At 36.9% G+C, this 144179-nt stretch overlaps 4 protein-coding genes and 1 long non-coding RNA gene across 7 annotated transcripts; 1 reads left to right on the top strand and 4 right to left on the bottom strand.

Moving 5' to 3' along the window:
- Positions 1 to 23369: 23369 nt before the first annotated feature.
- On the bottom strand, positions 23370 to 40688 carry LOC139138068 (low-density lipoprotein receptor-related protein 2-like). The gene is made up of 15 exons (XM_070706291.1): positions 40656 to 40688; positions 40230 to 40383; positions 35503 to 35619; positions 35099 to 35221; positions 34114 to 34236; positions 33012 to 33137; positions 32497 to 32613; positions 31824 to 31940; positions 31298 to 31417; positions 30530 to 30667; positions 29847 to 29972; positions 28244 to 28366; positions 27542 to 27682; positions 24215 to 24238; positions 23370 to 23548 (listed from the first exon to the last, which is right to left on the bottom strand). The coding sequence occupies exons 1-15, from the start codon at positions 40686 to 40688 to the stop codon at positions 23370 to 23372; spliced, it is 1761 nt and encodes a 586-aa protein (XP_070562392.1).
- Positions 40689 to 52490: 11802 nt separating this feature from the next.
- Positions 52491 to 57857, top strand: LOC139139070 (filaggrin-2-like). 2 transcript variants are annotated; one of them, XM_070707804.1, is made up of 5 exons: positions 52491 to 52614; positions 53833 to 53918; positions 55329 to 55413; positions 56089 to 56187; positions 56401 to 57857. In XM_070707804.1, exon 5 carries the CDS (start codon positions 56437 to 56439, stop codon positions 57586 to 57588), a length of 1152 nt encoding a protein of 383 aa, XP_070563905.1. In that variant the 5' UTR covers positions 52491 to 52614; positions 53833 to 53918; positions 55329 to 55413; positions 56089 to 56187; positions 56401 to 56436; the 3' UTR covers positions 57589 to 57857. The 2 variants fall into 2 exon arrangements, with proteins under 2 accessions (XP_070563905.1, XP_070563906.1); XM_070707805.1 differs by lacking the exon at positions 55329 to 55413.
- A 25754-nt stretch (positions 57858 to 83611) lies between these two features.
- LOC139139094 (cytochrome P450 4F12-like) lies at positions 83612 to 107035 on the bottom strand. 2 transcript variants are annotated; one of them, XM_070707868.1, is made up of 9 exons: positions 106575 to 107035; positions 97965 to 98106; positions 96982 to 97154; positions 96581 to 96702; positions 94080 to 94344; positions 90894 to 91090; positions 89883 to 90016; positions 87442 to 87589; positions 83612 to 85369 (listed from the first exon to the last, which is right to left on the bottom strand). In XM_070707868.1, the coding sequence occupies exons 1-9, from the start codon at positions 106815 to 106817 to the stop codon at positions 85201 to 85203; spliced, it is 1593 nt and encodes a 530-aa protein (XP_070563969.1). In that variant the 5' UTR covers positions 106818 to 107035; the 3' UTR covers positions 83612 to 85200. The 2 variants fall into 2 exon arrangements, with proteins under 2 accessions (XP_070563969.1, XP_070563970.1); XM_070707869.1 differs by having other exon boundaries at positions 106591 to 107003.
- Positions 100729 to 101552, bottom strand: LOC139139071 (uncharacterized). The gene is made up of 2 exons (XR_011553720.1): positions 101423 to 101552; positions 100729 to 100939 (listed from the first exon to the last, which is right to left on the bottom strand). It is a non-coding gene; the product is annotated as an uncharacterized lncRNA (long non-coding RNA).
- A 6098-nt stretch (positions 107036 to 113133) lies between the features above and the next one.
- LOC139139075 (cytochrome P450 4F2-like) lies at positions 113134 to 142494 on the bottom strand. Its single transcript, XM_070707809.1, has 9 exons — positions 141981 to 142494; positions 126461 to 126602; positions 123521 to 123693; positions 123117 to 123238; positions 119301 to 119565; positions 118747 to 118943; positions 116971 to 117104; positions 116369 to 116516; positions 113134 to 115315 (listed from the first exon to the last, which is right to left on the bottom strand). The coding sequence occupies exons 1-9, from the start codon at positions 142218 to 142220 to the stop codon at positions 115147 to 115149; spliced, it is 1590 nt and encodes a 529-aa protein (XP_070563910.1). The 5' UTR covers positions 142221 to 142494; the 3' UTR covers positions 113134 to 115146.
- Between the last annotated feature and the right edge of the window lie 1685 nt (positions 142495 to 144179).

The raw sequence follows: 144179 nt of genomic DNA on the forward strand, positions 1-144179 counted from the left end.
GCTAATTTCTAAACTTAGAACGCTATTTAGAAAGTGATAATTATCGTTTTTATCCGATATATCCTTGGAAAAAAATTTTCAACCTAAGGCCCGACTTTCTAAACTTTCTAAACTTCAGCTATTTTCTAAACTTAGAACGCTATTTAGAAAGTGATAATTATCGTTTTTATCCGATATATCCTTGGAAAAAACTTTTCCACTCTAAGCCCGACTTTCTAAACTACAGCTAATTTCTAAACTTAGAACGCTATTTAGAAAGTGATAATTATCGTTTTTATCCGATATATCCTTGGAAAAAAATTTTCAACCTAAGGCCCGACTTTCTAAACTTCTAAACTTCAGCTATTTTCTAAACTTAGAACGCTATTAGAAAGTGATAATTATCGTTTTTATCCGATATATCCTTGGAAAAAAAATTTCAACCTAAGTCCCGACTTTCTAAACTTTCTAAACTTCAGCTATTTTCTAAACTTAGAACGATATTTAGAAAGTGATAATTATCGTTTTTATCCGATATATCCTTGGGAAAAATTTTTCACTCCAAGCCCGACTTTCTAAACTACAGCTAATTTCTAAACTTAGAACGCTATTTAGAAAGTGATAATTATCGTTTTTATCCGATATATCCTTGGGAAACTTTTCACTCCAAGCCCGACTTTCTAAACTACAGCTAATTTCTAAACTTAGAACGCTATTTAGAAAGTGATAATTATCGTTTTTATCCGATATATCCTTGGAAAAAAATTTTCAACCTAAGCCCGACTTTCTAAACTTACAAACTATATTTCTAAACTTAGAACGCTATTTAGAAAGTGATAATTATCGTTTTTATCCGATATATCCTTGGAAAAAAATTTTCAACCTAAGGCCCGACTTTCTAAACTTGCTAAACTTCAGCTATTTTCTAAACTTAGAACGATATTTAGAAAGTGATAATTATCGTTTTTATCCGATATATCCTTGGGAAACTTTTTTCACTCAAGCCCGACTTTCTAAACTACAGCTAATTTCTAAACTTAGAACGCTATTTAGAAAGTGATAATTATCGTTTTATCCGATATATCCTTGGAAAAAATTTCAACCAAGCCCGACTTTCTAAACTACAGCTATTTCTAAACTTAGAACGCTATTTAGAAAGTGATAATTATCGTTTTTATCCGATATATCCTTGGAAAAAAATTTCAACCTAAGTCCCGACTTTCTAAACTTCTAAACTTCAGCTATTTTCTAAACTTAGAACGCTATTTAGAAAGTGATAATTATCGTTTTTATCCGATATATCCTTGGAAACTTTTTTCACTCCAAGCCCGACTTTCTAAACTACAGCTAATTTCTAAACTTAGAACGCTATTTAGAAAGTGATAATTATCGTTTTTATCCGATATATCCTTGGAAAAAAATTATCAACCTAAGCCCGACTTTCTAAACTTTCTAAACTTCAGCTATTTTCTAAACTTAGAACGCTATTTAGAAAGTGATAATTATCGTTTTTATCCGATATATCCTTGGAAAACTTTTTCAACTCCAAGCCCGACTTTCTAAACTACAGCTAATTTCTAAACTTAGAACGCTATTTAGAAAGTGATAATTATCGTTTTATCCGATATATCCTTGGAAAAACTTTTCAACCTAAGCCCGACTTTCTAAACTACAGCTAATTTCTAAACTTAGAACGCTATTTAGAAAGTGATAATTATCGTTTTTATCCGATATATCCTTGGAAAAAAATTTTCACCTAAGCCCGACTTTCTAAACTACAGCTAATTTCTAAACTTAGAACGCTATTTAGAAAGTGATAATTATCGTTTTTATCCGATATATCCTTGGAAAAAACTTTTTCAACCTAAGCCCGACTTTCTAAACTACAGCTAATTTCTAAACTTAGAACGCTATTTAGAAAGTGATAATTATCGTTTTATCCGATATATCCTTGGAAAAATTTTTCAACCTAAGCCCGACTTTCTAAACTACAGCTAATTTCTAAACTTAGAACGCTATTTAGAAAGTGATAATTATCGTTTTTATCCGATATATCCTTGGAAAAAATTTTCAACCTAAGCCCGACTTTCTAAACTACAGCTAATTTCTAAACTTAGAACGCTATTTAGAAAGTGATAATTATCGTTTTTATCCGATATATCCTTGGAAAAAAATTTCAACCTAAGGCCCGACTTTCTAAACTACAGCTAATTTCTAAACTTAGAACGCTATTTAGAAAGTGATAATTATCGTTTTTATCCGATATATCCTTGGAAAAAAATTTCAACCTAAGTCCCGACTTTCTAAACTTTCTAAACTTCAGCTATTTTCTAAACTTAGAACGCTATTTAGAAAGTGATAATTATCGTTTTTATCCGATATATCCTTGGGAAACTTTTTTCACTCCAAGCCCGACTTTCTAAACTACAGCTAATTTCTAAACTTAGAACGCTATTTAGAAAGTGATAATTATCGTTTTATCCGATATATCCTTGACTAGTCCCGACTTTCTAAACTTTCTAAACTTCAGCTATTTTCTAAACTTAGAACGATATTTAGAAAGTGATAATTATCGTTTTTATCCGATATATCCTTGGAAAACTTTTTCACTCCAAGCCCGACTTTCTAAACTACAGCTAATTTCTAAACTTAGAACGCTATTTAGAAAGTGATAATTATCGTTTTTATCCGATATATCCTTGGAAAAAAATTTCAACCTAAGGCCCGACTTTCTAAACTTTCTAAACTTCAGCTATTTCTAAACTTAGAACGCTATTTAGAAAGTGATAATTATCGTTTTTATCCGATATATCCTTGGAAAAAATTTCACCCAAGCCCGACTTTCTAAACTACAGCTAATTTCTAAACTTAGAACGCTATTTAGAAAGTGATAATTATCGTTTTTATCCGATATATCCTTGGAAAAAAATTTTCAACCTAAGCCCGACTTTAACTTTCTAAACTTCAGCTATTTTCTAAACTTAGAACGCTATTTAGAAAGTGATAATTATCGTTTTATCCGATATATCCTTGGAAAAAAATTTTCAACCTAAGGCCCGACTTTCTAAACTTAGCTAAACTTCAGCTATTTTCTAAACTTAGAAAGCTATTTAGAAAGTGATAATTATCGTTTTTATCCGATATATCCTTGGAAAAAAATTTTCAACCTAAGTCCCGACTTTCTAAACTTCAGCTAAACTTCAGCTATTTCTAAACTTAGAACGATATTTAGAAAGTGATAATTATCGTTTTATCCGATATATCCTTGGGAAACTTTTTTCACTCCAAGCCCGACTTTCTAAACTACAGCTAATTTCTAAACTTAGAACGCTATTTAGAAAGTGATAATTATCGTTTTATCCGATATATCCTTGGAAAAAAATTTCACCTCAAAGCCCGACTTTCTAAACTACAGCTAATTTCTAAACTTAGAACGCTATTTAGAAAGTGATAATTATCGTTTTTATCCGATATATCCTTGGAAAAAATTTTCAACCTAAGGCCCGACTTTCTAAACTTTCTAAACTTCAGCTATTTTCTAAACTTAGAACGCTATTTAGAAAGTGATAATTATCGTTTTTATCCGATATATCCTTGGAAAAAAATTTTTCAACCTAAGCCCGACTTTCTAAACTACAGCTAATTTCTAAACTTAGAACGCTATTTAGAAAGTGATAATTATCGTTTTTATCCGATATATCCTTGGAAAAAAATTTCAACCTAAGTCCCGACTTTCTAAACTTTCTAAACTTCAGCTATTTTCTAAACTTAGAACGATATTTAGAAAGTGATAATTATCGTTTTTATCCGATATATCCTTGGGAAACTTTTTCACTCCAAGCCCGACTTTCTAAACTACAGCTAATTTCTAAACTTAGAACGCTATTTAGAAAGTGATAATTATCGTTTTTATCCGATATATCCTTGGAAAAAATTTTCCAATCCAAGCCCGACTTTCTAAACTACAGCTAATTTCTAAACTTAGAACGCTATTTAGAAAGTGATAATTATCGTTTTTATCCGATATATCCTTGGAAAAAAATTTCAACCTAAGCCCGACTTTCTAAACTTTCTAACTTCAGCTATTTTCTAAACTTAGAACGCTATTTAGAAAGTGATAATTATCGTTTTTATCCGATATATCCTTGGAAAAACTTTTTCACTCCAAGCCCGACTTTCTAAACTACAGCTAATTTCTAAACTTAGAACGCTATTTAGAAAGTGATAATTATCGTTTTTATCCGATATATCCTTGGAAAAAAATTTTCAACCTAAGGCCCGACTTTCTAAACTTTCTAAACTTCAGCTATTTTCTAAACTTAGAACGCTATTTAGAAAGTGATAATTATCGTTTTTATCCGATATATCCTTGGGAAAACTTTTTCCACTCCAAGCCCGACTTTCTAAACTACAGCTATTTTCTAAACTTAGAACGCTATTTAGAAAGTGATAATTATCGTTTTTATCCGATATATCCTTGGAAAAAATTTTCAACCTAAGGCCCGACTTTCTAAACTTTCTAAACTTCAGCTATTTTCTAAACTTAGAACGCTATTTAGAAAGTGATAATTATCGTTTTTATCCGATATATCCTTGGAAAACTTTTTTCACTCCAAGCCCGACTTTCTAAACTACAGCTATTTCTAAACTTAGAACGCTATTTAGAAAGTGATAATTATCGTTTTTATCCGATATATCCTTGGAAAAAAATTTTCAACCTAAGTCCCGACTTTCTAAACTTCTAAACTTCAGCTATTTTCTAAACTTAGAACGCTATTTAGAAAGTGATAATTATCGTTTTTATCCGATATATCCTTGGAAAAAAATTTTCAACCTAAGGCCCGACTTTCTAAACTTCAGCTAATTTCTAAACTTAGAACGCTATTTAGAAAGTGATAATTATCGTTTTTATCCGATATATCCTTGGAAAAAATTTTCAACCTAAGCCCGACTTTCTAAACTACAGCTAATTTCTAAACTTAGAACGCTATTTAGAAAGTGATAATTATCGTTTTTATCCGATATATCCTTGGAAAAAATTTCAACCTAATTCCCGACTTTCTAAACTACAGCTATTTCTAAACTTAGAACGCTATTTAGAAAGTGATAATTATCGTTTTTATCCGATATATCCTTGGAAAAAAATTTTCAACCTAAGGCCCGACTTTCTAAACTTTCTAAACTTCAGCTATTTTCTAAACTTAGAAAGCTATTTAGAAAGTGATAATTATCGTTTTTATCCGATATATCCTTGGAAAAAAATTTCAACCTAAACCCCGACTTTCTAAACTACAGCTAATTTCTAAACTTAGAACGCTATTTAGAAAGTGATAATTATCGTTTTTATCCGATATATCCTTGGAAAACTTTTTCCACTCCAAGCCGACTTTCTAAACTACAGCTAATTTCTAAACTTAGAACGCTATTTAGAAAGTGATAATTATCGTTTTTATCCGATATATCCTTGGAAAAAAATTTCAACCTAAGGCCCGACTTTCTAAACTTCAGCTAATTTCTAAACTTAGAACGCTATTTAGAAAGTGATAATTATCGTTTTTATCCGATATATCCTTGGAAAAAAATTTTCAACCTAAGTCCCGACCTTCTCAACTTTCTAAACTTCAGCTAATTTCTAAACTTAGAACGCTATTTAGAAAGTGATAATTATCGTTTTTATCCGATATATCCTTGGAAAAAATTTTTCCACTCCAAGCCCGACTTTCTAAACTACAGCTATTTTCTAAACTTAGAACGCTATTTAGAAAGTGATAATTATCGTTTTTATCCGATATATCCTTGGAAAAAAATTTCAACCTAAGGCCCGACTTTCTAAACTTTCAGCTAATTTTCTAAACTTAGAACGCTATTTAGAAAGTGATAATTATCGTTTTTATCCGATATATCCTTGGAAAAAATTTTCAACCTAAGTCCCGACTTTCTAAACTTTCTAACTTCAGCTATTTTCTAAACTTAGAACGCTATTAGAAAGTGATAATTATCGTTTTATCCGATATATCCTGGGAAAAATTTTTCACACCAAGCCCGACTTTCTAAACTACAGCTAATTTCTAAACTTAGAACGCTATTTAGAAAGTGATAATTATCGTTTTTATCCGATATATCCTTGGAAAAAAATTTCACCTAGCTTTCAAACTTTCTAAACTTCAGCTATTTTCTAAACTTAGAACGATATTTAGAAAGTGATAATTATCGTTTTTATCCGATATATCCTTGGGAAACTTTTTCACTCCAAGCCCGACTTTCTAAACTACAGCTAATTTCTAAACTTAGAACGCTATTTAGAAAGTGATAATTATCGTTTTTATCCGATATATCCTTGGAAAAAAATTTTCAACCTAAGGCCCGACTTTTAAACTTTCTAAACTTCAGCTATTTTCTAAACTTAGAACGCTATTTAGAAAGTGATAATTATCGTTTTTTATCCGATATATCCTTGGAAAAATTTTCAACCTAAGCCCGACTTTCTAAACTACAGCTATTTCTAAACTTAGAACGCTATTTAGAAAGTGATAATTATCGTTTTTATCCGATATATCCTTGGAAAAAAATTTTCAACCTAAGTCCCGACTTTCTAAACTTTCTAAACTTCAGCTATTTTCTAAACTTAGAACGCTATTTAGAAAGTGATAATTATCGTTTTTATCCGATATATCCTTGGAAAAAAATTTCAACCTAAGTCCCGACTTTCTAAACTTTCTAAACTTCAGCTATTTTCTAAACTTAGAACGCTATTTAGAAAGTGATAATTATCGTTTTTATCCGATATATCCTTGAAAAAAATTTCAACCTAAGGCCCGACTTTCTAAACTTCAGCTAAACTTCAGCTATTTCTAAACTTAGAACGCTATTTAGAAAGTGATAATTATCGTTTTTATCCGATATATCCTTGGAAACAATTTTCAACCTAAGGCCCGACTTTCTAAACTACAGCTAATTTCTAAACTTAGAACGCTATTTAGAAAGTGATAATTATCGTTTTTATCCGATATATCCTTGGAAAAAAATTTTCAACCTAAGCCCGACTTTCTAAACTACAGCTAATTTCTAAACTTAGAACGCTATTTAGAAAGTGATAATTATCGTTTTTATCCGATATATCCTTGGAAAAAATTTTCAACCTAAGGCCCGACTTTCTAAACTTTCTAAACTTCAGCTATTTTCTAAACTTAGAACGCTATTTAGAAAGTGATAATTATCGTTTTTATCCGATATATCCTTGGGAAAAATTTTCACTAAAGCCCGACTTTCTAAACTACAGCTAATTTCTAAACTTAGAACGCTATTTAGAAAGTGATAATTATCGTTTTATCCGATATATCCTTGGAAAAAAATTTCAACCTAAGTCCCGACTTTCTAAACTTCAGCTAAACTTCAGCTATTTTCTAAACTTAGAACGATATTTAGAAAGTGATAATTATCGTTTTTATCCGATATATCCTTGGGAAACTTTTTTCACTCCAAGCCCGACTTTCTAAACTACAGCTAATTTCTAAACTTAGAACGCTATTTAGAAAGTGATAATTATCGTTTTTATCCGATATATCCTTGGGAAAAATTTTTCCACTCCAAGCCCGACTTTCTAAACTACAGCTAATTTCTAAACTTAGAACGCTATTTAGAAAGTGATAATTATCGTTTTTATCCGATATATCCTTGGAAAAAAATTTTCAACCTAAGGCCCGACTTTCTAAACTTTCTAAACTTCAGCTATTTTCTAAACTTAGAACGCTATTTAGAAAGTGATAATTATCGTTTTTATCCGATATATCCTGGGAAACTTTTTTCACTCCAAGCCCGACTTTCTAAACTACAGCTAATTTCTAAACTTAGAACGCTATTTAGAAAGTGATAATTATCGTTTTTATCCGATATATCCTTGGAAAAAAATTTCAACCTAAGGCCCGACTTTCTAAACTTTCTAAACTTCAGCTATTTTCTAAACTTAGAACGCTATTTAGAAAGTGATAATTATCGTTTTTATCCGATATATCCTTGGAAAAAAATTTCAACCTAAGTCCCGACTTTCTAAACTACAGCTAATTTCTAAACTTAGAACGCTATTTAGAAAGTGATAATTATCGTTTTTATCCGATATATCCTTGGAAAAAATTTTCACTCCAAGCCCGACTTTCTAAACTACAGCTAATTTCTAAACTTAGAACGCTATTTAGAAAGTGATAATTATCGTTTTTATCCGATATATCCTTGGAAAAAAATTTTCAACCTAAGCCCGACTTTCTAAACTTTCTAAACTTCAGCTATTTTCTAAACTTAGAACGCTATTTAGAAAGTGATAATTATCGTTTTTATCCGATATATCCTTGGAAAAAAATTTTCAACCTAAGTCCCGACTTTCTAAACTTAGCTAAACTTCAGCTATTTTCTAAACTTAGAACGCTATTTAGAAAGTGATAATTATCGTTTTTATCCGATATATCCTTGGAAAAAAATTTCAACCTAAGGCCCGACTTTCTAAACTTTCTAAACTTCAGCTATTTTCTAAACTTAGAACGCTATTTAGAAAGTGATAATTATCGTTTTTATCCGATATATCCTTGGAAAACTTTTTTCACTCAAGCCCGACTTTCTAAACTACAGCTAATTTCTAAACTTAGAACGCTATTTAGAAAGTGATAATTATCGTTTTTATCCGATATATCCTTGGAAAAAATTTTCAACCTAAGGCCCGACTTTCTAAACTTGCTAAACTTCAGCTATTTTCTAAACTTAGAACGCTATTTAGAAAGTGATAATTATCGTTTTTATCCGATATATCCTTGGAAAAAAATTTCAACCTAAGCCCGACTTTCTAAACTACAGCTATTTTCTAAACTTAGAACGCTATTTAGAAAGTGATAATTATCGTTTTTATCCGATATATCCTTGGAAAAAATTTTCACTCCAAGCCCGACTTTACTTTCTAAACTACAGCTAATTTCTAAACTTAGAACGCTATTTAGAAAGTGATAATTATCGTTTTATCCGATATATCCTTGGAAAAAAATTTCAACTTAAGTCCCGACTTTCTAAACTTTCTAAACTTCAGCTATTTTCTAAACTTAGAACGCTATTTAGAAAGTGATAATTATCGTTTTTATCCGATATATCCTTGGAAAAAAATTTCAACCTAAGTCCCGACTTTCTAAACTTCAGCTAAACTTCAGCTAATTTCTAAACTTAGAACGCTATTTAGAAAGTGATAATTATCGTTTTTATCCGATATATCCTTGGGAAACTTTTTCACTCCAAGCCCGACTTTCTAAACTACAGCTATTTCTAAACTTAGAACGCTATTTAGAAAGTGATAATTATCGTTTTTATCCGATATATCCTTGGAAAAAATTTTCAACCTAAGCCCGACTTTCTAAACTACAGCTATTTCTAAACTTAGAACGCTATTTAGAAAGTGATAATTATCGTTTTTATCCGATATATCCTTGGAAAAAAATTTTCAACCTAAGGCCCGACTTTCTAAACTTTCTAAACTTCAGCTATTTTCTAAACTTAGAACGCTATTTAGAAAGTGATAATTATCGTTTTATCCGATATATCCTTGGAAAAAAATTTCAACCTAAGGCCCGACTTTCTAAACTACAGCTAATTTCTAAACTTAGAACGCTATTTAGAAAGTGATAATTATCGTTTTTATCCGATATATCCTTGGAAAAAAATTTTCAACCTAAGGCCCGACTTTCTAAACTTTCTAAACTTCAGCTATTTTCTAAACTTAGAACGCTATTAGAAAGTGATAATTATCGTTTTTATCCGATATATCCTTGGAAAAAAATTTCAACCTAAGTCCCGACTTTCTAAACTTGCTAAACTTCAGCTATTTTCTAAACTTAGAACGATATTTAGAAAGTGATAATTATCGTTTTTATCCGATATATCCTTGGGAAACTTTTTCCACTCCAAGCCCGACTTTCTAAACTACAGCTAATTTCTAAACTTAGAACGCTATTAGAAAGTGATAATTATCGTTTTTATCCGATATATCCTTGGAGAAACTTTTCAACCTAAGCCCGACTTTCTAAACTACAGCTATTTCTAAACTTAGAACGCTATTTAGAAAGTGATAATTATCGTTTTTATCCGATATATCCTTGGAAAAAAATTTCAACCTAAGGCCCGACTTTCTAAACTTTCTAAACTTCAGCTATTTCTAAACTTAGAACGCTATTTAGAAAGTGATAATTATCGTTTTTATCCGATATATCCTTGGAAAAATTTTTCAACCTAAGCCCGACTTTCTAAACTACAGCTAATTTCTAAACTTAGAACGCTATTTAGAAAGTGATAATTATCGTTTTTATCCGATATATCCTTGGAAAAAAATTTTCAACCTAAGGCCCGACTTTCTAAACTTTCTAAACTTCAGCTATTTTCTAAACTTAGAACGCTATTTAGAAAGTGATAATTATCGTTTTTATCCGATATATCCTTGGAAAAAATTTTCACTCCAAGCCCGACTTTCTAAACTACAGCTATTTCTAAACTTAGAACGCTATTTAGAAAGTGATAATTATCGTTTTTATCCGATATATCCTTGGAAAAAAATTTTCACCTAAGCCCGACTTTCTAAACTACAGCTATTTTCTAAACTTAGAACGCTATTTAGAAAGTGATAATTATCGTTTTTATCCGATATATCCTTGGAAAAAAATTTTCAACCTAAGCCCGACTTTCTAAACTTTCTAAACTTCAGCTATTTTCTAAACTTAGAACGCTATTTAGAAAGTGATAATTATCGTTTTTATCCGATATATCCTTGGGAAAACTTTTTCCACTCCAAGCCCGACTTTCTAAACTACAGCTAATTTCTAAACTTAGAACGCTATTTAGAAAGTGATAATTATCGTTTTTATCCGATATATCCTTGGAAAAAAATTTCAACCTAAGGCCCGACTTTCTAAACTTTCTAAACTTCAGCTATTTCTAAACTTAGAACGATATTTAGAAAGTGATAATTATCGTTTTATCCGATATATCCTTGGAAAAATTTTTCACTCCAAGCCCGACTTTCTAAACTACAGCTAATTTCTAAACTTAGAACGCTATTTAGAAAGTGATAATTATCGTTTTTATCCGATATATCCTTGGGAAAAAATTTCAACCCAAGCCCGACTTTCTAAACTACAGCTATTTCTAAACTTAGAACGCTATTTAGAAAGTGATAATTATCGTTTTTATCCGATATATCCTTGGAAAAAACTTTTCAACTCCAAGCCCGACTTTCTAAACTACAGCTAATTTCTAAACTTAGAACGCTATTTAGAAAGTGATAATTATCGTTTTTATCCGATATATCCTTGGAAAAAATTTCAACCTAAGGCCCGACTTTCTAAACTTTCTAACTTCAGCTAATTTCTAAACTTAGAACGCTATTTAGAAAGTGATAATTATCGTTTTTATCCGATATATCCTTGGAAAAAAATTTTCAACCTAAGTCCCGACTTTCTAAACTTTCTAAACTTCAGCTATTTTCTAAACTTAGAACGATATTTAGAAAGTGATAATTATCGTTTTTATCCGATATATCCTTGGAAAAAATTTCACTCCAAGCCCGACTTTCTAAACTACAGCTAATTTCTAAACTTAGAACGCTATTTAGAAAGTGATAATTATCGTTTTTATCCGATATATCCTTGGAAAAAAATTTCAACCTAAGGCCCGACTTTCTAAACTTTCTAAACTTCAGCTATTTTCTAAACTTAGAACGCTATTTAGAAAGTGATAATTATCGTTTTTATCCGATATATCCTTGGAAAAAATTTTCACCTAAAGCCCGACTTTCTAAACTACAGCTAATTTCTAAACTTAGAACGCTATTTAGAAAGTGATAATTATCGTTTTTATCCGATATATCCTTGAAAAAAATTTTCAACCTAAGGCCCGACTTTCTAAACTTTCTAAACTTCAGCTATTTCTAAACTTAGAACGCTATTTAGAAAGTGATAATTATCGTTTTTATCCGATATATCCTTGGAAAAAAATTTCAACCTAAGGCCCGACTTTCTAAACTTTCTAAACTTCAGCTATTTTCTAAACTTAGAACGCTATTTAGAAAGTGATAATTATCGTTTTTATCCGATATATCCTTGAAAAAAATTTTCAACCTAAGTCCCGACTTTCTAACTTTCTAAACTTCAGCTATTTTCTAAACTTAGAACGATATTTAGAAAGTGATAATTATCGTTTTTATCCGATATATCCTTGGGAAACTATTTTCACACCAAGCCCGACTTTCTAAACTACAGCTAATTTCTAAACTTAGAACGCTATTTAGAAAGTGATAATTATCGTTTTTATCCGATATATCCTTGGAAAAAATTTTCACTCCAAGCCCGACTTTCTAAACTACAGCTAATTTCTAAACTTAGAACGCTATTTAGAAAGTGATAATTATCGTTTTTATCCGATATATCCTTGGAAAAAAATTTCAACCTAAGGCCCGACTTTCTAAACTTTCTAAACTTCAGCTATTTTCTAAACTTAGAACGCTATTTAGAAAGTGATAATTATCGTTTTTATCCGATATATCCTTGGAAAAACTTTTTCACTCCAAGCCCGACTTTCTAAACTACAGCTAATTTCTAAACTTAGAACGCTATTTAGAAAGTGATAATTATCGTTTTTATCCGATATATCCTTGGAAAAAAATTTCAACCTAAGTCCCGACTTTCTAAACTTCTAAACTTCAGCTATTTTCTAAACTTAGAACGATATTTAGAAAGTGATAATTATCGTTTTATCCGATATATCCTTGGAAAAAAAATTTCAACCTAAGCCCGACTTTCTAAACTTCAGCTAAACTTCAGCTATTTCTAAACTTAGAACGCTATTTAGAAAGTGATAATTATCGTTTTTATCCGATATATCCTTGGGAAACTTTTTTCACTCAAGCCCGACTTTCTAAACTACAGCTATTTTCTAAACTTAGAACGCTATTTAGAAAGTGATAATTATCGTTTTTATCCGATATATCCTTGGAAAAAATTTTCAACTAAGGCCCGACTTTCTAAACTACAGCTATTTCTAAACTTAGAACGCTATTTAGAAAGTGATAATTATCGTTTTTATCCGATATATCCTTGGAAAAAAATTTTCAACCCAAGTCCCGACTTTCTAAACTTTCTAAACTTCAGCTAATTTCTAAACTTAGAACGCTATTTAGAAAGTGATAATTATCGTTTTTATCCGATATATCCTTGGGAAAATTTTTCACTCCAAGCCCGACTTTCTAAACTTCAGCTAATTTCTAAACTTAGAACGCTATTTAGAAAGTGATAATTATCGTTTTTATCCGATATATCCTTGGAAAAAAATTTCAACCTAAGTCCCGACTTTCTAAACTTTCTAAACTTCAGCTATTTTCTAAACTTAGAACGCTATTTAGAAAGTGATAATTATCGTTTTTATCCGATATATCCTTGGAAAAAAATTTCAACCTAAGTCCCGACTTTCTAAACTTTCTAAACTTCAGCTATTTTCTAAACTTAGAACGATATTTAGAAAGTGATAATTATCGTTTTATCCGATATATCCTTGGGAAACTTTTTTCACTCCAAGCCCGACTTTCTAAACTACAGCTAATTTCTAAACTTAGAACGCTATTTAGAAAGTGATAATTATCGTTTTTATCCGATATATCCTTGGAAAAATTTTTCAACCTAACGCCCGACTTTCTAAACTACAGCTAATTTCTAAACTTAGAACGCTATTTAGAAAGTGATAATTATCGTTTTTATCCGATATATCCTTGGAAAAAAATTTCACAACCTAAGCCCGACTTTCTAAACTACAGCTAATTTCTAAACTTAGAACGCTATTTAGAAAGTGATAATTATCGTTTTTATCCGATATATCCTTGGAAAAAAATTTCAACCTAAGTCCCGACTTTCTAAACTTTCTAAACTTCAGCTATTTTCTAAACTTAGAACGCTATTTAGAAAGTGATAATTATCGTTTTTATCCGATATATCCTTGGGAAACATTTTCATCCAAGCCCGACTTTCTAAACTACAGCTAATTTCTAAACTTAGAACGCTATTTAGAAAGTGATAATTATCGTTTTTATCCGATATATCCTTGGAAAAAATTTCAACCTAAGTCCCGACTTTCTAAACTACAGCTAATTTCTAAACTTAGAACGCTATTTAGAAAGTGATAATTATCGTTTTTATCCGATATATCCTTGGAAAAAAATTTTCAACCTAAGTCCCGACTTTCTAAACTTTCTAAACTTCAGCTATTTTCTAAACTTAGAACGCTATTTAGAAAGTGATAATTATCGTTTTTATCCGATATATCCTTGGGAAACTTTTTTCACTCCAAGCCCGACTTTCTAAACTACAGCTAATTTCTAAACTTAGAACGCTATTTAGAAAGTGATAATTATCGTTTTTATCCGATATATCCTTGGAAAATTTTTTCACTCCAAGCCCGACTTTCTAAACTACAGCTAATTTCTAAACTTAGAACGCTATTTAGAAAGTGATAATTATCGTTTTTATCCGATATATCCTTGGAAAAATTTTTCCACTCCAAGCCCGACTTTCTAAACTACAGCTAATTTCTAAACTTAGAACGCTATTTAGAAAGTGATAATTATCGTTTTTATCCGATATATCCTTGGAAAAAAATTTCAACCTAAGGCCCGACTTTCTAAACTTGCTAAACTTCAGCTATTTTCTAAACTTAGAACGCTATTTAGAAAGTGATAATTATCGTTTTTATCCGATATATCCTTGGGAAAATTTTTCACCTCCAAGCCCGACTTTCTAAACTACAGCTATTTTCTAAACTTAGAACGCTATTTAGAAAGTGATAATTATCGTTTTTATCCGATATATCCTTGGGAAAACTTTTTCACTCCAAGCCCGACTTTCTAAACTACAGCTAATTTCTAAACTTAGAACGCTATTTAGAAAGTGATAATTATCGTTTTTATCCGATATATCCTGGGAAAACTTTTTCCACTCCAAGCCCGACTTTCTAAACTACAGCTATTTTCTAAACTTAGAACGCTATTTAGAAAGTGATAATTATCGTTTTTATCCGATATATCCTTGGAAAAAAATTCAACCTAAGGCCCGACTTTCTAAACTACAGCTATTTCTAAACTTAGAACGCTATTTAGAAAGTGATAATTATCGTTTTTATCCGATATATCCTTGGAAAAAAATTTCACTCCAAGCCCGACTTTCTAAACTACAGCTAATTTCTAAACTTAGAACGCTATTTAGAAAGTGATAATTATCGTTTTTATCCGATATATCCTTGGAAAAAATTATCAACCTAAGTCCCGACTTTCTAAACTTTCTAAACTTCAGCTATTTTCTAAACTTAGAACGCTATTTAGAAAGTGATAATTATCGTTTTTATCCGATATATCCTTGGAAAACTTTTTCACTCCAAGCCCGACTTTCTAAACTACAGCTAATTTCTAAACTTAGAACGCTATTTAGAAAGTGATAATTATCGTTTTTATCCGATATATCCTTGGAAAAAAATTTCAACCTAAGGCCCGACTTTCTAAACTTTCTAAACTTCAGCTATTTTCTAAACTTAGAACGCTATTTAGAAAGTGATAATTATCGTTTTTATCCGATATATCCTTGGGAAACTTTTCACCCAAGCCCGACTTTCTAAACTACAGCTATTTCTAAACTTAGAACGCTATTTAGAAAGTGATAATTATCGTTTTTATCCGATATATCCTTGGAAAAAAATTTCAACCTAAGTCCCGACTTTCTAAACTTTCTAAACTTCAGCTATTTCTAAACTTAGAACGCTATTTAGAAAGTGATAATTATCGTTTTTATCCGATATATCCTTGGAAAAAAATTTCAACCTAAGGCCCGACTTTCTAAACTTTCTAAACTTCAGCTATTTTCTAAACTTAGAACGCTATTTAGAAAGTGATAATTATCGTTTTTATCCGATATATCCTTGGAAAAAAATTTCAACCTAAGTCCCGACTTTCTAAACTTTCTAAACTTCAGCTATTTCTAAACTTAGAACGCTATTTAGAAAGTGATAATTATCGTTTTTATCCGATATATCCTTGGAAAACTTTTTCAACTCCAACCCCGACTTTCTAAAGTACAGCTATTTCTAAACTTAGAACGCTATTTAGAAAGTGATAATTATCGTTTTTATCCGATATATCCTTGGAAAAAAATTTCAACCTAAGGCCCGACTTTCTAAACTTTCTAAACTTCAGCTATTTTCTAAACTTAGAACGCTATTTAGAAAGTGATAATTATCGTTTTTATCCGATATATCCTTGGAAAAAATTTTTCAACCTAAGCCCGACTTTCTAAACTACAGCTAATTTCTAAACTTAGAACGCTATTTAGAAAGTGATAATTATCGTTTTTATCCGATATATCCTTGGAAAAAAATTTTCAACCTAAGGCCCGACTTTCTAAACTTTCTAAACTTCAGCTATTTTCTAAACTTAGAACGCTATTTAGAAAGTGATAATTATCGTTTTTATCCGATATATCCTTGGAAAAAAATTTTCAACCTAAGTCCCGACTTTCTAACTTTCTAACTTCAGCTAATTTCTAAACTTAGAACGCTATTTAGAAAGTGATAATTATCGTTTTTATCCGATATATCCTTGGAAAAAAATTTTCAACCTAAGTCCCGACTTTCTAAACTTTCTAAACTTTAGCTAATTTCTAAACTTAGAACGCTATTTAGAAAGTGATAATTATCGTTTTTATCCGATATATCCTTGGGAAACTTTTTTGACTCCAAGCCCGACTTTCTAAACTACAGCTAATTTCTAAACTTAGAACGCTATTTAGAAAGTGATAATTATCGTTTTTATCCGATATATCCTTGGAAAAAATTTCCACCCAAGTCCCGACTTTCTAAACTTAGCTAAACTTCAGCTATTTTCTAACTTAGAACGCTATTTAGAAAGTGATAATTATCGTTTTTATCCGATATATCCTTGGAAAAATTTTTCAACTCCAAGCCCGACTTTCTAAACTACAGCTAATTTCTAAACTTAGAACGCTATTTAGAAAGTGATAATTATCGTTTTTATCCGATATATCCTTGGAAAAAACTTTTTCCACTCCAAGCCCGACTTTCTAAACTACAGCTAATTTCTAAACTTAGAACGCTATTTTGAAAGTGATAATTATCGTTTTTTTGCCGTGTTTATCGTTTTTAGCTAGTTTAGCCCCCATAGGGAATACACGTAGTTTAGAAATGGCTTTCAGGAAAAGACACAATTCCGCACCTAACTCCTAAAACGCTTAGGTTCGCGTCTAGATCTCCGGTGCTCGACCTTTCGGTCGAAGGTCGGGCGGTCTGGAGAGCTCAATCGAGCCCCATAATCGTCATACCGATAGGGCGATTGATCACGCTCCCTGTAAGTTCTGCAAGGGGAGCGATGACGTCTACCCTCAAAACGCTGAGGCGGAAAATCATTACGACGTAAGCCTCGGCTGGAGCGAGAGATATAATTCGGACTAGAACGTCGCTTCGGAGATCTTGCGCGGCGTAAGTCCTGCCTAACTTCATCGTTAGGTTTGCCTACACTAGGTACCGTGACCTCTGGGGTTTCCTTGGTACTACTGTCGGACATATCGATCGTTCTCCCTGAACCTGAACCACTTACCTTATCCGCCTGACCAATCGTCGAGTCTTCCCAATTCCGGGAAGCCGACTGCCGGTCGGAGGGATCAATATTTTCGTTGGTCAGAGTCATAGGAACTTCACCGTCATCTGAACCAACGATTCTGCGTTCCGAACTTGCTAGCGTAGATGGAGAATTCACCGATCGTTGGCTAGCGAACGCAGTGGGAGAAGAAATATTGTTCCAATCGAATTCAGACCAATTATGACAAATGTCACAAGTATTGGACCGATTACAAGCGCGGCAAAGATGACACTTATCGTGCCGATCGAGGTTCGACATTTCATGTCCGCAAACACCCTCACGTCGGACTTGCAAGCTCATGACGTAAATAATAACGAGAAAGCTGGCCGACGAAACGAAAAGAAAAAAACAAGAATGGCGATTGGGAAAAACGATACGCCTGATAACCCAAAAGGCGGGAAAGGCACCAATCGCCGGAAAGACAAACAAGAACAAAGTCTTCAAAGAAGAACAAAGGCGATGTAAAGAACACAAAAAACGGCACAACAATAGTGAAGATACACTTAGCTGTCTAGTGAGTTCCCGAAAAAAACACCGAAAAGCGATCTAGAGTGGATAAAATCCAAGCGGAAGCGAGAGCTTCTTCAATACACGTCCAAGTGTAATGAGCGCAGAGAAAAAACTGGTGTATCGTGGGTAATTATTCATAGACCAAGGGGGTGTAAGGCGAGATTTAAAGATCTTATCTGCGGTTAGAGAAGAAGTCCTATAAGTACAAACAGGTAGGTAATTGGTGACAGAAATACAGTATCTGGCTAAAGTTCATGCCATTATCCAATCTAGCGATTGTGCAGTCACATGGTGATTGGTGATTGGAATGCCAGCAATGGTTCATCTCTATGTGGTACATCTTTACAAAGTTTTTATAATGATTATACAGTTATCATATTTCTGACAAACTCTTTTTGAAAGATGATTCCTTTACTTATGTTGGTGACATTCATGAACAGGTACCATGCCATGGCTTGACCATTGTATTTCTACTCAAAGTAATGCTCACCAATGTATCGATTCAATGTCTGTGTTGTATGATGTGATCTCTTCAGATCATCTTCCAGTCAGCACAGTTTTTAATACCGGTACTTTACCTGCATGTAAAAACATGGAAACTACAAAAATGCAGTATTCAGAAAAAAGTTTCACATGGTTAAAGGTAAACTTAGTAAGCAGCGTAGTGCATATCTTGATATTTCTGATATGCTTCTCTGTGGTATTAGATTCCAACTGATAGTCTTTGCTGTAAAGATATGCATTGCCATAACGGTGGCCATGTCCAAAGTATTTCTAGTTTTTATTATATCATTGATAGTTTGCATTCTCACAATAATTCCGAGTGTACTGTGCCAGGCTGGTACGATGAATTAAAACGTATCCATTCCATTGCTCGAGACACTTTCAAACTGTGGCAAGAGTGTGGTAAACCTATAGGTATTGGCCTTTATTTGACTTTAAGCCCAGACACATGGGGGCCGTTTTAAATATGCTCTGAGAAGTTGTCACAATGAGGAACAAATCAAAGCTGATGCAGCTGCTGAAAGCTTGTACATTGGTAACAACAATAAATTTTGGCAGTCAGTTCATAGAATGAATGGAAAGCAGCCACTGCAGTGGTGATGAAAATATCGCAGAACTGTGGGGAAATTATTTCAGTGATCTATTCAATATACTTCCACACAACAATAGACAGGGATTATAAGATTGATAGCTGTAATTTAGATTGTACTGTTTTTGTTTCACCTTGCAAAGTTAATAAGCGCCATTGACAAACTGCAACAAGGGAAATCAGCAGGACCCAACTCTGTCTTCTCCAAATTGAGCATTCCCTATATGCAAGTGACATGTTTGTACTGTTGAGTATGTGCTTTACATCGATGATAATTCACAATGTGTATCCTCAAAGATTATCTGACATTTTGTTGGTTCGACCCAGTTATAAGAACAATATTAGTGATAAAAATAACTATTGTCCAATTGCGTCATCTTCTACAGGAACTTCCCCTATTATAAAAATACCGCCAACTTATCGTAAATCCTTGCAAATGTAAAAAAGCCACGCTACTGATCAGACGTGCCTTGTTTTGGTCCCAGAATCCCATGATTTTGTCATGTGTCAGGCGTTCATTGTGATTGAATCTTGCATATGATGTCTGTGAATATATAGCGACTAAACTTGACAGGTGCAGCAAACGGAGCTATTAATCGGAAAAGCTTTTCCGGAAGCATTTTTTGAGGGCAGGGGAAATTTTAATTTTACTAGGGCAGGGGACATATTTGTAGGTGGCAGGGGAGCAAATTTGTTTTTTTTTGTCAGGCAGGGCAGATATTGGTTGATTGTCCTGGGGACAGGGCTTTGCGAAAAACGAGGAGAGGGGAAGCTACTTTTAAAACGGGGACAGGGAAATTTCAGCCATGGTGTTTCCGGGATGGGGACACAGGGCAAGTACTTATACCTTTTAAAGGTTACCCAGACTACTTAGCCTATCTATTGACCCCACATCTCACTCAATATGTACTGCGAGATGGAAACCAAATAGAAGGCCACTGCAGTATGTTTCTGCATGGGAATGTTAATTTTCAGGGGAATTTTTTTCTCAGGGCAGGGGAAAATCGACAGGTTTTTTCACCACAGGAGCTTCAAACATTCACAGTGGGGAGGGGAAACAGGCAAAAATATGTGGGGAGCGGGTAAAAATGAACTTTGAGTGTGGCAGGGTAAGTCGAAAAATTTTCAGTGGCAGGGCAAATTATGAACAGCTAATTAATTACCCTCTTGACTTAAAATTAGTCAGTTCACATTACTTGTCATGTACAATATATCTTTAATCATAGTAAGGACCCATTTAAAAGTGCATTGTTCGTTGGCTGCACCTGACTTGAGTCGAAAACAAACTGAAAAAAATGTTCCGTCTCTTGTCGCAGACCGCATGTGTTTCAAAATAAGTTCCCTGTAGGACCATTTGACCCCTCTTTGCATATGTCACGTAAGTGCCGATCAGGATTATTTAAATTTATCACACGGTCAGAGCGATGCTTTGAGAATTCAAAAACTCCCGCCCAGTGTATGTAAATGGCTGTCATCAGTAATCCCCCTATTGTGCGCCCACGGTCCTGGAAGTTCCTGTTTAAAGGTTTTGCAATGCGTCATTTTGAACAAGAATGAGTCTTTTCTTAAATCTTCACCTTATCAATTTGGCTTCAAAGCCCGCCATTCAACTGACATGTGTATATTTGTCTTCAAAGAAGTAATAAGCAAATATAAAAATTATGGTAGCAATGTAATTATGACATTCATGGATGCTTCTAAAGCTTTCAACTTTGTTAACCATTGGACATTCTTCAAAAAGTTGATAGCTCATTTGCTTTGTCCAATATCTTCTATCATGGTACAGATCCCAGAGTATCCATATTCAATGGGGTTGTTATTTATCCGAAAGTTTTATTGTTATTAATGGTGTTAAGCAGGGTGGAGTATTGTCCCCCAAGCTTTTCAGTGTATATGTTGATGATTTGAGTTCTAGACTGATTAATTCTGGCGTTGTTGTAACATTGGTGGTATTTTTGTAAACCATCTTATGTATGCAGATGATATTTATTTGATAAGTCCATCTGTGAGGGGCACTCGAAAGCTAGTTATCATCTATAGCAAATACGGTGATATTCATGATATTATTTTCAAATTTCAATGCAGAAAAAAAGCAGTATATGTGTGTAATTTCTAAAAAATGTAAGTTGGAGTGCATTAATATTCCTTCAGTTTATCTCAATGGAGTCAAACTTGCGTTTGTTGAAATGAAAAACATCTTGGTTATATAATTTTGACAGATATCTTTAGTGACAATGCTGATATTTAACGCCAAAAGAGATCTTTTTAAATCTCTGCCAATTTGCTTTTGTGATGATTTTCCTTGTCCTCAATGAATTTAAAGTGCAAGCAATTGAAAGCTTTAATATTGTTATCAATTGTACGTTGGTAATCAGTGGTGTGCAGCTATAATAGCAGTATCCTGAAAAAGCTAGAAGTTGGTTACAACAATGCAGCCCGCATACAGTTGGGTTATGACAGGCGTAGTAGCACCAGTTCAATGTTTGCCAATAATAGGATTGATGGTTTTGATGCTCTGCTCTGAGCAAATTTATTGTTTAATGAAACGAATATCAAGCATTCACAACATAATTATACGAAGGGTTCATGATACTATGTACTTCACATCGGTTTTGAGAAAACAGTGGATACAGACCATTTTCTTACTGTGAGGTAATATTTATGAAATGTAATTCAAAGAGCAATTTATTGTTTTGTTTTTTCTCGAACATGATCAGTGTATTTATGCAATTTTTTTATATTCTGTAATATACCGGTATATGGACATGCTTAGGTCCGAAATAAAGAAATAATAATTATAATGTACTGAAATCATAAACGTAATTGACTTAACTTGCTACAAGAAGTTTTGTAACACCCTGTGGAATGAATTAGCTACATTGCAGCTATTATAGGGTTTGTGTTGAAAACATTCTTGCTTCAATCATTTAAGAAATTAGCATGCGTCAATAATGTGGGGTGTTCAAGGGACCACACACTTTATCCATATGGCAGAACTCAAAACCCATTTCACATATACTTGTCAAACCAACAGGTAAGTGAAGGACTTTTGGGCCATATGATGACTTTTCTCCCGGCACCTTCAAATTTTGATACGTCACAAGACCTGGTACTCAAATTTGACTTCCTGAAAATTTACAGATGACCTTAAAAAACCACAGGGCAAATCCACCCCAATTTCTCATGCAGAGTACATACACTCAGACCACTGAAATTGGCTAATAGAATTGTGAGTAGCCTTCTGACGTTGGTCACCATATTGACCTTTTGAAAATTAAAATTTGATTTTTCTCAAATTGTAATGTTAGCACTTACAAGCTTGCGGAGAGTGTGTTCATTAGACAGGTAGTTTAGCAGGCATGTTGCTATATGAGAAAAAAGGACTATAAACATGACAAGGGACTTTTAAAAATCATCTTCCCCAGAACCAATGATGAATTAAGTTGAAATTTCCTTGCATCATCATAAGTGAGGGTACCAGCAAGTTTACAAAGAGAGTTTGAATCAGTGGTATGGTGTTGCAGCCATATTTGTCATTTGCAGAGAAAGCTACAAACATCATGAAATTATGTCTAAAAATGATGATATTCTTATGACTATGCAAGCTCATATTATGCCGCTGTTCCTTTTTATATGAGCACAAGGCTTCCCTCCCTCCAAAATGTCAGGAGATTGTTCCCTTAACACCTACAGGCAGTGCATTGCAATTGAAGGTTCCAAGCCCTAGAACAGCACAGCACAGCACTGTAAAATGCCGCATTTTTGGCAAGAATGAACACAGTAACTGTTATGCTTTGTCTAGGTGACGAACAAGCAAAATAGATTTCCTAGCAACAATGACCAAACACATAGCAACAAACAAGTAAAGGTAAAACAAACAACTGTGCAGTCTGCATATGTCAATGACAGAAATAAAAGATTGTTAAATCAACCCTAGTAACCAGAACCACACACATTGAAAAGGGAAAACTAATGTCTTCCCTGGCAACAGTAACCAAAGGCAATAGCGATAAGGAAATGGCATATACTTTCCCAAAAGTATCTCCTGTGCACTGAGCCTAGTCATCAAGACTCTATCATAATTTAACGTAATGTTCTTGCAACTATGGCAAGTGCTTGGATCCTGCCAACACTACATGCAGCTTTTATACACGCGTTGTCTCTGCATTCATGTTTAGGGATACTCATTGGATCCATGAATGGGGGATGCTGGAATCTTGGATAACCAATGGGATTAGTGAGATGGTGAAATCCCGGATAGCCTATTGGATCCGTGAGAAGGTGGAATCTAGTAGCAAATAGTTGTCGCTGATTTGGGCAACATTTGAAAAAATACCGTCAAGGACAGTGTGCTCACATTCGGTTTGAATGGTCCATTCGAGAAATATTTAAACCAGGAAAAACAAGAGCTTGACAAAGCAAATAAGGTCTCCAACTTAGGTACTGGAGGTCATCTTTAGGAACATGCATATCAACTTCTATAGCAATGGGACAAGCAGATCCTAAATACATAAGCAAATGTCAACAACAAAAAATAGAGAAGGTTTGATAAAAAGAAAAGGTGGGAGTGGGTAAAAAATGTACAAGGGATCTGGTAAAAAGCAATGCTACTTCATCAATCTTCTAGACCTTACCCCCTCCTAAATATCAAATGTTCCATCCCTTGGTATTACATAACGCCAGGAAATGTATTTACAACCTTGGGAAGTTTTTAATTAATGCGATGAGTGTTATCATTCTAATGTAAACAGCACTTAAGTTAGTTACAGATGGTGAAATGCCTTCCACTGTGGGCGGTGATTACAACATCTGGAATTATCCTGGATCCAAATTGAATTATCCCGGATCCAAATTTCTCATCAGTTCTTGTATATGTCTTACATAGAAAAGTTGCAAAAATTGGTCCGCGATGAAAAAATTCACCTTACCTTTGTTTTCTGGATCAAATTTTCCTACAATTTGATACCCAATATGACAAAATTATGTTAACAGTCTTCAAAACTCTCTCACAACATATCCTGGGTTGGTGTAGGTCATTTAAGGTCACAAACTGAGCAAATTACCTAAAATATACAAATTTGGGGGTTTCCCAACACGTTGAGCAGAATATTTATCTAGTAACATCCCTCGGGACTTTATACCACATTACAAAGCTATCAAACAAGTAAATTTGAGAACTAGTTTTTTGGACCAAAAATGACAATATTGTCTTAAAAATACAAATTTGTATATTTCAGGACAATTTCCACATATCTAACTATTGTCATCTCTGTACGTCTGTGTACCAAATATAAAAGCTGTCTGTCCAGAGGTTTTAAAAAGAAAATACTGTTTAAGATTTTTTGACCAAAAATTGCAAAATTCCTCCAAAATAGTAATTTTCCCAATTTTGTCATAATTTCAACAAATTAGAAGAGTAACACCCTTGCAAAGATCCAACCCAAATTTGAGACCGATTGGCTGGCGGTTTCAGAGAAGAATAATTTTTACTGAAAATGAGAAAAATCACCAAAAAATTCAGCAAAAATACAAAATTAAGGAGAACTTCACAATATTCATAAAACTGTATGAGGTTCACCTAAGGTACTTGCACACAAATTTTCAAAGCAATCAAAACAGTGGTTCTCGAGATATTAATTCTTGACCATTTTCACCTTTTGTAAGCTCATTTGCATAATTTTGGCAATGCAGACTTCATTTGAACAAAATCCCATCTATACCCCAGGATGCATCCACACACCAAATACCAAGCTGAAATGTGCAGCGGTTTGCGTGTTTTTGATGTTGACGGACATACTGTACGTACATACATACATACATACATACATACATACATACATACATACACACATACATACAGACGCCATCGACTTCAGCTTATACGATAAACTCACATTGGTATAACCAAATGTGAGCTAATGAGTCATCCAGAGCTATTAAGGCAGTATATGTGCCTCCAAAGTAAAAAAAAACTTTCGCTCAAATTTTCCCCAATGAAACTTTCGTCCATTCTCATACCAAGTTGAGAATAAAAATTACGGGTCATCGTGCAAAACTTGGTACTAAAGAGACAACATACCTTAGATTTCCTGATATTTGCAATTCAAAATGGCCGCCACACCTGTGGTAACTCTATGGGAGGAATAAAAGTTTTGACTTTCGAAAAACACCAAGAGCTTTAAAAGGAACCCCCACAAGCAGTAGACCAGAAAAGGTCATTCAGTTTGAAAGCCCGAATACCTGTTCCCAAGGCGCATTCTACCTTAACTGACTTTGATATAAGATAATCCAGTTACCCAACATCTTCTATTCAGGGACAAATTAAGTCATACTTAGGCGTAACTAGTTATTCGTTTATACATTCCTTTATTCTGATCCATTATTGGAAAATAAAAATATACAAAGCAAAAAATGTTTATTCTATTGTACTTAAAATTCAATGCCAAAATTTTTCAGTTTCTCCTTTCTGAAAAGCTACAATTTAGAATTTTAAACTTTTCTTTTCTGAAGAGATCACATGATGGCAGTACAAAGAAACACACTTGTAAAGACATATATTGAAAAAACACACTTCTAAGTACAATTTTGCTTGTACCATGCTCTATTCAATTTCCAGGTCTAAACCCCTTGGCAGAAACCATAGTGGCGCAAGAGACGATACATATAGTGTCAGCCATTTCTGAATATCATAAGAGATGAATGAAAAGGTAAGGCCATCCTTGTGTCTTTGTATTACACTTTGATACCAATTGAATGAAATTCAGACACTGTGACCAGATTTGTTAATGTTACACTTCATATCAAAATGCATGGTTTGATTCGAAAGAAACCATGAAGTTTGCCATTATGTTTTTTTTTGAAATTCAACATCTCAATGATAACAATGCCGACATGAGTGGAGATGGAGTTGAACCATCGAACTTTATAAGCTCCCCCAGAGCCCACTCTTAATTTAGCTGACAGCATGAAATCACTGTTAAATGTTGATTATAATGCCAAACAAATTAAATTTGGAAACCAAATAAAACTTGACTAGATATAGTTAGCCAAACGAAAACACTATTGTCACACAGACTGCATATCAAAGACTCAATTAAAACGCTGATGTCATTATGTGCCTATGTGGAGGTGAAAATTACAGTGCCTAAAGTGTTGTGCCCTAAAGGTGTAATGGCGCCATATTAAGCATGCATTAAAGTCATGCATAACTCATCAACATTTTAATCGAGTACAACTTCTATGAAGTCTAAAAGTGACAATAGGAATTTTGGAGTAAACTTTTATCATGTGATTTTGGGGCCAGAATATATCAAAATGTAGCTAAATTATGTAAAAGTGCAAACAATACGAAATCATATTAGCTGTCCAGAAAACTCAGAAAAACCTCTCCTTTCTGAGAGGACAAAAGCTGAGCCTCTGTCCCTGAAGACACATATGCTAATATGTTCAGAGGGTGTCAGGTATCACCAGATCACAGAGAACGTAGATTTAGTTTCTGCGGTCTAATTTTGCAGTTTTATAAGTCGCTAACAATTTCATGTAAAATTTACCTAAAAAAAGGCCAAGTGTTCTAAAGGGAGAGAAAGAAATATCCGTATAGTACGGTTTATTTTCATTAATGGTCAAAATATTACAAGTCATATTTATCCATAAAATTGATGCAACAAGTCATTGTCAATGCCATAGTCCCCACTTGGTTATTGGATTTGGACACCATTGACTGAAATGATGGTCATATTTGATTGTATCACAAAACAAAGCAACATGCACATGTATGACATAGGGGTAATCCTTGTACCAAGTTTGGAAGAAATTGCTCAAGGCGCGGTATCTCTGAGAAATTTGTGTGAACTGAAGCACGGACACATGGACATAACCAAATCTATAAGTCTGAGTTTGTTTTTAGAACTGGTATCAGTTCAACTGCAGTGTTTGGTACCAGGTGGCAATAAAACTTGGTCTTGAGAGTAGTATTTAGAAGTTTTAGAAATAAACTCTATTTTCGAACAGAGTCTTGTTTTTCATCCGCTCTATAAGTCTCCTCTGACTATGTTCATGGGGACTGAAAAGTTAGAAATAGTAATTGTTGTTAAAGTAGTAATATCATTGTTCAATACTATTTGAAAGAGTGTCTTCCGCGTATCTTGATTTTTTGCTAAATTTGAATGACTTGATCTGAAAAGGGTTAAAAACGCAGTTGCTATCACCCTAGGACAAGCAAGCTATTGCCCTGAATGAAATGTATTCAGGTATACCTTCACAGACTCTCTTGTCTGATGGAGATGGTCTGTAACCGATTCCACAGCTGCATAGGTAGCCATCAGCAATATCATGACATTCTCTTTCACATCCACCGTTGTTTGTAGCACACTCATTGATGGTTTCATCAGACTTATCTGAAAATAGCAAACAAATAACAAACAATTACATGTATCTGATCATGCTATGATTTACAAAATGGCCTTTACAGTTAGCAATGTGTGGATTTGTCATGTAGTTTGTCTCCTCATGGTCAGTTTATAGACTTATGCAATAACCATGGCAACAACTGCTTGGCAAGAGCTACATGGAGCTAATTGTACTCAAATTGAGTGCACATGTTCCTGTGAAAGGAGTGATTGGTATAATATATATCCACATTCACGTTTCCAGTGTTAAAAGTTTTTCTCCTCAGTTTTAGCACCAAAAAATAAAAAACAGGAATGGAAATTTGACCATCGTCCAACTGAAATGCAGCACCAGAGAACAGCATTACTGGTGAGACAGATATTTATCATAATGGTAGGTACTCAGCTATGATAGAGGAAGTGATACAGATGACAAAAAGTGACAATGCCAATTTAATGATGCACAGGCAAAACAACTACTGTAAAGAAGCTGACAAAGTTACAAACATAGGAAGAAATGCTTTAACTGGTTGTGAAATATTGTTGATGCAAATTTAAAATGTAACTTACGACATCCTAGTTCATCTGTTGCATCACCGCAGTCATCAAATGTGTCACAGACGTCAGATATTGACACACATTGTTTATTTGCACACTTGAACTCATCAACTGTACACTCTCTGATCTCCTGACCTGCAGATTAAACATCAAGTGCATTTAAAGGGGTATAGTTTCATATCAGCTTTATCTCTAAATGATGAAAAAGCTGGACACACATACACAACTTCAAAAGGAGAACAAATGATTTAGACCTTGTACATAGTGAATGTATACAATAACAACGGAATGAGAAGTGCTGCTCAGAAATTGTTGTTACAGTAACAATGTACCAGCAAAGGACACAAATGCAACACTGTGTACCAGAACTTTTCATTTACCGTTTTCCTTTTAACTGTTTAATTTTTTCAAGAATTTGGCAAAAATTCAGGAAGATTGTGACTGTGACTAGTCAAACAGATACAAAGAAAACATTGCTATTATACGGTGTCGCTCAAATTTGATCAGAATTGGTATATACCAGTATGGGTTACCAATGATCAACAATAAATGTTGTTTCTATCTGTTCAGTGGAGGAAAATCCTACGTTGATGTTATGACAATGATTTCTGCACAGTACAACCAGAAAAACGACAAGAAATATTTAAACCAGAAAAACAAGAATGACAAAAGTAATTAAGGTCTAACTTTAGGTACTGGAGGTCAACTTTAGCAACATGCATATCAGAAACAAGCCCCTCTTAGTTTAGTATAAACGGTCTTCCCCATCTACTGTCTATGGTTGCAGCTGGTCAGTTAATATGTAACAGTTCATAAACAATGACAGGAAATGAGTCAAGATCAGTGGAGTTTGCCTGTTTCTCAATGGCATGCCTCCTGTACATTTGCAGGATTTCACTTTTTCTTACCTCATTTGCACATTTTTGACACTGATGTGTTCCTTTGAACAAATTCACATCTCAACCCCTGCATCTACCTGTACACCAAATACTGAGATGGTAGCTTTGGCGGTATGGGAGCCTTTGTGTGTGACGGACATACATCCGCACATACCCACAAATATACAGACATGCAAATCAGATGCAAATGAACTGATTCAGCTCATAACCTCACATTGGTAAACCAAATGTGAGCTAAAAATTCAAAAGTATGTCAACTTGTGCAATTCAATAAAATTTGTGACAATCAAGAAACAGTACTTATAGCACTGCTTGTCATTCAATGGAAGAGTGAAGAGCAATGTCAGTCTGACGTTGTCATGGATACATACAAATAAAATGTTGGAAAATAAGATTTTTGGTTTGCAAAGATGGAGACTTCACACCATGTCATGGAGCAACAGCTTGCAGATATTTATTTCATGTTTTAAAGGAGCAGGATTTTTATTGGCTTCATCTGTGAACAAACTGATTACCTGTGGACTAATCTAATTAAAATCTCATAATAAACAATGTCAATAAGCACTGATGCAAGAATATGGAATTGATGACTGCAGCTTTAACAGCGTCTGATTTCCCCACCTAACTGGTCCTGAATACACATACAGATCAGGTGTATTATTTGTATACAGAGAGAAGTGAAAATGACTGTTTGCAACAGCTGATTCTGTACTTACATATGTCATGCATATTCTCGTCACTAGCATCACCACAGTTGTCAACGCCATCACAGAGTCGGTATCTCGGAACACATTTGTTGTTGTTACAACGGAATCTTGAATCTTCTGGACAATCAATACTCTCTGAGAAGATAATAAACAGTTGGCAACTTTACAGAATAATATTGGCAGATGTTTTGGGAATTTTAGTTTTCTAGTGTTGCCTGATATATTATGTCCAATTTGAAAAAGTGAAGAAATCAACCCTCAAGGAAACGCCTGGAAAGTCCTGGAAATATTAACTCACTTATTCTACTTCACAAAAACACTGTTACTTATCTTGTTGTGACAAGTATGAAAGTGTCATTTCAGTGAGTCATGTGTAACTGTGTAACCTATATGCAACTACCACTAACATCAATTCAATGTCATATCTGTCTCCTTTGACAGTACTTCTCATGTTGAATGATCAGATATGGTCACTTCACTCCATTGGAATGACCATGGATCAGAAAATGTAAACAGCTGTCCAGTTTGCATACGTATACAGCACAATCCAAGGTATATGAATATTCTCAAATATGACTCATTATCTCCGGATATGCATACAACTCAAACACCACTCAACCATGTAATTTGCATCAAATGAAAACGAATCAGTTTGGATTCAAGAAATAGATGGTCCAATTGCATGATCTTACCACAGACACTGGCAGTTTCATCAGATCCATCTACACAATCATCATCACCATCACATCTCCATGACATCAGGATGCAGACTGTGTTGTCACATTGAAATTTGTTAGCAGGGCAATATCTGCCGTCTGGATATCGTGTAGCTGTGGAAGTAAGATCAACTGATTGTGAAAATAACATTCTAGATCTAGTAAATTGTGGGCAAACGCTACTCCAGAAACATAACATTCAACTTCCAAACGTTTTCTGACAGAGTGAAATTATGATCTTCAATCATACAGTAATTATCCTCCTTTGCATCATCAATTGTAAATTTCAGATCACTCAATTTCATTTTACAAAGACTCTACAAACCCACTAAGTGACAGGACCTTTCACAATATATATGGAGGATGACTCTCATAGATCTGGCCTCTGAACTCTGCATCTATGTGTTACTTGCACTACAGATACAAGCATCCTTATACTATAGATGCACAGCTTGGAGACTGTTTACATATAATTTCAGTAAAATAGTGCAGGTATCCTATAGACGAAGAGTTCAAAGGCCTTTTACATGTAAAAGCCTTCTGAATTCTGCATGTATAGGATATTTACGCTATTACAATGATTGAATTGAATTGAAATGAATTAAATTACCCTACCATTTCACATACATATCATTAGGTCCCTGTTTACAATTTGACTTGTTCCACTGACACCAATCAAACTGACACATACAAGATGTTTTATAAGGTCATTCCATTTAATTGAGGGGATAGCAGCATACTTACGGCAGTCAATTTCATCAGATGCATCCTCTCTGCAATCTTTGTCTCCATTACAACGATAGGACTCTGGTATGCAATGACCGCTGGTACACTGGAACTTGTCAGCTGGACATGTCAGTGTATCTGATGAAATAAAACACAGAAATCCATGAATCAGTGCTTTCTTTACCAATGCCCCACCAGTTACTGTTGCTATGGCAATTTTTTTATCAGTAAAATTTATCAAAGTCACATATACCAGTGGGGACCATTTTACAAACTTCAAAGGTCATCAACTTTTATGCTTATCACATTATATTATCCCTTTGTCATTAATCTGTGACGATGTTTCGCCCCTTAAAGTGTTATCAATTCTATTGACTGAAAGACATTGGCTTTGAACTATTAGATGAACATTGAATTTGTAAGCACAAGGAAAGGACAACATGATATAACTTTTAACATTAACTTTTTCCTTGAAGATGGAAGTTTGCGTCAAAGCCTCTGCCAATCAGATCCTTCATGTTAAATGATATGTTGTTAAAATTACTTACGACATTCAAGTTCATCTGAACCATCTCCACAATCATTGTCATGGTCACAAAGCCATCTGCTTGGAATACATCATTGTGACATGTAAATTCACTTTCACTGCATGGTCGGTTTGCTGAAAAAATATACACACATAAAAAAAATTATTCAATTTTGCAAGTGTGTCAGAGTTTACTATGCACCAATGACTACATATACTGTACTTTGCTTTAGATTAACTCACTTTGGATCAAGGTACAGACCCCATTGGCATTATATTTCCATATGATAGTATAGAAGTGCTACCTCCATACTATCATGGAAGCAGCACTTAATGGGTCCAATTTTTATCTCTGATGACCTAGGAGTGGGTTGCAGTGTAGGGGTTAAGAAGTAGCAGTGGGTCAGATTTTAACTGTTTTTGGCAAAGTGGATGATTAACATGTGTATATTCCTTGGAGTGGAAATCAAGAAAAAATGTCTTTAAGATTAATAACTAGAAGTGTTTTCAATTTTGAAGATACCATCCCTACCCTAAGTCAGTCAAAGTAACTACAACATTCATCACATCACAGCATTTTGTACATTGCAATCTGTTAGACATTCAAGCCACCATTCGTGAAGAATTTGGCCAGAGATCTTCCTCAGTATATCTGTTATTCAAGTCAATTAGTCAACGAGGTTTGACTCACTGCAGTCTACTTCATCTGAGCCATCACCACAGTCATCATCTCCATCACACTGCCATCTGTTTGGAATACAATGATGATTGACACAACGGAATTCACCATCATTGCATTCACGAGATCCTGGAAACAGATCAGAATAGAAGAGGATAATGGAACTTAATTGTAATTAGAATAAATGATACTTTCAACTTTCATCCTTGACAAATGAAATTGGTGTATATGTTTTTTTTGGTTTCTTTTGTTTATAAGAGTTCAGTGTCAGTCAAAATATCCTTATTTATTTTGCAACTACATCTATATCCAATGATGATCAATTACACTTGGTGGGTCTTAACATCAGATCACGATAAAGCCAGCAATCCTACTGTCCATGTAGCTATTTGTAAAGTCCATTGGTTAATTCACTTGTTCTTGGACAAGACAAATAGCAGTGGTCAAAGCAAAGCAACTGTGGTCCCTATCCCTGTACAGGATTTGCTTTCTACTACTGGCGTGTCAGTGAGGGAAAGTGCACTCACTACAGACTGATGGATCTTCATCACTGTTGTCACGGCAATCATTGTTTCCATCACAAACAGCCCATTCTGGTACACATCGGTAGTTTGTCTTAAAACTGAACCATGTCTCCTGGCAGGGTCGTAATTCTGAAAAGGGACAAATACATGATGAGAAGCCATCTTAGAATGTGCATTCTGAAGCTAAATTTCAATGATGGTGCTCAAAGACCAGAGTATTGGTTATACAGGCAACATCATTCTGCATATCTATGGTGTTATGATTAGTGCGTCCTCTATGTTAAATTATTGTCACTGACTCAAGAAAGGTTTCCTAGACACAATGAAAGTTTGCAACTACTGTATATGTACTGGTATAGAGCCATGTCAAAGAAATTTCCAGAAAATCCTTAGTGTAACTCTGAGAGTTAACAAACATGTACAGTCAGAGAACACACTAATCTTGATCTGTCTCTAACAATCAATACGATGTCTCACTGTTGATGATCATTGCAGGTCATGTGTAACTTCTGGTCAAGCAAAATTTCTAAATCCATAACGCATCTGTCTTTATTATGGCACTCAACCATGGCATTGAACATTTGATATTCACATACAAGACACATTCACCAAAACTGTCATAAACAACTCAGAATGAGTTTTGTAGACTTTCCTAAACACAGGGTGAATGTAGCATGCCTTAAAACAGTCAGTTAGAAACTTTGCACTAACTTTCCTTGATCAAGCTTTAAACAGTTTTGTTTCACAATAATTTGTAAAATTACGATGAAAACACTTTGATGGAATAAAGAAGTTCTGTAAATTTTACCATGTATGGTATTCAAAATGCCTGCCATTTCAGTGATACTTCTATGATGTAAAATATTTTGATTTCACAAAAACACAATTGAAAACTTCATTTACAACATAGCCTTCACAACAAGTCCTCACAATAAGCACACCAGAATGGTATGCAGATAATTCTAAAGGTGAATTCAAGCCTAAACAAATATCATGGGAATTCAAATTGGTATCTTATTTCAAGTGTTGAAATCATGCTAGACTGTTCTAGTCAGGAAGATCAATTCACAGAAAGGAATTAACAGAAAGTCATGTGGATACTCACTGCACACATCAGCCTGTTCATCAGACTCATCTCCACAGTCGTTATCCCAATCACAGTACCATGCTTCCGGAATACAATATCCATTGTCACAGGTAAACATTCCGGGACTACAAGTACGTGTACCTTTGTAAGAAGAAAGTTTAAAATTTGATTCATGAACATAACATATTCTTTGTCAAAGTTCATATAAATTATCACCATTTTAACAGTTAATTTCACTACAGAATAAATTGGACATTTTTTACATCTTGATGACTAGAGTTTGACTGAACTTTCCAATGTTAAGGAGTGTTTTCCTTAAAATGAAAAGGAATGTGATGTTACATAAACCAAATTCTTTAATTTGTCAAGACAACTTTCTCTCAGTCTTTCCAACTCAAATACTGATGGTAATGTCTTCTTTAAAGCAAGATCAAAACTTTTGAACCAAATGCAATGTGGCACATATGAATGATGTGCTATCACATTGGTTACTCCTAGACATTTTCCACACATCAGTTCGTGCAGGCTTAGGGTTACTACTAGTTTATGTCATACTAGTTTATGTCAGGTGGTTAAGCGTCTGGGTTATATGTCAACGGACCTGGCATGAATCAGTAAATGTTAGATAATTTGCTTCTCTAATACCAAACTGCCTGGTGACCCCTAATTGTTATTCTTGATTTGGTAAGAGAATGGTTTAAAGATTCATTTAAGCAAAGTTTGAGTATAAGTTTGAATCTGTGACTTTTGAGGCGCATACTACCTTAATTGTAAATACCAGTTGTTACAGTTTGAAGGGATACAGACATCGGAACTACGCTCAAAGTTTGTATGGGACCCATACAACCAATGTAAACACTGTATCCAAGGTACGATGGTTGCAGCTATGATGATGAGGTGCATCTAGATATCATGCAAGAAATACATTGTCTGTGAACAAGAAACTTGCACAAGCACAATTATGAGGACGATGGTTTCCCTTTAACTGAGAAGAGCTACTCACTGCAGAAATCTTCATCTTCATCTGAATTATCACCACAATCATTGTCTCCGTCACACAGATAACTCTTAGATACACATCGATCATTGGCACAGCGGAACTGAGTACGGCCACAATGGCGGAGCTCTGCATAAGAAATGGAACACCTCTTAAAGTAAATGGCTGTTTTAATTACATACACATAGTTTTGGTATGCAAATGTACACAACATCATACAAGGGCAATGTAACAGACCTTTGGCAGAAGTTCAAAGTGTATGACTCACACATTATGGATAACATCTGCAGTACTGCACACGTTATTCATATTCTTTTGAAATAGAGTCATGAATTTGTTGCCATATCTATTTTTTTATGCCTGACTGGCTTTGAAATATTGAAAAGGAACAAATTGATAAGTAAACTTACCACAATTGACTTCATCACTATTATCACCACAGTCATTATCATTGTCACAGATCCACTGAGGTCTTGTACAGTTGAAATTATCACACTGGAATAGACCAGGTGCACACACTCTACGACCTGCAAAACAGGGCAAACAAAACTATAGAAACGGCAACCTAGCGGCCGATATAGCTCCGCTGTGTTTATGTAGAGAATAACTATTTTTGACACATGTTGATGAAGAAGGTGGAAATTAAATCTTTGATAGCTCAATGCAGTGGCCAGAAAAAAGTGGCTAAAATAGCTGCAAAAATAAAACAATTGAAGATTTCATCATACTTTGCATATATCACATGGGATCATCCCTAAGAACATGTCAACCAAAGCTATCTGATGAGTAGTTTTTTGAGAATAAAATTTTCTGACCAAAAATGGCAACAATTGCCCCCAAAAATAAAAATTGCAGATTTTATCATAATTTCAAAAGATCAAATTTAGTTCATCTATAGAAACCTGTATACCAAATTTCAAAGCTGCTGGACCAGTATTTTTTGAGAAACACATTTTTTTAACCAAAAATGGAAAAAATTGACCCAAAAATTCAAAATTGCTGATTTCATCATAATTTCAATTAATATCATTAAGGTGATCTGTAGGAACCTGTATACCAAATTGCAAAGCTATCAGATGAGTAGTTTTGGAAATACACATTTTTTGACCAAAAGTGGCAAAAAATGCCCCAAAAATACAAAATTGCAGATTTCAGCATAATTTCAATAAATATTATTTTGTTCATCTATAGGAACCTGTATTCTAAGTTTCAAAGCTATCAGATCAGTACTTTTGGAAATACACATTTTTTGACCAAAAATGGCAAAAATTGCCCCAAAAATACAAAATTACAGATTTCATCAGAGATTCAATATGTATTACTTAGTTCATCTATAGAAACCTGTATACCAAATTTCAAAACTATCAGACCAGTACTTTTAGAGAAATACATTTTTTGACCAAAAATGGCAAAAATTGCCTTAAAAATGCAAATTTGCATATTTCTCCACAATTTGAACAAATCTGAAATAGATCATCCCTAGGGACATATGTACCAAATATCAAAGCTATCTGACTGGTACTTTTGAAGAAAAAGATTTTTAAAGATTTTTTTACCAAAAATGACAAAAATTGCCTTAAAAATACAAATATGCAAATTTCACCACGATTTGAACAAATCTGACTGAAGTCACCCTAAGTAAACTGCATATCAAATTTCAAAGCAATCGGACAAGCGGTTTCAGAGAAGATTTTTTTACCAAAAACACCAAAAAATACCCCAAAAATACAAATATGCAAATTTCACCCCGATTTGAACAAACTTAAGTGAGGTCACCCCAAGTGAGCTGCATATAAAATTTCAAAGCAATTGGACTTGCGGTTTCAGAGGAGAAGGCAATTGTTGACGGACGACGGACGACGACGACGACGGAAAATCAACCTATTTGATAAGCTCCGCGTCGCTGACAGTGGAGCTAAAAAGTTCTTTTCCAATTTTTTCTGTGATTCTATGAAAGAATGCGAGATGTTGGAAAAGTATTTGTAGCTCATGTTACTGACATATATTATCTTTTGGTCAGTTGTTTCACACAATAGACAAAAACACTCCACAGCAATATGCCGAGGTAGCAATTGATAGCCTAGTTGGGTTAAAATGATCAAACATCAAAATCATTTCTGAATCAATATGTCTTGTATGCAATTTGTGCAAGCTTTAACTGTGAAATAGTAGGAACCTGTAAACCAAATTTCAAAGCTATCAGACGAGTAGTTTTGAAAATACACATTTTTTAACCAAAAATGGCAAAAATTGACCCAAAAATACAAAATTACAGATTTCATCAGAGATTCAATATGTATTACTTAGTTCATCTGTAGAAACCTGTATACCGAATTTCAAAACTATCAGACCAGTACTTTTTGAGAAATACATTTTTTGACCAAAAATGGCAAAAATTGCCTAAAAATGCAAAATGCAAATTTGCATATTTCTCCACAATTTGAACAAATCTGAAAAAGATCATCCCTAGGGACATATGTACCAAATATCAAAGCTATCTGACTGGTACTTTTGAAGAAAAAGATTTTTAAAGATTTTTTTACCAAAAATGACAAAAATTGCCTTAAAAATACAAATATGCAAATTTCACCACGATTTGAACAAATCTGACTGAAGTCACCCTAAGTAAACTGCATATCAAATTTCAAAGCAATCGGACAAGCGGTTTCAGAGAAGAAGATTTTTTTACCAAAACACCAAAAAATACCCCAAAAATACAAATATGCAAATATCACCCCCATTTGAACAAACTTAAGTGAGGTCACCCCAAGTGAACTGCATATAAAATTTCAAAGCAATGGGACTTGCGGTTTCAGAGGAGAAGGCAATTGTTGACGGACGACGGACGACGACGACGGAAATCAACCTATTTGATAAGCTCCGCGTCGCTGACAGCGGAGCAAAAAAGTTCTTTTCCAATTTTTTTCTGTGATTCTATGAAAGAATGCGAGATGTTGGAAAAGTATTTGTAGCTCATGTTACTGACATATATTATCTTTTGGTCAGTTGTTTCACACAATAGACAAAAACACTCCACAGCAATATGCCGAGGTAGCAATTGATAGCCTAGTTGGGTTAAAATGATCAAACATCAAAATCATTTCTGAATCAATATGTCTTGTATGCAATTTGTGCAAACTTTAACTGTGAAATAGTGAAATAGTAGGAACCTGTAAACCAAATTTCAAAGCTATCAGATGAGTAGTTTTGAAAATACACATTTTTTGACCAAAAATGGCAAAAATTGCCCCAAAAATACAAAATTACAGATTTCATCAGAGATTCAATATGTATTACTTAGTTCATCTGTAGAAACCTGTATACCGAATTTCAAAACTATCAGACCAGTACTTTTTGAGAAATACATTTTTTGACCAAAAATGGCAAAAATTGCCTTAAAAATGCAAATTTGCATATTTCTCCACAATTTGAACAAATCTGAAAAAGATCATCCCTAGGGACATATGTACCAAATATCAAAGCTATCTGACTGGTAGTTTTGAAGAAGAAGATTTTTAAAGATTTTTTTACCAAAAATGACAAAAATTGCTTTAAAAATACAAATATGCAAATTTCACCACGATTTGAACAAATCTGACTGAAGTCACCCTAAGTAAACTGCATATCAAATTTCAAAGCAATCGGACAAGCGGTTTCAGAGAAGAAGATTTTTTACCCAAAAACACCAAAAAATGCCCCAAAAATACAAATATGCAAATATCACCACGATTTGAACAAACTCAAGTGAAGTCACCCCAAGTGAACTGCACATAAAATTTCAAAGCAATCGGACTTGCGGTTTCAGAGAAGAAGGCAATTGTTGACGGACGACGACAGACGACGGACGGACGACGGACGACGATGGAAAATCAACCTATTTGATAAGCTCTGCGTCGCTGACAGCGGAGCTAAAAATGGCCACATGGCGGCCATATTGGATAGTATCACAAAACAAATGAATGTGCATATGTATGACATAGGTCAATGTCCTTGTACTAAGTTTGAATAAAATTGGTGAATAAAATCGTACATGCCCAAAGGACATGAACAAATTGTAACATATTGGACGTACATATGTATGACATAGGTTAATGTCATTGTACAAACTTTGAATAAAATCGGTTGAGATATGCCTGAGTATTATGGCTCTGTACATGAAAAAATCGTAACAAAATGGCCACACGGCAGCTATATTGGATCATATCACAAAACAAATCGACATGCATATCTATGACATTGGTCAATGTCCTTGTACCAACTTTGAATAAAATCGGTTCAAACATGTCTGAGTTATGGCTCTGTACATGACAAAATCATAATAAAATGGCTGCCTAGCTGCCATATTGGATCGTATCACAAAACAAATCAATGTGCATATGTATGACATAGGTCAATGTCCTTGTACCAACTTTGAATAAAATTGGTTGAGATATGCCTGAGTTATGGCTCTGTACATAAAAAAATTGTAACAAAATGGCCACACGGCAGCCATATTGGATCGTATCACAAAACAAATTGACGTGCATATCTATTACAGTGGTCAATGTCCTTGTACCAACTTTGAATAAAATCGGTTGAAACATGTCGGACTTATGGCTCTGTACATGAAAAAATCTTAATAAAATGGCCGCCTGGCGGCCATATTGGATCATATCACAAAACAAATTGACATGCATATCTATGACATTGGTTAATGTGCTTGTACCAACTTTGAATAAAATCAAATGAAACATGTCTGAGTTATGGCTTTGTACATGAAAAAATCATAATAAAATGGCCGCCTGGTGGCCATATTGGATCGTATAACAAAACAAATCGACGTGCATCTGTATGACATATGAAGTAATCCTTGTACCAAGTTTGAATGAAATCACTCCTTGCATCTCTGAGATATCTGCGTGAACGGACGGACGGATGCACGCACACACACACGCACGCACGCACGCACGGACATGACCAAACCTATAAGTCCCCCCCGGACGGTGTCCATGGGGACTAAAAATACACAAACAAAAACAATGTCACGGCATCTTCTGTCTGCAGTCTTCTATTCCATCCTCTGTGAGTCTTCCATCCTTAAAGATATAAAAAAAATTAATCATAGGTATTCTCAAGTCAAACATGTCAATTGCATTACCTGTATTGTCCGTCTTGCCGTCTTCTGCAATGCCTTCTATCTTGATGCGTTGTTTCCGTCTGGTGTCTTGTATTGTGTGTTTTATTCTGCCATCTGTGTTGTGCTGTGTTGTCCTGTCTTGTTGTGTAATTTGTCTTCCATTTTGTCTGTAATCCTGAAAGTTAATAAAGAAAAAGAAAATTAAGCAGAGAATACGCACAACAATAAATTGTTTTAGTAATTATATCATCTTCTCCTTTAGGTTTTTGCATCGTGGTATCTGCAAATAAACAAATCATATAAGTTAATTGTCCATCAGTATACCAGTGTACCAGTCTTCTGCAATCAGGTCTTGGGAGTTGATACCTGTAAAAAATATTCAAGTGGTTAGTTTTATTTACACAACAAAGTGATGTTTAATTACACAACAAAGTGATGTTGACTCACTGGGTGGCCAGCCAACACCAAGAAAATCAACATCACTCTGATCAGCAATATATATAATCAACAAGATTCCATCTTTCAGTCAGCATTTCCATGGTAACATCTGTAAGTAAACAAAGAACATATGTTATTATTATATTTTGTGCATCAAAATTGTAATGGGACAGCAGACAGCATCAATGAATATGTTTAAAGTCTTCTTCAATAATCATCCTGCTCACATCTGTAAAAAACAGAAACCTGTAAAGATTAGTACACAACAGAGAATAACATCCAATTACTCGTGGCCAGCCAACACGAAGTAACTGAATGTCACTCTCATCAAATGGCAAATATTACACTTTATGTTTTGTCTTCTTCAATAGTCCTCGTGCTCACATCTGTAAAAAATAGAAACCCGTAAAAATTAGTACACAACAGAGAATAACATCCAATTACTCGTGGCCAGCCAACACGAAGTAACTGAATGTCACTCTCATCAAATGGCAAATATTACACTTTATGTTTTGTCTTCTTCAATAGTCCTCGTGCTCACATCTGTAAAAAACAGAAACCTGTAAAGATTAGTACACAACAGAGAATAACATCCAATTACTCGTGGCCAGCCAACACGAAGTAACTGAATGTCACTCTCATCAAATGGCAAATATTACACTTTATGTTTTGTCTTCTTCAATAGTCCTCGTGCTCACATCTGTAAAAAATAGAAACCTGTAAAGATTAGTACACAACAGAGAATAACATCCAATTACTCGTGGCCAGCCAACACGAAGTAACTGAATGTTACTCTCATTAAATAGCAAATATTACACTATGTTTTCACCGGTAAAACCTAAAAATAAAAAAAATCAAGTTAACAGTACTCCTGCAGCATGAAATCTTCATTGGCACCACCTGTAAATAAATATGAAGCATGGGTTAATAACACTATTTGAGTTGTAATGATTGTCAACAAACAAACATCACAACTCAATATCATTACATTTTTCTTCAGTAAGGTCTTCACTGCCAGCATCTGAAAACAAAACAGAAGGGTCAATACACATTCACTGATTTCAAGATGATACCAGTTAAATAATCATTATTGCCGGACAAATTTTTAACTTCAGTTTCTCTTCCAGTTATGTCATCAATGGTGAGACCTGTCCTTAGAGAAAAAACTGAAGTTGTTATTCATTGTTAATAAACCAAAAACATAAAAGGTATACTTAGCTTTATATCTTCTAGCTTCTTCTGTCCTGCTGTCAATAGTCACATCTGTAAAAATTTAAAACAATGAGAAAGGGTCAGCATACCTGTCATCTCATTTGCCCATCAACCTTTCAGATACAGGAATCTGGTTCTTTAGATACAGAAACTGAATTGTTTGGTACCTTACATTGTAAACTCACTGTATGCAATGTCTACTTCTAAGATGACCTCAGTTCATATGCTGGCTTTGTTTGGTAAATTCGTCAGAAAATTACAGTACTTTGACTAAATGACATGCACATGCACACTACAATATAATATCTGTCAAGTTTGAATGAAATCTGTTCAGGGATAGTTGAGTTATGGTTCAAAAACATGAAAAAATCCCAACAAAATGGCTGCCCGGTGGCCATATCGGATCGTATCGCAAAATAAATTGATGTGCATATGTATGGCACTGTACTTCATCCTCGCACACAGTTTGAAGAAAATTGGCTCTTGGATGACAGAGAAACGGCTGCTGACGGACAGATGGATGGACGGAACCCAATCTGGAAGTCCCCGCCGGACTGTATCCACGGGGACTAATTAGAATGTGTAAATGATGAGCATAGGTATATATATAATCATAGTTATACATCATATAGCACCTTGTCTTTGTGCCAAGTTGAAATAAAATTGGTCTGGACATGTCTGAGTATGACTGCAGCCTCTCAAACATAATTTAATGTAAAGTTGCTACCAGTTAGCCATATTGAATCCTATTATGTAACACAATGAATGTGCCTCTAATCACCAGATAGCCATATTACTGGATCATATTGCAAAATAAACTGACATGCATCAGCATGTCTTCTTGGAGGTTAGCTTTGTGGGGGAGATGGTAGAACAAGTGTTCAGACCTAGCGATTAACAAGGCTGCAATCTTGTATTAAAGATAAGTACCTGATACTATTTCAGTCAGTTTCAGTTACTGAAAGCATTAGGATTCAAATTGATACCTAAAGTCACATTTCCTGAGTTATATGCTTTTAAATTGATTAAAATCTGTCTAAACATGTTTGGGCAGCTGCTTACAACTGACAAATATTAAAACAAAATTGCAATCTGGTATACATATTCAATGTATCATGGAACATATTGATGTGCAGTTCTATGTTCCAGTACCATGTACTTGTGCCAACTTTGAATGAAATAACTCCAGTCATGCCTTCGTTATGGTCCAGGAAGGACAAATATAAAAAAAAGGCTGGCAAACAGCCATGTCGAATTTTATTGTGAGACAAATTGATGTGCATCTAAATGTCATGCTACTCTGTCTTTCTGCCAAATTTGATAGAAGTCAGGCATGTCAGAATACTAGCTCCAGATTGACAAAAAATTAAATGGTAAGGCCAGGAAGAAAAAAATAAATTGTTCATCGGAATCGCCGCTTCTACTTTGGCATATTTGGAATTTTTTTTTGATCGCGGCAAATTCTTACTTCCGCATTACAAATATTTTAGTACTGCTGCTGGTGACGCCCTACACTTTGTCAGGTTTTCGCGGGCATGGGATTTTGAATGAGACTTTCGACGTGTTTGGACTTTTAATATAGTTGGCCGCAAACACGTTGTTGTGACGTCTGAATTTGGTGAATCACGACGCAAAGTCGGTCAATTTGGCCAGAAATTTCCTCGTTTTGTAAAGAATAGTACATGTCACATCATGAGTATTAATTTGATTGCCAACATTCAACATGATGGCCAACAGTTACTTCCAAAGAGGCTATTCAGTGTTTGTCCTGATATTAAGTTCGGCGATTTGTTCAACAAGATCGTGACAGCAGATGGACGGTGCATCCGATTGAATGAAAATTGCATCGAAAGTATAAAAAATTACGGCAATGACAAAACACATGGTTGAGTCGATGTTAATGATGACTATATAACTTCACTCCGATCACAGTACAGTGTTGTTAGACCATTGTGTAAAATGTGTAGAGACAGTGGTAAAGAGGCCAAAACACGGGGCAAAAGTAAAATGAAATAAGTCATCGTTGATGACACAGTCCCCACCTGTTAATGGGTACTTTGATTACAGGTCCTCAGAGAGGATAGAGTCGTCTTCATTAGGTCTGTGATAAAAATACTTTGATACAGATGGTACTCAATGGCCAAGAATGAGTTCCATGGTGATGAAAACATAAAACCAATGTAGGCCACTATCCTAAAGGTCATTAACCCTTTTCCTGCCAGACAGTAATAATTGTATCCCTTCCCATCAGCCAAGTCAGTAAAAAGCGGTATTGAGCCAAAACATGACGTATTTTCACCCACTTGGCATGGTATGTTATAGCATCTTTTATCCAAAAAAAATCAACTTTACAGTATCATGTTTTCAACAGCCTTCAAATGTACAGTATTATGTTAAAATACATCATATGGAATACGTTGTGTTTCATTAATTTAACCATCTTGACCTGGTGGTGAAATATGGACTTGGCAGGAAAAGGATTAAATGAGTCAACTGGGAATTTGTTGACAGGATGTTGCAAAACATTTTTTCATACTATCCTAACACGTCATGTCAGCTGAGTTATGGCTCAGTACATGAGAAAATCGTAACAAAATCGCCGCCTTGCAGCAATATTTGATCTTACTGTTTAAAATATCAACAAGTATATGTATGACATAAGTCAATGTCCAGGTAAAAACTTTGAATAAAATCAGTTGAGACTTGCCAGAGTTATGGCTCTCGACATGAAAAAAACCACAACAAAATTGCCACCATGTGGCCATACTGGACCATATCGAGAAACAAATCGACGTACATTATGTATACTATAAGTCAATGTCTTTGTGCCAACTTTGAATAAATTTGCTTGATACATGTCTGAGTTATGGTTTAGGGCATGGAAAATCGTAAAAAAATGGCCACACGGTGGCCATATTGGATCGTATCACAAAACAAATCAATGTGCATATGTATGACATAGGCCAATGTCCTTGTACCAACTTTGAATAAAATCAGTTGAGATATGCCTGAATTATGGCTCTGTACACAAAAAAATCATAATAAAATGGCCGCACAGCAAACATATTGGATCATATCACAAAACAAATTGATGTGAACATGTATAACATTGGTCAATGTTCTTGTACCAACTTTGAATAAAATCGGTTCAAAAATGTCTGAGTTATGGCGCTGTACATGAAAAAATTGTCATAAAATGGCCATCTGGCGGCCATATTGGATCGTATCACAAAACAAATTGACGTGCATATATATGACATTAGTCAATGTCCTTGTACCAACTTTGAATAAAATCGGTTCAAACATGTCTGAGTTATGGCGCTGTACATGAAAAAATTGTCATAAAATGGCCATCTGGCGGCCATATTGGATCGTATCACAAAACAAATACACATGCATATATATGACATAGATCAATGTCCTTGTACCAACTTTGAATAAAATCGGTTGAGATATGTCTGAGTTATGGCCCTGTACATGAAAAAATCGTAACAAAATGGCCGCACAGCAAACATATTGGATCATATCACAAAACAAATTGATGTGAACATGCATGACATAGGTCAATGTCCTTTTACAAAGTTTGAATAAAATCGGTTGAGATATGCCTGAGTTATGGCTCTGTACATGAAAAAATCGTAACAAAATGGCCGCCTGGTGGCCATATTGGATCATATCACAAAGCAAATTGATGTTAACATGTATAACATTGGTCAATGTTCTTGTACCAACTTTGAATAAAATCGGTTCAAACATGTCTGAGTTATGGCGCTGTACATGAAAAAATCGTAACAAAATGGCCACCTGGCGGCCATATTGGATCGTATCACAAAACAAATTGACGTGCATATCTATGACATTAGTCAATGTCCTTGTACCAACTTTGAATAAAATCGTTTGAAACATGTCTGAGTTATGGCTCTGTACATGAAAAAAATCAAAATAAAATGGCCGACTGGCGGCCATATTGAATTATATCATGAAACAAATCAACGTGAATATGCATGACATAGGTCAATGTCCTTATACAAAGTTTGAATAAAATCGGTTGAGATCTGCCTGAGTTATGGCTCTGTACATGAAAAAATCCTAACAAAATGGCCGCCTGGCGACCATATTGAATCGTATCCCAAAACAAATCGACATGCATATCTATGACATTGGTCCAAGTCCTTGTACCAACTTTGAATAAAATCGGTTGAAACATGTTTGAGTTATGGCTCTGTACATGAAAAATCGTAATAAAATGGCCGCCTGGCGGCCATATTGGATCGTATCAGAAAACAAATTGACGTGCATCTGTATGACATATGAAGTAATCCTTGCACCAAGTTTGAATGAAATCGCTCCAGGCATCTCTGAGATATCTGCGTGAACGGACGGACAGACGCACGCACGCACGGACATGACCAAACCTATAAGTCCCCCCCCCCCCCCCCCGACGGAGTTTGACAATATTAAATGACAATACTGAATTGTTTGATTTCAGTGATTTGCTGAACATTTCAGTTTTATTCTGAGAGAATGTTGAAATACTCAGAATATGTTGTGCAAACACTAACTGTGAATGTAATGGCCTAATTGTTGGGAAATATAGTATTGAATTCAGTTACCAGTATCAGTGTTTCTTGTCTGAGATATTTCTGGTAAAAAGGGAAACAATTATCTTGCCTTGTCTGCATCTGTGCAAAAATGCCAGAGAACCGCGTTTACCTTCGGCCTAAAAAAAATTTAAAAAATTTCGCTCGCCGCTCCTTGAACTTGGTCCAAAAAATCCGATGAACAAGATTTTTTTTTCCTCTGGCCTTACAATCCTATCAACTGGACCACGTTCTCAAAACAATTGAACTCCTATATGTAATGGTTGTACTGCCTTTTTGCCAACTTTGAATGAAATCACTCTGGGCGTTTGTAAATTATAGTTCTTTGCACAAAATGGCTACATGGTGGCCATATTACATTGGATGACAAAAATAAATTAAACAAGTCGCTGTCAATGACCACTTCTTATTGGGTACTTTGACTACAAGTCCTTAAACCATTGAACTGAATATGCTCACATGTTTTACAACAGGTTCATTAACAGTCAGTAAACAGACTAGAAAATTTTAGCATTTATACTCAACAGAACAACTTGACCTACTAATGTGACCCCTGAATGGAAGGAATGACTTTGAGTTTGACAAAATTACAAACTTAGTTATCAAGCATTGAAATTGACTGCTGATGACTCGACATGTATTGACATTTATCAGACACTACTAGACGCATGAAATAATACAATATAACATGAATTACTGCATACTTTTTACTCTTATGAAGTTTTGTAAAACAATTGTACCTTTGACCTGTCTTATATCAAAGTGACAAATCAACGAGCAAGGAGATGTTACGCAACATTTGCAGACCTCAGGGATATAATCACTTACCAAAACACAAGAACAAAGACTGACATTGTATATTCTGACAGCAGTTCAATTGAGCACATGAGGCGGAGTGGAAGACAGATTTCTAATAAGACTAGACGTGTATACGGTCTACTGCTAGAGTAACTGTAACTTTTTTAACAATCTCTGACGAGGATTCATTGTGTTATGTTTTTCAATTGAATATTCCTGTCAATAAACCAAATTCATACCAATGTAATCGACACTCGTGTGAGGCATGTAATAAGAACAATCAGATATCTGTTACATCATTATATGTAGCAGGTTTCATCAATTTTCGCACAGTACTCTCAGAGTTAAATCACTAATTCCAAAACTTTAATTAATATGTAAATGAGTTAATTATTAACTTGACACGCCCAATGCTTCTCAGTACAATTAAATATTTATCAGATCAATATCTGTAGCAAGTTTCTTCAAATGTAATTTTGTAATTTCATTACAAAGCTCATTAAAGATGCAAATGAACCCTTAATTAACTTCACACTACTAAATGCTTTACACCAGAGTTAGATATCAGTCGGATCAGTATCTGCAGCAGATTTCATCACATTTGATGCAGTTATATCGGAGTTATATGATTAATTGTAAAACTTCATAAAATATGCAAATGAGCTATTTATTAACTTGACATTGCCCAATGCTTTTTTAGATATTTATCAGATCAATATTTGTTGCAAGTATAATCAAGTTTGGTGCAGGAATTTCAGAGTTATGTCACTAATAACAAAAGTTCATTAAATATGCAAATGAGCAGATAATTGACATGACACTCACAGTTCCATGATAATGTTCCAAGATTGTCATCTGTGAAAAGTTTCATGAAATTTTGTGCAGTATTTCTTGATATATGTCTACACGGTCATCAGCGTCTCCATAGGGAAACCATTGTAGGGAAAAAAACGATATTGCATAACTTCATTAATATGCAAGCCACACAAACCAAAATCAAATCAGTTCTTGCAAGTAGCATATGGTACCTGTGTACCAAATCTGACTTGAATCCGTTCAGGCGTTTTTGAGTTATCGTGTAAACAGACAGATAGATAGACCCACACACACACGGAAAGACAGACAGACATCGCTATGACATTAGCCCACGTGTTCACACACATGAGCTAAAAGGAGTGAGTCCTGTTCATCAATTGTGGTACAGATGGGGTATAACGGCTGAGAATGAGTTTGTTGTACAGTTATGGTTTGATCGTTGAATTGAACAAGTGATCTCGGAAGGCAGTATTGATGGCAAACAGCAATGGTAATGGCAGTGACAAGCATAACACATAGGGCCAATGTCCCTGAAGCTACTATAGACATGGATACAAAATTAAGTATTTCCTAACTGTATGAAATTATCTCACTAAGGTCATCCTAGGGACCTCTTAACCAAATATTAAAGCAGTCTGACCAGCGGTTTTGAAAAAAAAAGCGACCCAACAGTCGACAGAACTCCGCTGTGTAATGTAGAGAATAACTTTTTGTGACACATGTATTGATGAAGAAGGTTGATATCTTTGATAGCTCATTTCAGGATGGCCTGACAGAAAATGGCAAAATTAGTTGCAAAAATACAAAATTGATGATTTCATCATAATTTCAATATATTACATTAAGATAAAGCCTAGGAACCTCTATACCAAATATCAAAGCTATCACATGAGTAACTTTTGAGAAACAAATATTTTGACCCAAAACGGCAAAAGTTGACCCAAAAATACATACAAATATTGAAGATTTCATCAAATTTCACTATATCACACTAAGAGAACCCCTAAGAACCTGTATACCAAATATCAAAGGCATCAGACAAGTAGTTTTGAGAAACACATTTTTCGACCAAAAATGGCACAAATTGCACCAAAAATACAAAATTGCAGATTTCATCAATATTCAATATATCATATTTAGTTCATCTGTAGGAACCTGTATACCAAATATCAAAGCTTTCAGACGAGCTGTTTTGATCAAATAAATTTAAGACCAAAAATGACAAAAAAATTCCTTAAAAATACAGATTTGCATATTTCATCACAATTTGAACAAATCCAGTTTAGGTTATCCCTAGGGACCTGTATACCAAATATCAAAGCTGTCTGACCAACGGTTAAGAAGAAGATTTTTACCCAAAACGCCTTTTTTGGTGGTAATTTGCATATTTTCAACGATATCAAAAAATTAAAAAAACAGTTTCTCAAAATCATATTTTGCATCTACACAACAAATATCAAATCAGTGAATACTGCGGTTCTCAAGATATTTGAGTGGACAGACGCCTTACAAACGGACATACATACATACAAACATACATACATACAGACTGACGCCGGACGGATACCCATCCCAATATCTTCTATAGACTACAGTCTATAATAGCTAAAAACTTAATGCCTCAGTGGAATTGGGTTGTTCAACATGCAACATGCAATTTGTCAGAGAGTTGTTTTAAAATTATGACCACAGTACAAGCAGAGTCTGATAACTTACTGTTAATATAGAAAAAAACATTGCCACCTATAAGCTCAGCGTCACTGACAGCAGAGCTAAACAAAAAGCAGCCATGCATTTGTGGGGCAATAAATTTGCATAAAGTTTGTGCAAGGTACCTAAACGTACCAAATATCAAGGCAATCTGGCTTGAGTGTAGCATTTTGACATAGTTGGCCTTTTTCACCTCAACTGAATATTATACAAACATGAACGAGTTCACATTTCCAGTCTGTGATGCATCTACACATGAAATATTGAGATGGTAGCAAGCTAATGTGGGGTGACTACCTGAAAATTTATGTGCATCTTTGATGGCCATTGGTGGCCATACTAAATTATTTCACGAGAAAAATAGAGTCAATGACACTGTGCTCCCATTTTACAGAGATACTAAGTACCGGTACTACTACTACTACGGTAGTACACAGATGACATTGCATTCTTACAGGTTGATTACTAAGAAAATTCCATTGCAAGTCCAAATTAATCTTATCCCCCAGCAATATGAAATTCTCCATCTCATAATGACTTTACACATCTGACAGAAAACAATCCTAGGATCAAGACTATCATGTTTTAAAGCAATCCAACAAATACTTTGAGAGAAAATCAAAAAATGGGAAAATTGCCCAAAAATACAAATATGAAAATTTTACCACAATTTGAACAAATCTGACAAAGGCCAACCCTAGGATACATACAAGTTTTCAAGGCAAAGAAGATTTTTTATCAAAAACGGGTAAATCGCCCAAAAAATACAACTTTTAAAATTTGACATTTGCATATTTTTGACTTTGAGATGTTCATTTGAACAAACTCACATCACCACCCCTGGGTGCACCTGCACTGTCCACCAAATACTAAGATGGTAGGTGCTGCGGTTTAGGAGTTTTTAATGTGGACGGACATACATCCGCACATACATGCATGCATGATTGCATAGTTAATTACATTCTAATTAAAGTAAACATGCCTTGCTTATCAAGATTACATTATAAAAAAACAGCATATCTATCAGATTATAAAGACTCTTCAGCTGGTTATCTTTATCAGTAATTTCATTCTATTAACCAAGCACATTTTAACTCTCAAATTACCATTGCTATTTTTTCACAAATTAAGTATTGTTGAATGAATTGAGACTAAGTACTAAGAGAAAGCACACTGAAGAGACAAATGTTTGCAACTTAAGAAGTTCAAGGTCATCAAAAGCATTATAAAGAATCATGTAACACTTTCATTGCAGTGTTTACACAGATTGCATTATTGCTATAAATAGAACACAAGGAATCTTATAGCCCAGCTTTACCATAAAAACCCTATCACTTTGACCACCCTTTTAATTGACCACCCTGTTTTTTTTCCTCAAAACGTAATTTTATTTTATCCTTATCAAATTGAAGACAAATGGAAATTGGAATTTTCTCTATCTCTATTTATTTGATCAACCTCTCATGACAAAACTTTTTTGAACAATTTCTTTTTGATAACATGCAGAGAACAATACATGATGGTACAGAATATGTCAAAGTTGGGATTCAGGAAAGTTGCCTTTACATGTTTTAATCATCCAAGATGGTAAGTATTTCACTATGAACTGTGACATCTCGGTCACTCAAATGATTAGCGACAGCATTCCCGGCTTTGACTTATTACAGTGATTCATATGCTGTATCACTTCATACAATATTTAGACAATTTTGGGACAATCCTGACGGGTGTAGCATGCTAGCAGGGTACACTTACACCTGGTACCACCACTAACTATCAGTGGTTCAGGATGGTCCTACTTAAATTTGTAAATCTCAAATGTCCCTGGTAATGTATTACCTGAATGAAAATGATTATAGGACCAGTTTAATGTCATATTTCAGACCACTTAGAGCCTGAATGCAGAGGCTGATGAGCATTAAAATCAGTGGTGAGCTTCAAGATCGAAGGTCAAAGCATGCATAGAAATACATTGTGCCATTTTCCACCAACCAACACGATCGACAGAAAGACCTTTCTGAAGATATGTGTAAAATTGCAAAAAAGCTTCCAAAAGTAGTCCACTGATTAGCTAATAAGTTAACTCATGAATATTTAAGTAGCTTTCCTTTTATGGCATTATCATAGACTGCTTATTTTGACTGATGCACAGGAAGAAGTTGCCGGCCCAACCCTGGCCATAATATTATATAATCACAAATACAGTGCATTTCACCCAGGTACCACAACTCAGCGTATGAGATGGATACATTTCATGTACAAAACAAATGATTAGCTTGGGTACCACAACACATTTCAAAGCTACCAACCCATTGATTAATTACAGTAAACCAGCTTTTGGCAGCTGCAGTATAGACTGAGAGATACATTAATCTACAATCAGTCTGCACGACAACCCGGCTTTTGGAGGTGTGGCCGGTACCAGTGATTTGATTGGCCATTACCAGGTGACTGACATCTACATCATCGTGTCAGAAACCATTTTTTTAATGGGGGAGTTCATGCTTTCACGCACTAATAACAATTGATGTTTGTCTTCATATGGAAATATTCTACGATAATCGAATAAGTTTTGTGATTCATATATTCAAAATACTTATTTTCGTAACGATTTGTGAATGTTGACAACCTCGGTCTGCAAATACTCTATGATACTTAAATTGTCCACCCTACACATGAATGGTTAACACTTCCGCAAGAGTTGACCTCAAAAGATCAAAACATGAAAACAGAAAATTAACACGGTTCAGACTGCAGGTCAAATTCAATGCCGTGTGCCGCAACATTTTCGAGCTGTGACCCAAGAGATCAATTCCGAAGCTTGCAACAAGGTAAGAATCTACTCGTTTTTTCATGTTTTGACTGAACGCGTTGTTAAATTAATAACTCAGCGTTCACAGGCGTATCCAGTACTGATTTATTTATATGTAGCCACAGTGTACTAGTTTTCTGATTTTCTTCGTCTAATTTTTACATTTTGATAACGGAAATCAAGTGGCAAAAAACACAGGACAATTACGATATGCCAAGTGGAGCCATGTCAAGTGCTGTTTGTGTTCACACACAGTACCGTAATCGCAATCATACCAATCCATAATCCAATAACACTAGGTCAGAATTTGTAAGACTGTAGTTGTAAACATAGACACAAAACAGCACAGAACAGACAGTAAATAGACGGTACACAAAAAAAGTCAAATTCATGAAAGAAAGATATATGGACGTCTGGCCAAAAGACCAAGAAGTGGCCTGTTTTATCTTATATTTTCAACACTCAAGCCTTTACTTTAGATTGCTTCCAATGCATCAAAGTCTATTTCCTCCATGCCAACTTGCCCTAGTTCTTCCTCAATGTTCGTACCATAATCAAAATCTGTTTCTAACAATAGTTGTTTTTGTGGTACGACCAAGAAGTCATCACAGTCACTATCACTTTCATTGTTTTCAGTTTCACTTACCTCAGAATCTGTGTATAGTGATTCTGAATCTGGAGATGGGCATGGGTTTGTCTCTAAAGAGTTGCACATTCGATCATTTGACACGGTTCTACATTTATCACAAAATCCACCGTTATTATGTGGGTTTTTACATCCTTTACATGAGCATCCCAAGCATGGTTTGCATGCCCAAAAGCAATTTTTGCAACCCATTTTAGTTGTCCCATCACACCCACTTTTACATGAACATCGTGATGGCTGCAACTTACTGCTGACAGGATCATCTGTTAAATTGTCATCCCATATTATTCTTATGTTTCCATCGACATTTTTCCACCCATAACTTATGAAATTGTTTGTCTTACAGTTTTCTACCTGTGTTGAGTCTAAGGCCAGGTGCAACACATACAAACACCTCTTAAGGTGGTAAATTAGTGCAGAATAACAGGGTAGTAAAAAATGCTCTCTCTCAGCTTTTGTTAAATTTGAATGCACTGTCACATCTCGGACAACAGATGTAAATGATTCAGCATCTGAAATTGTGAAGTTATCATTCTTGCCAATAATAGCAAGCCCATTTTTGATTTTTTCATCTTTAATCTCATATTGCAGGCCATGATAAACTTCAGCTGGTGATGATTTGAAGACACTGTGGTATTTTGTCAAGTAGACTGCACAGATGAGCTTTATTGCTGCAGGTATGTTCAGACTGACAAGTGTTTTACCTTTAGCCCTATAAACCGTTGTTTCATCAGTGGATAGGGATATCAAGTTGCCAATAAAATTAGCATTTTCTTGATACACAGAAAGAAATGCCTTGTAGGAATGGCCATAAAACTGACTGGTATAGTCACATCCATTTATGATGTATAAAGCCAATAGATTACAGGCTGGATTTGAAACACATGTTGGTGGAAATTTATCCTTGATAGTTTGCACTCCAACTTTGATGTCAACATATGCAGAGTCTTTCGAAAGCTCTACCATCACATTCTTATCCGTATACCAGCCTGCTTCATACAGTGCAAGCCCATACATCCATACATCAGTATCTGTTGCAACAACTACTATGTTCTTACATGGTGATTGGGCAGCAAGGTACCACATAGCAGAGTCAGCCTCTCCTTGTTTATTACGGCGATTTATAAAAATGTCTCCACCAACAACTCTGTCCTGTACAACTATTACAGTACCATTCAATACTGCAGGGGAATCAATGATGAGAACCTGAGCTGGATTTGCTAGGAGTTCTCTTTCAGCTTTCCTCATCACAAAATATGACAGAAATTTAATTATTGCAGCTTTCTGTAAGGGGTCACGAAGGTCTTGCATGAATTGGTCTCTATTAAGCTCGTCATTCTCATCAATAATTCCAATATTTAAATAGTCTATTGTATGAGCGTCATTGTGCCCCCTTTCCTCATGAACCAATTGTCTTGGTGGGGGAAGGAATTCGTCCTTATCAATTACGAGTGAAACCCCAATGGCACCCCTTTTAAAACCATGATCAAGTATTACTCTATTGTAGAAGTAATTACCATATGATCTATATGTTTGACAGTCTGTTGGGGGGCCTTCATGTACAAAACGTAGAGCATCGATGATTACTTCTGTTTGGTTTGGCTCATTCCAAAATGGGCAGCCTGTTGTAAAGATATCTGCATAGTTTAGTTGGGTTAAGGCTTCCTTGAACTTTGCCTTTGTTCTTTTTCTCATCATCCCAGTTGTATTTGATAAGGCTAGAGGAAAAGGAACACTTTGACCTAAGCATATTCCTTTTTCCCTCATTGTGGCATATGTGCACCGCATGATTGTCCGGAACTGTTTAAGTGTTGATACCTGTGATTGTTTGTGTTGTCTTTTGGGTGTGAATGTATTCAGTCTGTTCCGTTTCCTTTTTTGTTTTTCCTCAGAATGTAAAATATATTGTCTTACATACTTCAGAAATCTCTCCGTTCCGTGTTGTTTTATTTGCAGGATATCACTAACAGTATTACCTGGTAACTGTGGTGCTCTACGCCTGAAGGGATTGTACAGAGTTCGTACTGTCTCACCCGAAAGAAGATTGACTCTAGCAATTTCATTTTTCATTCTGTTTACTCTTTCAGGATTGCTGGATTTCTTTGTGTATTTGGAAACTTTTCCTGAGTGTTTGAAGATATGGCCCTCAAACAGCCGTAGGACTTTTTCAAGGTAAGCCATAAAATCTGCTAATGTAACAGTTTGAAAATGGGAAGGACGTTTTGTAATCTGCTTCAACCTCCGATTAATTACACATTCATGCCCTTCATCAAGAGCGATATTATGAAATGGTTTAGCGGAGATACTTATTGTCCATTCCCCATTTTCAAACCGTTCTAATACAGCAGGTGGTAAAGTGTGTATGTCAAACAATGCATTGGCAACCAGTTCTTCATACCTGTCCCTCGCATAGGCAGAAAACAGCTGGGCCAAAATCTTCATAGTTGCTGTCCGAAGAAACCAGTTGCCAGTGCGTATTGAGATATACAGACCCATGTATGCATTGAGAAAGTACAAAGAGCTGTACCAAAACCTGGACAATTGGTCAAGGTTTCTCTCTGTACCATTACGTTCGACCCAATCCCAAAAGGGCATTGTATTTGTATGTTTTTGCCACTGAAGCTCAGCCTCTGAAAGTAGGGCTTCATGTAAAGAACTTAACAAATTATGAATATCTTGCCACTGATATACACTGTCTGGGTTTTGATGTCCACATACTTTTGTCAGTTCTTTAAGCCCACCATCCCAGAACAGATTTTTTAATACCTCACTGGCTGTTTTTAGCATATGCCAGTCACCTGGAACTGGTAAGCACCAGCTGTATAATTCAGGATCTCTCTTTTGCAGGTTTTTGATGATGGCATATGTTTGTTGATCCCCACCCAATACAATCTGAGCTGGACCACCAGGATTGCCAACATTTAAGTCTGCCTTGAGTTCAAACAGGTATGATTTTATGTCTTTAATGTTAGCATCTGCCTCCCTTACTGTTGCATACACTATGTTGTCCCCAACTGATGGACACCAGTGAGGCAGACTTGGAAATAGATCATCAGTCAGTGTGTTTGAACTACCATTTAATTTTCGACTTTGTATTGTCTTAAGTAATTCTTTTAAATACTCATTGTATGCACCTGACTCCTTTGTATTTTCTTGCAGTGAAAACAGACATTCTGCAGTTGAGGATATACAAGTATGACTGGTGCCACACACATCACTGGTTTGATGAAAACCACATTCAGCAGGTACCTGTGCTGGTTCAACTTCAGGATTGGAATGTTCAGTATAACTTTCCAGGTTTTGTACCAGTACATCATCATCAGTACATGTACTCACACTAAAGTTACTCGCAACAGAGGAACACATAGTAGATGTACATACCGGTATAGTAGTTGTATTTACAGCAGATGTACACAAAACAAGGGTACAAACAGAAGAGGTGCTACACACAGAGGTACTCATAGCAGGGGTACACACAGTATGAGAGGTACTCATGGCAGAGGTACTCATAGCAGAGGTAAAGACAGGAGATGTATTCATAGATGTACCCACAGAAGAGGTACTCACAGCAGAAGTGCACACATAAGAGGTACTCATAGCAGGAGTCCACACAGAGCAACTTGCAGAGGTACTCACAGCAGAGGTATTCATAGCAGAGGTACTTGCAGCAAAAGTACTCACAGCAGAAGGACTCATAGCAGGAGTACACACAGAGGTACTCATAGAAGGGGTACTCACAGCAGGGAAGCACAGAGCAGAGGTACTCATAGAGGTATTCATAGCACGGGTACTTGCAGCAGAAGTACTCACAGCAGAAGGACTCATAGCAGGGGCACAGCAGGACTCATAGCAGGGAAGACACACAGCAGAGGAACTCATAGAGGTATTCATAGCACGGGTACTTGCAGCAGAAGTACTCAGAGCAGAAGGACTCATAGCAGGGGTACTCACAGCAGGACTCATAGCAGGGAAGCACACAGCAGAGGTACTCATAGAGGTATTCATAGCACGGGTACTTGCAGCAGAAGTACTCACAGCAGAAGGACTCATAGCAGGGGTACACACAGAGGTACTCATAGAAGGGGTACTCACAGCAGAATGACTCATAGCAGGGGTACTCACAGCAGGACTCATAGCAGGGAAGCACACAGCAGAGGTACTCATAGAGGTATTCATAGCACAGGTACTTGCAGCAGAAGTACTCACAGCAGAAGGACTCATAGCAGGGGTACTCACAGCAGGGGTACTCACAGTTGGAGTACTTATAGCAAATCCACATGTACTGTCAGTAGCAGTTCTCATGGCAGAGGTACATACTGCAGTTCTATGACTTACCTGAGAAGTTAACAGATTAAGCATTCTTGCAAGTGGAGCCCCACTACTTTTCAAAGTTTTGGCAAATTTCATTCTAAAATTTAAATTGTCAAAAGTGACTCGCCAAAATTTTGATGGTACTAACGGTAGAGTGGACTTTTCAGATCCTCAGATCCTCAGATTCAGATCCTCAGATCTCAGACCTCAGATCCTATAACTTCAGATGCAGATTCATAATTAAAATATCACAATTTTCAAAGTTTAATGAATATACTGATAAATAAAATATAATTTACATTTGAAAAGGCTTTAGAAATTATTTTATTTCTATTTGAATCTTGAACTTAAAAACTTCGATCTCAGAATCAGAACGTCATCCGTCGAAGACAGGGTGCGCAATGATTCCACTTAGTATGTCATCACGTGAACGTTCCCTCATAGAGATAAACACACCCCGCGCGCGATCGAACGATCAAGACCGCGACGATCATGTAAATGCTGGCTATCGACAGTCCGTATTTTACCATCGTTCAAATATTGATGGCGAGGGAATATCACTAATCCATGTTGGAGGCCAGTGACCCCGGGATAAATCAGAATTCAGGGGTAGGAAGAAGCAAGTTAGCTAATCTGTAATTGTAGACCCGTGTTCGTTGAAACTTGTTGAGCGAAAACGTTTACGTAGACTTTTTTTTTCATAACTGCTTTGTACATGTCATATTCAAATTATTAAATTTAATATTGCAATCATACTATTAATACGGGTATTGTAAAAGGCTTGTAAATTCGAATCTGCATCTGAAGTTATAGGATCTGAAATCTGAGATCTGAGGATCTGAATCTGAGGATCTGAAAAGTCAACTCTACATGGTACTAACTCATGTATGACCTTCCTTGTCTTGGACCAAAATGAACCATGGTTTCTTATGTGATCAACACTGCAAATAAGGCCAAACATGTTGAATACTTGGAATCCCCTATCTTGCAAGCCATTTGCATAGGCAGACAATCCCGAAAGTGTCTGGAGATAAACTGATCTTCTGTCTGAGATGTTACAAAGTAACGCAATAAGCATTTGCACTTTGAGTTTGAGGGAGTGATTATAAACTCTATTACCTTGCTTTGTATTTTGAGAGGATTCTGTATTTGGTTGCTCCTTTGAATTATCAGAACTGTTGATGTTACATAGTTTCTCCAGAAAACTCACTAATTTTGGGTCAACATATGGTTCAAGTAGAAATGCATTATTTGTTTTGTCCGATGCATTTGGCAAATCTGAAAATATTGTACGGAAATCAAAATTTCCAGTGGATGGGAATTTTTTCACTTGTTCTCTGATCAGTTGCTGTATTTCTTGAATATTTACACAGTTCTTCTGATATTCAGCTATCATGGATTGAAGGTCGGCCTTTTCCTCCAACAGCTCATATATATGTTTAGCAACAACATTAGGCATTGTCTTTTGATCAAAGATCATCTTTCCAAACTTTGAACTTTTCATATAGGTGTTCAAGTTGTAGGTGGTTGTCATCTTATCAAAGTACTTATAGAAGACAACTTTATGTTTTTTTTCCAACGCATCTAAACCAGTACTCTGCTTGAGACGTTTTTCATAGAAACTCATGAATTCACTTTGGAATGTGTATTTATTTTCATCGATTGAAAGAAGTGCTTTCTCTGCCGCCTCTGCACAACATTTTGTATAAATGTTAGAACTATGAACATCAGCATTTATGTCATACCCAGTGTTGTGCACCATCTTGCTTGCCTTAACACAATGCTGACAGTCTATGCAAATTATGCTTGTCATACAACACAATCTTTCAGTATCATCAAAAAATGATGTAATATCATGTACTTTGTCTCCTGCATAAGACCAATTTCCTGAGCAAGAGTTATGGCACATCACACATTTTGCTACTTTGTCAAAGTTGAGAAAGTCTTTCCAACAGACATTACAAAGATTTCCTGTTATGTGTTTGTCAAAATAAAGAGAACATGGTACACTATTCTCCTGACACCAACTGTCTGGTGCATATTTGTTATGGTTGTTTCCACACACACAGCAAACTCTGTCAATTTTCTCAACATTTTTCTCTAGTAATTCCTGCTTCCTTTTCCAATAAGGTTTTCCATCTCTAAAACACCCTAGGTAACAATTTCTACACAATTGACAACCAGAAGAAACTAAAAATTCTTGAGCTTCATATTTTAATTTGTCTTTGAAATAAGTCATCCTTGCATTGGGAATTTGTCGAAATGGGCCCTGATGAAATTCTACCTCATTGGTAGGCTTCCCTAAAGTTTCAAAAACAAAACAAGGCCCTGAAAAGAATGACATTCGCAATTTTTTTGGAGGGGACTCGTCCCCACTTCCATCACCCTGTTTTCTGTTAAAATTTCTTTGCTCGCTCATATTCGACTCCTTTGAGCGACCTCCTTGATGTGTCTCTCTGTCTGCGACACTAGGAAAATCTGACAATTTTTTTTGAGTGTTTTTTTCTATCTGGTATGGTTTTGCTGCCAAGCAAACAAAATTGTGAACAAGATTTGACAATATGGTTCCTCAAAGGGCTATCATATGCGTACAATTTTTTTGTATACTAATGAAAATGTTCGTTCTTGTAAATAGAACTATCAAAACTGTATTTCTAGAGTAGGAATACAGATAGTGGCTTTGCAGGAACAAGCCCAGATTGAAAGGTCTAAGCTAAGTGTAGCAATATCATCAGAGGCATGCACTTCTGATACAATAGGCAACACGTTGCTTGCAATCGCAGACTCAAGTGACATCAGTTGTGACAGAAATTTTACTTATCTGGAAATGCTTTCAACAAAGCACGAGTTACCAAAAGATAACCTCTGAATGCAGCCGTAATTCATAACCTGTACATTGACACTGAAAAATGTGCTCAGAACGCTGCGGAGTTGTTCGATGCACGCACTACTGACCAGCAGGTCATGCCATGAATGAGCGAGTGCAACAATACACTGACAGCTCACTATTTATGATTATGCATGACTAATTATGCATGGCCTCTAAACCAATAGACGCAGCTCTAAGGTGTCACGTGACATTATTTACGAGCATTGATCCCTGCCATATGCGATTTTCCCGCCATGTCACAGAAGGTGACATATCGGGAATATATCCGCCTATTTTACCTTATTAAGGCATTGCTGATGAGTCAAACTTTGAAGGGGGTGACAATTGGCTAGGCTTTACTCAATGACGGGGTAGAGGATCGGCTAACTCCTTGCTCGACGCCCTTACGACTGAAATTTGGCATGTGTCAATCAATGGTTTTCGCTGAAAGTTACTCGAAATCGTGTCAATCAGAGCAATAACCGACGAGGGGGCAAGCCCCTGATGAGTATTCTAAAGCTGTACGTTGCCAGGAGTAAACCATTGCCGATTGTAGAGGTTAGCATTCTCGTGGTGGCACTTACGTTTGAACAAAATCGGCATGGAAATTTTAGTGTTTTTCATTGTTTCGCTCAAAAGTTTACGATGCTGAGAACACATTTTAATGAACAACCATCACAATAAATCATTTTTTAACATTTAATGATACTTAAAGGCCTTATTTTTTGTACTAAATTGTCTACATGAGGTTTAGATCAAAAATTACAAAGTTTCAAATAGAGGCCCTGTCAACCCCATGGAAAATGTGCCCTCCGTTTCTTCGTGCGGTGAGGTCACCAGCCGAGCGCCCGGGACTTCAGCACCCGTTAACCTGATCGTCAAAACCTTGCCGAACGTGAAACTTGCAGCCTCTTTCAATCAGCGTCGTTCTGAGGAGCAGGATTATGACATAAAATTGACAAAATTTTCGTATTTTGCCCTATATTCACACATGTGAATTCGCGCCATTTCTACTTACGATCGTGTACCTTGTGACCCAGCTGATTTTATTTTACGTTTATATAGACACTGAGGTACGTTTAATCTCTATAGTTTGGCAATTCTGTCTTTAGACCAAAAATTACAAGTTTTGAAAGTTGAGTTTGTTCCAAATCAAGTAATTTTAGCTACCCGATTGACGAGTGATATAATTATATTTCAAAATATATATATGGTCAACAAATTATTAGACAATATTCTTCAGAAATATAGTCGACACTCACCATCTGAAAAATAGTGAAAATATAACTTAGTTTATGAGAAAACCACGTCTTTATTTTGGCAAGATTGGTGTCCTTTGTTTATTTTTAATGACGCCACTGAAAGACGCCATTTTTGCCTATATTACCCGTCATGCAATGGTACCGGAAAAGCCCGGTCGTCGTGCAGACTGAATGTAACTGGTTTTTTTACAATTTCAGCTAAGGGTTAAAGAGCTGAAGGTTTTCTCAACAAAAGCGTCTGCTCTCAAAATAAAACGTTAATACAAGCCTTTAACTTGAAAGGAATGAAATAAACTTCATTTCTTGCTTTGAAAACAGACATTTGAGGTTCATGTGAGATCTCAAAGTCAACATCTTATTCGGGCCCTGTGTATTTCATTTCTTTCAAGTTTAAAGTTTAGCTCTCAACTCTTAGCTAAAATTGTAAACATAGGGCCAATGTCCTTGAAGCTACTATAGACATGGATACAAAATTAAGTATTAACAAAGATTTTGACCAAAAATGGCAAAAATTGACCCAAAAATACAAAAATTGAAGATTTCCTCAAATTTAAATATATCACAGTAGGACAACCCCTAGGAACCTGTATACCAAATATAGTTAGTAAAAATAGTAGTTTTTGAGAAACATTTTTTTTTACCAAAAATGGCAAAAATTGCGCCAACAATACAAAATTGCAGATTTCATCATAATTTTAATGTATCATATTTACAGTGTTCTCCATGGCGCCTTTTAAGTGGGTGGTGCGCCCACTTTAATTTCACAGCCGCCCAGATAAAATCTACACAGCCAAGTTTAATTTTCAGCCGCCCATGCTTTTGAAACCCACCGTCGGCCTTTGTTCTGGGGTGGCTGGTTTGGTTTACGGCAATGTTTTTATGCCGTGCTTTTGTTTGTTTCTGTATTTAATTTCAATAAAGTGTTAATTTTAATCAATAAGCCACATTTTGCTGTTGTTGAATATGTGAATTTGTCATCCTCGTCAAGATATGTCACGACGATCATAGCGGAAGAAAGTCCGCGAGAGAAGCTCGACCGACTTGTCAACCCATTCACACAATAAACTGTGTGGTCGCATATAAGTGTTGTCTCGATTGATTTTGCCAAATTTCCCCCCAAGAAAGTACTTACATTCTTTTAACACTCTCAAATTACAGGGTTCTCCTCAGCCCAAAACAGCGTTGCGGCCTGCAATGCTATCGTTCAAGCCCTCAACGCTTTTGATCTCACCGCAACGCTATCATTGTTACCCGCGACGCTATGAGGTTCAGCCACAAAATGTTCACAATGGCACTGACTGGTCAACTTCGGTATGATCACACGAAAGGAAGACAGCTATTTTATTTTTTTATTTTTTTTTATTTTTATTTCAGTCCATCATCCAACGGGCGCTAGCCCATTTACAGGATGAGGTGGAGCACAGAGGAGTAAAGTGCCTTGCTCAAGGGCACAACACCGAGCTAGAGTCTCGAATTCCCCGTCCTCCGACAGTGAATCCGCTACTCTGGATCTACCGGGACTTGAACCGGGTCTCGAACTCACCATCCTCCGATAGTGAGCATGTTACCGTAACCACTGATCCACGGTCTTACTCTTAGCTTCTTTGTTTTACAATGTCACTTGTTATTTCTCCTTTCAATTTGTATGAATAGTGTTAACAACAGAACAATTTCACACGTCCCACCCTTGACTCAACCGACCCATCCAAACAAAGTTATAAACTACTGTATTTTTCCGGCTGTGTTTACGATGTCATGTACAGACGACGCTCCAATCCCATTTGTTTTGTATTTTCCTTTATTTATTAGTTAACTAATGTAAAATAAAATTATTCTTGTTTTAGAACTGGATACTGAGTGATGATCTTCCTTTGCATTACAGTACGTGCTGCGTGAAAGTGGGGTAAGCCAAATTCACATGCTGCGTGCCATGCGCAGCGAGCCAGAAGTAGATTATTTTCAGTCCAATTTAATTCATTGATTCATTTTCATGAATAAATCAACATTCGGGCTTCAACGTCGCCTTCTAAATGCATGAACTGGGGACTAGCGAATGACCAGCGAATTCTGTGCATATGCAGAAAGGGACTCGAGAGAAATTATAGGGAGGGAGGGCCAGTATTTTTCAAAATCACACTGCACATAAATTTGTAACATTAAAAATTGATCAATCAAAATTCTGTACATCGATTCTGTAGACCATATGTTAAGGTTGCTATATTGCAAATATCTAGGTCCTATGGTGTCTATCCAACTGTGACTGGTATGGGCGTAAGCCTATTGACAGGTATCAATCAAAACGTTGCAAACAGGTTTTATTTGTAAACAAGTCCAGCATCCTGCCAACTTGTATCAATCAAAATGTTACCAAAACGCTGTCTTTCGCACAAGTGCAAGTAAACCACAGTCCCACCACAACACATAGGCTGCGGGCAGGCCTACCATGAACGCGATAGGCATATACCGGTACTCGTGTCAGGCCAGGTCAACATTGATTTTTGGAACACGATACAGTCTTGGACAGTCTTGGTGTCCTAATCACAGGCAAAAGACGACTCTCACTTTATACCTCCATGCGTAAACATGCAAATGCATTTCCAGTTAACCACAACGCTGTGACGCTAACCAGAGACTTTCCTTTCTTGTTCAACAAATTTCAGGCTGGAACCAGTGGTCCCTCCACAAACCTACATGTGACTGAAGGGCCCTCTATCGCATAAACGGTGATAAAAGCCTGCAGGATCAGGACTCTGCCTCAGCCGATTTTCAGTGCAGTGGCGTTCCAACGCATAGGGCGATACTATTCATTAAGGGGCAGAAATCAGCACGTGTTGCAGTAAAAAGCCGCTAAAATTAGAAATGTCATATGGACATTCCCATAGAACAAAATGAATTTTCCCCACTCCAGACATACCACATATCAGATCTTGGGGGAATACTGTTGTTGCAATTCAAACTGGGTTAGTAAACAAAGATAGAGTGTGTATCGTTAACTTCAGTTATTACGGTAAATACTGGGGAATGTTGATAACAACACCAAGCGGTCTTCCTACATGAATGCTGCTCTTCCCTTTCAGTCCATTGCACGTTATGGAATACGATTTTCAGTATCTCTGGTTTGTGAGGCTGGAAATATTTCTACTCTATTTTTGTCTCGAGTAGACTATTTTGTGTTCTAAATTTTGGCATGGCTGGTAAGATTAGTGCTTGTGACAGAAAATCTATGGCTTCAAAAAAAGTCATGCTGATGGTTTGCAGTATTCCACAGAATATGCAGCGTTTTGTGACGCAACTCGCAACATTGCACCAAAGGCGGGAACATAGAGAAAAACTAAAATTATCAGCCAATAGTATTTCACTTTGTCTTTTCGTCATCGACTTTGAGTGTGAATTGCTTCCGACCTAGCGATCACGTGAACAGATAGCTTATCCCGTATGTCTCCGTCTGTAGCCAACTTTTCTACCTACACGCTGTGTTATTACCGTAACATTTGTTGTTCCGCATTACTTCAATTTACTTTCTGGTAATGAAAACAATTACTGACACCCTTTCCCAAATATCACTGTGATTCACCATCAGTTTGTCACAAAGATCGCGAAGGTTTTGCGACAAAATGCACAATTGTACCAGTCTTTACATGCCAATAAGTTTGAATACAATGAGAAAACAGCCGTAGGCAAACTTCTCCGCTCTGCCACAACTCAGGTCCGAGACAAAGTCGGCCTCTCTGTATGTAGAGGTGTCGAAATTGGTCAAATTCTAAAGACTTTATTCCATCTAATTAATTTCAATCCCCGACATATGTAAGTTTGGCGAAAGATAGGTAGTGTTGAGATGGGTATTGTGGTGTTGCCTGAATATACTCTGGGCATGTATTAACTAACGCAATTCCTAGATTCCGTAAACTCTTTTCAATTCCTAGATTCCGTAAACTCTTTTTAATTAGGCCCTCCCTCACTCCCTACAATTTCTCACGAGTCCCTGGCACGCGGCGCGTACTGGGCCCTCGGCTTACCCATGAAAGTGTGGGAGAATGTGACGATTTGTTTCAATGGTTTCCATTTTGAATATATTATGCTCAAGGCATTGAATATTAGCGGCACTTTGAATGAGCGAACTCTCTTTGGTCGCTAAATTCGCTAAAAAGGCATACTCGCTAAATTAACATGTTTTACAGTATGTCACTGAAACTTGTTCTGTTCCTTTGTAACACTGTACGGTCCCTCAGGGACCGTGTTTGTAAAAACAGTGTCGGTCGGTTAATGTCGACGACCTACTCCAATCGTGCAGCACGCGTTCAGAAAGTTACGGTGAGATGTAAAAACGTTCCGATTCATTTATTTTTACAGTTTGGCCGATTTGTGAACGATTATGTCGCGCTCCGGACATTTGAACAAGTAGGGAATCACTGCAGCTGCGGCCCGGGCCGGGGCTGAATGGCCAACATGGCATTGGCAAACAAAGTTCGCTGGGCTACAATTATTGCAGCTGAGGAATCACGCAAAAAGTCTATCAAAAAGAACACTGAAGCTGCAAAGACTTTGACTAGCATTGTTGCAATTTGAATTCTCCAAAATTTTGGATAAATAGCCCACAGTTATTGGTTGCTGCGAATCCGTAGCCTCTGCCACTCGGGTAGGTTGGTCCACTCCCAGCAGAACGCGTCAAGGAGTGGCAGGCTCGTTTTCGCAGCAAAGTTATTGGTTAACATAAACTTGAAAGCGATCACTTGAAAATTGTACTTACCTTGCTTGTCGGCCGCCATACTGGAATATGAGATCACGCGAAATATCTCGCGACTTCGCCTAGGGGCGAGAAGACTATCTTTTCCCGGTAGCCTGCCCGGTAGCGTTGCCTCACCGTTTAGCAGAAATTTTCCAAAATCTTAAATGATGAATTTTATTCTAAAAAAATTTCCCTCCAGCAAGGAAGGTAGATCGTTTCGATATTTAGTTTTCCACCCTTTTTGGGGGGAAGTAGGCCTACAGTCCAATGATCAACTTAGATGTGGTAGAAACTTCCAATGCCAGTTTAAGCTTATGGAAATCGTTTTTGCAATCGTTCACCTAACAATGAAGCGAAAGTGAATATGAATTTCATTATTTATAATTAAATCGTTGTTTCTGAGGATTGAATAAAACACGGTCCCTTTTGTGGAGGGACCGTGAATAAAAGGACCCGCTCGTGACGGTTTTGATGTTATGGGACTTGATCCCGTCCGTATAGGCCTACATGTAGGCCTACTAGGCCTATAGGAAAAAATTGCGAGACTGGAGCGAGAAAGTGAGGTTTTCTCGCTCTCTTATCATTCTCACAGCTGTAGGTACTGGTGAGAATTCAAAAATTCTCACCGGTGAGCAGTGAGAATTACACTCCTTGGTGAGATAATATATTCTCACCTGTGAGAATGGAAGTTCTCACCAAGCATTGTGAGAATGGTAATTTTTACGCTGAGAATCAACTATACTCACCATTCATTGGTGAGAATCAGCCAGACTTGTTCACTGCAAAATTATTGAGTAGTTGTACATAGTATAGAGCTGATAGAAAAAAAACGCCAAGGCGAACAAAAATAAAAAGTTTGTTTCTCATCCTCGCGCGCGTCAATTCAGACCCCCACGTTAACCTTTTTCCTGCTCATAAGGAAATGAAATTTTAAAAACCCGCAAAAATACGCGATGCATAACACCGTGCTGTACAAAGCAGAACTGTAAATAAAATAACTGACACTAACATCCCGTTGAACTGTACACACATTAAGCTGTCAAAACTGCGCACTGCTGCAAATCACAGAACTGTTGCTATACAAAAATATTACAGCAACACAGCTGTGCATTTATTTCTGCGTGCATTCCTGTGTCGTTTTCATGTTTTTTGCGCGTTCTTATTGGTTCAAAGAATAAAAAAATTGAGGAGAAAAAAAACCCGCGTCACCGCATCATTTTTGCAATATGTGTAGGATGAGAAACGAACTTTTTATTTTTCTTGGCCTTACCAGAGTTCACTCATACATGTATATTGCAGATTCCTACATATTAATCACTAATATGCTTAAGTTTTTCAAATACACCCGATGGAGATTTTCAATAACATGAAAAATCGTCAATTGTACGAATAAATCATTAAATATTCTTTGGTTAATCACTAATACGCAGTTACTTCTCTCGGTGACGTATCCAATATGTGTGCGAAATTTGCGATGTTGGCTGTCGGTGATTACGGTACAATGTAGGCCCTATTGCAATTGATCTGCTAGAGGCAAAAAACAGTCCCGAAGGAAAAAAGGTCTTCCGTTTTGTAGCTGGTCCGATTACTAAAATGTTTTGTGATAATCACATTCATGTGCTAAGCAAAGTATTCCCACGACTTGCCTGTATAACCTTTGTTGCAGCACGAACGACTAACTTGATCTAAATGCTGCAACAGTACTGGAATGGTTTGGAAAGTTATTTCTAATCTTTCTATTACAACCATACTTTCTGTCTGAATTGTGGCAGATATATACACATAATAGTTTTCTTTCTCTGTAGGGTTCTCTGTGTAAACCAGCAGCCGCTCATTCCCCTGCCTTTGTTTCATCAGTACTTATAGTATCTCTTTGAATTTTACCCAACTAGAACTTAACTGTCTAGCCACTATAGCAAGTCTTTTTTTTAGACTAGAAACAACTTCCCAAACCAATTCCAGTAGTTTGACAACATTTAGATCAACTTAATCGTTCGTACTACTATGAAAACAGTCGAAACACGATTGATTTGCTGCAGAAATTTGTGACAATTTACGCTAAAAGGAAAAAATAAATAGAAGAAAAGAAAATTGAGTACGAGACAATGTGATAACAAATCGATCCATCTATCTATTGACCAATTTATCGAATCGATCGATCGATCTATCGATTAATTTATCTTTCTATCGAATTGATAAATCCTTTGTTCTATCGATCGATCTGCTCATCAATTTATCTATCGATCGATTGATCGATCGACCGACCGACCATCTATCAAACATCGATAGATAGATCTATCGATTAAGTGATCGATTTATCTATCGACACATTGCTCGACCTATTTCTCTTTCTATCTATCTACCTAATATTTATCTATCTATAAATAGATCGATCTATCGCGTCCAATGAATCGCTTAATCAGATATTATCAGTTAATTGATATGTTATAGGTTGTTTTGATGCGGTATTGGTCGACTTTACTACGTTATACCACTCATGGTCATGTAACACATTGTTCTCACCGTACGTTTATTATCGCAACACCAATTGTTTTTATTCAAATAAGTAACCTTACGGTTCATTGATATGGAAATTAGTAAACCTTACAGTTTAATGAATAGACTTCATTATCATATGAATACAGACGTAAGGTTTACTACTTTCCATATCAATGTACGCGTAAAGGTTTACTTATCTACATATAAACGAAAATCAAACATCTGGCAGATTGTACACATGGCAACTTTTAATGAACTAGCGAAATTACATTTCAATGACAACTTATCACCGTGCTGATTTTGAATGGAAATATGGCCTGATGAACTTGTGTACGAGGTTATTAAACGTAGTGGTATCTGACAAGCAGCACGGAGAATGGTACTCTTCAACTTTTACATCAACTTTTGTCACAGGTTGTGGGGATTGTAAAGCGTTAGACACGGTTTTCTGCAGGAAATTGCTGATACGCAGTGTACGTGCGAAATTCTTCATCAGGACGATGACCAGTGCATTCTTTAAATAGTTGTTCATCAAAGCTCTTATTCATACAAAGAAGTTGCAGCAGCAACCTGCATTTAATGAAAATAATCAATAATTGAAAAATATTGCCGTCGAAAAGGAATGACATTTGAGCCGAAAGTAATGGAATCCCACACTTGAAACTCCATTCAAAGGACAACACTCAGCGGGCGGGATAGACCCATTGCATCGAACGTTTCAAATATTATCATGTCACAGTAAACTGGCCTTTCAAAAACACGATGGAAGAAACAATAACGATAACAGTCACGCCGGGAAAATGTAAGAAAATAATTGAAACTAACCTGCCCGAATGGCCGGTATGATATCCAGATATTCCACACATCCACAAATGAATATTTCGCTGCTTTTAACTGGAGTTGTTTTAAGTTTCTCGCTTCGGGTACGTCCCCATGCATCCGACACTGACACGCCTGATCCGGTAGACTTGCGTGTATTTTGAAGTACGCGAGATCCTTGTATTTCAGTCAATTGTGCACTGTTCACGGAAGCAGAAAATCTTTCACTTTTATGTTTGCCGTTTGGTAAAATCCTCTCTGTCATCAAGTGGTATAGCGTCATCAAACTGCCAGCAAAACCGTTCCACTTCGCTTGATTACATTGTGTCGGAGATATACAAGTATGCGTCCACACTGGTGGCGTGGCCGATGCACAGTGACATGCACATGCATCATACCACGTGGCAAATTGATGTGCACCTGGATCAGTGCAGTCAGTTTATTAGCCAATGAGAAAGCTGTATTAAACTATCGATTGTGTCAGAATTTCAATCCCTAATGACACCAGGTGTTTTAAGGCGCAATGCAAATTGATCATTCTGATAGAACCGCACAACTAGGTCATGATATTTTTCAAATTTCCTCTTTTTTCGTGGTATAAGTAGGTACAGGTTCTCGTGTGTTTACAATTCTAAACCTCACGGCTTTAGCTGGCAAGTTGTAAACCGCACTCGGCCTTCGGCCTCGTGCGGTTTACAACATGCCAGCTAAAGCCGTGAGGTTTAGAATTGTAAACCCACTCGAACCCGTACAATTACCTATACTTATCAGTTGATATAATCCGTTATTGGTTCATTGATACGTTATCGGTAAATTTGTTGTTACAACCGATAACGTAGTAACTAACCGATAACGTAGTAAACCGGATAACGTAGTAAAAATTTACCGATAACGTAGTAAATCAACCGATAACGTAGTAACGAACCGATAACGTAGTATTTTTTTCTAACCGATAACGTAGTAAAAATTTACCGATAACGTAGTAATTTTTCCTAACCGATAACGTATCAACAAATTTACCGATAACGTATCAAAGAACCAATAACTTGTCAAATCAACTGATAACGTATTGATCAAGTGATTCATTTGGATTGATTCATGGGGATATCTTCGATCGATCGATAGATCAATCAATCAATCAATCCATCGATCGATCGATCGACAGATTGACTGATTGATCGATCGATCGATCGATCGATGCATTGATCTATCTTTCTTGGTTTCTCTCTTTGCCTGCCCGTCTGTCTGTTTGTCTGTCTGTCTGATAGTCCGTTTGCCTGTCTCTATCTCCGTCTAAATGTGTCTCTATTTCCCTTCGTTTGTCTATCAGTCTGTGTTTGTCTGTCTGTCCCTCTGTCTGTCTCTCTGTCTCTCTATATGTATGCCCTTGTCTATCTCTGCCTTTAAAGTAAAATAAAAAAATATTGACGAGAAATAATTATCTATCTCCGTCTAAATGTGTCTCTATTTCCCTTCGTTTGTCTATCAGTCTGTGTTTGTCTGTCTGTCCCTCTGTCTGTCTCTCTGTCTCTCTATATGTATGCCCTTGTCTATCTCTGCCTTTAAAGTAAAATAAAAAAATATTGACGAGAAATAATTAAAATGTACCGTTTTTATTCAATAGCAACACAAACTGGACAGGTTTTAAGACAAACTTGAAAATTAAAAGTCCAAACTAATTATCTAATGTCAAACAGATTTCTACTCCTTGATGTTTCGTAATAACTGCGACTGTAAGTGATCGATCGAAACCAAAGGTGGCTTGATGTGTCAAAAGCATCGATTAAGAACTAAAGATCAGAGAACTTTTAAGAGAACAACGTCGATTTTAACTAATATGGTTATATTATATGATATGGAATATAAAACATACTTGCCATTTATTTGATAATTGGTTCTAAACGATCCGATAGCATGGATTTAAACTCGAAAGCTAGTAAAGTAATTAAAACAAATGCCAGGGCCAGTAAACTCGCTATGACCTAACATTGAAATACCTGTCTACAACAACACGATATAAACAAGGTAAATGTCGTCAGAGCGTTGTTATAAATAAAATAATCATCATAACCAATAACAACTCAAATAGACCAGATATTAAATGTCTATCCAATATATATCGTTGATAATGTATCGGGAATAAGCAGAAGCAGTCAATATCAACCAGGCATTTATCCAACCTGGATGATTTGCGAAAAGTTGTCGAATACGTATTCCAATAGTTTGACAACATTTGGATCAACTTAGATGTTCGTACTTCCATGAAATCAGTCGAAAACATGATTAATTTGCAGTAGAAATTTGAAATTTGTAAAAAACAAAACAAAACAAAAACATATTGATCTATCGATCGATTTATAAATCTATCGATATTTATCAAATCGATCGATCTATCGATCTATCGATCGCTTGATCGTCCTGTTGATTGGTCTATCTTTTATCGAATTGATAGCGCCATCGTTCTATCAACTAATCTACCCATCAGTTTATCTATCGATCGATTGGTCGATCTAGCTATCTATCCATCAATTTACCTATTGATCGATCTATCGAGATATAAACATAGGTCTATCAACCGATCCATAAATCGGTAAATCGATCGATTCATTCAATAATTCAGTCATTCGATCATTCAAGCATTCAATCGATCACTTGGTCATTCAATCGATAGATTGATCGATTGATTCAATAATTCAATCATTCGATTATTCGAGCATTCAATCGATCACTTGGTCATTCATTCAATCAATAGATTGCTGATTGATTGATTGATTGATTGATAAAATGCATCGATCGATTGATGAATCAGTCCATCTATCAATCGAGCAATAGATTGCTCGATAGATCTATGCCCATGAATCTATCCCCATAACTTGATCCAGTACATTGCCGGTTGAGTTGATACGTTATATGTAAATTTGTTGATACGTTATCGGTTAGGAAAAATTACTACGTTATCGGTAAATTTTTACTACGTTATCAGTTAGAAAAAATTACTACGTTATCGGTTCGTTACTACTTTATCGGTTGATTTACTACGTTATCGGTAATTTTTTACTACGTTATCCGGTGTACTACGTTATCGGTCTGTTACTACGTTATCGGTTGTAACACCGCCTCGTGCCCATTATTCTTAAGGTGAAGTACTACGAATTACGTCAAAATTAAGTTGTGGTGTCATTTTCTTGAAACTTTGCACAAATATTCTTGGAAGTTGTGCAAGTGCAAAAATGAAATAAAAAATGGGGGTCACAGCGCTCGTTTCCACGGAAACGGACGTTAAAATGGCGTCGTTAGAAATAAATAAAAATGATATAATTCACTTAAACTAAAGAAAGCAATTATAAAACGCTTAGCAAATGAGTTAATTTTAATAAATACCAAGCCTCAAGATCTATATCTATCGAATTTATATTTTTTCATGATGTTTGTAAAGAAATTTTAACATACGGTGAGTATCGATTACAAAATGACGATATCGAAATTATGTCACTACATTTTTTTCGAACTTTCTTCCTGTCGCTTTGAATGGTGTCATTTTGATCAAACTTGGCGAATAAAATCCTGACATAATACCATTTAGTCTACACTTCTGATAAAAGGGTGTCACCACGCCACTTTTTACAATATCTCCAGGTAAATTGGTAATATGCGCCATGTAAATGGGAGAGATATGTTAATTTTTCGCTCATATTGAATAAAAACCAGCTTCCTAGGGGGTCAAAATATGACAAGGTTATAGGTCACATGTATTTCTAAGAGACTGGGTCAAAAAAATAGGTAAAAGCGCAATTTCAACAATGACAGGTGATGTTAAATTCATGCGCTACAAAATAACCCATTTGCGACAGGCTGGAGTTAAATCTGCGCAGAAACGTTCTAAAGCGTGTGCGCGTCCGAATTCGTCGCCCTTTACCTTTAAGTCCGCACTACCGTACTTTTTGACATGCCTTGACGCATATATATTGCTCAAATTCTTTCGGACGGCTTCTAGATATATTAGAGAGTAAATTGAAAAATTATTTTGTTAAGATTTGTCCAGTTTTCTAGTAAATCGGACAATTTTAAACAAAAGAAAGTCACGTAGTGACGAGTCAACCTCAAAAGCGACATATTGACCAGAAGAAATGTATGTCACCATCAAATACAGAGTAAAGAAACTTTCAAAGTAGAAGCATCAAACTGAATAAATTTCTCAAGTACATCTCAAAATCGTTTACATTGCAGGTAACAGTAAAATAACGGTATCGATTGCAAATATCACGATCATTCGATTTCAAAGTCACTTGTCAAAACTGAATGTGCAATTTTCTGTCCCCTTTGGTAAAAGTTAAATTTACAGGCAAACACGCAGTACCACACTCATTGTGGTCTAGACATATGTGTACTTGCAGTTTCAGTTGCAGGAGCGCCTTTCGCTGACGTGACGTGGCAGTGCAGCTGAAGCTTGGTTGTCCGATTGTGGCGGTTGGCACTGGCGTGACAGGAGGATTTTTTGCATCTTTGGCTTTCGTGGTTGAAGTGCCTCGGATACAGTTTTCACTTGGTCTACATTGGTGCGTTTGTATCTTCTAGTCGACATCAGTGAGTGGCCATATCGAAATACGAAGAGCGACCGTGCGACTGTGCGATTGTGTGTGTGATGCTCAAAGATTTTAACCCATCCAAATGAGCCACGCGTGACTCCAAAGTCAATCTGCAAACACCTCATGAGGCTACCCACAATTCCCCTTGATTTGTTCACGCAGACATTTTTTTGCAAAAGGCTCTTTCAATTTTATCAGTTTCTTACAATTTTTAACTTACAATTTAAGTTCAGGATTATTTGTCAAAACCATGTTCCAAATTATTGATTATGTTTAAAATTCAAGAGTAGATTGAATGAGAAGTCGACGTTTGGAGGTGCTAAAAATTGAACACTTTTCAAGATAAAGTCATCAGAATCTAAGATGGTCTCATCATACCACCTGTCAGACATGCAAATTTCCTTTGTTTCGAACATTAAAAAAATCAATACCCTTTCTTTTGCCAACACAGATGCAACTTATTCCCTTAGTTTCCTTGAAAATAATGTGTATGGCTGTCAAAAATCTGTCGACAAAATTACAAAATTGCTATCTCCTCCGCGGAAAAGGGGTTGATCTTCTCATTATTCACAGTGATAATCAGAAAATTATGATTATCAGAACTATGTTGCCAGAATTTTGAAATATGGACCGAGTTGTTCTGTGTACAGAAGAAATTTGCTTCAGTTCAGTGAGTGATCTCCGTGTGTACAGACCATTGAGAATTGTGGGAAGCCTCACTTACTGTGCACCTGTTCACTTCGTTCGACCATTTAAACATTATTCATAAAATTCAAATCAAACCAGATATTCAACCATGTCATCGCCCTACCGTAGCAGGACATATCAACTTTATTTTATCCAATCATGGATTATTTTTATACTTTCGTTCAACAAGGTGAAAAAACGCTGCAATGTTTTACTGTCGACGCCTCAGCTTACACTGCACTAAAACTACGAATCAGAATTTCGGTTGGCAAACAAGGCTCTAAAACTCGGCAAATTTGTGGTATGACACTGGAAGCGAACTTGTAATCGGTGTTATGGAATTTAACGATACAGTTTGCCAAAAAACTTGTCTGTCCTATGGGCCTCGGAGTTTTATTGGCAAACTGCAAATTGCCTCCTACGCGTCCGCTTAGGGGCCGCGGATAATTTAAACATACGCACTGAGAGCGCAACTATAAGTGCGTTTGGCCTCAACAACCCCCTTCCCCTAAACGAAAGTTTAGGAGTGCGAAAATCACGCATATGCTAACAACCCTCTCCATCCATACCCCTCTAATATCATTCTTTTTCAGCGCCAACTAAAATTCTCAATGATGACGCAAATGAAACGGTGCATCCAAAATGATAAATTGTTACGTTATTTTAGTCGTACTCATAACCACATGTCAGTTCGTTGCCACTCTAATTTTAGAGGATTTTTTCGAACGATTGCGCATGCGCATATATTATAAGCATATTAGGGAACGAGCACAATTAACGGCAGGGGGGCTGGAAGAGAAAATATGTGGTGCATATATTTTTTACAGCCCCCCCCCTTACACCAGCAAAAATTTTAGTGCCCCCCCCCCATCACCGGCAACAAAATTTTTGTGGAAAGATTACATAGGTACAAAGTTGTACACATATATATAATCCTTATAACTTTTAATATATGTTTAGTGAAAACAACATTCTTGCATTCTTGAAATAAATAATAAACAAATAAATATATAAATAATAAACAAACAAAATAATATATGTTCAAGCTTTATTACTTGTAACACCTACAGCTACTTTTCAGTATTGTGTTGTGCTATTTTAATCTCAAAGAATGATGAAATTACCAAATACCTTATAAACAATCTACAAGTTCATTCAGTGCTGTTATAGTTGTTATAGTTGAAGCATTGATTTAGACATGAATTATTTTTAATGATGACAGTGTTCACTGCATAGTTAAATATAGTTTTAAATTAACCCTTTATTCAAAAGTAATCCGAAAAAATGGTCACACAGGGGTCACGTACATATTACCCATGGTATATAGAATGAATGCATTGTCTTTTTAATTTCCAAAGTATGATACAGCAAAGAGTAAGAATTTTAGGACAATTTTGTCACTGAGAAGACTGAACTGAACTGCATAATTATTTTTGAGTCTGTTTGCTGGTATGCATGTTTAGCATTTCATATACCGATGTGTCTATGCTTTACTTCAACTGAGTATCTGTATGAGTATGATGTTTTCTGATGTTGGGGAAAAATGTATAACATGACCATTGTGATTTCAATGCACTTTCCACAACCCAGTGTCTGCCTTTCTATGACAACCCAAGATATTCGATGTTACTCCACTGTAATGACAGTCTGCCATTGGAATAGTCCTTCATGGGCTAACTATAAAAGACCCATTAATGCCATTTTTTTCTCCTTTTTTCAGTATTTTTTTCCTGTGTGTCCACTACGTATTCTAGTTCTTCCTATATCATCATGAAATAACCAGTTTCAACCTAGCCTCTGTATCATTACCAACCATTATTATCGTTGACAAATGAAGTCAATTTTCATTTATTTATTTATTTATTTATTCAGCTTTGACATAAAGTCAGGATGAGTCGCACAGGTGACTAACACCTATACAAAAGCAACCCTCCACAAAAACACACATGAAACAAGTTACACATACAAAATTAAAAACAGAAAAGACAAACGCAGAATAAAACAGTCATAAAAAAATACAAGAAATTTCAAAACAGAACAAAACAAAACAGAGAAATTAACAGAGACGGCAATTTTTACAGTGGCACTTTCCCACCAAGTACAAGTGTTATCGGGATAAAAATTATTGTTTAACAAACCCGTGTAATGTTTTAATAAAATAGACTTGTATGACCTAACACTTGTTGAAGATTTGCCATGAAAGGGCATAACACTACTCGAGTAAAAAGCTCTGTTAAAAAACGAGTAACGAAAACATTCAGTTTTAAAAAAATGGCATCTTCATGGAAGTGTCATCAGGAGATTTAAATGTGACAAACTGGCTTAAATTTAAGTCATACATACCAGTAAAACATTTAGCTAAAAAGACACAGTCATTTAATTCTCTCCTGTAGCTCAATGGGAGCAAATTCAATTTAATCATACGCTCTTTGTAATCCATCTCCTGGGGATATCCAAGAATGTATTTTGTGGCTCTCCTTTGGACACCTTCAAGATGAAGCATTGATTGCTTAGTCGTGAGAGCCCATGACTGGGATGAATAATCAAGAACACTACGGACAAGGGATAAATACAGTTGGAGTTTCATTTTAGTGGAACAGGTGTGGCCACATGTACGTTTAATCAGTCCCAGCATGCGGTTTGCTTTTGTAACAGATATATTGATATGCTTATCCCAAGACATATTTGAAGAAACTTCGACTCCAAGATCACGGATGCTGTCAACTTTTTCTAGGGAAACACCACGCATTGAATAAGTATAGGTAATGGGGTTGCGTTTTCTACTAATGGTAAGGAGCTTGCATTTTTCAGCATTGAAAAGCATGCTCCATTTCTCGCTCCATGATACTAAATTGTTGATATCACTTTGCAGTTTTAGACAATCAGAAATGTCGTTGATTTCATTGATTTGGAGTCGTCTGCAAAAAGTGCAACCATTGTGTTTGAACTAACATGGTCTGGTAAATCGTTAATATATAACAGGAACAACATAGGCCCCAGTATTGATCCCTGGGGTACTCCGGACGTACATTACACCACTGTGAATTTGAGCCCTCTACAACAACTCTTTGTTTTCTGTTTGACAAATATGCAGTGAACCACCGCAGTAAAGTGCCATGAAAGCCGAAAGATTTGATTTTGTGGATAAGAAGGTCATGTGGAACGGAATCGAAGGCCTTTGAAAAGTCGAGATATATTATATCGACTTGCCCTGACCGATCGAGGATTTTCCCTACATGATGAAATATTTGTACAAGTTGTGTAGTCGTGGAACGTCTTTTAGTAAAACCATGTTGCATATGATGGAGAAATGGTTCAATATGTGGATAAATGGAGTTAAAAATACATCTCTCGAAAACTTTGCTACAAATACACAATAAGGAAACAGGCCTGTAGTTAATGACGTTTGATTTGTCAGACTTTTTGTGCACCGGAATAACATTAGCTGACAGCCATTCATCGGGTAGTGCACCTGTTTCTATCGATTTGTTGTATAGTGAACACAATGAAGGTGCTAATTCATGTGAGCACTCTTTGAGAATTCGGGCTGGCAATTCATCAGGCCCACTGGCTTTGTTTGTATCCAGGTGTTTTAAAATATGTTCGACCTCACCGATCGAAATGCTAATACTGCCAAGACCAGCATGTTGGAAAACTGAAGTTACAGGATAAGTCCGGTTCATGGGTTGAGAAGTAAAAATGGACTTGAAGTGATCATTGAAAAGTTCTGCTTTCTCGTTGGTGGCTGGGTGGCAGTCTTGGCATTGAGTTTTACTTGATTCGGTATATTTTTAGATTTCGTTTTACTTTTGAAGAAACCCCAAAATCTCTTGGGGTTTTCTTTAACTGAGTCACTGAGGACTTGTAGGTAATCATTATATTTGTGAGTACACATATTTTTAAGTTTATTTCTTAATTTGCGGAAGTTAGACCAAGCTGATGTTGAGTCAGAGCGGTGTGCCTTTCTCCGTGCTGTTTGAACCTTTTTGCTAAAGTGTTTGATTTCACTGTCGACCCAGGGAGGTCTGTTGACATCCTTAATTACAGTGGTTGGTACAAACTCCTTCACTGCTAAGAATACTAGATCTTTCCAACATTGCCAATTAACATTAATGTCAGAGTCAAGTAGTGCACTATGGAGAGGGACTTTATCTAGTAATGAACGCAGGCCATCAAAATCCGCCTTTTGAAATTAAAGCTATGCGTGGAACTTTGCTTAATCTAGTGATATGTGTTTTAAACACAAATTCAATGACAGCATGATCGCTGTCAAACAGCTCAAAGGTAACCGTTGGTACAGAACAAAGTTCTGGTTCTTTAACAAAAATTAAATCCAATATTTTACCTTTCTTGTGAGTTGGTTGGTTGACAATTTGTGATAAAGAAAAGTTGTCACTTACATCATCTAAAGGATTGTTGATGGGATAGTTAAAGTCACCCAAAGCAATTATGTCTGTATAGTCATGGCTACATTTTTCAAGAGTTTCTTCGAACATGTTGTTAAACACGTCACTATTTGTGTCCGGTGGGCGATAGCATAGCACAATACAAAGTTTCTTCATTTTGCAGGGGTTTATTTCGCAGACAATAATTTCAGCATCCGAAGGTTCGAGATCATTTCTGCGTCTGGAGATAATGTTATTACGAATACCGATGTACACACCGCCACCGCGACGGCCGCATCTATCTCGGCGATACTGTGAGAAGCCATTCGGCAGGATTTCGTTGTCATCGACTGTCTCATCTAGCCAGGTTTCAGTCAGAGCAATTACGTCAGGCATACTCGAGTATACAATCCCCTGTAACTGAGCCAGTTTGTTGCGAGCTTTACTTATGGATTTCACACTTCTTGTATTTAAAAGGGTAAATTTTAACCCGCCTGGACCTGGATAGTCATGCTAGGGCAGAGATGAGTTATTACTCATCGACGAATTCTGGTCGAAAAAGGAGTCAGCAAATTGCGGTAAGGTGCATTTATGACAGAACCAATTCACATCCGATTGTCCAAGTTGGTAGTATTCATCGGTCGCCATGTTTATGCAGAACAGATGAAACCACCTGTTGCAATCGTCACAGCAGATTCCCTTTTGGTTATTTCTGACAGATTTATTGCACTCACCGCAAACACACTTTGGTACCGGTGGTCCTGGATTTTGGGCTACATCCCCGGCCAACAATATACAGATAATAATCTGGTATGAACATAATGAGGTTGATGATGTTGGCATCTTCGAATGTCGTTGTTGGTTGCGTGTCAGCATGGAGTGACCGGGTAGTAAGCGTTCAAGTGCCAGGTCCGGATTTGGAGCTACGCTAGTCCATGTAGTTTTCACAAAAAAGGTATCGGTAACTTTAATCATTCCACGAGGGGAACAATAACCACTAATGGTTGACAAGGCTGGAAAAGCTCCAGAAGGTACAAAACGCAGACAAACGAGGAATAACGAGAGAGCCCACATGAACCCGTGCATGCCAGGTGCCGCCATTATCGCCGCTTATTTCAATAATAATTTGCTCATTTTACACATAACAACTGCAATGTGAGGTTTAAGACTTGGTATTTCGTCATGCTACAAGAAGTTTAACAAGGAACTCCAGTTTCAACAAGGAACAAAAATGCTGAAAAATATTCTCTGTCTGTCATGGTGTAAAACATTTTGGTGGCCCACCCCTTTACCTTCCCTGGAATTTTCATGGCCCACCCCAAGAACACTCATTTTTTTCGTGCCCCCCCCCCATTTTCTCCTCCTCCGCCCCCTGCCGTTAATTTAAGAAAGTGGCGTGATCGTACAAATGTACAACGCGTGATGTTTCAAGGTGACAATCCAGGTGGCAGTAAAACTGCCGATAATGACTGTAAGTTTGCAGAGTCAACATATCATGAAGAGTCAGCATTTCGTTGTATCACGAGACGGTGTGTCAATAGAATACAATGTGTATTACCGTTACAGTAAAGGTAGATTACGTAAAAGAGTAAACCTAAAATTGTGATAAGTGAGAAATTACATTTATTCAGAGGGAGACGATTATGGAAGAGCTTAAAGTTGTAACTCGGGCTGTGTTCCCGTGTTGTAAGCCATCAAACTCAATTCTACCGGTGTGTTCGTCTTCAGTTACACAAGTATTATATACCTCCAATATATGAACAATGTACGACTACTGTTCGCAACATACATCTTGAGGCTATTCCCCAGTAAAACCGAGAATGAAGCTGAACAGAGTTGCGACACTTGGAAAAGGTTGCAGGCCGCCTTGCTCAAATACCATATCATGTTTGCATGAATTTCCACAAGTCTCAAAACTTAGATGGCCGAATAGCCAGTGTTTAGGCTCTCCAGGAAAGCAGCTGAACGCCGCCTCAAGCTGACGTCTCATCGCCATATTCTCCAGTAATAGGCTTACAGTCACCACCTTCACGAGGAAAACAGCGACAGCGAATGCTATAGCATTGTTTGTTTCACATTGATTTCTGCCATTACAGCTGTATAGGAAGAAGAACCAGTGCCTCAATTTTTCAACGACCCCGCGTTTACTAGCGAAGCTTAAGCAGACATGGTCTCCGCTCGCTAATTGTGCCGTATCACTTTCAGCCATACAAATACAGTATGCTGCAAGAAAACCATGTGCCTTCATATGTATGTATAGTACATGCTCTGCATAGAGGAGGCAAAGGTTAACCCTACACAACATTGACTTACTGTAGGCAAAGGTTAGCCCGACACATTGTCACAGCGTACACGTTAATGCAAGCCAGACATTGAACCCCCCAACATACCTGAGCGAGCTACAGTCACGTTAGGGACCGTTCAGTTTTTACGGCCGGGGGGGGGCGGCAAAATCCAGGGGGGGGTCATCATAATTTTGGAATCCGCAAAGGGGGGGGGGGTCATCTCTTTTTCACTGGTAGGAAAGGGGGGGTCACCACATTTTCAAAAACATAATACAAACAATAAAGTTCACTTTATGCCATGGCTATGATCGACCCTCTTTACCGGCGGGCCGCCTTTGGCGGCCCACTACAATAAATATACATTATGTATTACCCATGACCTCTTAACGGGCAGACGCCTTTGGCGGCCCATTCCAATTAGGTTTACTTCATGCAATGGCCATGATCTACCCTCTTTACCGGCGGGCCTCCTGCGGCGGCCATCTACAATAAATTGACTTAATGTAAATACCCCATGGCAATCTTAATGGCCGCACGCCTTCAGCAGCCCTGTCCAGTAAAGTCTACTTTATGCAATAGCCATGATCGACCCTCTTTACCGGCGGGCCACCTTTGGTGGCCCACTAGAATAAAGTTGACTTTATGTAATGGCCCATGACCCTCTTAACCGGAGGGCTGCCTTTGGCGAACCACTCCAATAAGGTTTACTTTATACAATGTCCATGGACATAAGTTGTCTATGGAAATGAAGTTAAAAATTGCCTTACAGTCGTCCTAATTAACAGACGTTTCAATGGATGTGGCTGAGAAGTTTGTGCACTGGCATCTCTGCTACACGAATAAAGTGCGCCACGTAATGTAGTTCAAATCCAAACCATGCGGGTAAATTTGACATATGGGTTTTGGTTATTTTTCAGCGGGGGGGGGGGGGTCATAAAATTTTTCGTCTGACAAAGGGGGGTCATCTTTTTTTCGCGAAAAATGCAGGGGGGTCTATATTTTTTTGAACACCGGCGACAAGATTTTGCCGCCCCCCCCAGGCCGTAAAAACTGAACGCTCCCTTAGTCACAGGATAGCATAGACTCCTCTGAAGCGAACGCGATTCGCTTTTCATCATCATCACAATCTCAATGAACTATAATTTACAGGAAAATTGCAATTTTCATGATTCATTTATTGAATAAAGTTTCTGTACAGGCCTTTACCTTTGAATGGATTCGTGTTCTCATGGTTGGATAGATCACATTTTTGTTGGGGTAACTCACAGTCCCTTTGAGAACAACGTATGCTGTTTCATTCATGGCCAGGTCATATGTTTATACTGTCATCCTCATGGCCAGTCGATATGATATGATATGTGTACTCGCACATTGGAATGTATACAGAGACCACGTTGCTTGCAGTATATATGAATGTTCACGAATAATGAACTATAACCGAGTACGTATATACACCCGGGGTATGCCCGACGAATCGTGTTAAGTGTGAGTAAACCATTTCAAGGAAACGTTTGGAAAAGATGAACATTTGAATAGGAAAGTGATAGCTGCTCGTGACCTGGTGACCACCCTTGTGCGATTTATAAAGCATTCCCTTCTTTAACGAGTTCCCACCTCCCTCACCTCTCCAATTAGGAAAATTCTTAAATGCCGTTCACCTCATCAGAATAGATCCTTATCAAGGTAATGTTCAATTATTGTGACCGGAATGGACCTGAAAATGCAGGGGTGGGAAGATATTTTAAATCAAATACTGTAAAACTGAAACACATTATTCTCATACCGATTCTTATACTGAGTATTGGTCCAGCATAGAATTTATTTTTTCAACGTCTCAAGCATAATTAGTTGTGTTGACTAATTAATAACAAGATGTGTGTATATGAGAGATAAACGTCCTTGTCATGGGGTGTAAAATAAATAAAGAGTTAAGAGACTAGGTTAGGTTATATAGTCAATTATTTTATTTACTCCGATTAGTGGCTTTTCAATATCAACTATTGTATCTTTTTATGCGTGTTTAAAAATCAACTCATAACAAAAGGTAATACGGGAATGTAAAATATCTTCTAGGTCCAGGGGACACAGGCATCATATTTCGCTATTCCTAATGTAGGTTATCTCTTAAAGTGCTATTATCTGTAACTTTTGATGTATTTTCCAGTACTTTGCCTGTGCCTGTTAAAAAAGTTTCTTGTTCCTCTCCCAGACCCACATTCGCATACCTGGGTCTTCAACTTGTCAACAGCGCGCCCCATACGTGCAGTGTTGGATGTTATCTTTGACATACTATACTGAGTATTGGTCCAGCATAGAATTTATTTTTTCAACGTCAACGACAGCATTGAATTGTGAACAAAATGCATCATACTGGCTAATCTACTGCAAGTACTTTACATTTCAATATACATGACTTGACTTGAGAAACAAACTGTATTCCAAAACTAAGTGTACCACTACACTTCGTTTACATACCCGAACAAAGTATTCATTTTAAATGCATATTTAAATGATATCAAATTATGAGACAATCTTATATCAAACAAATCATATCTGTGTAAATTTTGCAAAACAAAAAGCGTATATTTAGGACAATTAGGTCATAGGTTTTATCAATTCCTAATAAGTATGAAATCATTGAATATCAAATTTTGTGTGCAATGTGAGTTTTTTTTGTATTTAAGTTGTTTTATTGGTAACATTTTCTTTAGTAACAGTAACTTAAATTAAAATGAAGTACAGTGCTTAGTTTTCTACAATTTTGTGTAAAATTGAAATCCATTTTCTGCAATGTCTCTCTAATTTGTCTTTTTCCAGACTTATTTCGTACTCTAGATGGTAGTTGAATTTCACTTGCAACATAAAAGCTGCAAAGTGTGATTTACTCTGTTTCATTTTCATGGCATAGATGTGTCTTTTGGATAACAGTAGCAAGTGATTATGAATGTCAGAGCAACCGTCAACACCAAAGAGCACTTCATTTAAGTTATGTGTCGTGAACAAATTGAGAGATTCCTCGAAAAATGTGTGAAACTCGTTCAAGAAGGTCTCAGTGAATTTACAGGTGTAGAAAAGATGATCTAGTGTCTCGTTGCTGTTTTGGCAGAATGAACAGAGCGGTGATTGGTCCATGCCTCTTCTAGATAGATCGTAGTTTGTGTACAGAATATGATGAAGAAGCAATGTGAGAGTTACTGAAAATTATATTGAAATGAGTGTAGAAAAGAGAGAATCCAGAAATAATGACATTTACCTTGAATTTATATGTTTCCATGATGCATTGTACCTTACAAACTTATTTGTACAGTGAATCGTTGCTTAAGCTTTGTTGAAATCTTTGTGATTCCAACAATTTCATATATGTGCCCAAGTTTACGTTTTAATTTGGTCCACAAAACAACTAGTGCAAATTATATGAATAAAACAAGTCAAACTTAGATTGGTCTGAATGGGTATTCATTATCAAAATCAAATAAGGAACATATATTCACTACATGTATGTAAGTGCCATTTGTGCTGGAATTTCTTGTTCATGGACGTTTCTTCACACACAGGTGCAAACCATCCACAGTTTGTAGAGTTAACCCTAAAGTGGGTTTTACAGGTTTTTGATCATCAAGCGAAAATTCAAAGTGGTGCAGCAGTACGGAGAGAACTATCTTCATTTCGCTCATGGCAAAATTCTGGCCGATGCAGTTCCTGTTGGGAAAACAGCACAAAAATGCACTGTTAAGTGGAAACCTGATTTTCTGAGGCACCTTTGTGTAGTTTGGATCATCAGTTTTTGGTTGTTTAACCAGAGCTCCATATACCTTTCTCGCACGACTTCGACTGTGCTGTGTTACGTTTACTGGTACTTTTTCCTATACTGTAACTGTGTATTATACGACTTTTTTTACTTATGATATTTGGATAACAGATTGGTATGATTGCTATAATACAATCAGTAATGCTGGTAGTAAACTTCAAATACATACATCCTATGCTTTTCATGAGAAATTATTGTTATGCATAAACATGAAAAGCATTGTTGGCCTTTGTTGGCCCTATATGATAGGGTGATGTTTGGTGTCGTCCGTCGTGTGTCATCCGAAGTTTGTCGTGTGTCGTCCATCAACTTTATTACATTACAAGCTTATTCTTCCAATCAGCCAGTTCGATTCCTGTAATATTTGGAGTACAGGTCCCCAGGGATGACCTTAATCAGATTTGTTCAAATTGTGAAGAAATATGCGAAAATTGTATTTTTGAGGCTAATTTTGCTATTTTTGTGCAAAAATCTTCTTCTTATTAACAACTGGTCCAACAGCTTTAATATTTGGTATACATGTCCCTAGGAATGACCTTTAGATTGTTCATATTGTGATGAAATATGCAAATTGAATTTTGAAGGCAAATTTTGTCATTTTCGGTCAAAAAATCTTTTAAAATCTTCTTCAAAACTAGTCGGACAGCTTTGATATTTGAGATATGGGTCCCCAGGGTGGATATACCGTGTTTAAGATGTTAAAATTATGTAGAAAGTTGCAAATCTGTATTTTAAAGGCAATTTTTGTATTATTTGGTAAACTTTTTACCAAATCTTCTTCCGATAGCTTTGATATTTGGTATACTGGTTCATAGAGATGATCAAAATATACACTCAAATTATGGTGAAATCTACAATTTTTTATTTTCGGGGCAATTTTTGCCATTCCTGGTCAAAAAAATTGTTTCTCAAAAACTACTTGTCTGATAGCTTTGATATTTGTTATTCAGGTTCCTAGGGATTATCTTAATGTGATATATTGAAATTATGATGAAATCTGCAATTTTGTATTTTAGGGCAATTTTTGCCATTTTTGGTCCAAAACACTTGTTTCTCAAAACTACTCATCAGATAGGTTTGATATTTGCCAGGCATGTTCTTAGGGATAATCATAATGTGACATTGTTTTTTGCAGCTATTTTTGTCAAATTTATTCAGGCCATCCTGAAATGAGTTATCAAAGATTTCTACCTTCATCAACACATTTGTCACAAAATAGTTATTCCTTACATAACACCGTGGAGTTCTATCGACTGTTAGGCCGCTTGCCATCAAATGAGATAACAGGTTATTCAACAACCTCAAAGGAGCCGTGGGCCTTTCCCTGTAACAGTGATCTATGAAATCATGAAGGGGTAAGCTTTGAAACTTTGATATGGAAACCCCTGGGGTGTGGTTTTACTGAAGAGAAGACTTTCATCGTAACATTGCCTCAGCATTTCCTGCATCTTATCCAACAAGCTATGGGTCATCGGAATGCTTATTTGTTTGACAAATGCCAAACTTAGCCCAGGAATATTTATTCACAAATATCATGATACCCGCACTCAAAATATAATGTTAAATTTTCCATATAATGAATTTGATTTTATCCATATCACTCTTTCCCATTCAATCTTGTGAAAATATTCCCTGTCCCAAAAACTTCCAATGAATCCCACAACTGCCCTGTAGCAACCCCGGGAATAATAAAAAGTAATCATTTTTCACCAAGTTGAATTTTGTAGATTTATTCTGTTTAGTTCATAACATCTGCAAAAATGTTGGTATCTTTGTACATCAACAATGAAGATCCACAGTCACATTATTGAAGGGATCGTTTGATCAGGAACATCGTCTCTCTTGTACATCCATGGTCAAAAGTGAGATATCTTTCACTGAATTCAACCTGGCCATTGAAAATAGAAACGCCATCCAACCATCGGAAAAGAGGGCACTAAAATACCAATCAGCATCAACCTACCTCGGTCCGGCGGAGAACGGCACATAGGCGAAGGGTGACCTTTGCTCTGCGTTCTCTTGACGAAATCTAAACGGATCGTACACTTCTGGGTCTTTCCACACGTGAACGTTTCGATGTAAAGCGTAAATGTTTATCCAGATCGGCATGCCTATTTAAACAGACAGACAAAGCTGTGCTAAATATTTCGTGATACTGACAAAGTGCTACATGCAGGATGACCAAAGTGAATAAAAAGTATGAACAATATCTTGAATACATATGTTTGTATTTTTTCATGCTGAACAGTGTTCATGCTATGTCAAGTATTTTGGCTTTTACACATTATAAATGCTTGTCACCAGAGTTTCATGCACTAAAAGCAATCATCAGACAAACAATCTGTAAAAAGCGTCAGTTTCTTGATATTTAGCGTCCATGAAACTCTAGTTACAGGCATCCTGGACACGTAATGTGTGCAAACGTATTTTTTTCCACTTTTGTAATGCATTTATTTTATTATTTTATTTTATTAAACCTTGTTTAACGAGGGTAGCCTGGTAAGCTTCAGTAAAGATGCTTATCTTCCGCAGGGCCCTCAGATGAACATACAAACTGATACAAAGCAGAACAACATGAAACATGACAAAGCTAGCACAATACAATGCGCAGAAAAAAAGTGGCCAGGAGTGAACCTGCACACAAGAAAAAATAAGTGCACAATCACACTAGACAACCAAAACCATTTGACAAGAAAACTAAAACTCACAAACACAAAATTATTCCCTATAAGCTTTAAGTTAAGCAGTTTTAAAACAGCTCAATGAGTTACTAGATCTTATATTTAAATCGACATTATTCCACTGATTGGCACTATTTACAGTAAACCCTTTCCGATAACAATCCTTATTTGTTTCAGGAACCACTAACAATTTTTGTATCTTAGATCTTGTAACTCTTTTATGATCAATTTCGGTAAAAAGACTTGTCATATATTGCGGTGCAAGATTATTTAAACATTTAAAAACCATACAAACGTTCTTATAAACTATTCTATCTGGTAATGGCATTATATGCATTGTTTTAAATAAATGCTCGGTCGAAGCATTATACCTTGTATCACACATCACTCCGATAGCACGTTTCTGAATCTTATGCAACCCTTTCATAAACGGTGATGCTCCCCATAAATGACAACAGTAATCCAAGTGTGGTAAAATATAGCTATTATAAAAAAAGTTTTCTTATATTCATAGGTAAAAACTGTCTTATTCATTTTAGCAAAGCAATATTACTATTTACTTTTTTTAAAATCTTGTCACAGTGCTGCTTCCATGACAGATTTTCATCGACAAGCGTATCAAGAATCTTTTCACAGTGTACTGCTTGCAATTCCGTTTCACCAAGATTACAGTATAAAGTTTGTTTATTCAAATGTCTACGTTTTTGTTGCGTTGTTACAATAATTGTCTTTGTCTTGTCGCAATTAATGGCCATTCTATTATTCTTACACCAATTATGAACATTCTTTAAGTCAAGATTCAAAGTCGTCTCAATTTCTTGAATACATTTTGCACTGATAGTTATGGTTGAATCATCTGCGTACATGTCAATGCTATTATAAATATAAAGTGGCAAATCATTTATGTAAATGATGAAAAATAAAGGCCCAAGTATACTACCTTGGGGAACGCCAGTCAAAATATGTTGCTTTTTAGGGTAAAACATTCTAAATTGAACCAATCGCATGCGATTTTGCAGGTAAGATTTAAACCACCGAAGAGATGTACCATCGCACCTGTAAATTGATAATTTTTCTAACAATACACGATGATCAACCATGTCAAAAGCCTTCTTAAGATCCAGGAACACTACTCCATTAATATCTCCATTATCCATAGCTTTGAGCCACATGTTGCTAAGTTTAATCAAGGCTATTTCGCACGGATGATGCTCTCTAAATCCTGATTGAGAATTGTTCAATAGCGGCTTGATATGTTTGTACAACTGAATGTGCACATGCTTTTCTATAATTTTGGAGACAATTGGTAGTATCGAAACTGGTCTGTAATTACAAAGGTCTTGTTTTGAACCAGCCTTGAACAAGGGAACAACTCAGGCTACTTTCCATTGATTAGGAAATACCAGATTTTATACTAAGATTGAAAATTTTGCATAGTGAGCGGGCAATGATCGTAGCAGATAATTTAAGCATTTTAGCACTCAGATTGTCTAATCCAGTCGCATTGTTATTGCACAATTCTTTTAGACACCTAGTTACAAATTCTGGTTTCATATATGTTATTTCAAAATTATTTCATATGCATGAAGATTTTGCATAGTGCAGCTGCACTTCTCCAGGAAAGCATGCAAGTGTGGTGTTCTCTCTCTCTCTCTCTCTCTCTCTCTCTCTCTCTCTCTCTCTCTCTCTCTCTCTCTCTCTCTCGTGTGGATATTATACTAACCGATTGGAAACACTCTTCCATCCGGCAACTCCAGTGGTTTTGTTAGTTGTCGACCAATTTCTGGTGCCACTGGTGTTATGCGCAAACTTTCTTTGAGGCACATTGTAAGGTACGAGAAACTGTTCAGGTCCTCCCTTACAGAAAAATAACGAAATCATAAATAGCAAAAACTGAAAGAAGGGACAGGGGAGTAGGTTCAAAGTTATAATCTACGGTATCTAGTCACCTAGCAGAGAAGCAAAGGGAAGCTTAGAATTAATTTTGATGTACATATTTAAGCAAAGGACAATATTGTCAGCTCAGGTTCAGATGTGGAGCAGTATTATCACCCTATTCTGTTACGAAAATATTGTCATTAACCACATTGTCCTTTTCGCCCTATTTTGCAGTGGAAATACTGTCCTTCAGGATATTCTGCACAAAGAACGTTGTCCTTCGCCCAATTTTCGATTAAAATATGTCCTTCGTCCCAGTCTGTAGTGAAAATACGGGCCTTCAAGCCATTTTGTGCAGACAACTCAGTCCATCACCCTACTCTTGAGAAGTTACGTTGTCCTTCACTTAATTCTGGAGTAAAAATATCATTCTAATCCACTCTGTATTCAGAAATACCGTCCTTCGTAGTTCTTCACTGTTCTTCAATATCCTTCTTTTTTGTCATAAACATGGCCGGTTACCTCACCGAAGATCACGTACGACTTTGCAGAAACGATCGGCTGCAGTCTTAATTTGTATAGGACCCACAACGATCTCAATGTGAGATTGTCGATCTCTGATATACCTTTTACCAAAAACAATATTGTATGTACACAATATATATATATATATATATATTATATATATATATATATATATATATATATATATATATATATATATATGTGTAATATGGATTACCCTCTTGAAATAAAGTATAATAATAACAATAAGGGATGTAAAACCATACAGCTCTTCCAAAGATCCACACATATTTTTGAGACAAATATGTAAGCAACAAGTAAATGGACAAACCATTCAACATCAATGCTTCCTTTCTTGAGAAAGAACTCGTCTATCTCTTGCTGGCACTTCTTCTGATGTTCTGGGTGTTTAGCCAGGTTGTATAGACACCATGATATGCCGCTAGCCGTGGTGTCGTGCCCTGCGAACATAAATGTGTCCACTTCATCCTGGATTTCCTCATCCCTCAGACCCTTGCCGTCTTCGTCCTGTCATTCATTGAAATAGTATAAATGAGCTTTCAAGGCAGCGTGAGTCATAGTGAACTTTTTAGCTTACAGTATTGCAAATAACTTACTCGCTTTCAATACTTGGCTTATATGGACACTGCCATCAAGCTATAGAGTTCGTTGATCATTGGTCATTCCCACAGTTACGTACCCATTACCCTATGATATTTCGGGGTTGGAGTGCTCTTCCTGTGTGTTCCTTTTGTGATAAATTTACCAATGTGGTTTTGGTGATCGAGTGAAATGAGAAGTAAGGTAGTTGTCTTGTTTTCCGTAATGTGTACGAGTATTGTGTACTCACAAATCATTAATCAATGTTAATGAGTTCAAGATTCCAAGATAAGTAACTGACCTTTTTAATCTACTAATTCTCTGGTGGTTAATAAGCTCAGAACCCCTGTAAATTGTACATTTTCTGAAAGCCTAGATATAGGGGAACATTTTAGTAACCACAGTCACCGTCACCATTGTTTACATAACTATCTCATGAAAGATAATTTTCATCACCTTTCAAAAATACCGTCAATGGTGCTGTAGCTTCTCTAATGTGAGGCCAGGTCAGATAATTGGTTGTTGGAATGGAGTTGTTGGCAAATAGTTGATGATGTAGCGGCATGAGGTGGATATGGACCCAAAGAACCCAAAAGATGATTAAATATATAAATTGGAAAAAATTCTAAGTAACAGTTTAAACTGCCTAAAAGTAGTTCAATGTGGAAAGAAGTTAAATAATTAAGAAATAAGAAATAACAATCCTGAAATAGTAATGACGCACTTCCCTGTTGACCTGAGTGCATGTGAAATACACAACCTGGCGTCTGTAAATTAAATGTATACCAAGTGAACATTTTAAGTCACTATTAACTGTTTTTAATGCAATTTCTAAAGAGTCCTTTGAAAATGATGAAAAATGCTTATTTGGGGTTTGTGTTTGTAAACGTACCTCATGGCCAATAATTGTCATAGTATAGAAAAAAAATTGAAAGTGATGAAATTATTGTTTTAATAGGCATATTTTCCTTGAAATATATGACCCTGTAAAGAATATATGCTAAAAGTGTTGAAAAGTAATTTCTTTAAAAAAATTAATCTGTGATACAGGATTTTTATTCTTTGAGTTTAACATATTCAAACATTGCAGTTTATTCAATATTGTGCAGAGCAAAATTTATAAAATGACTGAAAAATACAAATTTTGGAAGAATTACAGTCTTTGTGATGTAAAATTATGGGTTGACAGAAAAATAATGGTTAATCTGTTTGAAGTACTACTTTACTATGATTTAAAAAAGAAAAGCTCATGCAGAATAGGTAACATATATTGTAAGCAATGTAGTGTTAATTTTGACTTCACTTCAAATATGCCTTTGCTAGATACAAAATATTTAAGGCGAAATATTAAAATCAGTCATGTTCAGCAAAATCCACACAAGACCATTGATGCATTTATAATTTTATTTGATTTGTTTATGTTATCCTTGTATGACAGTCAGTACAATATGGAACTGGAACACAACACTGTGAATAAGTATGCCGTAAATGGAATGGTGTGACTGCATCCTCATGAAGCAATAGAAACGCCTTTGTCTCTCATCCCTCATTTCCAACCTGCCCCATCCCTGAAAAATAGTTTGGTCTTATATTTATAATATTTAATAATTTCTGTATTTGTTAAATTATGCCCATCTCAAAATCTTTTGATCATAAACATTTTCTTTGTCTTTTCTTTCATTATAACTGTCCAGTCAGTAAAACTGTAAATTCAACAAGCATCAAATGCTTTAGAGGGTCTGCCTCTAGAGCGCGGGCATCATGAATCCTGTTTGTTAGTTATTTTCTCCACATAGACTTGTATTGAACATGGCCGCCGTAGCCGGTGTACGATTTTCCTGTCTCCAATTTTCACTAATTTTCGTTCATATGACTCTGAAACTCCAGGAAACGATTTGGAAGAAAGGGTTATCTTGAAATATTGAGGTATTCGCCGACATTTTACAAAATTAAGTGAGAAAAATTGCTGCAAAAATGCCAACAGGCTTGCACAATGACCGTTTTCAGAGGCATATGCAGATTATGCAACAGGCCCATATCACGGTTAAAGGCAATGAGGGGATATCCAGGTAACACAGTACCAAACACACCTAGCGCACACATAGCGAGCAAACACAAAGTGAGTACCCCTACAACGTCAGCTCAGTAAGTCTGTAATAGATTGCAGTCAACTAAGTAACATTGGAGAAAGGCTTAACACATGGCTAAGTCCATTTTGAATTTTGTCACAGTTCAAAATCGTTCTTCTACACCTCAACCCGAACTGTGAACACCCCACCAGTTTATGATATGACCTATCACAATGCCATGACATCAACGGATCTTGACAGACGGAAGTGGAGTTGACAGGACCATACTGGTTTTTAATTCTAATAGCTTCTCTGTCTATAAATAGACGACAAGCTAAAAATCTGTTTCCCCTATGTTTTGTCTCAATACTTCAAAATATCTGACCCAAACTTGCTGGAAGGCAAGCTTAGTCACAGTGCTCTTCCAAACTGTCTAAGATGTTTTATATCTTACTTAGTTTTTTTTGGAGCACAATTTTAAATAAATCAACTAGGGTTAAATTCACCGCTCTGGAAATTTTCTTGGCATAAAAATTGCTTTAGAAGGTTGAAAAAATTCTGAGACACATTTGGAAGATCCTTAGGACAGCTTGCACTCACAAATTTCAGTCACATATCTCAAAGCATTGTAACAAAACATAGGGAAAACCGATTTTTGAAAGGTTATGCAAATTTCCTGTTACGTGATAGTTATGTGAAGAACGGTGACACTTTGGTAACCAAAATGTTTCCCTGAATCTAGGCTTTCAAAATATATAATTTATGGGGGTTCTGAGCTTATTAACCACTAAAGAATTGTTAAGAGAATCTATCTAAGATGGCATAACAGTATCACGATATGTTCTCACCTTAGCAGAAAGCAGGATGTCTAGAAAGTCCACATATCTTCTGTCGTTGACCTTGCCTGTTGCCCTTTCGACTTCTAGGGCTGCTTTTCTTTCTTTGATAACATTTCGTGAATAGTTGTGCAAGCATTCCAAAGATCGTCGATACTTCCTACCATCGGCCGTGAGGTTGTAGTATATGAAATCGTTGTAATGCAGAATATTAAAAAATCTCTTCAAAATGAGATCTGAAACTTCATACACTGCTGTCACATACGGGTTGAATTCCCTAAATGAGAAAGAACACATTAAAGGGGAATGACTTAAACAGTTGGTAATCTTTTATCTACAGACATTTCTCCTTTCACAAAATACTCAACTCATATAGGCCTAGACATAAACATATGTAACATAGATACTCACACAGATAGATATAGATACACACATTCACGGTCCCTCCACAGGGGAGGAGGGACACTTTCAAGCACGCGCACGCGCGCACATTCATGAATTGTGATTCATCAGTTAATTCTGTGGATGACCATTCCGGGTATTTAAGCACTAGTGTATTTATTCAATACTGGGAATGTGGCATTCATATTGTTCATATTTCTGAGAAGTCATGTCAAACTTGCATCTAACACTTGGACATGACACATCACAAATAAAGCAGCCATGATATTTCCTTGCTTTCGTTGAGTAACAAAGTAACATAAGGCTGCGTTCACAAATAAAGGTGTTATCACAGGACATTTCACACCACATGAACACAAAAAAATTAGTTCTTGTGTAGCTTAGGTCAGTTAACTTTCAAACAATCACCATTATCAGCGAGAAGTGAACTACAGTCGCAGACAAATCGTATTTCAAGGCTAACAGACCATGTTTGAACCACATTACAAATCTCTGTGACTATATCATGTACATAGAATGATCTGGTCTTGAAATCAATGCGCGTATAAATTGGTCAAGTAGTTCATCATGTGACCAAGTCATGTGATAAATGATCAGGGTCACATACAAATGTGAGAAATCTAATATATATATATATATATATATATATATATATATATATATATATATATATATATATATATATATTATATATATAATCAGAGCTTCTGTTAATGCAAAATCCTGTGTATTTCACGCATAATTTTTCTGAAGTACGCAAACTCAATTGACATCTGCGTAATCCGATACCCATTGAAAAAAGAATCCGTAACAAAGACATGAGCACACGAGTTTTCCTCCAATGCGTAGTTTATCCATGACTAAAATTAAATGTTTGCAGACAAAAGATGTTCATGATTTTGAAATATTTTGTTTTACATATTGTCAATCTCGTCGCATTAATTGTTTCCTTCAAAGCTGCACCAATATAAATATAACATGTTCATTGTGAGTTCATCGTTATTTCCAAAAATTGTTCTTTTTTCCATTGCTCCTGATTTGTACTTGTAAACCCTGAAGATATCCGCGTCGAATAGCAACAATTTAAGTGAATGCTAAGCGGAATTAGAAATTAGAATTTATGGCGGTCTGCACGCTTCTTTACGAATATCGTAAACTTTTACCGAATATTGCAATCGGTCATAATTGCAGTCGTGATTCCAATCTCATCTGTCCCGTGTGAAAGTGGGTTCACTATCCAAAAAAGGATCAAAATATCGAAACGTAGTTGTTTTAGGTGAGAAGATGTCATAAATGATCCGAAGGTGATAACTATGGAATGCCGAAGACTTGGCGAATTCGACTTCAGAACAGCGATGATAGAGTTCAGGCAAGAAAGACATCGTCGGAAGTGGTAGACAGAAAAGTAAAGAATTGAATACCGGCGACAGAGAATAGAACAGAACAGTATAAAGATTGCAAAACTCATCAAAGAAAAAATATTGTCACTGCTGATGTTTATTGGACACTTTATTCATTGACTTTTGAGCTAGTTTTCGATATCGCATATACAGCTATTTTATAGGTACTTTATACGCATTACGCAAATAAGGTTTGAAAATCCTAACGGAAGCTATGAATATATATGTCAATGCAGGCAAAGTATAGTGCTCAATGCATTTCTGTAGGGCGGTAATACTGAGAATCTAGGAACTTTAAGTTGTCAGTCTACAGGCTGTTTCATGCGCTAAGCAATCATCAGGAGACTCCTGATGATTGCTTAGCGCATGAAACAGCCTGTAGACTGACAACTTAAAGTTCCTAGATTCTCTCTCTCTCTCTCTCTCTCTCTCTCTCTCTCTCTCTCTCTATATATATATATATATATATAATATGTAAATAATATATATTTACATGTATACATACATATACATACACACGCACGCACACAAACACACTCACTGACACACACACACACACACACACACACACACACACATATATATATATATATATATATATATATATATATATATATATATTATATATATATTCTGTATATTTTGTGAACTCCATACCATAGAGTACACTGTCGATGAGTAACTCAAGTTGAACAAACTGAAAATATTTACGGTTTTGTCTGGCAGTGGCTATCCAAACTGAATATGCACTTCATTAATGAATGTAATGTCAGCAATCTGAGCTGCTGAGATATTTCTATTGAATCTTGATCAGGGAGGTCCGACCATTTCGTCTGAAATAGAATGATGTAAAAATCATCATTTTTGTAAAATTTCATGTAAGATGTGAGCTATTTGGATAAAAACGGTGCAATAACTTTTAGAAAAACCTTAATCCTCTTAATGAATACAAGTCTGTCGATTCGTTTTCGTGATGTGGAGATTGAAAGGCCCATGAGTTTAGTGTATTGTATCAGCTATATCAGTGTGCAGTGTATGCGAGGGGTCCTCTTTTTACCGATAACAGCGGAATATTGTCTTTCCAAAGCAAGGTTTATTATTTGCAAACTTACCACCAGAATGCTAGCACTGTCGATGAATATCTTTGAATACGATTTTAAAATTTGAAAATGGAAGCCTGGTGTTAGTAGTTTGCGGTTTCTCTTCCACTTGGCTCCTTTACTGATCACCAAACCATCGCCGAGCCAGGGCTTAACAAATGCGCATGTCCAAACATCTTTAGGCTCTGTAAAATGTCGTAAGATGAATATGTGTATGTAAAATATGCGTACCCCTGTTTATCTCACTCACCTTGTATGTATGTATGTATGTATGTATGTATGTATGTATGTATGTATGTATGTATGTATGTATGTATGTATGTATGTATGTATGTAGGGATTATATGCAATTGTCAACATTGAAAAAGATAGATTTTCCTATCTTTCACAATGTTGACCAATCCATAAAATCCTTAATTAATCAAAGGATTAGCATAATTAGTTGTGTTGACTAATTAATTACAAGATGTGTATTTGAGAGAGAAACGCCCTTGTAATAGGGTGTAAAATAAATAAAGAGTTAAGAGGCTAAGTTAGGTTATAGAATCATTTATTTTATTTACTCCGTTAGTCAGAGCATGAAGAAAAGGAGAGGAACTGAAAAAAGAAAACAGTGAGAAAAACTCATACAACTGAGCCGCCTGTGACCATAGGGCATCGACTGTACAGAACATCTGGCTAGAACATACAGTTTATTCTTTTATTATTAAATGTGATGTCAATGATAAATCACTCTGGATTTTAATACCAAGCAATTTTTCACATTCTGCATTTTCAAAATCATTGTCTCCAATACGAGCTAAGTACTACCCTTTTTGCCTTATGGCATCTATGCATCAATCTACATGCATGTATGTATGCATAGATATACACATATACGCATATACACGTACGTATTTCATTGATTAACACAGAAATCCCCCTATATGTAATGTTTGACAGTGCTTAGAGTTCTGTGCAATGCTTGTCAACTCCAAGACTTGCCCTTACATTACCTGTGGTCGATGTTATTGCCTTAACAGTGTCGGGATGGGTGCACATGAACCCTCCAGTGAACGGACTATCCCAAACAGGAAATCCATATTTATATTTATTTGTCCAATCAACCATGACATCTAGGTATGTCTTTGGATCTAACTGAAACAGAAGTGAAGGAAAGACGTAAGTGGTGGGTAAACCTTTGTAGGCTATTAATTGAAAGCTTTTTAATTTAACAATAGTATTTACTGAAGTTAATCCATAAAATATTACTCCCATGTCAACTAACATCTTTCTTCTTGTTTTAGGGATATAGAGCAGTTCGTTGCCACTCTTAATTTGGAGGTTCGTTTGCGCAATCGCAGATTGTACGACCTCGTGAACTTTGATACGCGCATGCCTATTCAATCCCGATTACGTCACACAGATTACAGCGGGAATCAACTGTTGAACTGCACGCACTCGGAAATGGACGGTGACCGGCCACAGTGCAGCGTGCAAGTGGTGATAATGCCGGGACCGATCACTTATCGAAGATAAATAGGTTGTTTACACACCAATTTCAAGCTGATTTAGACCTCAAGTTTCGCTTTGCCGTACATTTCCCTCCGTGTTCAAAACTGAGCGCCCATTCATTGGTAAATTCCTGGGGACAATTCGATGGCAATGGCATTTGTATGTACTATAATGATGAAGTTTCGGAATGCGAATTAAGTTGAACTTGAAGGCGACGTGCAAAGTAACTGATTTCACTCCATGCCCAATGTGTCTAGGTCGGTTCTGAATGTGTGACATACACGTGTTTGACTAACAGCAGTGTATCTGTATTAAAACATGTATCTCGAGCATGCTGAAGCTTCAACATATTTACGATGTGGTTTAACTTTATAAGGGACAGTGGAAAGTACGAAGTCAATGTCAACCCCTACCCACGTACTACCCTAGTGTGGGGTATTTTGAAATAATCTTATGAAGTTTGTCAAATGCCTCAACCCCGGGAAAGACAACTTGGAAACCCTAAAATCAACAAGCAAATCGCCATAACCCCCCCCCCCCCCCGCACACACACTGATGGCTGGGGCATTTATAAATTCTGACTCAATTCTGGGTCAATATGAAGTAACTGTCGCATTTGGTTTAGTTTTAGGCAAACCCTGTCTAATTCTAAAATTTGTCCTGTATTGCATATAGTTCTTTATCCAAAATCTGCTCTTCCAAAGTCTTTGAACCATCCATGCATAGTTCGGCGATCATCAATTTCGTTGGCTTTACCAGGCTACCGAATACAATTTGGAAGGGTAACCGATTTTTAAAACAGTCTGAATGCTGGGGGTGTAATTTGAACAGCGCCCTCAGAAAAATAGCCTCGTTTTCATTTCAAAACAAAGGTCGCAGTAGTACGCAGGGGTCACACAAGCATGGGTCGCCTAAACATGCCTATATTCACGCTATACCGCGGACCTGAGTGAATGTTATAGGTAATATGTGTTTTTAGGAATTTGTTTCTGATATAAACAGTTTGTCATGTAAAAATAAACCTACCTTCAAAAGATTGTCGATGTGTATACTGAGTAGTTTCTGTTGCATAACACGATTTGGGTCTGTCTATGAAGGAGAAACGGGGCTAGTAAATGGTCTTCCGGGTCTTGAACACCGATCAAATTTCAGCAGTGTCTTTTTCAGTAACAATTAATTGTGTATACCAATTTTTAACTTCACAGAGCTATTTTACTGGAAATGGTACACTTTTCAATAGACCCTTGGCGAAACTTCGTCTAAAAATTTCACCTATGAATGCCGTTTTCTAGTACTTGTTACAGTGGGCATTATACATTCACCACAGATTAGATGGCCTCTACAAACGAGAATAATTTTATGTTAACTACAACTACAGTTCTTTAGTATATTTTTTTCTCAGAATTTTAGAATTTATAAATTGTTTTATGTATCTTGAAGTCTGTTTCTATATATAGGAAAATGAGAGCAACTTTACACATCGTTTTCTACCTTTCATAGTGATGCGGTATATTGATTCGATCAATGTGGTTTAATGATATGGAGAAACATGGCGAGACACCGGTGAATCGATAGTGCTTTGACCCTGGTCATGTGATCTGGGTCCCGGGAAAGAACCGGTTATGTGTTGGAGCTATTTATCCCACATGTTAATTTGATAGTAGCGATTGTTCATCAACTAGAGATGCTAGTATGGATATGTTGTGGTCTGAACTTTGAGTGGTTTGTTGGTCAGACCGTTCGTGTTTATTTTATCCTCGTGCTTGATTTGTGCCTGAACGAGGATGTCTCTTAAGTTTTTATTCCTTTTGTATGCTATGATAGGTTTTTCTGGAAAAAACTTTGACCAGTGTTTGATCGGCTTCTATTATTTTCCAATTTTTTGTTAGACATTGTTTGATTTGCCTGGTTTTGATGAATGGACTGAAGGTCGTTGTGTAAACCAGTTTTGTTCTCATGTCATATTCCTCTTATCTTTATCGGTGAGGTATCGTCGATGGTTGGTGAGATTAACATCTTTCTTTATACGAGATATATCTTTTTTTTCTAGAATCTTGTTGTTGAAGTTTGCGTGTGAGAAAGTGACCTTTTCAATGAAGTCCATGTCGTTGTTGCATGTGCAAGCATATCGGAGAAGTTCACCTTTAATGAAGCCTTTGAAAGTGCCGCTCGGGTGACACGAATTTCTCAATAAATATTGGAACGTGTCGGTTGGTTTTGTGTTGGTTAAATTAAAAAGAAAATTAATAAGTTCTGAATTCAATATACTGCAAAGACAACAGCTTTATTCTAAATAAACCTGAAGTTTGATCAATACTTAAGCCTCAGAGACTTGACTGCAACAAACTGAGACAAATCAGACACGAAAATTACGTCAAAAAAGTTAAAAGTGAACAACCATGAGGTCACATGCACAAGTTTTTCTATGGGAAGCCCCGGCTGGAAGCTTCGAAGCCATCCTCGGACTGTGATGACCCTGAAAAAAAAAAAAGAGGAAAATAATTAAAAACAACTGTGACACGAATTTTACGTATTACAACCTAAAAGTGTCACTTGATGATAGTTTCCCCCCAAAAAGTAACATTTGACCTAAAAATACGCACATTTGGGAGATTTATTTCACTATGAGCGTATGCGAGTACACAGTGTACGTACGTGTAAACGTACAGTACACTAATGTTGATTTGGCGCCATATTGGATTTTAGCGGCAAAACACAGCGGCGAACTTTGCCGCCCAACATCAAATTCCTGGCATGAACAGACAAAATTCTGCGGTAAAAAGCTAATTTATAGTATAATTCCACGAACTATGCTTGATTTTGGGCCTTAATTTCATGCTACCGTAGTTGGTACAGCAACACAAGTCCGCGCTCGACATATAACATCGTACTATGAAAAATCGCTGAAATCGCAAAATTTACTTTAATTTTTCAAACAGAGCCCCGAAAAGCTACTTACCTTCTCAGAAAATCAAATTGAAGAGATGAAGTTGGTCTCCAATGATAATTATCGGCGAAAAAATGAGGATTTGGGAGTGACTGAAAAACTGTGTTAGCCAGCCAACGGTCACAGTGTAGCCTGAGTTGCTGAGTGCCGTTCGAAAGGAAATGGAATTTGCATATGCAAATTGCACCCCTAGCGTTCAGACTGTAAAAATGTCCCCCAACGTTCCCCGTCAACATAGCTCAATGAAACTGCCATCCTTTGTTCATCTATATTTATCGATTGAATAACTCGAATGACATTGCTCACAAACACATAAGTACGCGAAAATGGGACTTTTTTGAACTGCAGGTGCTTGACCTGTCACTGCCGATACTGAAAACATTGAGGTGACGATCGCACTACGTCAAACAGAAAGCTCGAAAAGTTGGCAAATTACGACCTACAATGCTCTCTTGCTGCCATGATGTTGTAGTGAGGTTAGTCACGAGGTTAACCATGACCGAATTTTTCCGAACTTGGCCTTGCATAGCGTTAAAACAAAGGCCGAAATTAGCCGATATCCCAAACCAAACACAAAGACTTCGAAGTTAGTGACGTAATCGAGTTGAGATCTGGGCATGCGCAGTCGTTCGAAAACGAACCTCCAAATTAAGAGAGGCAACGAACTGTAAAGTAATCCTCTGTACAACAATCCCGCCACACATGGGACTGTACATGTACGAACGTAATGTTCAATGTTATTGCTCGTTCGCCGTCCACAACAAATGCGCAGACGACATTGTCTCTGGCAGAAATTGAAACATAATGTCTCGATCTCATCAGCAAGTTGTACTCCTGCAAGGACTAGCCTATAGGGTAACCTACTCTGTGATTGTGAATAGAAGTCAAAGATTGGGATTTTGATCTTTTTGCATAGTTACAAATTTCTGTTGCACCCATGTAAACGCTGCACTAAAGAGACCGTTGGGTTTTCAATACGGGAAAGGCTAATTCTTCTTGATACCCTCCTTTCGAAATACAAAATAAACAAGTAATTGACAATGACATAGTCCCCCTTGTAATTGGGAATTGGTAACTGAAAGTGACTAAAAATTGACGTTGATATGATGATAAAAAGAAATGCGAGTATCAAAGCCCTGTCTGTGACTGATTCCCATAGCAGATTGGATTGCAAACAAAATGACATTCGTAATATACATAGTATCAAGTTAATAGACCCTTTTCATAAGTCTAGCGCCCTCCTGTGGCCACTGTGAATGTGAAGTCAAAGCGAGGCCACTGGGGAAAAACCTGGGCAGCTGCTGGAGGGTTTCCCCAGTGGCCTCACTTTGACTTCAAATTCACAGTGGCCACAGGAGGGCGCTAGACTTATGGAAAGGGTCTATGGCATAGGGTTATGTCCTTTTACCAAGTTGGACAGAATTAGGTATGTCATGCCCTGGCTTTTGAAATGTCAAAATTCAACTAGTCTGCAAGAAACTAGTGTAGTCATGTTTGACAAAAAATGTCAGAACGCCAGATGTAAACTAAAATGACCCTGTGTTAAGTACAAAGAGACTTCCTATAATTAGCTATTGATACTGCTTAAAATAAATGTCTTTTTTGAGTGGTAAATCTTTGTCTGATCAACATCTGCAGCAAGTGTCATCACATTCAGTGTAGACATTGAGAATATAGATCTCTTAACATTGTTAGGCAATCTTGGCGGCACCCATGCCACGCTAATCAGAAAAAGTCATTAAATTAGTAAATTAGAAATTTATCAACAGAATGTCGCAAATCATTTTTACACTACTGGAAGATCAATATCTGTACTACGTTTTTTCAAATTTGATGCAGGATTTCTAGACATATCACACTAATAAGGAAAGCTCATTAAATTTGAAAATTAGACATTAATTAAAATGATACTAATAATCGTCCTTATGCACAGTTAAAGCAACATGAGCTCAACATCTGTACCAATTTTAAACAAATCTGATGAAGTATTTCTTGATGTATCAGCCTAATTACGAAAATTCATTAAATATGCAAATACGCAATTGACATGATACAACTTAATATCTTTGCTTCGTACTACAACACTTTGAGATAAACATATACTAAGTTTCATCAAATTTGGTGTAGTATTTCTGGACATTGTAACTAATTAGTAAAGTTAATTAAATATGCAAAGTATCAATCAATTTACAATATACGTCTTTGTTCGCTATAACAACACTTTGAGATCAACATCTGTACTAAGTTTCATCAAATTTGCTGAAGTATGTCTTGACATATTTCCTTAATTACAGCAATTCATTCAATATGCAATTTAGAAATTAAATGACATGATCCTGCAAAACGTTTTTGAACACAGTTACTGCTTTGGTATATAAGTATCTATACGAAGTTTCACCAAATTCAAATTCCTCATACACACTACCACTTGTAACCACCCTAGGCTAATCAAGTACCTTCATATCAGTTATTTAACATCCATAAATGCACATATATTGTTCGTTTTATATTTGAAAAAAATAAATTGTTTATAGTTCTCTCATAGACCACCAATGTATTGTGAATCAACATTTCAATGAAATTCCAAAATCAAATTTCTTGCACACACACACATCCACTTGTAACCACCCTAGTCTAATCAGAACTTTGAAATGAATTATCAGACGCCATGAAATACATAGATTTAGCTTGTTTTGTATTGGAAACAAATTATTCATAGTTTCCTCATAGACTACCATGTATAGTGAATCAACATTTCGGTGAAATGTCAAAATCAAATTTCTTGCACAAACTACTTGTAACCACCCTCACCAATTATCTAACATCCATAAATGCACATATATTGTTAGTTTTGCAGTTGAAAAACATTGTTTGTAGTTTTTTCATAGACCAACATGAACAATGAATCAACATTTTCAGTGAAGTTCCAAAATCAATTTTTTGAACACATTAGTTGTAACCACCCTATTCCAATTAAGTACATTTATGTCACTTATCAAACATCTATAAATGCATACCAGTAGCTATTGCTAGTTTTATTGCTGGTGGACAGAATTTTCCAATAGGCTGTCTTTCGCCGAGTATAGCGATGTATTCATTGCTCTGATAAAGTGTGCGTATTCCAAGCTTGAGTGTGGGTGATAGTGAGTGAGTGAGCGTGAGTGCTTCCAAACTCTACAACTTGTGGCGGGGTCGCAGTCAGAAAAATGTAACAACTCAGCCGGTCATTGAACCAGTCTTTATTGAGAGTGGGGATTTGGGCAAGCTGTTATGTTTGTTGCTTCCCCTTGCTTCTCCACTAGGTGACTGGATACCGCATGCTGTGAGTTTGACCCCGATTGAAAATATCGCATATTGTATTGAAAAAGTATTACATAGTATTCTCATAGACTACAATGTATGGTGAATCATCAGTATCAATTAAATCCAAATATAATTTTTTTGTACACACACGAACTTTTTACCTGCCACTGCAAGCAAAGTACATTTACATGAATTATCAAACATATGTAAATGTACAAATATAGATTGTTTTTAAGGGAAAACGTTAATAATTTGACCAATAGAATGATTTGATATTTTAGGATGAAGGATATCAGCCACAGTTTGCCCTCAAATAGTTGCGCAAAAATGATGACCGTCCCAAAAACAATTTGTGAAATTTCATGACCCTTCGAAAATGCTTGTGCAAAAAAAATTGTGACCAATCCTTTTGAGGGGGATTTCAAAACTATAGCAAGTCATAAGGAGAGATAAAGCGAATCTTTTTTTGGATTCTTTTATCCCGCCGTCAAGGTATTTGTGTATGCAGCTTTACTCAAAGAGGGAGGGGGGCATGAAATTTTTGTCATCTTAAAAGGGGGTCATCAATTTTTTGGTGCAATGGGTAGGGGGTTCGCTTATTTTGACTGATCCACCCCCCTGCCATACTAACTGAACGCTCCCTTATATAAACAGTTTATTAGCCACGGCAATACCCGTAATCTATGTGCATTGCTCTAAACCCGCATTTGAGTGGAGAGACTATGTGCGAACCAGCATTTGAGCGGAGAGACTATGTGACACTGCGATTATTTGACGCTACGTTTCGACAGGGTCCCTCAACGGGACCGTGGTTTCGACAACAGGGTTACATCAGTCGCTTAAAATTCATTTTGGTTGGTGAATCGTAAGGAATAGTTGATTGATATATGTCACAGCATCGTACGCAGGGCTAGGAAGCTAAAATATCTACGGTTCGGTCTGGTTGTGTCGGCTCGTGTGATTCGGAGTGACACCGTCCGCTCGCACGTTCGTTAGTTCGACTATTATTTCGGAGAGCATCAAGCTGCCCGGACAAGAGAAACTGGCAAGCGAAGATGAGTGAGCGCACATATGCCTAGCCTAGACTTGGTTCAAGTCGGTGAATTTCTAAAAAAAAAACTTTTGTAATAGTTTCTCTTGTGTCTGTCCTATTTCATATGTGTAATATATTTATATTTCGGAATTTAGCAGGCCAGGTTTTCCTTGTGATTAATTGAACGCGTTACCTTTGAGTCTGCGCAGTAATGAGTTAATTAGTTTCTGCCGGATTCCGGGAGTAACTCAGGGAGTAACTCCTCTGTAAAGCGTTCACCCCACTCGTTGCGTTCACCCCACTCAAACATTCACGAATCACAGACTTGAACCAAGTCTGTGCCTAGCCCAGCGTACGATGCTGTGTGTTTCCGGCGTTATATGGCCTCCCAGTGGGAGGTACAGTGCACGTAAAATGCCAACTGAACTCTCTACACATATAATGTATTAAATTTCTAACCCGTGTCTTTCGCATTCAGTTATTATCGGCAACAGTATTAACGACCGACGATCTTCGAGTCTTCGATCACTATAATAAATAAACACGATTGGAACTAATTTGGGATAATTGAATAGTGAAGTAAGGTCGTTTTCACCTGCAAATGTAGGCTCATCTGCTTTTCTTTTAAAGTTACACACTTGTTTTTATGAGTAATTTGTAATATCGCAACATTCAGCTATAAGGCACCTAACACTTTTGAGAAATTTGAAAAATATGAATATTCAATTATCCCAAATTAGTTCCAATCGTGTTAAAAGCTAAAGCCTTCATATGTTTCCTTGAAACATAAACCTCCCTTCTGATGTATGTAAAAGTGTAGGAACTTACATAATGGTACCCTAACAACCAGTGCTGAGGTTCTCCAGGAAAGCAGCTGAGTGCCTTCTCCAGCCTTCGTCTCGTCGCCATGCTCTTCAGTAAAACAGACACCATCTTGACAAGGACCATGGAAACGGCCAAGGTTAATATTATCTGCATCGCGGTGGTTTCGGTCGTTACAGCGCTAAGGGACGCGAACAGACGCCGCCATGTTTCAGCAACGCCGTTCACGATCGAATGTAGGGTAGCCATTTTGCCTATTACTGACTGTACCGTGTTTACCTTGAATAATATAGTATACACCAGAGAGAATACACAACGCGACTTCGCATATATTTGAAGGATGACGTCATCGGGCAAAGGTTACATCCACACAACGACACAGCATACACAACTTTTCCAATCAGAGAAAGAAGCTGACCCAAGCATACTAGGTAAATCATGATTGGCATAAATCATTGCCAGACACTGACCTATGACCGCGGCAAGGGACGGACGATTAGGAACGGTAGCAGAGACTCCCCATGACTGAAAAGTGACTTCTTTCGTTTAGTGCATGCCATTCATTATCTTATGACCACAATACACAATAGAAGTAGTACTTCTCAGATATGATATTAATCAGTTAGCCAAGTAAAAACCAGATATTAACTGAGAATGCTCAGTTGCAAGTATATATTGCAGTTGTCTGTGAATTAAAACTTTTACCACATGTTTGCAACTTCAGTGAAAGTGTTATGGTCAACATCATTAACAAAGGTCATTAAGTATATAAATACACAGTATCTACAACACACATAGCAAATTTTGTCAACTGTGGTCAAGTTAATCCAGATATATAACTCTAATTGGCAAAGTTCGTTAAATACGCAAATAAGTAATCGGCTGAAGTAAAAATGCTAAGCTTAAATGTCTTTGATAAGATTTTAACTCTAGTATCTTTAATGTTATCAGCAAGTTTTCAACTTAAGTCATATCAATCCAGACATATATCCCTAATTAGAAAAGTTCTTTAATATACAAATTAGTAATCAGCTAAATTAAAAATGCCAAATTACTTTCAATAATGTTTTACCCTAGTATCTTTAATATTCATTGGAGGTTTCGTTCAATATGCAAATACGTGATTAATTGAAGTGAAAATGCTAAATCAAATACAATTGAATTTGTTAATAACTGATATAACTGAATTTAAACCCGAGTGATAAATGTCTGAAACGCCAAAGAAATGATAATAAATAAATGGGAAAATTATTTAGTTTATAGCAATGTTTACTCCTGTTAGGACTTGGGACATTTGATTAGGGTTGGGGAAAAGGCTGATATCGTATTGATAGACTTCCCTGTTGCACTCTATAAAATATCACACCTATCTGACAAAGGACAGCCGCGAAAAGAGCTGAGAGTCATAGACAGTAGAAGCAAAATGCGCCTTGCGGTCATACTTTTGGGCTCTCATATTTTTACAATTGTAGACCGCTTGTAGGGGTCATTTTTCAGTACATATTATTATATTTGTTCCTCAGTGCCAAAATTTGTACAGTAACCACTGATTTTCATTCTTTCTTTGTCGAGAGAATGGTTGAACGTTTCACTTTATAAAACGTGTTTCTGACTATGTGGCAAAATGCCCATCAAGGAACACATAGGGTCACGAATAGTCCGTGCACCCTATTACATTTCGAATGTCATGGGGTATTTTTCTTACAATCGATCATTTTCAATATTTCCAACCTGTTTGTTGCTTGTGTCACAGTGTTGAATTTCTCACATCGAACGTATATTTTCCACCTAGCACCAAGTGACACGAACAGGATTTTATGATGTTGATTTTCTAATTTGGGTCATGTTGTAATATCTCCCCACGTCAGCATTTTACACGTCAGCATCTTTAATTTAAGAAAGTGACGTGATTGTACACATGCACAACGCGTGATGTTTCAACGTTACAATCCAGGTGGCAATAAAACTGCCGACAATGACTTTAAGTTTGCAGAGTCAACATAGCATGAAGAGTCAGCATTTCGTTGTATCACGAGATGGTGTGTCATTACAATGTGTATTACTTTTAGAGTAAAGGTGGATTGCGTAACAGAGTAAACTTAAAATTAATGATAGATGAGAATTGACATTACTCGGGCTGAGTTCCCGTGCTGTAAATAAAGCCATCGAACTCAATTCTACCGGTGTTTTCGTCTTCAGTTACACAAGTATTAAAGGGGGATGGTCGTCGGAACTGCATGTGTGCGACGTTCTTGTTTATAAACAATGTATTTCATGCATTATATCTATATGCATCGCTTCAACATAGCTGCAACTTATGAAGTTTACGATATTCATTATTAACAAGCATGTTTCAACTTTCATCAATCGCCAACGTACCCTTTAAATGTACTCTGAATTTCAGGCACTCCATAAAGGTTCATCGCTCTACTTGAATCGACTTGTAAAGACGCAAATGTACTGGTGAAACGTGAGAAAGAAAAAGTCAGTGGAATGGTATAACCATTTCATGGATGAAGAGACTGGCTGGTGTGGACCCATTGATGGGAAAAACTGGCACGGATGATGCTCTGACACCCAGGGAACCAAATGGATTGCAAACCGAAGGATTAATGTCTCTAAAACTGCAGTTGATATGAAATCCAGTTCGGTGTGACACATAGGCCAACTATCGAATGTGGAGCTTAATATATATTTGTCAATGTACAACGGCACACAGAGTGAATACAACAGATTGGCGACTGCCTGTCTGTGTATCTGCCCGTCTCTTCAGTCAGACTGTCTGTGTATCCGAGAGTTCTTCTGTCAGCTTTGTAGTTTCCATTGCATCGCATTATTGATCTGCTTGAATGCTGAGAGACAGGAGTCATTGATCATTTTAAAGAGAACCATTCGTCCAATGTTTATGTACATGTAGTTGTGCTTTCTATAGGTCGTACATAGTCATGCACATACAGTGATCTGATATACTTTTGAGCTGGCGCTGAAAATAAATTGCCCATCTAATGGACCGTTGGATGCTAAATGCAATTGTATGGAAAAGAATACAGCAGTGGATTAGCAAACTATATTGCAAGCGTACTGAATTAATAATATTGGTTCTGGTAAATGGCAACCTTCAAATGCTGAGCAAATTTGCTCAACTCTGTGGACCTACAGTAATTAAAAGCTAGTCTCTGTGGGACCTTTCAATGCATACATGTGTCATAACATAAAGGAAAGAAGCTGGATCTGACGACGGTGTCGATGTATAACTGGAACTTATTTATTGAATACGGAACCACGACTCGGCCTATCGGCCAGCCGCTGATACATGAGTCTGTCTGAGTCCCAGTTCCTAGTTTCGGTCAAAGTTCTAGTTTCTGAGTGAATGTCCTGTCTCGGTCACTCCACAGGAGAGTGACCGTGGTTATCGGTCCTCCAGTTCTTGTTTTTTTGTCCTCTGAGTTAGTGTGTCCATTTATACAATATCTTGCTATGTCGGATGCCGACACCATAAAGAATATAATAAGAAAATGCTTTGATTTACCGACATTAGAAAGATTACAAAAGTAGAAATTATCACATGCCCGTGCGTGGCTTGCTACAATTCTTTTGTTTCAAACCCACGCCATGAATAAATTAAAATGATAACAACGGCTCAATATTACGATTGGTTGAAACACAATAGAACATGGGGGTAGTACGCAGAATACCTCCATGAGAAAAATAAGTTACTGGGTAATTCTTGTAAATGTGTAAATGAGTGAGATCATGTCGTCGATACTGTGCTGGTATTTCGTGGCGCCAGCATTGTTAGAGTCCAAACAAAGAAACGTCAGCTTGATCACTCGCGTCCCAGAACGCTAATGTATTGTGAGCGTGAAATTTTACTATTCTGTGCGCCAATTTGGAAGATTATGACATGGGCCAATTTCGAAATAGAAAATGACCTCATTTTCAAAATAATACGTCCGTTCCCTCTGAGTTGAGAATATGACAAAGTACATTTCTTTAAAAGAAAGTCTGAAACACGTGTGATTTATAATCATAAAATGCATGATCGCTATTAACCTTAAAAATAATCCTCGCGTCTTTGGCGGGTAATAATTGGGCTCGTCTGGCCCCGAAAAATAATAGTAAAGAGCGTGTAGGCATTCGGATGGCGGACTTTGTGCGTCTTCTTGTGACCATCTCTTGGTTTGCCGTCAGCATTATAATAAATAAAGCCTGTTCGTAAATCTTACTAACAAGAAAAACACGCTGGCTTAGCGTAAAACGGAAATAGAGACCAAGCACTGGTGTTCCAAAAATCTTTGCAAAAAATGGCTTTCAAATATATCCTCATTCGTACGGAAACGTGTGATTTAAAGTGCATGAAATGATATTTTGTTGGACTATTTAAAACACTGTTAAAGTTTTGAGAGGAGCAAAAAATGAACGTTTTCAGATTCGGGCATTCAGCGAAAGTAAAACAATTGAATTTCATACGAAGGGAAATTGCATAACTAAAGGCACGAGTTGACAATGAGAGACAACGTAAAAAAATACACAACAGTTACTAAAAATGAAAGAAAAAATATACAATACTACATGATGTAGATAAAATTCACATTGCAATATCATACTGAGTCGTGAAACAAAGAATTTTGCTTCTGAGGGTGTGACATCAGGCAGTAGGCCGGAGCCGGCCGTTACCCCGCACACTACGAAATCTCACACGATAAAATCACAGCAAATGTCAATGTGTCACTCAACAGCTACGTCACAGTTATAACAAATGCAAGTAAAATGATTTTGTAAGGTACGTTCTTTAAAAAAGACAGTAAAGTAAAATGTTTTGGTATTTTTAGTTCGTTCATTTCGAGTCCTTGTTTCTTTAGTCAGTTATTTTATTCTCATGGTTATTTGTTCTTAGCGCACAAAGAAAATGTCTTTACGTTTTTGTCCGTAAGGTAATCGTTTACTTCTTTGGGTAGCTTGAGTTCAGTTTCTTTCCTGGCGCTTGTATAGTTCATTTCAATTTGTCGTTGTTCTGTCAAAACTGTTGGTTTGTAGAGTTACCGAGGTTGGTTAATTTCCTTTCAGTAATTCTATTCAGCGATCTCGTCGTTTGAAAATTTTCCAACAGTGATTACATACAAACGCAAGTTTCGAAATGACAATATAATCGAAAAATTGAAAGCCAATAATCGTACTCCAAAATTTCCTTCTTTCCCAACCCGCTTGAATTGCGTTATAATATTTAAGTATTCCATCCCGCGTGTGTAGTAGGCTCGAAGATTTGCTATGTGTTACTTTGTCGTAGATATGCGATTAACGAGCTTTTTTAAAACAAAAAAAATCTGAGAGCATGTTCTTGTTTTTCTTATAAATCGAAAATACAATCATATTAAACAAACCTATCATTCTAAATTTCAAACTTACTGATCGCATCATAGAATTACTGCATGGTTGTTGTTGATCGTTGATTATGGGTGGCCCGTTTCCTCGTCACAGGAAGAGTGGATTCTTCGTCTTCAAGATGTCCTTCTTCGGGGAATTGCTCGATGTGAATCTTCAAGTTCATAGTTTCTTGAGAGCGGATCGTAGAGGATTTACTCACACGGGGAACTCGCTCGTCGGCAAAGTGGTCGGCTTGGCAATGGTGACTTTCGTGCTTCGGGGAATTGATCGTAGAGCTTCTCGCTTGGCGACGAGAGGTGACTGACGACCCAAAGTCAGTCTTCGCACCGGGTTTGGTATCTCCACCATGTCATAACGTAAAGGAAAGAAGCTGGATCTGACGACGAGTGTTGATGTATAACTGGAACTTATTTATTGAATACGGAACCACGACTCGGCCTATCGGCCCAGCCGCTGATACATGAGTCTGTCTGAGTCCCAGTTCCTAGTTTCGGTCAAAGTTCTAGTTTCTGAGTGAATGTCCTGTCTCGGTCACTCCACAGGAGAGTGACCGTGGTTATCGGTCCTCCAGTTCTTGTTTTTTTGTCCTCTGAGTTAGTGTGTCCATTTATACAATATCTTGGCTATGTCGGATGCCGACACCATAAAGAATATAATAAGAAAATGCTTTGATTTACCGACATTAGAAAAGATTACAAAAGTAGAAATGTTACGTTATCACATGCCCGTGTGTGGCTTGCTACAATTCTTTTGTTTCAAACCCACGCCATGAATAAATTAAAATGATAACAACGGCTCAATATTACGATTGGTTGAAACACAATAGAACATGGGGGTAGTACGCAGAATACCTCCATGAGAAAAATAAGTTACTGGGTAATTCTTGTAAATGTGTAAATGAGTGAGATCATGTCGTCGATACTGTGCTGGTATTTCGTGGCGCCAGCATTGTTAGAGTCCAAACAAAGAAACGTCAGCTTGATCACTCGCGTCCCAGAACGCTAATGTATTGTGAGCGTGAAATTTTACTATTCTGTGCGCCAATTTGGAAGATTATGACACATGTACTAGTAGCAAAGGAATTTAAGAGGTCGCTCAATGGTGCTGAAATATTAGAGTGTGGTTGAGGTCCTGTGGTAGATAAAACTTTATGTAAGAGTTCTGATAGATGTTGTTTTTCGATCAAAATTATTTTAATGTGCTTTTTAAGTGAGGGTAGGGTGCATTAATATTACTCTGAAATAGAGACACTAGAAGTATCATGGTCTGTTAATGAATATATGTCGTGTAGATCGTTATTCTCCGGAGCTCACACAACTGCGCCACACACGAGTTATATACATGCTGCCCATTAGTTGCCACATATTGATATTTTCACTCTTTTTGGTTTAAATGTCAACAACAGTTGCTTGTTCTTTTCCCAAACCATGTTAAAATACACAGCCACGTTAATAAAGCTTGTACACTCAGTTTGTGCATGTGTAGATTGCTTTGTTATTGTAGACAAGTCAACATTTCTCTGCACTAGAATTCAAATATGAACAACAACAGTGCATCTTCCGTTAACAAACACTGTGTTGACAAGCTAGATAGTTGGTGTTTTAACATGCTTTGGGGAGTAGAACAAGAACTTGCAATTGACATACAAAAAGAAAAAATCATCACAAGTTACAGCAACTGGCCCTCTGATAGCGATGATATTTTCATTTAATAATACTAGATTGACCTGATGAAAATACAGATTATATGAAAAATCACATTGACTTTATTAAACAAGTATAAAAATGATCCTTCTGTCTGAAATATTATGTACATCATGCCCAAGTTACCCTTGGCTGATATGTCTGTTAAAATATTCTATAAGAAAAATCCTGGAACTATAGTTTGATAAATCGAGAATAAAATCCTGGACAAATGGATCTTAAGTTGGATAATGTGAATGTATATAAAAGGCGAAAGAAATCAGTTAATTAATACATTTGCTTTAAACATATTTTTTACTTTATTGCCGTTTATGGTTTTGTGAAAATGATAATTGTGGATTTTTTCCTAAAATTGTATGTGGAATTTTCACAAACATTTCCAAACACACCTTTTTTTAATAGAGATGCCTTTTACCTTTATAAAGCCTTTACACTTTTGATGAACATTGCCAGATGTGGCAGTTGTTGCACTGTTGGCTTTTCAATATCAACTATTGTATCTTTTTATGCGTCTTTAAAAATCAACTCGTAACAAAAGGTAATAGGAGAATGTAAAATATCTTCTAGGTCAAGGGGACACAGGCATCATATTTCGCTATTCCTAATGTAGGTTTTCTCTTAAGTGCTATTATCTGTAACTTTTGATGTATTTTCCAGTACTTTGCCTGTGTCTGTTCAAAAAGTTTCTTGTTCTTCTCCCAGACCCACATTCGCATACCTGGGTCTTCAACTTGTCAACAGCGCGCCCCATACGTGCAGTGTTGGATGTTATCTTTGACATAACTGAGTATTGGTCCAGCATAGAATTTATTTTTTCAACGTCAATGACAACATTGAATTGTGAACAAAATGCATCATGCTGGCTAATCTACTGCAAGTACTTTACATTTCAATATGCATGACTTGAGTGGAGAAACAAACGGTATTCCAAAACCAAATGCACCACTACACTTCGTTATCATACCAACACAAAGTATACATTTTAAATGCATATTTAAATGATATCAAATCATGCGACAATCTTATATCAAAAAAATCATATCTGTGTATATTTTGCAAACAAAAAGCATATATTTAGGATAATTGGGTCATTGGTTTTATCAATTCCTAACAAGAATGAAATTATTGTCAAATTCTATGTGCAATATGAGAGTTATTGAAAATTATATTGAAATTAGTGGAGCAAATAGAGAATCCAGAAATAATGCACATTCACCTTGAATTTATATTTTTTCATGATGCACTGTACCTTACAAACTTATCTGTACAGTGAATCTTTGCTTTAGCTTTGTTGAAATTTTTCTGATTTCAACAATTTCATATGTTTGTCCAAGTTTACGTATTAATTTGTTCCACAAAATAACTAGTGCAAATTATATGAATACAACAAGTCAAACTTAGATAGGCCTGAATGAGTATTCGTTAAACTCAAACAAAGAACAGTTAAACACTACATGTATGTAAGTGCCATTTGCGCTGGAATTTCTTGTTCATGGACGTTTCTTCACACACAGGTGCAAACCATCCACAGCTTGTAGAATTAACCCTAATATTGGTTTGACAGGTTTTTGATCATCAAGTGAAAATTCAAAGTGGTGCAGCAGTACGGAGAGAACTATCTTCATCTCGCTCATGGCAAAATTCTGGCCGATGCAGTTCCTGTTGGGAAAACAGCACAAAAATGCAAGATTGAGTGGAAACCCGATTTTCCGAGGCACCTTTGTATAGTTTGCATCATCACTTCTTGGTTGTTTAACCAGGGGTCCATATATCTTTCTTTCTCGACTTTGACTGTGCCGTGTTATATGTACGGTTCCTCTATCCTATACTGTAACTGTGTATTACACGACTTATGACTTATGATATTTAGATAACAGATGGGTATCATTGCTATTAATATAATCAGTAATGCTGATAGTAAACTTCAAATACGTCCTTAAGTCCAGTGAGAATACATCCTATGCTTTTCATGAGAATTTATTGTTATGCATAAACATGAAAAGCATTGTGGTATTTTTCATCAAATAAGATGACAGGCTATTGAAGAACCTCACAAAGGTAGTGGGCTTTTCCCTGTACCATTGGTCTATGAAATCATGAAGGGTATAAGCTTTAAAACTTTGACTGAAGGGAAGACTTTCATCGTAACATTGCCGTGGCATTTCTTGAATCTTATCCAACAAGCTATATGTCATCGGAATGTTTTGTTTGAAAAAATGTCAAACGTAGCCCGAGAATACATATTCACAAATATCTTGATACCAACACTCAAAAGATAATGTTAAATTTCCCATATGATGAATTCGATTTATTCGATTTTATCCATATACTCACTCTTTCCCATTCAATCTTCTGTAAGTATTCCCCATCCAAAAAAACTTCCAGCGAATCCCGGAACTAACATGTAGCAATCCAGGGATAATAAAAAGTAATCGTTTTTTCACCAAGTAAAATTTTGTAGATTTATTATGTTGATCTCATAACATCTTTAAAAATGTTGGAAATTCAAGTTGGTTGTGAAACTCCTTCCAATACAGATCCATAATCACATCATTGAAGGAATCGTTTGATCAGCACGTTCGTCGCTCTTGTACATCCATGGTCAAAAGTGAGATCATATCTTTCACAGAATTCAACTTGGCCATTGAAAATAGAACCTCCATCCAACCGACGGAGAAAAAGGCACTAACATGCCAATCAGCATCAACCCACCTTGGTCCAGCGGAGAACGGCACATAGGCGAAGGGTGACCTTTGCTCTGCGTTCTCTTGACGAAATCTAAACGGATCGTACACTTCTGGGTCTTTCCACACGTGAACGTTTCGATGTAAAGCGTACATGTTTATCCAGATCGACATGCCTGTTTAAAGAGGCAGACAAATCTCTGCTAAATATTTCGTGATACTGAGAAGATGACCAGATTGAATAAGAAAGTATGAACAATATCTTGAATACACATGCATATATTTTTTCACGCTGAACAGAGTTCATGTTGTGTCAGATATTTGGGTTTTTACACACTAAGAATGCTTGTCACCCAAGTTTCATGCACGAAAAGCAATCATCAGACAAATAATCTGTAAAAAGCGTCAGTTTCTAGATGTCTAGCGTTCTGAAACTCGAGGAACAGGCGTCCTTAGAAGGCAATGTGTGCAAACCTTTTTTTCCATTTTTATACTGCATGATGATTCTGAACAGTGCAGCTGCACTACTCTAGGAAAGCATGCAAGTGTAGTGTAGAGTCTCTCTCTCTCTCTCTCTCTCTCTCTCTCTCTCTCTCGCTCGCTCGCTCGCTCTCACATGTGGATACTAACGGATTGGAAACACTCTTCCATCTGGCAACTCAAGTGTTTTTGTTAGTTTCCGACAAATTTCTGGTACAGGTGGTGCTATGCGCAAACTTTCTTTGAGGCACATTGTAAGGTACGATAAACTGTTCAAGTCCTCCCTTACAGAAAAAATAACGGAATCATAAATATCAAAAAATAAAAGGAGGAAGAGAATGGACGAATGACAAGGAAGGACGGACAGTTATTAATAAGATGTTTCCAATAGGGTTCGAACTCACAACCTACGTGGGGGTATCTAGTCTCTTATCGGAGAAGTGGTGAAACATGGTACTGATGGTATTAAGGGGGCGCTGCACTCAACATAGCCTATTTTGCTCAAAAATCATTTTTTCGCAAATATTCCTTCAATTTCAATTAATTTGTTAACCCAAGATGAAAATATTGGCTGATTTCACCTTTTAGTTTGTCAAGCAGTTGTAAATTCCGGTATACATAAGATTTAATTTATGCAAATGAATGCAAATCACCCCATTTACCGGCTTGTTTTTCCTCCCAAATTCAAAATTTCCGAATTTAATTTAAGTAAAGAATAAGTAATTTAACTTCACTCGGGCGGGTCAAAGTTTCTGAAATTTTCACATTATGTTCTTTAAGTGCTGCATAACAAAATACCTTCTTTGTTTTGAAATAAAAGTCTTACATTTTGAATATGAGGCATTTTAATTTGGTAATCATGCTTTTAATCACTTTTTTGAGTGTCAGTCTTTCTAGACTTGCCATTTTAGAATGAGGAGAGATAATGCAAAATAAAATACTCGTTTGTTTTCTACATATTCTCTTCTGTCAGGTGAAATATTTTATTTCAGAAAATAGCTTCAACTTCTTTACTTAAATTACATTTATCGTTGATACAAAAATTGGTTCTTTTAGTTGATACCAAAATTGGCTCTTTTACCTTAAATATACACCCACTTCATCCTTAAAAAGAAAACTACTGCTGCCATGCTAATTTTAGAGTCTGCTGTTTGGAAATATATAGTATGAGGGGGTTTCCTTGTCATCTTTGATGAAAAATATATGCTTTGCAAAAAGGTGTGTTGGCAACATGCAGCTCCACCTTAATTTTGATGTTCATAATTATTAAGCTTAGGACAATAGTTTCAGCTTAGGTTCAGATGTGGAGCAGTATTATCACCCTGTTCTCTTACGAAAATATTGTCATTCACCATATTCTGCACTAATAACACTGTCCTTCGCCCTATTTTGCAGTGGAAATACTGTCCTTCAGGATATTCTGCACTAATAACATTGTCCTTCGCCCTATTTTTGATGAAAATATGTCCTTCGCCCTATAGTCTGTAGTGAAAATGCTGCCCTTCAACTCATTTTGTGCAGATAACACAGTCCCTCACCATACTCTTTAAACGTTAGTAATACGTATCCTTCACTAAATTCTGCACTAAAAATACTATTTCTATCATTTCTGTATTGAGAAATACTGCTCTTCGCAGTCCTTCACTGTTCTTCGTTTCAAATTAATAAATGTGGACGGTAAGCCCACTGAAGACCGCGCACGATTTTGCAGAAACGGTTGGCTGCAGTCTTAGTCTGTATCGAACACTCAACGATGTCAATGTGGGACTATCGAACTCTGATATACTTTTTACCAAAAACCCAGTAAAATGGGTATCAAACCATACGCCTCTTCCAACGCTCCATACATATTTTTGAGACGATCACATCATAACAATATTTCTTGGGTAATATGTAAGTAACAAGTAAACAAGTAAACGGACAAACCATTCAACATCGATGCTTCCTTTCTTGAGAAAGAACTCGTCTATCTCTTGCTGGCATTTCCTCTGATGATCTGGGTGTTTGGCCAGGTTGTATAGACACCATGATATGCCGCTAGCCGTGGTGTCGTGTCCTGCGAACATAAATGTGTCCACTTCATCCTGGATTTCCTCATCCGTCAGACCCTTGCCGTCTTCGTCCTGTCATTCATTGAAGTAGTATAACTGGCTTTCAAGGCAGCGAAGTCAGGGTGAAATTTAGCTTACAGTATTGCAAATAACTTATTCGCTATCAATACTTGCCTAATACGAACACTGTGATCAAGCGGTAAGTTTTGTTGATTATTGACCACTTCCACATTTAAGCACCCATTACCCCATGATATTTTTCGGGGGTGCTCTTCCTGTGTGGGTCTGTCCTTTAGTGGTAAATATACCAGTATGGTTTTGGTGATCGAGTGAGAATGAAAAGTAAAAACATACTTTGTCTTGTTTTCCGGAATTAATGTGTACGAGTATTCTCTACGATGGCATAACAGTATCACGATATGTTCTCACCTTAGCAGAAAACAGGATGTCCAGAAAGTCCACATATCTTTTGTCGTTGACCTTGCCTGTTGCCGTTTCGACTTCTAGGGCCGCTTTTCTCTCTTTTATAACATTTCGTGAATAGTTGTGCAAGCATTCCAAAGAGCGTCGATACTTCCTACCATCGGCCGTAAGGTTGTAGTATATAAAATCGTTGTAATGCAGAATATTAAAAAATCTCTTCAAGATGAGCTCTGAAACTTCATAAACTGCCGTCACATACGGATTGAATTCCCTAAATGAGAATGAACACATTATAGGAGCATGACTGAAACAGTCGGAAATCTTTTATCTACAGACATTTCTCCTTTCGCTAAAATACTCAACTCAATGAATGTAGACATAAACACAAGTACCATATGCAGATAGATATAGATACACACATTCAAGCACGCGTGCGCACATTCATGAATTGTGATTCATCAGTTCATTGTGTGGATGACAATTCCGAGTATTTAAGCACTAGTGTATTTATTCTATACTAGGAATGTGGCATTTATACTGTTCACATTTCTAAGAATACAGCAAGTCATGTCAAACTCGCATCAAACACCGGGACAGGACACATAACAAAGAAAGCAGCTATGAAATTTCCTAGCTTTCGCAAACAAAGTAGCATAAGGCTGATTCACAAATAACGGTTAGGGGGAGGGGGCTTGAGGAATCGCGAAATTGATTTTTTTTTCAGACCCCCCACAGTACCCTAAAAAAATTTCAAGTCCTCCACAAGTATCATATAGCTGCATGCTTATTAAAGATGAACACAAAGAAAAAATAAACATGTATTTTGCAGTTCAACTCGTAGAGCTATATTCCTGTAAGGTATTTTAAAAGCATCATTGGATTTTTTGGATTTATCAGTCTAAGCCTAAGTACTTTAGTTAATCCAACTCTTGCAAGGTCAATAGCACCTGCTGAAGGGCACACAAAATGACGATTATGAAAGAGAATGCGAATTGTGAATTCCTGGCTTCATTTTGCTAAATTGTGAAAAACTGAGGAAACTAAATATTTTTGCAGAAGAACTAGACATTTATGACGTAGATGTTGCTAAAATTGACAATAATTGGAGGTTAAATATTCAATAAAATTAACTTTCTAACCTCTAAAATTGTGGGTGTAATAATGGCAAATTTGGTGGAAAATAAATAATTCAATTCAGTTACACACTTTTTTGTTTAAATTAAAATCTTCACTTTTCTCGATTTTACTTTTGTGTTATTTTACAATGAGAATGTGAAAATTTAGGAAAATCAAGCATCATGACCCCCATCTTTTTTCATTAATATTATTCTCATATGCCAGAATTCAAAAATAGCGTCAATGATACTGTGCTCACATTTGGTCACATGTGGCAAGCAAAAGTGAGTGTATACACGATGTTTAATAGCTTCTATGGACCCTATAGCTTGTGATATCATAGTCAAGTGCATTCGAACAAATTTTAATGCGCTGTCCATTGAAGTATGAAATGGTTGACAATTGTTGCAACCGTTGATCACACACACTTACACAATAACATGCAACCTAGTACATCATAATCAGTGTTAATTCCAGGATGTGCCATTGCACAATACGCGCAATAAAACTTCGAATGGCCCTCATTTCACCATTTGATGCACCACTGAGGGCACATCAAACTGAGAGAAGAGGTAAGGAGTGATAGGTAGAGAAAGGGAAGGAGGTATTGTCTTTGTTTTTGTACTTTTCAATTATTTAGTTGTAATAGTTCGCTGTGTGATGATTGCCATCACTACTTTTAGGGACCTGGCTTTGTCATGAAATGTATATTTTTATTATTTTATCAACATCCACAAGATCCCATTCTGTTATAGATAACCATCTAAGCATTTCACATTTCGAAGCTGACCACATTTAATGTGGAAATTATTCAGTTAAGAGCTCAACAAATTTGGTCTTGGCCTCCTTGCGTGGTTTGGCCCATGGACAGTCATAAAGATATAATAACGGCTGGAAGTAATAATAAAATAGCAATATATACAAGCACTCAGGGTGAAAATATTGCATCAATATGCTTAAATAGAAAGGCAGATGAGCTAACATTTGCAGATTCAATCAACATTTGTTTACAATCCAATTATCCCAAATTAGTTCCAATCGTGTTGTTGTTTACATTTAAGAATAAAGTAGGTAATGAATACCACAAGCTTATCAATATCTAGCTCTACTTCACCGTCAAATGTGCGTCGCTCAGCTCTGTAAATCAGAAAAAATGATTTTTGACCAAAAATGGGAAAAATTGCCCCAAAATACAAATATGAAAATTTCACCAAAATTTTAACAACCCTAGGATTATGCATACTAAGTTTCAAGGCAATTAGACGAGCACTTTCCGAGAGGAAGATTTTTCTACAAAAAACAGGAAAAATTGCCCCAAAATACAACCATCAAAATTTCACTACAATTTGAACAAATCTAACCAAAGTCACCATAAAGAAACTGCATACCAAGTGTCAACCAAATCTGGCCTATGATTACAGTTTTAGCAATTAGCAGGGTTTTCCCTTTTTATCTCATTTGCATATTTTTGACACTGACATGTTCATTTGAACAGATTTAGATCTCCACCCTTGGTCCACCTGTACATCAAATACTAAGATGGTAGGTACTGTGGTTTTGGAAATTTTGATGAGGACGGACATACATCCGCATATACATACATAGATACATACATACATACATACATACATACATACATACATACATACATACATACATACATACAGACAGACAGACAGACAGACAGACAGACAGACAGACAGACAGACAGACAGACAGACAGACGCCGCCGACCTACTATATAAGCTCTCCTAGGGATATATACATATACCAAATGTGAGCTAAAAAGGCCCACTTGTTTGGGCTTTTTTACGAAAAATCATACATTATTAGATTTTTTCGAGATAAAAGTCATGAAATGTGACAAAATATATCTATATTTTGGAATTATTACCGACATTAGAACAATTCGATGGCATTAAAATGTTATTCATTTTTCATGGAATTACCTGACAAACTTAGGATTTGGAAAATGTTAAGGTAAAAGGGAACCAAACAATTTTCTGGTCCCCCCATAGGCAGTGCAAAACTTTCAACACCCCCCTTCCACTACCACCAAAATTTTCGAATCTACCCTGAATACCTGCGGCCTCCTCAAGGTTTTTGTGAACGCAGCTTATATAAGCCTTGTGTGCTGACAGTCATGCCAAAATACGGGCACATAAGCTTATTATCCGAAAGGGTACGGATTACCCCTATAACTCCCGATTTCACACGACCTCGCCGGTACAGTGTCTGGTACTCACATGTATTGAGCGTGTGCAAACCAAGATTGTTTTATCTATAACACAAACAACAAAGTCTCATCGAATCGATGTCGTCTCATTTGCCTAGTAGACTGATGGTCAATCATTTGAAAATTTATGCTTGATTCTTTATGATCACGACTGTACCCATTGAAGCTGCAATGTCTTAATTGAGACGTCAGTTTCAGTTGTTTGCATCAGATAGCACATTGTCGGTTGCTTGGAAACACATAAAGACACAGACACAGACACAGACACAGACACACACACACACACACACACACACACATATATATATATATATATATATATATATATATATATATATATATACATATATATATATAATATATATATATATATATATATATATATATATATATATATATATTCTGTAAACTCCTTACGTAAACTACACTTTTGATGAATAATTCAAATTTCAAAAACAGAAAATATTTACGGTTTTGTCTGGCACTGGCTATCTAAGCTGAATATACACTTCATCAATGAATGTAACGTCAGCAATCTTAGCTGCTGAGATATTTCAATTGAACCTTGGTCACAGAGACCGGACCATTTAGTCTGAAAAAGAATGACGTAAAATTCATGATGGTTTGTAATATTTCATGTAAGATGTGAGCTATTAGGGTAAAAATAGTGTAACGAGGTTTCAGAAAAACCTTTAATCTTATTAATGAATATCGATGTGGAGATTGAAAGGCTCATCAGATTAGTGTATTGTATCATTCATATCAGTGTGCAGAGTATGCGAAGGGTCCTCTTTTATACTGTATAAATACAGTGGATTACAACGGATTACAAGGGATAGCGTCCTCAAGTAAGGCATGTTATTCGCAAGCTTACCACCAGAATGCTCGCACTGTCGATGAATAGCTTCGAATACGATTTTAAAATTTGAAAATGGAAGCCTGGTGTGAGTAGTTTGCGGTTTCTCTTCCACTTGGCTCCTTTACTGATCACCAAGCCATCGCCGAGCCAGGGCTTAACAACTGAGCATGTCCAATCATTTTTAGGTTCTGTAAAATGTCGTAAGATGAATATGTGTAAGCTTATGTCAAGTATGCGTATCTCTGTCTGTCTCACTCACCTTGTATGTATGTATGTATTTTATGTATGTATTTTATGTGTGTATTTTATGTATGTATGCATGCATGCATGCATGCATGCATGCATATATGTATGTATGTATGTATGTATGTATGTATGTATGTATGTATGTATGTATGTATGTATGTATGTATGTATGTATGTATGTATGTATGTATGTATGTATGTATGTATGTATGTATGTATGTATGTATGTATGTATGTATGCATGCATGTATGTATGTATGTATGTATGTATGTATGTATGTATGTATGCATGCATGCATGCATGCATGTATGTATGTATGTATGTATGAGAGTTGCTCTGCAATTTCTTATTGCTGTAGGCAACTCGTTAAATAAGCTACGAGTAAAAGACTGCTTTAATTATTTGCTTCTAGCAAATGGTACTTGTAGAGTTTTATTACTAACAGGTCGTAAAGATCCTTGTGGATCGTATTCTGTTAACATATCCCTGATTTATGGAGGAGACAGGCAAAAAATACACTAGTGTACAGATACTACTAGGTTGCACTTGTAGGGATAAGATAGCGGATACCATCGTAGAAGTGTAAATCTTTCAACGGTTCAGATACCAATGTCATAATTAACAAGTCATCGTTGATGACACAGTCCCCAAATGTTAATGGGTAATTTAATTGCAAGTTCTCGGGGAGTCCTCTTCATTAATTACGTCTGTGATTAAAAATACTGCGATGCAGATGGGGCTTAATAGTCGAGAATGATTTCGTTGGTGGTGAAATATAAAACCAATGTAGGCCGCCATCCTAATTACAAAAGGTCATTAAATGAGTCAATTAGTAATTAATCGACAGGATGCTGCGAAACATTCTTGCATCCTATCATAACACCGGTGAGATTATCACCAGTACCATATTTCATAAAGTTATGCAGTGCTTCGGGCATTCATTCTGTATTACCCCTATTTGTAACAATCAACCCTATTTGTAACAAAACCTAATTTTCAAAGAAACTTGGCCGTATTTGTTTAAATCTTGATGAAATATGCATATTTGTATTTTTGGGAACGATTTTCTTTTTTTCCTCGTCGAAACTCATTTTTTCTGAAACTGCTCGTCACATTAAATTTTGTTGTGCAGTTCCTAGGGATAATAGGTCAACTCGTAAAAGATAATCAAGTTGTTTGTTATTTGTAGGCCTCTTATCTCTAATAACTGCACGATGTGAAACAAAGTGAAACAAAGTGATGTGCATATATGACATAGGTCAATGTCCTTGTACTAGCTTTGAATGATATTGGTGGAAATGTCTGAGTTATGGCTCTGTACACAAAAAAATCGTAACAAAATGGCCATCAGGCAGCCATTTGGTATGAAATTGTGAAACCAATATAGACATGCATATTTATGAGATAGGTCAATCAATGTCCTTGTACCAACTTTGAATAAAATCGGTTGATACATGACTGACTTATGGCTGCGGATATTGTTCGAGCCTTTTAATCTGAGTGTTTCTTTCCGTGTGTAGGGCAAATAGTAACATCCGGGTTCTGTGCACGAATGTCCTGGTGAATTCTTGGTGTGGGTTCTTAACAATCTCGATTCACATCGATTTACAAATTGACGTGCATATGTATAACATAGGTCAATGTCCTTGTACCAACTTTGAATAAAATCGGTTGAGATGTGCCAGAGTTATGGCTCCGTACATGAAAAAATCGTAACAAAATGGGTACATTACAATCATATTTGATCGTATCACAAAACAAATCGGCGTGCATATGTATGACATAAGATACAATCCTTGTACCAAGTTTGAATGAAATCACTCCAGGCATCTCTGAGATATCTGCGTGAACGGAAGACGGACGCACGGACATGACCAAACCTATAAGTCCCCCGGACGATGTCCGTTGGGACTAAAAATGAGTCGCATTGGCCGCTTTAAAAGACTGTTCATGCGATCCATGTCCTTCTGAGTACAACAACCCAAAATACTAAGACAATAATCAAAATATTGTAAAATGAAACTATTATAAAAGTGACGCCTCGCTGAAACCGGCAAATGCTTAATTCTGGCAAGAAGATACAGTTTGCCCTTTTGCCATCAACATGTAATGTTCATGGTAAATCACTCTGGATTTTACACCAAGCAATTTTTCACATTCTGCATTTTCAATATCCTTGTCACCATTGTTAATGTTCGGCAGCACTGGACTGGCCAAGTGCTACCGTTTTTGCCTTGTGGCATCTATGCATCAATCTACATGCGTGTATGTATGTACGCATAGATATACACACATACGCATACCCCTCCACCCCAATGTAATGTTTGATAGTGCTTAAAGGGGCAATGTCGACCATTTTTCATGAAGTTTGCTTGATACGAGATACTACTCATATTGTTTGACACGTTGAAAGATAATAAATGAATGGGTGACCATGCACGTATTCGATCCCGATTTTAGACACAATACATGAAACCATGGGGAAAATGAATTGGTCAGGACTATTTATTCATTTTTGCGATGGTTCATTTATTGTGTCTAAAACTGGGGTAAAATATATGCATGGTAACCCATTCATTCAGTGTCTTTCAACGTGTCAGACAATATAAGTAGTATCTCGTATCAAACAAATTTCATGAAAAATGGCCGACTTTGTGTCTTTAAAGCTCTGTGCAATGCTTGTCAAATCTAGGATTCGCCCTTATTACCTGCGGTCGATATAATTGCCTTAACAGTGTCGGGATGGGTGCACATGAATCCTCCACTGAACGGACCATGCCAGACAGGGAACCCATATTTATATTTATTTGTCCAATCAACCATGACGTCCAGGTATGTCTTTGGATCTAACTGAAGCAGAAGTGAAGGAAAGACGTAAGTGGTGGGTATTCAAAGTTTCATTACACATCGTATTATTAAACCAGCTGTAGAGAGACGAATTCCAGTCCTATTGAAAATCCCAAAGTTGTCGACTTGTTTGCAAAAATTACGACTCAATGCTGCCGTTTGGAATGCTCGCTCTGTAACTGGAAAAATTGGTGCCATTGCAACAACCCTGATTAACGATGATTTGGACATTTTTGTTCTCACCGAAACATGGCTCAAGAATCAAGCCGACCCTGCAATCGCTGAATTCAACTCGGCCATTAGCGGATATTCTATTCACCACCAGTCTCGCTCTAAACGTAGAGGAGGCGGCGTCGCTGTAATTGCCCGTTCTAATCTACGTGTTACTGAGAAACGAGCAGGTTCATACCAATCTTTTGAGTGTTTGGAGCCAGTCTTTACGTGTTATTACCATCTACCGCCCACCGAAATCGCAGAAGAATAATTCAACCGTCAACGAGTTTCTTGCTGAATTTTCCACTCTACTTGAGTCTGCTGTACCGTCGCCCGGCCATCTTATCATCGCTGGCGATTTTAACATTCACCTGAACTCGCCCGACACAGTCAAATTTATGAACCTGTTGCACTCGATGGGGTTACATCAATATATTCTCACACCGAAAAATAACAAAGGCCATGTTCTAGATCTCCCAATTACACGTTCGACAGATGAGCTTGTTCACTCGGTGGATGTATCGAACTTTATGAACTCTGGTCATAGTCTCATACGGTTTGATCTGAATCTTCGACGCCCTGCACCCAAAAAAGTGGTTTCGCGTCGCGATTTCCGAACTGTTAACATGGACGTCTTTCAAGATGAAATCTCTACCAAGTTGTCCAGTCACCCACTAGATTTCGACGCTGAAGCCATTTCTACATTTTATTGCGACACCGTTACGGAGATATTCGACACTGTAGCGCCGATTAAGAAGAAAGTGGTTACTGAAAAGGTACGTGCTTCATGGTACTGCGAAGAGCTACTGATGTTAAGAAAGAATGTGAGACGGCTGGAGTCAAAGTATCGCTCAACAAAGCTTGAGATTGATCGGCAGATTTTTCTGATAAAGCGAATTGAATATTTTCGCCGCTGTGACGTATTAAAGGCCGACTACCATCGCGCTCGCATCCAAGAGGCAGATGACAAGTTGTTTAAGATCGTCTCTGAGTTATCTGATACGAAAGCTATCAACGCTAAAGCTCTACCTAGTGAGATTCCATCGAAGGAACTACCATCAAGATTCCTGAGCTATTTCAACTCCAAAGTTGCCAAACTTCGTGAAGGCCTCATTAGTTACAGTACCGACACTGGCAACACCTTACCATCTCATAATTTACCAACTTTCAGTGAGGTGTCTGTGCATCAGGTTCGTACTCTTATTGAGCAGGCAGCTCCAAAATCATTTGATCTGGATATCCTCCCGACAAACTATATCAAGAAATTCGCCTATGTTCTCGCACCGTTCATTACGCATCTCTTTAATGCATCACTATCATCTGGTGTCGTTCCCAGTCATTTTAAATCTGCGATCATTCGACCATTGCTGAAAAACCCGGACCTTGATCCAAACAGTCTGAAGAACTACCGACCTGTGTCAAATCTGCCATTTATATCGAAATTACTTGAACGGGTTGTTGCTTAATTTGCAATCGAACATTCACCTGGCTAACCATCACTGTTAAGCAAGTTCCAAAGTGCGTATCGCGCTCACCACAGCACAGAGACTGCCCTTCTGCGTGTGCATAATGACATCATGCTCGCTCTCAACGAAAAGAAAGATGTTCTCCTTATCATGTTGGACTTGTCTGCTGCCTTCGATACGGTTGACCATGATGTACTCCTTCACAGACTTCAATTCCGTTTGGCATTACTGGAAAGCTCTATCATGGTTCGGATCCTATCTCAACAATCGTAATCAGCGTGTAAAGATAGACTCATTTACATCACCCAGTACAAATATGACATATGGCGTCCCCCAAGGTTCTGTTTTGGGACCAATTCTCTTTACACTGTATACAGCGCCACCTGAAAACATCATTGTCAAGCATGATTTCAACTATATGTTGTATGCGGATGACTCGCAGATTTATGGTGTGTGCAAGAGACCTGATGAAGTGCAAGTTTCTCTTGAGATATGCGTAGATGAAATTCGCAGGTGGATGAGATCCAATATGTTGATTCTCAACGACAATAAGACAGAGGTGATTCAGTTTTCGTCACGCCTGAGATCAGATGCGGTGAAAATTTCCAGCCTTAGGATAGGCGAGTTTGATATTGCCCCGTCCACTTCAGTTCGCAATCTTGGTGTTAAGCTCAACAACGACGGTTCTGCTTCTGATCATATTAGCCATGTCTGCAGGAAAGGTTTCTACGCACTATCTAGAATTGGCAAGATCCGCCCATTATTGGACAAACCTACAACGGAAAAGATGGTTCATGCATTCATTACGTCTCAGCTTGATTATTGTAATAGTCTCCTGTATGGTGTTAATAAGACTCAGCTGGATCGCCTACAATCACTTCAAAATGCTGCGGCTCGTCTCGTCTCACGGACTCGGAAATTCGATCACATCACACCTGTTCTTATTGATCTGCACTGGCTGCCTGTTGGTGCTCGCATCAAATTCAAAATTTTGTTAACTACCTATAAAACCATTCATCGCTTCGCACCACTTTATTTAATTGATTTGCTTGAAATTTACACCCCAGTGAGAGATCTCAGATCAGCTGACTCTTTGCGGTTGGTGCCACCTCATGGAAACTTTAATAAGCATATGGGCAGAGAGCATTCTCTGTTTGTGCACCTGCTCTGTGGAATTCGCTGCCGCCAGTGATTCGCAACGCCAGATCTGTTGACTGTTTAAACGTCTTTTAAAAACTCATCTTTTTAATCAGTGCTATTTGTGATTGAGTTTTTAGGATCATCTTCTGTATGGTTTTTAACTGGGACTTTTTAACTGGGAATTTTAACTGGGACTTTTTAATTTATTCTGCTGCTTTCATAATGTTCTTTTTTATCAATTTCTTTTGTTTATTGTACGAGAATGTTACAGGTGTTGACAGATTTTGACATTGTTTGTTTTCGTTCTCTTCTATTGCTGTTGCTGGTTTTTAGTATTTGTTTGTTTCTTTTTTTAAATATGTAAATCGCACTGAGACGTATGTGTAGTGCGTGTAAGAAATAAAATTATTATTGTACTTGGGCCTCAGCCCAAGTACATTTGTTTTCATTCCGTGGGAAAAAACTCTGTAAGGTATAACCATTTCTGGCTGAGACCAGGGAGGGCAAAATGTCTTGGCTTCATCTTTCTTGGCATAATAAATGGCGTAATGATGCTAACTTAATGGAAGTGCTGCTCTCAGCCAGTCATGAATAAGTGAGATGTGAATATAAATGCTTCTCTATCTGAGTTTTTGCCACAAAATCTTCTGAATATAATCAAAATGTGCATCGAAATGCAACAATTAATGCACCTCCGTTTCCTAAGCGATGGCACGACCCTTGCTACACCCACTGGACGAGGCCAAAGTGGGAGGGGTAATTTCAGTTTGGTCGAACAGGAGGGCTCGAGACCAGAATTTAACATTTAAACTTGAAACATGTTTAATCACTGACAAGATGTGGACTAGTGTTAATCAACTGAAAGTTTGAAAAGGAAAGGTTTTATATCCCGGACACAATGAAAAACATTACGACTGGAAACTGTACCCCAGTTGAGAATAGTAATGCCCACAGCGATGGAGAACACTTATCCTTGAGCTGAGAAAACCAGACCATCATTTCGAAATAGAGCTGCAGATTCGAGAAGCTCGTTCAAAATAGCTAGGTACACCCCATAAAGGGGTGGTTTCGAGTTTTGAGGGCAAATTTCGCCTCCTTCATATAGAAATCGTACGTTTGTTTATCCAGGAGAACACACCATTTGACACAAAATTTGCATGTAAAGGGGTCGCCAGTAAGTACGTGGTCAAATCTGGCATAAGAAACAATATGAAATGTTGGTTAAAGCCAGTCCAAAATAAACTGATTTGAACTTTTGTGTTTTGTAATTTATACCACTGCAGTAACATTACCTTTTTTTGACAACATCTACACAATGTAATACGTTTTGAAACTGAATACTCCGACGTATTCTGTGTCTCCTTTGCTAAAAAATACGGTATTCCGATTACCATGTAAGGAGATGATGACGTCAAGACAGATTTGTAGTGCGTTTGGTCCTGGATGGTGCACGAAGTTTTGTCGAGGTAGCTTGTGTATTTATTTCCTAAATGGGAGAGATTAGGGTCGATCTAAACGAAGGCCGAAGAATGTTATGATACTCTAAGCGAGCTGAACTCTAACGCGAATGGTTGGATAATTTGGAGGATGTCTAGAACCGGGGTCTAGAATGATCTCGTCATTAAGATTATTTGGCGGTCAGTATTGAATTTCAACTGCGTCACAAGTTTGCGAAATGAGTATTCCGTCGAACGGTCAACGAACGATGTTTTAGAAATCTGGAGACATGGCACATCGCATTTTTATTTTAGTATTTTATATTTTACAAAAGATTTAAGAAGCAATGATTTTGTCGAAAATTCTGAAAAAATATAGGAAGATTTGATCGCGAACACATTTTCACTTGGGGTCAACTAGCCCTGCGTACGATGCTGTGTGTTCCGCTACAGCTAATCGCCCCGCTCACCACAGCCCTGCAAAGGTCGGTGACTTCAAATCCATTTTGGGACTTCACGTAAAAAGCCAAATTACTGCCGAAATTCAGCGTTCTTGGGCCCAAGTCGTATCCCAGCCTACCTCAGCTACTCGATCGCTTCCAAAAATGACAGTCTTTTATTCACTTCTCGTAAATAACCGTCGATGTCGGCAACTCTCTCGCTAGCCCTGCGTACGATGCTGTGTGTTAGCTGTAGCACATAGCATCGTACGCAGGGCTAGGGGTCAACCGGATGCGCTATTTTTCGGGTTGCGGGTTGCGGGCATGAAAAAATGTGTTTTTTGATATCATTTTCGCCTTTCTCACACTTCAGATTAGTTCAACCGCCGATAAAAGCACAATTTTCGAAATCGTTTTCAACGCCGTTTCAAATAATTTTATTGTGGTGAACACGATTATAGTCGTAGGAAACTTTTCAAAGTCACGCTGGATCAAATGCTTGAAGGGGGCATCCGACATGGAGCGACTATCATACTGCAGGTGCAAGTCATACGTCATGATATTAGGAGATAAATTATTGAGAGCTGCAGAACACAAACTCATCCAAAAATATTCCTATTAGATCGATTCCTGAAAATAAGGCAACGCACCGGCGTGTTTTTCCCACTGAAATTCTCGCGTAAAATGTTAGCAGAATGTCGTTCTCTGAGGTCGCGACCTCGCTTGAACCGAAACGGCGAAGTAAACTAAGTCCTTTGTTGTACGTCTTTTTCTTTTTAAAGATTTCATGAAAAATACACGGCATTTACAATACACATCACTTCTACGCTTTTTTAAGTCAAATCTTTCTTATGCATTGCATTTAACTAGGCATTGTTTAATTTCTGTATGAGTTGCCCTGGAACCGAATGTGAATGGATGCATTACAAAGAATTTACTTCCTATGGCCTGATACTAGAAATGTAACAATTTTCATTCCGCGATAAGTGGCGACATTTCCGAGGCGCGATTTTTTTTTTGTCAGTCTGTTATTACGTATATTTCTCACTCACATCCATGGCAAGAAAGAAAAGTGATTCAGATCCCTAATTATTTGTAATGGCCAGGCAGCTCGGAATAAATAAATTGGTCCTCGGAATCGCCGCTTTTAGTTTAGCAGATTTTGATTTTTTCAGAAACATGACGTATTTTCACCCATTTGGTTTGGTCTGTTTTCTTTAGTCCAAAAAATCAAGTTTACAGCATTGATGTTTTCAACAGCCTTCAAATATACAGTATTACGTTAAAATACACCATATAGTAGTGTTTCATTAATTTTAACCATCTTGACCTGATGGTGAAATATGGACTTCGCAGGAAAAGGGATACTGTACGATAGACCTGATCATCATTATTGATAATAGACACATTCTAAAGGTTTTATTTCTTATATACTAAATGCCATATTACATATATTAGAAATCTAGCCATAATTCTAAAAACCCGCAGCCCGTAGCCCGCAACCCGCACTTTAGCAGATACCGGGGTCAACATGGGGTCGCAGCCATGTTGCCTCAAAACTTATTTTTGTCTGCACTCAAAACTCAAAATGTCGGATATGAACCTGAAAAATCGATGCAATTTCGTCAAAATTCGGCGAAATTTCAGCCTATAGACAAAATTTCATCTAGGTAAGGTAAATTTACTGAAATTTGATCAACAAATAATCCTGAGCTTGAACGTGACAGCTCGCCTTCTCCGGGAAGTCAAGTATCCAGCTGCCCATACACAGTTGCCCATATGGCCAGGTTTATGAGATTGTTTTCAAGCGAGCGAGCCAATAGAGCTAGAGGTCTGATTTTTGGTATATAGGAATAACTTAGCAATACAATTATTTTGACAAAATGTCACGTGACCTCAATGACCTTTGACCTCAAATAGATATATTTGTCCACAACTCAGTAACCACAAGTGCTACACCCTTCATATTTGGTATGATGGGACACCTTATGACACCACATATTGTACCTCATTAATTATGCGCATATCTAATTCTGAGCAAGCCAATAGAGCTGGATGTCCGATTTTTGGTATATAGGGATAACTATAGGGTAGAAATCTAAATATGCCCATCTAAATATTAGACATCTACCATCGAGAACAAAAGAAATTTGCTGTAATTTGAATATTTAAGGAGTTTAAGCAATTTCACTATAAATAAAGAACCCCTGCCTCAAACTCCACAAAGTTGCTTGACATATTTTGCCGTTGTCATGCCATTGCTTCGTTTAATAACCAGTTAATCAAATGCCTAATTGACAGGAGGAAATTCAAGACCATATTTGAATAGTAGTATATATTGTCCTCAAATTACTCTATCACGGCCCAAGTACTCATTGCCTTCAGCAATACTGCCTTGTTATTATTATTATCATTAAACCTTTGTAGGCTAATTGAAAGGTTTTTAATTTAACACTCATATTTATTGAAGTTAATCCATAAGATATTACTCCCATGTAGACTAACATCTTTCTTATTCTTTGGGGGATATAAAGTAATCCTCTATAAAACAGTCGCGCCACACACACACAGGAACTGTTTATGTACGCTCTCTCATGTGTGACCGTTTGAGAAAATAAACACGAATCTCTGAAGTGTATTTTTTCGTGTGTTTGCTGACTTAGTCTGTGTTTTGTTTTGTTTTTGTTTTTATATGTCTGTCAGGTTGCTATTTCTATCCTCTGAGCTGTGAGGTGATTATCCTGTTTTGGACAATAATGTATAATAATAATAAGAAGAAGAAGAAGAAGAAGAAGAAAATGAACGTACGGTTCAATGTTATTGCTCGTTCACTGTCCACAGCAAATGCGCAGAGACAATCTCTAGCAGAAATTGCAACATAATGTCTGGATCCCATCAGTAACTTGTACTCCTGCTAGGACTATAGGGTAACCTACTCTGTGATTGTGAAGAGAAGTCAAAGATTGGGATTTTGATATTTTGGCATAGTTACAGGTTTCTGTTGCACCTATGTAAATGCTGCACTTAAGGGACCGTTCGGTTTTCATATTGGGAGAGGCAAATTCTTCTTGATACCCTACTTTCGAACTGCAAAATCAAAAAGACAGCTCTCCCATAGTAACCACATAAAATAATCGCAATCATACCCATCCATAACCCGATAACACTAGATCAAAAATCGTAATACAATATTTGTAAACATAGACACAAGACAGCACAGACAGTAAATCACAAATCTTCAGGCAAAGGGAGCCTTCAGTAATTACAGGGGGTGGGCCAGGGCAATTGGGGGAAGGTTCACATTTTAGAAAACTGTCCATGGGGATGGTCACTTTTTATAAACCTATCTTGGGGAGAGGGTCACATTTAAGAGAAAATCATTTTACGGCTAAGCGTGTGAATATCCATTTGATATTTCCTGAATAGGAAATTGCCGACGAAATACATTGATTCTGTTAAATTCACATTATCGACAAGCTTCACAAGCAAAGGAGATGCAGTTGTATCCTACATTATACACCTTGAACAGTTATTATTGATGAAAGACAAGAGACAGAAACATATGGGATAGATGGCAAAGTGTATATCAATTATAAAATGTCTATAAATGCAAAGATATTGTTAGCTTTATGTTATATATTGGCAAAAAAAGATCAGTTTTCATAGACTACAACCGTGTATAGTGAATCAACATTTCAGCAAAATTCCAAAATCCAATTTCTGGCACCAAAATCCATTGTAACCACCCTGCTTTTGTATTGGAAAAAAATTAGTCATGGTTTCATAATAGACTACCATGTATTGGGTGAAGCACTGTTACTGTTTCAGTTATTCCTGGGGAGAATACTGTGGTGATTGGGGGAGGGTCACATTTTAGACACAAGGATAGGGGAGGGTCACATGTTACAGTACACATGAGACGGAATTCCCGCCCTGGCTCACCCCACCTGTAATTACTGAAGGCTCCCTAATGAAGCTGAAATGGCTACTGTTGTTGCATCATACCACATGTCTTTTTACTAAATGTTTTGAGTAACAGGGGAGGTCACATATTTTCATGCACGGATAGGGGGGTTATTAATTTTTGTGCAAGAACTTTGAAGGGTCACTATTCGAAAAACACCGGTCCACCCCCACCTGTAATTTCTGTCAAGTCGCTGAACGCACAGCATCGTACGGAGGGCTGGGAAGCTGAAATGTCTACGGTTCGGTTTTGTTGTGTCTGCTCCTGTGATTCGAAGTGACATTGTTCGCTCGCACGGTTCGTTAGTCCGACTACATCTCCCGCTATGTCGGGGAGCATCCAGCTGTCTGGACAAGAGATTGGCAGGCGAGCATGAGTGAGTCCGTGTATGCCTAGTAGCCTTGCTTACGATACTGTGCTTTCGGCGTTATACGGCTTCTCATCACAATAGTGGGGAAGTACAACGCAGGCAAATGCAAACTATTAACTCTTTACACATATTACTGCTGAAATCACTGATGTGTTCAAAACGTCAAAACAAAGGCCCAGCCGCCAGCGCGTCTCACCGCAAGATATTCCCAGCTGTCACTCAACTTGTCAAGCGAAAACATCAAACCGCCACACTCAAAAGATCGTGGCGCGAAGAAGAAAAGTTTCACCCGCAAAACAAATCTGCTAAACCACGCCTCTAATTTTAACCCAAATTTTACGATCAACCACTTTCCCAGACGTTCAGACATTTGGTCCTGGCGAGTCCGCATGCAGTGGCGCTGCGGCCATTTCTGTCGTTTCATCTTTGAAAATCCAGATAGTGTGAAGCGATGAACTGCAGGATTTACACAAACAGAACACCGACTAGGGATAAACAACTAGAAGCATGGCTGGCAAATATCGACTTGGAACTTGTGAAATATGCAAGGGCTCTAAAAAATGCTGGGTATACCAGTCTTCGAGCTATGGCGAGATTACAGCCGAAGACATTCAGGACTATCTGCCGGAAATTCCAACAGGTCATAAACGTCTGCTCATATACGAGTCCGCCAAGCTACGCACTCCCATCAAGAATACGAGGTCATCGGATGAACCGGAAAACACTGCCACGAGTAAGTTGAACACTTCACATATTGTAAACCATGCTAGTGGCGGTACTTCAAATAGTAACTATCAGCCGACAACTACGATAAACGTGTCCACGAAGGGAAAACGTTCACGATCGCCAACGAACAGTCATGTAGATGAAACATTAAGGGGCAACATCAAAAGTTCAACATAATAAATCTAACTTAATTGCTTAAGTTTGGCCTCAGACCCCCCCCCCCCCACCCCCTTCTAACTTAACTGACCTAAAATTGAAAAACATTGCGGACTCATACCCTGTACTAATTCTTTCAAACGACGTACCAATGTACCATTGAATTAAATAAAAATTGAAAACCGTTATAAAGTAACAAAAATACGGGTGACTGGATCGGTTTTAGCGTACAAAAAACAGCCTTGAAATCGTAAAATTTGCCAAAAAGACGTTAAATCGTTTTTGACTGCACAGAAATTAATTTGGCCAAAAACCCCCCACCCCAAACTTAGGCAATTAAGTTTTTTTTCAAACATCGATCTTTTGACGTCGCCCCTAAACGTATCACGGAAACAGCGATTTAGTGGGCCAGGGGATTCCCCTCAAAGTCGTCTGAGCCAAACCCGGTAGAAGCTATATGACTCCATCCGAAAAAATGAAAATCGACATGGAACTGGAAATTGAAAACACTGAACAAACTTTAGAAAAACTGCAAAAAGACCTTAACTGTATGCAGGAATCCTTTCAACCAACAAGCACGGTGAAGCATGGTCCATCATGCAGTAATTGCCACCAAAAATTGGGCCACAATGTCCTCCATTGCAAATTTCCAAAGTGTGAAAGTGCGTCATTTTGCAAAGACATAAATCGAAGTGAACATAGAAAGGAGAGGAGGAAGATGATAAACATTTCAAGTGAAATAAAGTCAGCGAAAGAGAAAATCAAAGAAAAACGGCTTCAACTTCAAAGACTGTGTAGCGTTATTACGGCCAGTCGCAACACATATGCTTCTAAAATTAGAGGAAAATTAATCAACAGCAACACTGAGAAATATTTGTCAGGTGACGGCGCGGTGAACTGGCTTGAAGTCAACGCTGACACTAGGAAACTTGAGACTGTTTTAGGTGGAGACTTGCCTGAAGAGGCCTCGGATATACAGCGGCTCATCGCGAACTACGATGACAAGTGTCTCCGTAGAAATTCGAAAATCAGGAAAGCCGAAAGTAAAGTCATTGATTTGTGGAAAATGAAAGGGGTGAATTGGCCAGGCAAGCAGACAACCACCGTAGCTACCACTGAGACTAACGAAAAAGATGTAAACAAGGAAAGTTCGGACGTGGCGCAGTTTTAACGAACGAACAGCATGATGACATGTTGCTGAAAATTGGTATAGAAGAAAGTATGAAGACGTACGAAGAAGAGCAGGAAAGAACAATGAACAAACCAAACAGAGATCAGATGTTAGACAATGTCTTCACCGTATTATCTAACATGCAGCAACAAATATCCATTTTGAGTCAACAGCAGCTGAACGTCAAGTCCTACACGAACGTTGTTCAGGAAAACATACTCCATCTGCTAAACCTGACTTTCCTGTGCCAGAGCACGGTACTCAAGCCAAGGTTGTACCAACGCGTTTTCAGTCAGATACTAATAATATCCACACACCACCACGACAGAAAAATAAGTTCAGTGTAGAATACATTTTGTCAAAGTCACCGGCAAAAACAAATACCCTGGCCGAAATCGTTCATGCCAATCAAATAAACTGCAACGCTAGTACAATGTTGGAACATCCACCGGTACCAAAAACACAATATTCCATGTATTCAGTTCCTATACCAAATTCTTTATATAACCAAGATATTGGCCAACGGTACACCGTTATGTGCAAACAGATGTCAAATAGAAATTGTGAAAATGCACACGCTAGTGATCAAGGGCAAAGTTTGTTAACACAACGTGGAATATATAGTTCGGTGCAAGATCAGGGTGGATTTTTTCCAGTGCCAGGTAGTTTGGCAGCTGAGCCTATCATTGATTTCCATCGCACTTTACCGACAATAGTTGCACACCTGTGGGATCCACAACTGTCGATAGTTGTGGAACTAATGAGGGGATTGAAAGCCAAGTGCAAATGTCAAATGTAAACACGTCCTCGCTTGATATACCTCAACCAACTCAATCCGGAAGTGAAAACATAACCAATTTGTTGGCATTGTATGAATCGGCTCGTCTTCTGGGAGACTTGTAAATCATTTGTTATGCAGATTGAACACTCGACTGTACGATCAAATGTTTTCGACAGGAAAAAACGACATTTAGAGTCATCAGAAATGAACTCGTATCATTTATTTCATATAAATAAAATCATTTGAAATCATCAAAAGAAAACTTCACATGTGTGCCCGGTTTCACACACAGCTGAGGTGAGAACTATGCCCATAATTTGAAACATTTTACTGATTAATCAGGAACTGTCGTTGTTTGCTTGATAATTTGTGATACTGATATTTAGAATTGAGAAGTTTACTCTGAGTTTTCAAGAAAGGGACATTTTGAAGTTTCGTGCTGTTTGTATTCTAGAGCGTTCATGACTAAGATGGGTTTCAAAATTGAGTCAGAAATGCTTTCATAAGCTTTTATCTTGAGATTACTTTAATCAAAGTTCAGTCACAGTTCAGTTCAGTTCACAGTTCAGTTTGTGATGTGACTGGTTCAGCCCATGTGGCTCAGTTCCTCGGTTATTTGGAATACAATGGTAACTGATGAAGAAAATTCAATTGTTGCATTACCTGTGATTGTAATGATTTTTACTATTTAGTTGACAGACATTGCAAGGATGTGGAATTATTCAGGTTCAGGACATATTCCAAATTAACACCACATCATTTTTGACAAATTAAACATAGTATTGTGCTACCATCGGGTAATGTAGAGGCCAGTATCAAAATCATTTTATAACCATTTGGCTATTTTTCTCTACAGTATAGCATATTATTCCAGTCTGAATTTGAATTGATGCCAGGTACATACATTGTTCTGTCGTGTTACTTGAATTCACACCTGGCAAGAATCAGGTTCCTGTGTTCTATATTGAGTATTCCAGTGTTCTTTAGTGTTCTCCTGTTTATATCATGCGTTTGCAGGGTTTGCATTTTACTAGTATTCCTGCAATATAATTGCTGCAAGCACATGTTTTACATTGTTGAAATAAAAAGTTGAGCTTGATACGTTGTATCACTCATTGAATGAGATGTATGATTTTGATATACTTTCTCTACTATTTTAGTCTTCAACAGACAGTAGCTTAACCATTAAGACTTCTCAGTACTACTGTTTCGTATATCAAATTAAGTTGTTCTCTTCAAAAGCACATGAACCACCCAGTATCCAGCTTATCAACACGTGTACATGTACAGTGCAATGTTATTGTTTACATCTGAATTTGAACCTTGAACTAAAATTCACTTGTCAACAATAACAATCAATCTATACATAAACTGACTGTTGACAAGGTGAATAATGGGTGTTTCAAAATGCTGTAGGGAGTAGAACAAGGACCTGCAGTTAATGATATATCAACAGTAGAGTTCACAGTATCGAAAATCGCATGTAATAAAGCTACTGGACCTGTTGGTAGGAACTGTTTCAAATCCCCGTGACATGGAAAAATGTAACTTTCGGTAGAAAAGAAAAATACAAAATATTAAAGGTAGATGAAAAATCATTGCGTCAGTTATTTCAAAGTACGTATTGATACCAGTCTTGCATACAACCTTTTATACTAAGGATTGCTTAAGGATTGCTACAGCAGTCTACACATTTAAATTTAAGAATCCAACGGTACGATAGTAACCAAGTACATCTGATGGTTTGATCTCTCGTAAAGCTTGAATTACCGCGAGGTGAAGATCGGTCCTTGCTAACTGTTATATTCTGGTCTTGATAGCGTCTGCTTTAATTTTCCGAAGACGAATTCGACGGGGTTCAGTTCGGGGGAGTAATACGGCGTGTACACTAGATAGATACCCATAGCATCGAGCCACGCACCTAAGTATCGACCCCCTTCATGATGATGAGCCGGGTGATTGTCGACGACAATGAAATCCCCGTACTCCAAAACCGGTCTGTGGGACATTAGACGCACGTTCTCGACGGCGTCTTCGAAAAACAAAAGAAACTGCACAGTGTCTGTGTTCTGGTTGATTACCTTGGCATAACTGACACCTTCCAGGCTAATCATTAAATGTAATGTTACCGCAGGAGATCCTCATGTAACGTTGTATTTCGACGGCTCGTTCACCACGTAAGGCATGACCATAGCGTGGATTTAAATCCTGACTCAATTTAATACCCGCTTCATCAAAGAACTGGATTTTGTTTGGGTCTTGTCCATGTAAGAAATTCACGTATTCATCACAGTAAGTAATATTCTCATCGGTGAATTTTTCATAGGCTACTGGCGTCAGTTTTTAAAAGTCCATTCCCCACCTGACAATCGGCTTCTCACAGCTCGTGCGATGGCACTGGTTGAGACATCTTCTGCACAATCGCCATACTCGTAGATTTTTTCTTTGAGAGCCCGGTATGTCATGGACGGTTGAAACCTTTTCAAAGTTTCGATGAGTTCAACTTCACCATCTTTCAGCTTCGGATATGAGCCGCGGTTACCTTTTAACACTTTACAGGATACAAAGCGCTGCCATATATTTCGTAACCCACGATCGCTGAAACGGAACTTTTCTGCCACCTCTCGGAACGACGAAAATCACCGGTAACTGGATCCCCACCTCGCAGTAAAATTCTTGGACAATCAAATCCTGTAACTCGGGCGAGGTTGTTCTCCCTCTTCTAAATCTCCGTCCCTTTGAATTAGTGAAGTTGTATTCAGTCATTGGGGAGTAAAAGTACGGACGCAGGTAAACAATTGAATTGAGAGAAAATCAGTGCACAAACATGCATCGAATCTTAGACAGTAGAGAAAGTACTATGGTCAAATACAGAGTGTGTCTGGGGAGTGTGTGTGGTGGTCGATGTTCGGAAGGTGGGCGTGGTTTTATCTTTTCGGTCTGGGGAGTCAAGCTTTTCTGTTTCGCGCGTCAATGTTTTGAGTTGGCGGGCTCATGTTTTCAGTTGACATGTCTCACTGACAGCTGGGAAAAGTTGCGGTCAGACGCGCTGGCGGTAGGGTCTTTGTTTTTACGTTTTGAATACATTAGTGATTTCAGTATGTATAAAATTTCTGAGCTGTGTCTTTGGCATTCAGTTATCGGCAACGATATTACCGACTCTCTTCGATTAAACCTAAAACCTTTATATACCGTTCAAGTTTCTCTATTATATATACCTTTCTTTTAATGTATATAAACGTGTAAGAACTCACAATATGGTACACAGTCATGTAGCCGACAATGATATGCTAATAATATGCGTTGTGTCTCCTCGACGAACTTTCAGCTGGTTGCTCACTTTCTACTATGTTTATACCATTTTATACAAAGTCACAGACTTACTCTACCTGCAACTTAAAACTGGTAGTGATTTTGTAGCTCATTCTTTACTATTTTTCATTGTATTTGATAGCCGGTATCAGACAGTTCGTGTTCGTGTCGGCTACACGGACTATCTGCCCACAATATGAACTTACATGGTGCCCAAATAACCAGTGCCGAGGTTCTCCAGGAAAGCAGTGGAGTGCCTTCTCCAGCTGTCGTCTCATCGCCATGCTCTTCAGTAAGACAGACACCATCTTGACAAGGACCATGGCAAAGGCAAAGGTTAATATTACCTGCATCGCGGTGGTTTCGGCCGTTACAGCTCTAAGGGACAAGAACAGACGCCGCCATGTTTCAGAAACGCCGATCACGATCCAATGTGGCGTAGCCATTTTGCCTATCACAGATTGAACCGCTTATACCTTGAATGATAAACTATACACCAGAGCATAGACCCCCGAGAACAACCAGAGAAAATAAACAACGAGACTTCGTACTGAACGATGATATCGCCGGGCAAAGGTTACATCCGCACAACGACACAGCATACACAACCTTTCCGATCAAAGAAAGGCGCTGTGACACTGGCATACTAGGTATATCATGATTAGCATAAATTACTGCCAGACATAGCTGTGATATCGCAGCGGTGCTAGTGGCGTCTATGGAACGCGCTAAGGTCAAGGTCACCGCCGGTATTGTGGCGGTGACCCTTGACCCGCAAAAGCATCGATACTTAAAAGTAACAAAGAAACAGTACATTGAAATAAGAAACATCAAGGACATTAAAAGCACAAAATTTACCCAAAAATGTTTTTAGTGAGTCAGTGGATGAAACATTACATCAATTTGGAAGAAGTCTTGACTGTTCTTTCAAGGCTGTATTTTTCCTGTTGTCTTATGTTACTGTACCAAACAGTGATAGGTAATGTAAAAAACATCTCAATAACTGCCTTGTAGAAAGGAAGTAGAAATACTTGGGTCCAAACCTAATTGCTTTGTTTTTCTACTCTTGAGACTCTTGGCCATTCAGCCACAGACAGGCAGGAGAACTACTGTTTCCTGTTTTGTACAGCTACTACATAACAGAGGATAATAGTAAATTATTTACATTATTGTCGCTGAGAAGGACACAACCATTGGAAATATTTGTGTCATGTGATACCTGTAGAGTGTGAAGAGTTAAGTGATCTGGTCACTCAGCAAGCAGCTCTCTGTTTCTTGCTAGGAACTTCTCCATTAATGATCTACATTGCACGACTTGTTCAGTGTTGGAATCATGGTAGATGTCAAAAGGTTTATTGAACAGAAAACTGTGGGTTATTTTCATCTCTTTGGAATTGTCTTCAATGCTTTGTAGACCAGCCATTGTTTGAAGCCTCTGACCCATTAGTAAATGACCGCCAAGTAGATCAATGTTCAAGCTGCTATCTGGAAAATTTTGCCAAATTTGGGTAAACACAAATAACTTTGATATCTCTATGATGGAAATTCAGTTTCTTCACAATGACCTATCGAACACACTGATGATAAAAATAGCGTCAATGACACTTTGCTCACATTTGCTTACATGTGGCAAGCCAGAACGAGTGTATACACGATATTTCATAGCTTATATGCACCTTAGCTTGTGATATTCATAGTCAAGTGCATTTGAACAAATTTTGATACACTGTCCATAGAGGTATGAAATGGTTGACAGCTTGCAACTGTTGATCACACACACTTACAAAATACCATTCAACCTAGTACATCATAACTAGTGATAAAATCAGCCATACCAAACTAGAGGTGTCCCTTATAATATTGTAATGCATAAAATAAATGTAGACAACATTTGGTCTCTCTGCGGTCTATTGTTGCACAATCGAAGACTAAGGTAAGCTATAATAATGGGCATTCTTCAGAGCTTCCACTGTTAATGATGCTGCCACACCTATATTAAAATTGTATATCCGAAACTGCCACCAAGTTAAAGAAGCATTGCGGTGTCATAGCTAATAGGAAAATTTCCAGACGCAAACATACATTCAAATATATATATTTATTACACCTCACTCATTCAGCGTGCACTGCCATTGGTTAAACACGACTCACGTGACATGTAAAAGAACGTGATGATGCCCTCTGCGAACTTGATGATGCCCTCTGCATTTGATATTACATGGATGACGTCATTTTACTTACTGCGCATCCTTTCTGCGCAAAACAAATTGTCGTTCGCTTGTTGTACTTTGCAGTTGGCAACTTATGGCTGCGAAACGTCATGCAGAGCTGTCACCGGCACAGTTAGACGATATTTTGATGCAGGTAAACAGCAAACGAACAAAAATGGCAACAAGGAATGCAAT

The sequence above is a fragment of the Ptychodera flava genome, chromosome 8 (assembly GCF_041260155.1).
Source record: "Ptychodera flava strain L36383 chromosome 8, AS_Pfla_20210202, whole genome shotgun sequence".
Lineage (NCBI taxonomy): Eukaryota > Metazoa > Hemichordata > Enteropneusta > Ptychoderidae > Ptychodera > Ptychodera flava.

Coding starts and splice junctions, on each gene's coding strand:
- LOC139138068 (XM_070706291.1), bottom strand. CDS start 40,688: ATGTTGATTTTCTTGGTGTTGGCTGGCCACCCA. Junction 35,620..40,229: donor CGGCAAGACGGACAATACAG/GTAATGCAATTG, acceptor CCTGTTTTGCAG/GTCGTAGAGTGTGTGCACCT. Junction 33,138..34,113: donor TGAACAGGCTGATGTGTGCA/GTGAGTATCCAC, acceptor GTCCCTTTTCAG/AATTACGACCCTGCCAGGAG.
- LOC139139070 (XM_070707804.1), top strand. CDS start 56,437: ATGACTGGTGCCACACACATCACTGGTTTGATGAAAACCACATTCAGC.
- LOC139139094 (XM_070707868.1), bottom strand. CDS start 106,817: ATGGCTACCCTACATTCGATCGTGAACGGCGTTGCTGAAACATGGCGG. Junction 87,590..89,882: donor TGGAAGAGTGTTTCCAATCG/GTTAGTATAATA, acceptor CTGTTTAAATAG/GCATGCCGATCTGGATAAAC. Junction 85,370..87,441: donor CCGTTCTCCGCCGGACCGAG/GTAGGTTGATGC, acceptor TTTTCCCAACAG/GAACTGCATCGGCCAGAATT.
- LOC139139075 (XM_070707809.1), bottom strand. CDS start 142,220: ATGGCTACGCCACATTGGATCGTGATCGGCGTTTCTGAAACATGGCGG. Junction 123,239..123,520: donor ACAGTGCGAGCATTCTGGTG/GTAAGCTTGCGA, acceptor ATTCTTTTTCAG/ACTAAATGGTCCGGTCTCTG. Junction 118,944..119,300: donor ACATCCTGTTTTCTGCTAAG/GTGAGAACATAT, acceptor AATGAATGACAG/GACGAAGACGGCAAGGGTCT.